The sequence below is a fragment of the Sminthopsis crassicaudata genome, chromosome 5 (assembly GCF_048593235.1).
Source record: "Sminthopsis crassicaudata isolate SCR6 chromosome 5, ASM4859323v1, whole genome shotgun sequence".
Lineage (NCBI taxonomy): Eukaryota > Metazoa > Chordata > Mammalia > Dasyuromorphia > Dasyuridae > Sminthopsis > Sminthopsis crassicaudata.
In genome coordinates this window covers 83,959,247-84,103,425 of record NC_133621.1, presented here as the reverse complement: position 1 = coordinate 84,103,425, position 144,179 = coordinate 83,959,247, and the positions used below count along the sequence as shown (strand labels likewise).

At 33.7% G+C, this 144,179-nt stretch overlaps 1 protein-coding gene across 1 annotated transcript; it reads left to right on the top strand.

Moving 5' to 3' along the window:
* The first annotated feature begins 79,630 nt into the window (after nt 1-79,630).
* RNF32 (ring finger protein 32) lies at nt 79,631-143,075 on the top strand. Its single transcript, XM_074267323.1, has 9 exons — nt 79,631-79,752; nt 91,562-91,667; nt 92,347-92,605; nt 102,132-102,274; nt 108,078-108,110; nt 108,665-108,789; nt 109,170-109,278; nt 140,147-140,314; nt 142,773-143,075. The coding sequence occupies exons 2-9, from the start codon at nt 91,647-91,649 to the stop codon at nt 143,013-143,015; spliced, it is 1,101 nt and encodes a 366-aa protein (XP_074123424.1). The 5' UTR covers nt 79,631-79,752; nt 91,562-91,646; the 3' UTR covers nt 143,016-143,075.
* Nucleotides 143,076-144,179: the final 1,104 nt, after the last annotated feature.

Below are 144,179 nucleotides of genomic sequence, written 5' to 3'. Positions count from 1 at the left end.
GAGGCTTGGAGAGACTTAAATCAACTGTTGCTGAGTGAAATGAGCAGAACCAGAAGATCACTATATACTTCAACAACAATGCTGTATGAGGATGTATTCTGATGGAAGTGGAAATCTTCAACATAAAGAAGATCCAACTCACTTCCAGTTGATCAATGATGGACAGAAATAACTACACCCAGAGAAAGAACACTGGGAAGCGAATGTAAATTGCTAGCACTACTGTCTATCTACCCAGGTTACTTATACCTTCGGAAGCTAATAATTAATGTGCAACAAGAAAATGGTATTTACACACATATATTGTATCTAGGTTATATTGTAACACATGTAAAATGTATGGGATTACCTGCCATCGGGGGGAGGGAGTGGAGGGAGGGAGGGGATAATTTGGAAAAATGAATTTAAAAAAAAAAAAAAAAGAAAGAAAAGTAGAGTTTTCTATTAGAAGGAGCACAGGATGCAGTGAGGAAAGACCTGGATTTAATTCCCATCTCTATGTACTACTAATGGGGAAGTCACTTAATCTTTATGAAACTCAGATTCCTCATCCATAAAATGAGACACAATGCGTAAAATATTTGCTAATATGGGCTATTGTGGGTGAGAAAATAAAATAATGTGTGTAAATCTCTTTGCAATCCCAAAAGTATTCTACAGATATCTATTATTATTACTAAAACAAAGTTTTAGAAAGGACCAACGTTCTCCATCATAACAGCAAAGAGATCAGTATTACAGAATGAAAGAGTAAATAAAGAAGAGTAAAGTATTAAAGACTGAAAAAAGAATCTTAATTATAAAGGATTTTTAAAGACAGATAATTTTATATTTGATTTTAAAGGAAATAGAGTTACTAAGTGGGATGAGTAGTTATGGTCAGATCTATATTTTAGGAAGATCATTTTGAGAGGTGAGTAAGGATGAACTGGACTGGGGAAGGATTTAAGACACAAGCCAGGCTACTGCAGTAGTTTACTGTAAGGTGAATATCATGGAAGTAAAGAAATGTCATCAGTGTGACAGCTTATGAGAAGGGGACAGATGTGAGAAGCCTTTCCTACCTTTCATTGACACCAAGTTCCTAAATTTGAAAACCAAATGGTAATTGTATTCTTTAAAGTAAACACAAAGGATATAAATATAGCTGAATTCCACACCCCACTTGCTACCTCTCTTTTCACTCCTGAACTTAATCAACACCACGTTTTCTGACACTGAGTCAAATTTCAACCCTTTGCAACTGTTTGCCCTGGATCCATGATTCTAATAGGGATTCCTAGCAGATATGAGAACACAAAGACAGACTCTTGCTGTTTCAGACTATTGACATAAGATACAAGGCCCTTCTGTTTTTATAGTGGTGCCAAGGATAAGTCAGTATATATATTTCCGTTTTATTTTGTACAGTATTTGAACAGGGATACCAATTTAGGAAATATTGCAAAAAGTGATTAGAACCAAATACACAGGGTTTTTTTAAATGAAACTTATTTCTATATATCCTGAGAACATCATATAAGAGTTTAGCAAAAAGGAGAGATCATTATATTCTGAGAAAGTACCACATAAATAATATGGAAATTTCATGAAGTAGAAAAAGGCAGTAGTTGAGGATATTGTAGGACATGGATGCCTTTCCTGAACCCCCTCATAAAACCAATCATGTATACTGCAATAAGGATGGAATTGTTTTCTCATTCAAAGTCAGTTACCTCTAAAAGCTATTCACCAATCTATAGACCTCAAGTTAAGAACTCCTAGTAGGGTTTCTGTTGTAGTGTTCTTGTTGGTTTTCTGGAGGTTTTGGAACAGCCTTCATTTCAGTTCAGTAATCACCACAAGAACAGCCAGGCCTTGAAGTCCAAAGTCCAAATTCTTTATTGTCTCCTTACTTGGGGCTGGGCAGCTTTCTGGAGAGCCTTTCAGACCAGCCTTGGTCTCAGTGGGGGAAGTGCAGGAGGCCTGGCCAGCCACCAAGGTGGTGTGAAATGTAGTGAGTCTGAGTCCAAGGGTTTGTGCTTAAGCCTCCAGCCACCACAAAGGATGACAATGGAATAAATCATATCACTAGGAAACCATTATTTGTTATAAGATTAAATCAATCATACTGAATTTAGAGAACTATTAATCACCATGCTAAACTAGATAACCATTGTCTCATCAGTTCCACCAAGTTAGCCCCTTGTAAGAATTCTTGTTTCAAATACAGAGTTTTGGCCCATAACATTCTGTCATTCTACTTTCTTCATAGTCATTAACAATCTCCTCCCTTTTCCTTCTGTCCTCTCTTCAGTATACTATGTGGCAACTACACACAGGTTTTCCACAGTGATACAAAGACATAACGAAGAACTTAAAAGGTAATATAAACCTTTGCTTCCAGACCTTAAGGGACACCAATCCATAGTACTCCTTTGAATGAAGGTACATAGCTTCTTGCATTCTAGAATCTTAGAGCATTATGACTTAAAGGGAACTTAAAGCCTATGTAGTCCAACCCCTCATTTTATTCATGTTAAAAATAATAACTGTTCTCTAAAATAGGAAAGACACATAGAACACAGAATTTCAGAGTCGAAAGGGACCTAGAAGGTAATCTAGAAGCATTCTTGAACAAGAATATCAATATTGCTGACAACTGCCCTTTTTCCTATGCCCCTATTACATTCAGAGGTATGATATTACCATGATCTACCAGGGCTCATAATTTCAGTATCATCCTCCTTATGGGCAAAGATTATTTTTGCCTTTCTTTGTATCCCCAGTACTTAGCATAGTGCTTGGTACACAATAAGTGCTTATTGGACTAAATAATAAAATATTTACTAATATTCATCCAGGGAAATCTATTGACTACCAAGACAGACTCTTTCACCTTCATGCAATACCAATAGTGAAGTTTTTCTTTATAGTAAAGTAAAATCTGCTTCTAAGCAACTTCCAACCAAAGCTTCAAATTCTGCCTTTTGAGGACAAACAGAAGTCTAATCTCTATTCTATCTTCTTATAAAGCACTTGAAGATAGCTTTACTACTTGTATGATCTTTCTATCTTTTATTTTTGAAGGCAATCAGGGTTAAATGACTTGCCCACGGTCATACAGCCAGTAAGTGTCCCGGGGTCATATTTGAACTCAGATCCTCCTGAGTTCTTTATATTGCACTGTGTTCTTTCTACTGCACCACCTAGCTTCCCCTTAATTACATTACTACATGTTTGATCTTGGACAAATTTTTCTGAGACTTTGTTGTTACCACTTCCATAAAATGAAATATTGGGCTAGATCTCTAAGGTCCTTTCCAACTTTAAATCTATGATTGTACAGTCCTACTATCATGTCCATTATTCTCACCTTCAAGTCTTCTGAAGGCTAAACATCCAGACCTTCTTCAAAAGCTTGCCCTATATCATGGTTTCTAATTCTTCTAATTTTTTTGAACTGCTCCAGTTTGTCAATATTCTTCAATGTGTCTATTACGTTATTTAAATTTAGCTAAGATAGAAAAACCAGATATTACCAGCCAACAATCTTTTTAAAATGAAATACAAAATAAAGACTGGTGGGACAGGAATCAAGAGGGCGAAAAGAAAAGATCTAAAGAATGGAACGCTGCTGAGAAAAGGAGACTAGTAAAGAGTGCCGCCTAGTGAAGAATATTATCAGGTAGGTAATATGAAGTCATGGACTCTGAAGCATGAGAGTCTGGAAGGGATGAAGTCAGTTACAGAAAATGAGTTTAAACTCAACTCCTGGAAAAAAAAATGTAGAGGATATCATTTAAGGAATAGCTTGTGATCTACTATTTGGCATCCTCTTTGGCAGCTTGCATCAATGACTCCGGTCTGGGTGTGGTCATTAAAACTGTTCTTAATCCACTTACCTTCATTCTTCTCTAGCCACACCTTTTTCCATATCCTCCATTACAAATAGCCTTGAGAGATTTTATCAAATGCTTGGCTGAAGTCTAGGTAAACTATATCTACAACATTCCTATGGTCTATTAGTTTAGTCATTTTGTCAAAAAGGAAATGAGGTGAGTCTAGCATGTCCAGTTTTGTAGGAAGCCATGCTGACTCTGTGATCACTATCTTCTACAGCAGATGCTCACTAATGATCCCTCTAATAATGTTTCCTAGAATTTTATCTGAAATAGGAGTCAAACTCAAAAAATCCCAGTGGGACTTCATTCTCTTCTCTCTTTTGATACTCAAACTAACATTTATTTTTCTCCAATCCTCAGGCATTTCTCCTGGTTTTCATAATCTTTCAAGGATCATTAGTAGTTGCTCAGAATGTTTGGATATTGTTCATCTCTGCCTGGTGACAAGTCATCAAGAACAACTGGGAATTCTTTTAATATCTTCCTATTTAAATTGGATGTACCATTTGCCATTTTTGTGTTTACAGTACAAAAAAAATTTAATTGCCAAAGAAAAGAAAAGCAAATCAAGTGTTGAATAGTAATACTTTTTCTCTCATTCATTATCACCTATCAGCTACCCTCATAAGTGATCCTCTTCTTTTTGATCCTTCTCTTTTCCCCAAGATAACTAAAAATTAATTTTTTCATTGTCTTAAGTTTTTCTCACCAAAGTCAACTCATTCAACACTTTAGAACACCCAATATTATTCTTTTGGTACTGTATCACATTTTTATATTGATCCTCCATCACCTATCCTTGCTTCCAGTATTGCTTTAACACTTAGCCTTCTCCAGGACAATTTCAGAAAAAACTGGAAAAATTGACATGAACTGATACAAAGTGAAATAAACAGAAACTAGAAAACATTGTACACAATAACAGCAATATTGTACAACAAAAATTCTGAATGATTTAGCTATCTTCAGCAATATAATGATCCAAGACAATCCCAAAGGACTCATGTTGAAAAATGCCATCTGCCTCCAAAGAAAGAATGGCATTGTTTGAATACAAAGTAAAGCATACTATTTTTCACTTCTTTCCTTCCTTCTATTTTACCTTCCTTCCTTTCTGAATTATCTTGCATAAAATAGCTAATATGGAAATGTTTTATATGATTACACATATATAACTTAGATCATATTGCCTACCATCTCAGGGAGAGTTGAAGGGAGGAAGGTAGGGATAGAATTTGGAATTTAAAACTTGTTTAATGTTAGAATTTGGTTTTATGTGTAATTGGGGAAAAAAAGAAATATTAAAAATAACTTACATTTATTGATGTGTATCCATGCAAATCTCTTTGGACAACTCATTCCTTTTTCTTTCCCCTTAGATTGTTTTTTCTTTTATCTTCAAAATTTCCCATTCTTTCTGGACTGACTTTGTCTTTAGAATCTCAATTTCAGTAGTACCACTGATATCAACTTTCAACTACAATCTCCAGTTCTCTTCTCCCCACTCCTACCCTTAGTTATTCATGCTTTGTGCATTTATATGGCTCCTTTGTGTTTTTTTTGTTTTGCTTTGTTTTGTTTTTGGATTTTGTCCCTTGTGTAATTTAGGGTGCCTTTATCACAATTCTTATTCTAATATTATTACTATCCTCATTGGCAGGGGTTCTTAACCTTAGGTCTGTGAACTTGTTTTAATGTTTTGATAACTGTTTTTGCAATATAATTGATTTCTTTTGTAATTCTATGTATTTTATTTTATGCATTTAAAATTTTTACTCTAAAAAGGAATTCATAAGCTTCACCAGACTACCAAAGAAATTCAAACCAAAAAAGCAAGTGAAGGTTTTTAAATATAGAGGAAAGAATATTTGAAATTTAGTACTTCAATTTTCTAGCCTCCATTTCTTCACCTATAAAATAAAATATCTGGAATAGATTATATCCTAAGGTCCTTTCCAGTTCAGAAATGTTTATGATTAAATAGGATACTAAGCAGTATGTAAAGGCTTATTTGGTTTATTCATTGCAAAGTCAATCTTTGGTTATTGATGGCTGGATAGAATGACTGAAGGAGATTTGAATTGGGATAAACTTGAGAAAAATTGAGAAGCTTGAGAAAAATTGAGAAACTTAAAAAATAGTCTCAAATCCCAGCTATCATTTTCTTTAGTTTCTATCTCCCAAACCCTCAGATCAATCTCCTTCTCTGCCCTTTAAGGCTCATTTCTCCAACTCCCACCACTCAGAAATCAGCCAATAAAATACCAAATACTCTTATACTTTCCCTCTTTTTCAATATCATTCTGTCCACATTTGAATGTGAATTTAAGCCATTTTCCCAGTTAGAATACAGAAGGATCTGTAACTAAAAATCATATACTTTTGTCAGGAAGAATTCAAATAATATTGCATCTTGTTGTCTTAAAAAGGGTCATTTTGGAATTCTAATAATAGTTTGATGTTTTGTATGCTTACATTTCTGCCACCTGTCAAAAGAAAACAGGAGCATAATTACTAAATATTGCTTTCCAGACTTTTCTCAGAGCATTCTTGATGTGTAGTCTTGGTGTTGAGCAATTTATTAATAAACCTATTAATGCCTGGAAATTTTTTTTCCTGAAGTTCCATTAAAATAGCATCAATGTTTAAGATGCTGTCCACAAAGGCTCATTGCCAGGAAAAGCAATCCCATTAAATTGGACCTCATGAAACATTTATGAGGTCCAATTTAAAATTAATATGGCAATAGGCCAACCCTGTAATATATTTGCTACTATATGAAAGATTTGGGGGAAAGTTATTATTTTCAAGAAAGACACAAAAACCAAACCAGAATATTATTCAGACCATATTTTTGAATGCTTCAATATTACTTTTCTTTATATTGATCAATGCCACCATATTTTTATTTCAATTTCAATATCCATTTCTTACTCAAAGCAATCCTGAGGCAAGACTTCAATATCTAATTATAACATAAAATGTTTCTGTTCTTGTTGGTAGACTTTTAGTTTTAATAAATTCTAGCCATGACTAAAATGAATTCTTCATCTCAGTACTTACTGAAAAAGAAAGAAGGGCAGTTTTCAGAGATTGGGATATATGTCTTTGGAAATAGATATTAGCACTATTGAACCATTAGGCAAATTAGAAACATAAAATGTTGACAAGTGATAAAGCCTAAAAGAATTATAGACCAAAATTCTGAGCAAAGTTGTCAAATGAATAAGAAAGCCTGTAATAGCTTCCTACTCTGGTTCTCCCTAAATGGACTGTGGATTGAAACTGTTCTACACCACTGGAAATAAACACTTGTCTCCTTCCATGATCAGGCTAACAATTTATATTGTCATTGTTCCATTATTGCAGTACTCTTCATGACTCCCTCTATTTGGTATTTTCTTGGCAAAGTACTCAAGAGATTTGCCATTGCCTTCTCTAGCTCATTTTACAGTAAGGAAACTGAGGTAAACTGTGTCAAGTCACTTAACTAGGGTCACATAGCTAGTAAATGTCTGAGATTAGATTTTAATTCAGGTCTTTCGGAGTCCAGGGACAATACTCCATCTACTATATGCTTAGCTGCCTGATAATAAAAATTTTTTAAAAAAGAACATTGATATTATTTATGTTCATTAATCCAGAATCTCTCAGAGGATGGACAATTTCAATTACTAGAAATAAATAAATAAATATGATTCCTGAATAGTTTGTTTCCATGAGCGCTAAAGTTTCAATTTCTTTAACACAACTTTATGATAGAGAGGGCATCCCTAGAGGTAGTTTAGTTTAGTCCAATGGAAAAAAGACTGACTCTGCAGTCAGAAGCTCTGGGTTTGAATCTACCTCTGAAGCTTATTGAGTGACATTGGTCAAATCATTCAACTCCATGAGTCTTAGTTTGTTCAACTGCAAAATGGCAGAGTTGGATTACAAGACCATTTTTTGGCTATGTATCTATAATCCTTTATCAAAGTTTCTACCTTAAATCCTGAGGAAAAATCTGCACAGTCATACTCTACTTAAAGTTCCAACCAATTACATTTTACAATAATATCATTAATGCAGTACAGCACATATCTTAATGTAAAATGTTATTATATCATTGTGATTATTTTTCTTTCTAGTAACAAGTCTAGTTCTTTCTAGTTCCTTCTCTACTCATTATTTCCCTGCCCCCACCCCCATACTTTCTTGGGCAACTCTTTACTTAAGCTGCCAAAGCCCAAATCCAACATACCCCAAGTTTCAAGCCCCTCGCCTTACTTTGTGCAGCTTTCTTCCTACTCTCTACTCCATTTCTCCCTCATCTCCCAACAAATATTTCAAGACCATCCCACTTTCCCCAGGGACAATTCAACAATATAATATTGTTTCTGAAGAATGAATAAGGGAGTTAGCTTAATTGGCTAACTGTACAGCTTAATTCCTCCAGTGTCTAAGACTTGCCATATCTTTCCAGTCTCCCTCAAGAATGAAAAAGCCAATGTCAATAGGATCGTATCTCAGGGAACCTTTCTAAAGACACAACTCTTCTGAAGCTTACCTATATTGCTCCAAACCTACCTTTGCACTGCTCTCCTTAACTATTAGTGTTCCCTCGCTCCTCATCTGGTTTAATCAATCAGTGGACAAGTACTTAAAATGGGCTAGATACTATACTAAGTTCTGGGGATACAAAGAAAGGCAAATGGTCTCTTTTTATCTCTGTGGTTCATTTCCTATTGATGCCTTGCTACTTGAGTGACCTAAAATAAGTCATTCAATCTATGTGAATCTCAGTTTCCTCATCTTTAAAAGGAGGGAGTCAAAAACAGATGTTTAAGGTATCTTCCTGAACTAAATCTCATCATACCCCATTCCTAGGATGACTATGAAGATGAAATGAAACTCCTGGAAAGCAGATGTCCCCTATTCCTTGTAAGAGTTACATTGTGTTTTATGGTTATAAAGGACTTTCATGCATATGATCTCACTTGATCCTTCCAATGACTGGGAAATAGTTACTACCAATATTAATATGCTGATTTTACAGATGAAGACATGGAAGCTTCATCTATGGACAAAAAAAAAAAAAAAAAAAAGTCAAAATCTCCCAGAGTTGGAAAGGACCTCAAAGACTTCAGGACTAACCTAAATCTGATCAAAGAATTTCTTCTATGACATCTCCAACAAATAAATATCCACATCTGGTGGAGGTTCCACCATTTGTGTCACTTTATAATCCAGAATTAAGGAGATCAGGGACCTGGGCATGATGTGCCCACAGAAAAACTACAATGTATTCCTTAATGTATCTTTTACCCATTAAATTATCCATTTATTCCATTTCTGCATTCAATTAGCAGGGATTCTTGACCTTCTTTGTGACATGGGCCTCTTTGGATCTGGTGAAGCCTATGGAACCTTTCTCAAAATAAAGTTTTTTTAAATTTATAAGATAAAATATGGGGGATTACAGAGGAAATCAATTATGATGGAATACAGTTATCAGAATATTATTTTTAAAACAAGTTCACGGACCCAAGGTTAAGAATGTTAGCAAATCATATCAGGGCAGCTGGATAATATCACATGCCCAGAAGAGATACTTTCTCAGAAAAATAAAATCTAAAATAGATTTTAGCAGAGATGCTACTGACTTTTTATTTAGGTGGTTGTAAAGAAAGCTCTTTTGACCTGTAAAAGGAGAAAGAAGTTACCTGGATGCCAGACAGAAAGGACCTTGTTTTCCCAGTCACCAAAGGAGTAAGTAACTTGGGGAAACAAGGATTAGTTTATTAGGCTACTTTTACTTTCACTCTTTTGGAAAATGTGCAAATGAACCTTTTATAAAGATATCAAGGTTATAACAATGTGTGAGTTAAATGGAATGAATTTCTAAGCTTAATGAAAACTACAGTTGCACTTTTTTTGGTAATCATCTTGCCTGGAGCTAAATCCAGGCAAAATTACAAAGTCTGCAAATTCTCTTTGCTTCCCAACCATCTCCACAGTTAAGACCATTTCATGCCCAGAACTCTTTTCTGAATCTTTTCCTATTCATGTCTATATTCTCTGCCTTCCTTTCTCTCCCCCCCCCCCCAGCTCCCATTAATACTCAGATCAAGGACCACTTCTTTCAAAAAATCTTTTCTGATTCACCCACTCCTAAATACTAATCATTTTGTGTGAGAGAGAAAAAAATCATGTATATATAAAATGCATATTTGTATATATTATATATTTCTACAAAATATGTCTTCTATGGATTAATATATATATATACATAGCCTACTGCATTTATTTATCTGTGAACATGTTATCTCTCTCCTTCCTCAGTAGAAAATGAGCATCTTGAAGGTAAAGACTATCCTATTTTTGTATTTATAGCCCCAATGCCTAGCATAGTGGCTACATAATATTGGTTGACCAACTGATTGATGACCTAGCCTCAGAATTCACTGTTTCAGTTCCAGCAATGTTTCTGCAACCTCAAGAAACATGTAGGCTTTTTCTTTGTCTACAGGCAAAGGCAAACATATCCAAGTCAAGAATTAGGAATTCAAAACCTAATTCAAACACAATCAGTAAAACTCAGGTGTTATTTACCCCATGGTACCTTGTTCCTACTAATACTATAGACATGTTCAGGTTTTATCATTATTCTAAATTTCCAATACATAAAGAAGCTTGATGTGCATGACTAGTCAGTCAAGAAACATTTATTAAGCACCTACTTTTGTGCCAGGCCCTGTACTAAACACTGGGGATACAAAAGATAAACTACGTCCCCTACTCTTAAGAAGTTCACAGTCTAATGGGAAGACAATATTCAAATTACATACACAATAAATCATCTATCACCACAGAGGAAAAACACTAGCAGTTAATAGGGATTGGGAAAGTCTTCCTATAGAATGCAGGATTTTAGCTGGGACTTGAAAAAAGTGAGAGGAACCAGGAAATGAAGATGAGCTAGGGAGACTTGGGGAGGCGGGGCTAAAGAAAGGGAGGGAGGGAGACAAAAGAAGGGAGGAGGAAAAAGGGAGGGAAGGGGAGAGAAAGAAAGAAAGAGGGGAAAAAGGAGAGAAAGGCGAGAGGAAGGGGGAGAGAGAGGGAGGAAGGGGGAGGAAGAGAAAGGAAGGAAGAGAGAAGAAGGAAGGGAAGGAAAAAGGGAGAGAAGGAGGGAAGAAAAAAGGAAAGGAGGGAGAGAAGAAAAAGGAAAGGAGGGAGGGAGGAAAGAAATGAGGGAGAGAAGGAGAACATTCCAGGCATAGAATATAGTCATTGAAAATAGCAAGGAAGCAAAGATTGCTCAATCAAAGAATAAGGGTGAGTAAGGTGTAAGAAGCTTGGAAAGGTAAGAAGGGACCAAATTATAAAGGATTTTTAAAGAGAGGATTTTAAATTTGATCCTGTAGGTAATAGGAAGCCCCTGGAAAGGGAGGAGTAATAAAGTCAGACTTGTACTTTAAGAAGATCAATTTGACAGCTGAATGAAGAATGCATTGGAATGAACAGAATCTTGAGGCAGAGAAACCAATCAGCAGGCTATTCCAATAATCCAGATAAGTGATGAAGGCCTGCAACAGGGTGGCAGCCTTGTCAGAGGAGAGAAAGGGGTCCATACAAAAATGTTATGAAAGTAAAACAGGTAGAACTTGGCAACAATTTGAAAATGGGATGACAAAGAGAATGAAAAGTTGAGGTTATCACCTAAATTACAATGAAGACTTTGGTGACTGAGGGTATTGTGATGCTCCCATCTGTAACTGAGAAGTCTGGAAGAGGAGAGGGTTTTGGGAAAACAATAATGAGTTCAGTTTTAGACATGCTGGGTATAAGATAGGACTCTGGAGAGTTCAGGCTAGGGGTCAAGAAATAGGTTAGGATTAAATTTAAAAATTGAGAATCATCAGCATAACTGAATCTTTGAAAGCTAATAAGGACAACAACAAAAATATCTACAGTTAGGTAAGAAGAGGGCACTCTCAACTATGATGGACTTAGCTCTTCTCAGCAATACAATGATCCAAGACAATTCCAAAAGACTCATGATGGAAAATGCTCTCTACATCGAGAGAAAGAACCATGGAGTCTGAATGCAAATAAAAGCTTATTATTTTCACTTTTTTTTGTTTTTATTTTTTCTTTCTTGTGGTTTTCCCCTTTTGTTCTCAGTCTTCTTTCACAACAGGACTAATGTGGAAATATGTTTAACATGACTGTACATGTTAAACCTATATCAGATTGTTTGCTGTCTTGGGGAGGAGGGAGGGATTGAAGGAAGCTAGAGAAAATCTTATAAAAATGAATATTGAAAACTATCCTTATGTATAATTGAGAAAAAATACTATTAATGAAAAAAAGGGAAGAGATAAAAGAAGAGGGCATACGACAGAGCCTTGGGGACCCCCACAGTTAGATGTAACCTGGATGAAAATCTCACAAAGGAAACTGAGAAGCAATTAGGCCAGAAGAGAAACAGAATAAATTAGGGTCACAGAAATCTAGAAAATCTATGAAGAAGAGAATGTCAAGCTGAAAGGGGTGATCAGCAGTATCAAAGTCTGCACTGAATACAAGAAAGATGAGGTTTGTAAAAAAAAAAAAATTAGATTTCTTTTTTCCAAACAATGAAAAATTCTGGGATCAGAAAAGTTTGTCTTTGGTGTCCCTATCCTGCTTCTTCTACTTCTCTTTCCCCATCTGTCTGACATACTCTATCATCCTTCTGTTCTAACCATCTATTCAATCAAATACCATTGATTAAGACATTAGCAAGTACTAAAAATTATGGTAAGAGCAAAGGACAGAGTCTTCCTGCTCTCTTTGCTGCCTCCTTATGATATGAGTACAAGATCTGACTGATGGTAATTTATAGTATGATCCCTCCAACAAGTATTTGTACTTGAGTAGACAGGGATCAACTCTTTAATTGAAAGGTTAGTTTTTCAGTGTTGGAATTACAGTGGGGTTTTTTTTAATTAAAAATTAGTGTCTTCCTAGCATTTCTGAAATAAGACTGAATTGTCGTGCTTGGGCTATCTGGCCAGTGGTTAGTCTATCTTAAAACAAAATAAGTACAGGTTATTAAGGATTAAGCAATAAGCAAGGGTGTCACTAGTCAGAATGAATTGGCCATTAGTAGGAAAGTAAGGAGGAAATGGTGTACTTGTGTGTTTGACCAAAAAGGAGATCAGTTACACCGTTTATCTGGTCCCTATCTTCTTCTGGGGAGAGTGCAGTTTCCAATCTTTTCTTAAGGAGTAACTCTCCTTCTCTATAGTTGTAACCTTCAACTATGAGTGCAAGGAGAAAACTAAATTTGAATTTGCTGAGTGAAAAAAAGGAATTATAGGGTTATGAGCAGGCTAAGAGGAAATTTAGAGAAAAATTCTTTACCAAGCCTCCTTCCCCCAACAATAATAAATATTTGTTTCTGCACAACAATATTCAGATTGCTCAGGGGACTCTATGATAGTCCAAATTCACTGCAATTTTATCTTTTCTCTGCTTTGGATAAGTCATAATAATATTTATAAATAAAATCTATTTGGGTTTTTGAAGCCTCTTAAAGAAATCTCAGTGATGTAGTTTTTTCCCTGTGTTGCTGACTATATGCAACTAATCTTGATCAAACAAAATACAAATAATAATGCAGTTAACTTAATTTTATGCTGGCTTTTAGAGACTAGATAAACATAAATGTGAAATTTCTAAAAATTTAAATTTTAAAAAGTTTTTAAAATGAAAAATTAAAAAAAAACAGAAATAGCTTTGGAACAGATATGTATATATATATATATATATATATATATATATATATATATATATACATATATATATATATATATATAGTCTTCTCAAATGAAAAAAGAAGTTTCATCCCTGGCAGTTCCCATATTCTACCCCATCATGTCAGCAGTATTAATCTCTCTTTGGTCATATTTCAGAGAAGTAGATTACTTCTCAGCCCCTTGAAGTTCCTGGAATTAAAGATATTTGAGACCAAAGTAGTAGTAGGTTAGTCATGAGCAACTCTCTTGTTTTCACACACAATCTCAAGCATAATCTCTTTTTCCCAGTGCTGCTCTTGAGCTCTTGACCATCTCTCAACATGCTTGCCCATACTTCTTATGCCTCCAGAGATTTCAGTTCTCCACTTTTTCTAAGACAAAAGGAAATAAAAACTCTTTTTAGATAATCATGGTTCTGTGATTCCAAAAGGCTAGAGTGGACTCTAGCCTTTAGGACTTTATATTTTCTACAGATATATATTCTTAGCCTAGGAATCCAAGGTTATAATCAGGAACTCTACAGCTTAGCATAATAGACTGTCAAAGTATCATTACCTAGAAGGCAGAGATAGAGTGCTAGGCCTAGAGTCAGGAAGACCTGAGTTCAAATGCAATCTCAGATGCTTAACCTCTTCAGTTTTCTCATCTGTAAAATGGGAATCATAATAGCCTTGCCATGATTGTTATAAGGATAAAATGAGATGACATTGGTAAAGCACTTAGCACAGTTTCTGGAACTGCATTTTTAGTATTTTATTATTATTATATATATATATAATTATTATATTATATATATGTGTGTGTATGTGTGTATGTATATATATATATATGTATACATATATATATAAGTACTGCATAGATGTTAGTTATTGTTGTTATTATTACTCTATAACCAGAAGAAGTACAAAGTAGAAGATTCCCTGACATCTTGCTGACCTGCAACAGCCCAGGCCAATCTGCTTAGCTTAGCCCTACTTTGCCAACAATTTAGATTTAAAGAGCTCATGCTTGTTTCTGATGAGGTTTCCTCCTGATCAATATCTTCAGGCTGTCACCACTCAACTGATAAGAGACCTAAAGTACATCCTAATGCCTTAGAAACTTGGGACCTTGTCCCGATCATCATTTTCTTGCTTCTGTCATCCTCCAAATACTAGTCGGGGCCCTGGTCACAGGGATATTGGTACATGGTCACCTATATCTATTCCCATAGGATTGTGAAATATTAACTACTACTATTATATTATGATTACACAATTATTAGCCTAAGATCAGACTGATGTTTATCAACATACAAAACTGCCTTACTCACCTGACAGAGCCTTAGTGCTAATATAATTCATTTTGTTGCAGATTTATAATCTGCTCCATTACTAGCTGAAATAGTAGAGACTCTCAGCACTTGTTCCTATGAATTTCCATCTTAGTTTCTTTGCATTCTTATGACACAGACCACCTTCAAAGCATGAACTTTTTTTTTTTTTAAGTGAAAAAACATCCAAGTTGACACTGAAGGTCACTCAAATGCACATTATATGTCCATTCCAATTTTTTCTTTAAGATTTCAACTTTAACATACTGTGATTCCTTTGGATTTGTAGGAATAAGGCCTGGATGGAGGACCTGTTGTTTTCCTTTCAAGACTATTCCCTTCAAAAGTCTCAGATCAAAGTTCCATGTGAAGCAAAGTATCTTTTTTCTTTTTTAAATGAGTCAAGGCCCAAGTGATTAAAGCAATGTAATCACAGGAAGTGAGTACCTGATTCAGGGACAGCCAGTTTTAAGGGGCCCAGCCCACAAAACAGTACTAGAACATAAATGTTGAACAAGCTCCCTCTGTTTAGCTGTGCTGATAGTGAGATTAATTATCCCTAGAGCTGCCACAGTGATGTGTCATCAGCCACTTACCAAGCAGGGACTTATTCATCACAAGTGGCAAGCTTTGAAAAGAATTCACATTCCTGGGTAATATTTGTTCCTATGTTAATTTGGTTTTGAAAAACCAGGTTCTCACCCACCCCCATCTCTACCCTTACCCCCACCCTACCACCAGCCTCAAGAAAGCCAAAGAAGAGAAAGGGAAGAGAGGGCTTTAGCCCAAGTAAATGGAAGGAAGAATCTAATTTAATTTTTACTCATTTTACAGACCTTTTCAGATTTAATCTGCCTTCCCATTAGGGATTTAAAGAGGATCTGCTGCTTAATTTGTTTGTCCCTTTGACTTAAGACAAATCCAGCTGACAACAACAAAGCACTTTCTTTGTCTTCACCATCACTTAATTTAAAAGGGACATGTTTACTAACAGCTTAATCTATTTAGTACAAATACGTTTTTTACATTCTTTTGCTCTCGCAAAAAAAAATAAAAATAAAAACCCTTAATCATGGCTGAAACCTTCCAAAGTCCAAGGTGGGCTTTGAATCATCTGTATATATTAATGTATATCTTCAATGTATAAACAGACCATACTGAGTCCCTTAAATGTCCTGCTTTTGTATAGGCTAAAATGGTAGGGACAGAATCTGGCTTGTCTGAAGGGCTTGTCTTAATTTTTACAACTTTACATTGCACAAACAATAAAAGCTCACTTTGATCCAAAGAAATTCCTTCCTCTGGGATTCAGCTGAAAGAAAAACAACTTTTACATTTAATCCCTTCCTCCCCAATAGTAAAACCAGTTCATAGAAAATGGACAATGAACCTAAAGTAATTAGACTTGATGAACTTAATAAGCAAGCAATTGCTTATAACACCACTGATGGCATCTGACAAGCTAGTTTCTCTTTAGTTGTTAAGTAGCTCTTATAGCAGGAAACATTTGCCCTTATACCAAAGTAATCAGTTATATGTATGATTAGACATCAGATCTGTAAGAAAAGAGCAGTATAACTCCAGTATTTGGAGATAGTTCCACTCTAAATTCAGAGGAATGTTTTAAGTTGAATTTTACTGTGAAACTTGCCTGTAAAATCAAAACACAACTCCAATAAAAATCAAGTCAACCCTTAATTGTAATAATAAAAATTACATTAAAGTAATGGTGTATCAGAGTTAATAGCATCATAAAATAGCAGCTAAAAAGTCAGTCTCTGTTGGTTGAGTGACTATTTCTTCAATATTACTATAATTAAAAGATGGAGTACTGATAAGGATGCATCCCATTGTTCCTTGATTTGACAGGCCCCCTGTTTAAGAATGAATTCTGGCCTCTTCCACTAGCCAATACAATAATAACAGGGGTATCATAGAGCCAAGAAAGAAGTCCCCTGCATTGTGGCAGAGGAAGATATGTCTCAACATTTTAATTATAGGCAAGAATAGAATTGCATCCTTATCCTTTCTCATAAAATGAAGTGTCCTTGTTGGTACTTTAGCAAACTACCAGCCAAGAAGGAGATCAATGTTTCCCTTTCCATCAATTATAGTCTCTTCTCTTTATTACAGAACTGTTCACTACTCTGTGGACTAAAGGATTTATAAGCACTGCTCTTAATGGATATTAGAGGAAGCTCCTGATGAGGTGCTACTTTTAAAAAGCATTCTGCTTCTCAGGAAAGCCTCTATCTTAAGTTAAATCTGAAAGGTAATGGCCTTAGAACACTCCTGTAGCTCTTCTAGTCTCTACCATCTCCATTTGCACCCAATTACATACTAACTTGTTTTATTCTCGAATTACTTCACGAGTGTTAGTGTTGTTTTCTTGACCAAGAAGTATAAGGTCCTTGAGGACAAAGATCATGTCTCATAATTTTGTATTTACCACAGTTCTTCATATAGTGGAAAGCACAGTATTCATGCTTAATAAACACAAGTGAATTGCTTTTTCAACTCAGTCTACTGAGATAATTGTATTATTATAATAGTCTATTAATTTCTTCAATAAATGGAACTATCCTTAAAGCAATGATCTCCAAACTTTTTTGATCACATACTCTAGAAGTAAAAATATTTGAGTATGCACCTCTCTCTCTCTCTCTCTCTCTCTCTCTCTCTCTCTCTCTCTCTCTCTCTCTCTCTCTCATTCTCTCTCTCTCTCTTTCTCTCTCTCTCTATATATATATGTATATATATAATATGCATATCTATATATGAATTACATATATAAAAATATTTGCAGTAAATTTCTCTGATAAAAGTTCTGATATCCAAATGTTTAGAGAATTCACTCAAATATGTAAAGGCAAGAGCTATTGCCCAAAAGATAAAAGATAAGAGGATACAAACAAGTAGTTCTCAAAGAAAGAAATTCAAACTATTAACAACCACATGAAAATAATCCTCTAAACTATTAACAATAAAGGAAATGTCAATTTAAAACAATTCTCAAGTTCTACTTCAAACCCATAAAATTGAAAAAGATAACAAAAAAAAAGACAATTGCTGAAGAGATTATGGGAGGAAGAGCATGTGAATTTGTTCAGTGATTCTGGAAAGCAATTTGAAACTTTACCCCAAAAGCGACTAAACTGGCAAATAGCTCTTGACCCAGCAATATTACTATTTGTCATGTGCCCAGAAAGAAGTTAAAGAGAGAAGGAAATCACTTATATATAAAAAAATATTTATACTAACACTTTTTGCTTATTGATTGGGGAATGAATAAATTATGGTAAATGAATGTAACAGAATGCTATTGTGCTTTACAAAGTGACAAAAAAGAACCTGAAAAGATTTATATGCACTTATGCAGAATGAAGTGAGCAAAATCAGAACTATTTATACAATGATCACAACATTATTAAAAAAAAAAAAAAAAACAATTTTTAAAGACTTAAGAACTCTGATCTATGGCCAATGACCACTGAAAAAGACTATTAAGTATGTTTTTTACCTCGATGGACAGATGAAGGATTGCAGATACAGAATGATACAAGCCTTTTCAGACATTATAAATAGCACAAATTTGTTTTGTTTGACTATATTACTCATTACAAAGGAGGGATTTTATTTGAGATGGGAGAATTGTGGAAGGAAAGAAAAAAGGTAAAGGTAGTAATTCAAAAGTCCAAAAGATAGAAAAGAATGTCAATGAAATATTTTACATAGAAGAAAAGAGAAAGAAATTCAGAGTAGAACATAGCAAACAGGACAAAATGGTACTTCCACCTCAAATTGAATGTATATACATATATGTATATTATTTAATAAGCTATATTAACAGATTCAAGGTTTAACATACAATTCTATTTTACTGGACTTATTTGCATAAGAAAATGATAATTTTGTGGTAGTTATGTCAGGAAAATGAAAATTGAATGCATGCCCATCAGTTGTGGAATGGCTGAATGGATTATGGTATATGAATGTGATGCAATATTATCGTTCTATAAGAAATGATGAGCATGTTTATTTCATAAGAGCCTGAAAAGACTTACATGAATGATGGTGAGTGAAGTAAACAGAATCAAAAGAACATTGTACACAGTAACAACAAGCTTATGTGATAATCAGCTGTGATGGACTTGGCTCTTGTCAATGATGCAGTGATACAAGGCAATTCCAATGGATTTGGAATAGAAAGTGTCATCCATATTCTAAGAGATAACTATAGAGACTGAATGAAGATCACCTTTTTGTTGTTTATTTGGTTTTTTCTTTCTTGTGTTTTTTCCCTTTTGGTCTAATTTTTCTTATGCAATATGACAAATATAGAAATATGTTTAAAAGAATTGCATACATTTAACCTATATGGAATTTTTTGCTGTCTTGGGGAGCATAGACATGGAGGAAGGAAGGAAAAGAATTTGGAAGACAAAGTTTTACAAAGGTGAACACTGAAAACTATCTTACATGTATTTGGGGAAAAATACTATTGAAAATGATAAATTTATTTTTTAGTTCATAATAAAATTTTTAATAAAAATGTCATATATGTGAATTAGTATATAATTATATACATTATAAAATATACACGAAAATAGACATTTAAAGTTAGATAAAATGAAAAAGCTGGATTTCGAAAAAAATCTATTTTATTAAGATTACAAAAACATTCTTGCTATTCTAAAATATTTTTAATAATAAGTTGGGTGATGGCAATATTATTGAATATGTTTTTAATCATAATTTGAATATCTTCATTAACTTTAATCTTACTGTGATACAATGATTTGACAATATGCTTCTAAATTCAGTTTATTTTAATACTTGATTTTAATGACTGCCTTAGATGAAAAAATTATCTTCCCAAAATATAGAAAAAGTATATCATTGGTGCTACTTATCATGGTATTTGGTGTTTTTTTTTTCAATTCTATGCTACAAAGGTTTTTGTTGAAAATTGTCCATTAATTGTTCTTATAAACTGATAAGGAGGTATTATATTTTAGTATTTTTAATAGGTGGATTCAAAAACTAATGAAACTCCTTTTTAGAAAAACTTTAATACTTTAGAAAAATCTTTTTCCAAGTTTTTTTAACTGCTTTAAGAGATTTTATATGTAGCAAGATCATAATATTAGTTTCAAAAACAAAAGCTTAATTTTTCAGTATTCGTGATGGTTTCATATTCTCATTAGCACAACAGACACAAAAGTTTAGTTTCATCATTAAGGATCATTGACATAAATCTATTCTTATATCCAATGAACTTGATAATTTCCAAATATTTTGTCCAAATTTTTGCCTAGTGATTATATCATCATTATTTTTACCTCATGATGTAGTTGATGATGAACTTATGCTAGGAATAGGATAAATTAATGGTTCTAACAAGATTTTATGGAGCACATGTTATCAGAGCTAAGCTGAAAAGGAAGAAAAAGCTTCCATCTGAGATATGTAATGGGAATCCTTTCTAAATATGTGTAAAGACAGAAGATGGTGAGACAAGATCAAGAAATGGATAGAGATAGATAGAAGTTTGGGAATCACTTGCACATATGTGATCATTTAAGCATGGAAATGAATGAAATTACATAGGGAGAAGTGGACTACAAAGAAAGCCATGAGGGATGGCCCTACTTTGAGGGACCAAAAGGAGAAACCAGTAAAGAAGACCAAAAGTGAATTATTCAAGAAAGAGAAGGTTCACAGAAGTCAATACAAGAGTAACTATCAAAATATAGCTAATAGCTAATAGTGTCAAAAACTACAAAGAGGTCAAAATACATGAGCACTTATAAAAGTCCATAGCATTCATTGGTAATAGAAGTATAAAATTTCCAATGTATCACCAAAAATTTAGAAATCATACCTTGTCCAAGGTCACCTGTAATTACATTGCACTGAATGAGTGGAGAGGGAAGAAGGAGAGAGGGAGGGAGGAAGAGAAAGAGAAAGAAAGGGAGGGAGGAAGGAAGAGAGAAGAGAGAAGAAGAGGGAGGAAGAGAGGGAGGGGGAGAGAGAACTTTCTGACCTCTAGAAGTTTACAATTTGATTAGGGATACTCTGAATGTGTGTGTGTGTGTATGTGTGTGTGTGTGTGTGTGTGTGTGTGTGTGTGTGTGTGTGTGTGTGTGTGTGTGTGTGTGAATATATAGATATATTTGTTAATTAACAATGTATGCTTTTTGAATGAATGAAGCTTGATATCTCTTAAGCACATTTTTACCCTTGACGGTTTTCCCTCTACATTGCTGCAGTAGCAACTGCTGATAAAAATAATTGCATTTACATCCTTTCTTTGGTCTCTAAAACAAAACCTCTTCACACCACTCATATTCAGTCAAATGAATGTTTCAAGTTGTATTTTTTATGGCCAAATATAGAAATGACATCATACTTGTACTCTTTTATTTCACATTTCTGAGAGATTAAAAACTAAGTTCAGTAACATCATTATTTTTAATCAGCAAGTCACTTCGGATTCCCTGTTTACATCCAAATGCCCCAAAGGTAGAAATTTTCATAGAGAGGGGGAGGAGATTGCTAGAGTCAACAACCTCTCCCCTATCCTCCACCTCAAAAAAAAAGTTCATAAATTTGACTGCAGTTGGCAAATTCTGAAAAGCAACAATGAGTCATGAAAGCAAGGGCATTTCCCACCTTACTTTATCAAGTGCCAGATGTTTGATTTTGTATTTGCCAACAAGCCAGGGGCTTGGTATTGGGTTGATGTTTTGTTATGTTGGTCTTGAGGTTTGTTTTGTTTTTAAATTAGGTACAAGTGAGGAAAAATCCAAGTGCTAAGCAAAGGTGCAGATGGCATTAAAGAAACTTCAGTACAACATATAAGTTATTTTAACTAGCTTCAATAAAATGTACTCTTCTGAAATTACTTTCAACATCTTTTAAGTCAAAAGAAAAGGTAGTTATATGAAATTATGCAGATATCTGCAATTTTGGCAGTTAAATTTTGCAAAGTATAAAAAGATTGACTTCTCTAACAAAATAGGGAAGGAGATGGAAGCCACTCTAAAAGATTAATATATTCTCCCAAAGGGCCTAATTTTACTTTAACAGAATAATTTAGGTCCTAAGAAGAAAGTCTCTCAAAATTGTTTATAACCAATTCATAAATAAAACAATTAGAAGAAAATTATTTTGTAGATATTCATCCTAATCCAAATATTCCAATTTCCTCAGCAACAAAATGTGAAGTCAAGAAAGCCAATGGCTTCCTTAATTGTGCTGTATATGTATATATCTTCTTTGAGAAAACTCAATAGCTACTTTAGGCAAAAGACTTGAAGTTACTGCCATATGTCTATGTCTAAAAGTACTTCACAAAAATTCCATCTAAAGAAGCAGAATATTAGTTCTTGGCAAGAGCCGTAGGATTGTCAAGTGTATGTTTAATAGTGAATATACACAGCTTTAACAAGTTTTAAGGCTTTTTTAGACTTTTAAAATATTTTTTTAGTATTCACTGCATTTGATGAGCTGGCCCATCTCCCTACTGCTATGATCCAAAGACATTCATTTAATGGAACGAAAAAGTTTTTATGGTAGTCCTCATTCAATAATGCCTCATATCAACCAAGGCTGAACATGCAGGCTAAATTTTGCTATTGATGCTAAATCAAGATTCATTGTCCCAAGGTAAAAAAAAAAAAAATTGAAATCTAGCCCTTGACTTTCAAGTACACTCCAAGATCATCAGTCTTACGAATACCAGAACAGGCAGCTATCTACATGGTACAATTAGAGAAGCAATAAACAAAATGATCCTCTCCATTTTGAGTATATGAGGGAATAATAATATATCAATATTTAAATATGTCCTTGAATTCTTGTTTATAATTTTGGTAGAATTATAGACCGAGGTACCAAATCTCAGAAAAGAGAGGGTATAATTTCAAGCTATAATAGGATCACCACTCTCCAGACCCTGACCTTGACATAGTTTCTTCCTCTGAAACAACTTGATTAGTCCTATCATCACTGATGCAATTTCCTGATCTGGCAGGAGAAAAGGTTCAGCTTTCTGTAGTTAGCACCTCTAAGACTTGATAGGTATCTGAGACCATGTGCATCTTCTTATTCTGGCTGACCAGGGGCTACTGTCTTTATCACTTAGTCCTGAGGAATTAAGTGCCATTTTATCCTTATTGCACAGCCTTGCTATTACGACAAAATAAACTTCTTTATTTGTTCAATATTCAGTAATCTATAAGTACCTTGTGCCGATAGCAAAACTGAACTAAGAGGGTGCTGGTTTAGAGTCCTGCCTATTCCAGTATAACCATTTATTGATGATCCTAAGAGTCAGGATCTTGTAAACTACAAGGATGCTTGGGAAATGATTTTCACGAACTAGTATTAGAACCCAGATATCTTGATTCTGGGCCCTTGACTCTGACTTCTTCTCATATACTGTGTTGTGTTTTTTTTTTTTTTCAGTCATCTCACCAACAAGTCTATAAATTTTAAAGTACTTTTGTAAGCACCACAGTGCCTTATAGAGTCACAGGCACATAGGACTTTAATAAATTCTCATTGAATTTTATTTAACCGATTTAGCCATTAGTTAAATAACTGTCAAATGCAAAGATTATTACTTAGCAACTTCCAAAAGCACAAAAGCTAGAAGCACATGCAAGCAAGAAGATACTGAAGTGTTTATAGTTTCTGCCTAATGAATTATTTTTAATTCATGCTTTTATTTCCATGTAAGGAAGAATGCTCTGTCCAGTACAAATCTTCCCAGAGTTAGGCTTACAAAACCTCCATCATATAGTCCTTTACTCACAGGCTCTCTCCAACTGTTAAATATGTAAATAAATAGTTATGCCCTTTCCTTGGGGCCACCTTTATGTATAAGTAGGATACAAGTAGAGAGAGAATGATACAGTGAAAAGAGAGCTGAATTTGGAATTAAGAGGATGACCTGTGTTCAAATTTGTAATTTATTATCTAGGTGACCCTAAACAAATCATTTAATCTCTACCATTTATTTGTACTATTTTATAGTCCAACTATGAGATACACATTTATATACGTATATATATATATATATATATATATATATATATATATATATATATATATATATCCAACTATAATATACCTGAGAAATTAATCTGTACTATATATACTGTTATTTGTAGTATATTGTGATTAAGCATTGGACAATATGATTTTTAAGATCTCTTTTATCCTCTTTTATACAATTGCCTATAACGTGTCATTTGAGAATCAAATTTCCCCCACTCATCAATAATGCATGAAATTCTATCACAAATATTTCATACTTTTGGATTATACAATGTTCCCTGTTTAAAGAGAATTTCATTATTCATTAATACTTCTGTGTGAATTAGCTCTCTTGCAATTGACAGCTAATTCCAAGCTTGGTTTGATTGCAATAGAAATAAGAGTTTCAGATTAAAGGCAGTTAGTATGAGGGAGAGGGAGAAGGAAGAATGGTACTGGAGTGAGGGAAAAGCCTTGGACATCTTGAGATGCCTGGGGGTGGAGAAAATTCCATGAGTAAGGATAGGAGACACTGAAAGAGAAGGTGGAATAGTACTCCAGACAAACTTCACCTACTTCACAATTTTGCCTAGAGTCAAATATAACTTCCTTTATTGAATCTTTTCTGCCCTGGATAAATAAAAAGAAAGCTATAGACACACAGATGCCCACTTAATAGAACAAATTGCTAGTACACTAACCCCACTCCCAGGGTTGACCTCCTGAAGTTGGAGAAATCCTTTCATGTTAAATAATCCAAGATTAGATCGAATAAAAGGGTTCCATCCATTTTCTCTTCTGCTTTTGATTGCTGAAATCTGGTGTTACTGGCATTACAAACAGCACCAAATACATACTATTACTGCAGTCTACTCAGATAAAATGAAATAAACCAAAGCTTTGCTATAACATGACTCACTATAACGCAGAATTCATCATAAGGTGGATCTGTTTTGGACCTTGAACAAAAGGGGTTTATTGCTAAAAATACCAAGACACTGATTCTCTCATAATACAATCGGGCAGCACGGACCCCCTGAGGGTAGTGCTATAGTAAGATCCTAATGTAATTGACTTAATAGATTATAAGCTCCTATAACCAAGGATTGTGTCTGTCTTGCTTTGTACAGAATCCATCACAAGACTGTGCACCTGTGGATGCTTAACAAATGATTTGTGATCTTAGTGATGACATGTTAATGAAAAATGGCTCTATCATTGCTCAGTTTGATCATGAAAGTCCAAAGTGGGTCCAGGCTTGTTTGGAGAATTGTTCTTCATTAGATTTAAAAATGACTTGCTCAGTTTAAAAACATCTTTACACAAAATTCCAAGATTTGTTTTCTCTCTCTCTCTCTCTCTCTCTCTCTCTCTCTCTCTCTCTCTCTCTCTCTCTCTCTCTCTCTCTCTCTTGCTCTCTCTCACTCTATTTCTTTCTCTTGTGTGAATTTTCATCCCTTGGGTACATAATGGTTCATTTTGGATCTGATTAACTGAATTAATATTGATTGACCCTCCACAATTCTAAGTACTATTAGAATATAGAAAATGCATATCTCTAAATGAGCTGGAAAAAGTAGTAGACCTTTTTATATTATTGATAAAAGAAATTATTTCTAACTGATTTTTAAATGCATGATCTATTTAACATCTGTGTATTGCCCTTAAAAATTAATCAGAGATAGAAAAAATAGACTTAAGTAGCATTTATTCAAAAACATAAAGAAATGTACTAGGCACTAGGGATATACATAGTCTTTAGTTTCATAGAGGATACAGAGAGCCCAAATTCAGGGAGCCTATGTACTCCTGTCCCAACAAATAACCTAAACTGGAACAGTAAGAGATAATGAGAAGAATTCCAGATTTGAAGTCAGAGGACATGAGTTCAAATCATGACTCTGGCAAGATTTAATATTACCTATAGAACAATCAAATTCACCTCTGTAAAAGCTGAGTGCCTGTATTTATAAAATAATGGACTTAAACTGGATACTAAGGTGCATTTGAGCTGCAGTTCTGTGAAATTATGAAACTACTTCATCCATTTAAGTCTGCTTCCCTATCTCTGAAATTAACCAATCGGACTAGATAAATTTCAAAGACCCCTTCTAAATTAAAATTCTAATTCCCAAAAGAGACAAGGCAAACAGTCATATTTAAATTTTAAGTAGACAGCAAAGTTTATCTCTAGCCATGAAGACTACTAATAATAAAATACAATATAAGGTAATATAATATACAATAAAAGCAGGAAAGCAAAATAAGGAAAGATAAGAAAAGGGAAGTATGTATGTAGTACTAAGTACTATACTAAGTACCTTAAACATTAAAATATTAAGTACTTTAAAACAATAAAAAATATTATATTTGATCCTCATAATAACCTTAGGAGGTAAGTGTGTTATTAGCTCCATTTTACAAATGAGGAAACTGAGACAGAGGTTAAGTGATTTACCCAGAATCACACAGTTAATAAAAAACTAAAGATAGATTTGCATTTCAGTCTTCTGCATTCCAGGTCTAGCACTCTATCCAGTGTACCAGCTAGCTGCCTCTAAATGAATACAAGAGTAGAAGGGCAATGCCTTTACTTGCTTCCTTTACTTAGATTTTATTCTGGTCTATATCGATTGCATGCCAAGATAGAAAGGATTGTAGGACTTTCTTACTCTAGAGTTAGAAAGTTGTTTGGGATAATAAGCTCTCACAGTCTCTAATGGAAAGAGTGATAAGAAAAGACTTAATTATGTCCTGAGAGAACTCTGCGGGCTTTTGTTTGGTAGCATTTAACTAAGTATGGTAGCTCATAGGCTCTACTCATGATTAGACTTCCCTTTATCAAGAAGAGATTATTATGTATTGGACTACTTGCCATCTAGGGAAGGGTATGGGGAAGGGGAAAGAAACTGGAACACAAGGTTTTGCAAGGACTAATGTTGAAGAATTGTCCGAACATATGTTTTGAAAAATAATAAAGAAAATTTGAAGAATTCATAAAGAAAAAAATTTTTTTAAAAGAAGAGGTTATTTAGTCACTGTACTCTAGCAGTGAGGGATCTGAAATGGCCAGCAGGAAACTTGAAAGCAATAAAGCCCAGAAGCAATATCCCATAATAACTGAAAGAGCTATGAAGGAAAATATGAAACAGAAAGCAGAGGAATCAGAGCACAGTAGCAGCCCAATAGCACTGCAGGCATGAGTTGCCATAGCTAATTTATGCTTCTTGACCAAACATGGATCCAATATAAGTACCCTAAATAAATGTGCCATAGCCACATATATTCCCCATGTTGTGTGATCTCTATGTGTAATCCCTCTCTATGTAGCTCCCAATTATGTTTACTGATAGCAATTACACTCTGTGTAAATGGCCTTCCCAATGGTGGTGTCAGTGACCTGCTAGAGAGAGTATCCTATTATGTACTTTATTTTCTGTGCTTTTTAATTAAATGTCTTTTTTTGAACTAAAGTTTTTTCCAACTGCTTGTAGAAGTAAAAACATCAATGACAGATTATGTGCCATAGTTCTGAATGGCTACAGAATCACAAAGTACCTCAAATTTTAGGTGGCTATTTTAGGGTTCCATATACTAGAAATGGTGTCTCAGTAACTATATTTTTATTATTATATCATTATTGTATTATTATTTTTCCATATCCTCATTTAAATTCCTTTTTTAGATTTTACATCATGGCTTGGAGGCCATATCTGCCATATTGGAAAGTTTTCAAAGAGTGAACTAATTGATGGACACCACAGATGGTGTCTAAAAATAAGCCTAGCACCAAGTTCAGAAAGACTCACTAGGTTGATCAAAGGAAGACAAAATTTTTTAGCCACCATAACTCTAAGATTTCTAGTTTAATAAAATATTTTTCTTTGGGAACAGAAACTGAAGAAATGGAAGTTAAAATGTGGCTAAGGTAATTTTGGAGCATGAAGTATTGGCCATGGAAGACAAGACTGAGATGTATTACCAACCTTAAGACCTTTAAACTGTCACTATGAGGACAGTGAACAGAGAGTATTAGTTAAAAGAGGAGGATCAGTGTAGTACAATGGGGGAAAAACAATGGGGTAGGTATCAGAAAACCCAGGTTCTCATATTTCAGTTGTTACTAACTTGCTGTGTGACCTCTGGTAAGTAGATGAAGCTTTGGGCCTCTTTTTACTTATATGTAAAATAACTGGGTTGGAGAATGCCTTAGGATCCTTTTTACCTGTAGTTCTTTATGACTAAGAAAGGGAAATGAGATTACATGAAAAATAACCTTTATACACTTAATAGTTATGCTTAAGACCAGGAAATAGAAGAGGAAAGGAAAGAGAAAGGACAAATAGAGACTCATTTTAACTGGATCTTCATCATTCCTAACTATCATGACAATGTTTATCAGAACTCATTCAAAGGACCTGACTCTATGTTTCAAGATTAAGGAAAAAAAAAAAAAAAAAAAGCAGCAGTAAGACACAACTATGAGCTATTGATGCTACCTTCAGATAATTGTGTCTAGGGACTCCTCATCATCATTATATGAACCCCTTAGTCATTTCCTCATTTGCACTTGCTTAAGACTTCCTTTGATTAAATATGGAATTTGACATATATGGCTACCAAGTCATCACTGATAACTATAACATTTGACTCAGAAACTGGAGTGGAAGAAGTGTTCATTGATTAATTTCAAATTATCTATTTGCTTTCTGATCCAATACAAGGTGATATTCATTTTGAACCATTTTCTTTATCAATAATAATGTTATCAGTAGATTTGGAATCTCATAGTGATGAGGTTTAGAATTTAGGGTTAATTGAGGTCTAGTGGCAGGTTCGGGGTACAGGGAGTCAACTAGAGCTCCCCTGCAACCCCTTTGAATTCAGCACAAGGATACAGAGTTAAATCAGGTCTAGTGGCGGCACAAGAGTCCCCTGTAAAGGAATTTACCGATCTGAAAACCTAGATTGATAAAAGAGGTTTATTATGGGTTTTGGAAGTAAAGTCTAGTTAGTAAAGTTGAAGGTAGAGATAAAAGGCACCAGAACCAGGGTTCCAGTGGGTAGAGATCCTTTGGTGTTCCAAGCTTGGCATAGCTGCGATGTTTGGGACCTCTGCAAAGAGAGGACTCCATCTTGGCTCCTTTATAATAAGAGGCTTTGCTACAAGCTGAAGGGGACTTGTAGATGGAGTCCCATATTGGCTCCCCGCTGGGTTTCAGGCAGGGCTAGAATTTGAATTGAATTCAATGGGTTTTGGGACTGAGCCAGATAACTAAGATGAAACTATTTGTGCTTAGGGTGGAATCCTCTCCCTGAGGCAGAGTCAAAGGAGGTTTTCTCTTTTAAGGATTTTTTTTAGAGTTTTGGGGTTTCCTCATCAATAGCTCCCAAACGAGAAAATGGATTCATAGCTTTAGGATTGGATGGAATCTTAGAGACAATCCAACCCAATGCTTTCTTTTTATAGATGCAGAAACTGAAGTCCGTAGAGCAGTGGTCCTCAAACTTTGTAAATAGGGGGCCAGTTCACTGTCCCTTAGACTGTTGGAGGGCCGGACTATAGTAAAAACAAAAGCTCACACTCTGTCTCCGCCCCTCAGCCCATTTGCTATAACCCGGCAGGCAGCATAAACGTCCTCAGTGGGCCACATCTGACTCCCTGGCTATAGTTTGAGAACCCCTTCTGTAGAGATTATGTAACTTGGCCAAGGTTATACAGGTAGTTACTGATGGAGGTGGGATTTGAATCCAAGTCTTATGTTTCCAAATTTAATACTTTTCCCCTTGTAACATAGAAATGGCACTAAAGAAAATAAATATAGAAATAACTGCTAGATCAGACTTAATATTACACAGAGCAGAACTGTAATGGAGATAGCACAATGTTGAGAATTAATTCCTATCAGTACTCAAGGTATCTGAAAGGAGGAAAAATCAAAAAGCTTTGAAAAATTTTTTTACCCTATTGTTACCTTACCTTCTAAAGAAAGCTGATGAAAAGAATGTCAATTAATAACTATGAATCTGCTTTCCTATCTCTACAAAAATATTTATAAGAATAATCCATATATATATTAAGGGGATCTTTAATGAAGTTATTCAAAAAGAACAGGCTAGTTGTTTTTTTTTTAAACAAGGATTATTGAATAGCAGATAATTTATTGAAAAATGTAGAGTATAACATTTCATAACGCTTATTGTCTATTGACCATAAAAAGCATTAGACCAAATAATAAAAACACCATTTCAAAAACCTTCTCCTGACAAGGTGACTTCCACAAATATATATCTCAAGATCATATGTTTTTCACTGAAAGATGTAATAAAAACAGAAACAACTTTGATAATTTTTTAATTGTTAATATTAAATAAGGAACTAAAGAAGAAGGCATACATTTATCAAAAATATTTGACATTGACATAAAAAATCTCCAACACAAAGAAGAAAGAGAAAAGGAAATTCCCTACACTTGGTAAAGTCCTCCAGATGTTCATGTTTGTGGATGACATTGTGTTGTCTATATAAAGCCCCAGATTATTGTAGTCTCCTACATGAAATCCATCATTCAAAAGATGTTAGCATAACAAAATAGACAAAGGCAAACCAAGTAGATAAAGGAAGTATATGTAGATAAAGGAAGTATATGTCCAGACAATGACATACAGTTTTAGGATAGCCCATAAAGTTGATCCATTAGACATTAGTTGAAAACAAAGAGTTGGGTCCAGATCTAAAAAGAAGGTAAGCAAGTTGGATTATTGTGATTTGGAAAATTGTATTTTCCTTCTAATTTTCCACAAATTCATCCTGAAACAAAAATCCATCTATTTACATCAGTATTTTTACAAGGATGCTTGTGATTGTCAGCCATGGTATACCATAATATCCAAAGAATTAAAGTTGAAGGTTATTAAAAGGGCAATACAGAGGAATGAGATAGGCATAAGAAGGCTACAACAGATTACTGATAAAGAACCTGCTTAGACGATATTATTAGAAAGAGGGATATAATCGAAAAAAAAAATGGTTAAAGGTCATATGATAAGAAACAAGATATAACTAATGAACTACCTGCATTTGTGTCCACAGACAAGAGATCTAGAGAAAGATCCCTATTATACTGGATGGACCTTTTAGAGAATTTATGGAAAGATATATATGAGGATCAAATGAAATGAGAAGACATTCATAGCTTACAGTTTAAACTGTCAGAAGGAGTGCCAACATTGATGAGATGACAGATTCATATGTACATATACATCCCTCTGGTAAAATCCAAGCTCTATGAGGACCAGGGAAAGGTTCATTTTTATCATGATATCTCCAGAATCAACACAGTGCCTTGCACATAGTAATCACCTTAAAAAAGGTTTTGTTGAATTATTCAAGCAGTATATTGAAAAAGCTGTGAATTGAAGAGCCTGTGAATTTATCTTGGCTATAGAAATCTGCATTTAAAAAGCCAAGAGATATGGGATGCTGCCAAAGCAGTACTTAGGAGAAAATTTGTATCTCTAAAAGCTTACATCAATGAAATAGAGAGAGAGCAGATTAATGAATTGGACTTGTTACTAAAATAACTAGAAAAAAAGAACAAATTTAAATTTTCAATTAAATACCAAATTAGAAATCCTGAAAATCAAAACAGGGGCTAAAAAGTGAATTAATAAGTTAAACTAGGGACTGGTTTTTATTAAAAAAACAACAACAATAATAACAGCAATAAAATAAACCATTGGTTTATTTTAAAATGGAAATATAATCAAATTACCAATACCAAAAAAATGAACAGGGTGAATTTGCCATCATTGAAGAGAAAATTAAAGCAATTATTGGAGGCTATTTTGCCCAATTATATGCCAATAAATCTGACAATCTAAGCAAAATGAATGAATGTTTACAAAAATATAAATTGTCCAGATTAACAGAAGAGAAAATAGAATACTTAAATAACTCCATCTTAGAAAAAGAAATTGAAAAAGCCATCATGAACTCCCTAAGCAAAAATCCCCAGGGTCAGATAGATTCACAAGCTAACTCTATCAAATATTTAAAGAACAATTTATCCCTATATAAACGTTTTTTGGGAAAAAGGACAAGAAGAAGTTTTAGTAAATTCTTCATAACACACAAATACAGTGTGATACCTAAATCTGGAAGAACAAAAACAGAGAAATAAAATTATGTACTAATTTCATTAATAAATATTGGTATAAAATTTTAAAACAAAATTCTAGAAAACAGATTATGGCAACAAATGAAAAAAATATACATAATAGACAGCTAGAGTTTATATCAGAAATTCAAGTTGGTTCAATATTAAGAAAACTATCAGCATTATTGATCATATCCATAATAAAACTAACAAAAATCATATAATTATCTCAACAGATACAGAAAAGGCCTTTGACAAAATACAACACCCATTCCTATCAAAAAAAAAAAAAAAAAAAACACTATAGACCATTGGAATAAATGGTGCTTCCCTTAAAACAATTCACATGATCTATAAAAACCATCAATAAGAATTATCTGTTATGGGAATAAGCTAGAAGCATTCCCAATAAGATCTGGAGTAAAGCAAGGATGCCCATTATCACCATTATTATTCAATCTTGTATTAGAAAAGTTAACTATAGCTATAAGAGAAGAAAAAGAAATTGAAGGAATTAGAATAGACAATGAAGAAACAAAACTATCACTTTTCGCAGATAACATGATGGTAAATTCAGACTATCCTAGTAAAAAAAAAACTCCTTGAAACAATTAATAATTTAGCCAAAGTTGCAGGCTATAAAATAAATCCACTGCATATTATCAGAAAAATCTAGCAACAAAAAATAGAAAGAGAAATCCCATCCAAAATAAAGACAGTTAACACATGATTTGTTCACTTTTTAAAAATATTTTTCCTTCTGTCATAGTTTTCCCATTTTGATTTTTCTCTCCTAACATGACTCATAAAGAAATATTTAAAACGTTAATAGACACAGAAAAGAAAACACCAAAATAAAGACAATATAAAATATTTGGGAGTTTACTTGCCAAGACAACCCAGGAACTATTTGAACACAATTACAAAACACTAAAACAAATAAAGTCAGATATAAGCAATTGGAGAAACACTAATTGCTCATGGGTAGCCTGAGCCAATATTCTAAAAATGACAAATTTTACCTAACTCAATCTATTTATTAATGCTATGCCAATCAAACTACCAAAAATTATTTTATAGAGCTAAGAAGAATTTTTTAAATTCATCTGGAAAAACAAAATATCAACAATATCAAGGGGATCAATTTTGTTTTTTTACAATATGTGAAGGAAGGTAACTTAGCTGTACCAAATTTCAAAATATATTATAACATGGTAATCAATAAAACAATCTGCTACTGGCTAAAAAAATAGAGCTGTGGATCAGTATATATTAGTAAATGACCAGAGTAATTTAGTATTTGATAAACCCCCAAAAAATGAAGATTTTGGAATAAAAACTCATTATTTGACAAAACCTGCTGAAAAAAAAAAATAGGTAAGAGTATGACAGAAACTGGATATAGACCGACATTTCATATCATATTCCAAGGTAAGATTAAAATGAGTACATGATTTAGACATACTAAGTGATATGATAAACAAGTTTAGAGAAATTAGAAATTAGAGGAACATGAAAGAATTTACCTGGCAGACCTATGAATAAGGGAAGAATTTAGGACTAAATAAAATATCCAAAATATTACAAAACATAAAATGGATAATTTTGTTTATCTTAAATTTAAAGTTTTTCTACTAACAAAAACAATATAGCCAAAATTAGAAAGAAAGCAGAAAACCAGAGGAAAGTTTTTACAGAAAAGATCTCTCATTAAAGGCCTCATTTCTCAAATATATAGTCAAAATTAAAAGAATACAAGTCATTCTCCAATTGATAAATGGTCAAAGGATACAAACAAGCAATTTTCAGACAAAGAAATCAAAGTTATGTCTAATCATATAAAAATGCCCTAAATTACTATTGATTGGAGAAAATAAAATAAAACAACTCTAGGATACCAATTCATACCTATAAGATTGCCTAATAGGAAAGGGGGAAATGGTAAGTATTGCAATAAATATGAAAAAATTATGATATTGGTGAAGTTGTGAACTAATCTAATGGGCTGTACAACTGAATACCTGTTGATTGAGCAACATTAATACTAAGTTTATATTTCAAAGTGATCCAAAAACAGGGGGAAAGGACTTATTTGTACAAAAATATTTATAGCAGTTCTTTTTGTCGTAGCTAATAATTAGAAACTGAGGGAATGCCCATCAAATGGGGAATGGCTCAATAAAGTAAGGTAAATGATTGTAATGGAATATTATTGTACTATAAGAAACAATAAGCAGGATGATTTTAGAAAAATCTGGAAAGACTTAAATGAACTGATGCAGAGTAGAATTAGCAGAATCTGGAGAAATTGTACACAGTAACAATAATTTTGCATAATGAAGATTGTGAATAACTTAAGTATTCTACAATGATCCAAGATGATCCCAAAGAACTCATGATGAAAAATATTGTCTCCAAAGAGAGAACTGATGGAGTCTGAATTTTGAATAAAGCATACTATTTCTTCTTCTTCTTCTTCTTCTTCTTCTTCTTCTTCTTCTTCTTCTTCTTCTTCTTCTTCTTCTTCTTCTTCTTCTTCTTCTTCTTCTTCTTCTTCTTCTTCTCTTCTTCTTCTCTTCTTCTTCTTCTTCTTTTCTTTTTCCTTTTCTTCTTTCTTCTTCCATTTTTTATATATTTGTGAATATTACATAAGTATTTCATTGCAACCAAATCAATATTAGACCAGTTCTGTGCTGTCCCTCTTTGAAAAAGGAATGCTAGAAGAATTGGAAGACAGATGGAATGAGAAGCAATTGCTGAAAAGCCATCTATCACTATCTCTCGTTTCTCCTAAATTGACAATTTTTTTTCCACTAGACTCCTTTTCTAATCTAACACAATGCTCCTTTCATCTTAATGAGTAAAATGGTTATTTAGCAATTGGCCAGCAAAATGAAACTTCAAGTCTTATATCAACACACCAATATTGGTAATTTAAGGCAGTTCAATCAATTCTACAAAAAGCATAATTTCATTAATAAAAAGTTATTTTAGGAAAATAATGGGCTAGTTCAATAGAATAAAAATCAGGACTAATGAATTCTATCATCAGTTCTATAACTGATACTCTGTTATATTATCTATTGCAAAAAGGAAATATTGAGGCATAAATTTAAATAAAATTTCTAAAGTGCTTGGAGGTTTAAATGAAAGTTACATTTGTTACAAATGCAAAGGGACATTATCAATAGCAGCTGTAAAATGTATTTTAATTAAAATGAGGTTAGAATTGCATGGAGCTACTTTTACTCAATTAATCTGATCTTACTGCCTTGCAACATGTTTAGGTGATCATTCAGACAAATCCTATTCAAAATGACCTGAGCAAAATTCCTGATTCTAAAAGCTTACATTTGAAACACAAAATATGGTATACATACAATACACATATCAACATCTAGTTGATTGATTAGTTATAAAAATGAGTGTTAAAAGTCTTAAATCAATGGGTTCATGACCTAGGCATAAAGAATGAGATTATAAATAAATTAAAGGAGCATAGGATAGCTTACCTCTCAGACCTGTGAAATAAGAAGGAATTTATGACCAAAGAAGAACTAGAGATCATTATTGATCACAAAGTAGAAAATTTTGATTATATCAAATTGAAAAGTTTTTGTACAAACAAAACTAATGCAGACAAGATTGGAAGGGAAGCAATAAACTGGGAAAACATTTTTACAGTCAAAGGTTCTGATAAAGACCTCATTTCCAAAATATATAGAGAATTGTCTCTAATTTACAAGAAATCAAGCCATTCTCCAATTGATAAATGGTTAAAGGATATGAACAGACAATTCTCAGATGAAGAAATTGAAACTATTTCAAGCCATATGAAAAAATACTCCAAGTAATTATTAATCAGAGAAATGCAAATTAAGATAACTCTGAGACACCACTACACAACTGTCAGATTGGCTAGAATGAGAGGGAAAGATAATGCAGAATCTTGGAGGGTATGTGGAAAAACAGGGACACTGATACATTGTGGTGGAGTTATGAATACATCCAGCCATTCTGGAGAGCGATTTGGAACTATGCTCAAAGAGTTATCAAACTGTGCATACTCTTTGATCCAGCAGTGCTACTACTGGGCTTATATCCCAAAGAGATCTTAAAGAAACATTCTTGTGGCATCCCTCTTTGTAGTGGCCAGAAACTGGAAACTGAGTGGATGCCCATCAATTGGAGAATGGATGAATAAATTGTGGTATATGAATGTTATGGAATATTATTGTTCTGTAAAAAATGACCAGCAGGATGATTTCAGAAAGGCCTGGAGAGACTTACATGAACTGATGTTGAGTGAAATGAGCAGGACCAGGAGATCATTACATGCTTCAATAACAATACTAAATGATGATCAATTCTGATGGACGTGGCTCTCTTCAACAATGAGATGAACCAAATCAGTTCCAATAGAGCAATAATGAACTGAACCAGCTACAACCAGCAAAAGAACTCTGGGAAATGAGTATGAACCACTACATAGAATTCCCAGTCCCTCTATTTTTGTTCACCTGCATTTCTGATTTCTTTCACAGATTAATTGTACACTGTTTCAAGGTCTGATTCTTTTTGTATAGCAAAATAACTGTATGGACATGTATGTGTATTTAACAAATACTTTAACATATATAACATGTATTGATCAACCTGCCATCTGGGGGAGAAGGTGGAGGGAAGGAGGGGAAAAATTATAACAAAAGATTTTGCAATTGCCAATGTTGAAAAATTACCCATGCATATATCTCTTAAATAAAAAGCTATAATTTTATATATAAATATATATATAATTTATTAATTTTATAATTATAATTTTTTTGACAGTACATATGCATGGGTAATTTTTTTTACATTATCCCTTGTATTCACTTTTCAAAATTTTCCCCTCCCTCCCTCTACTCCTTCCCCGAGATGACAGGCAATCCCATATATATTAAATGTGTTACAGTATATCCTAGATACAATATATGTGTGTAAAACCAAATTTCTTGTTGCACAGTAAGAATTGGATTCCGAAGGTATAAGTAACCTGGGTAGAAAGGCAATAGTGCAAACATTATACACTCCTTTCCCAGTGTTCCTTCTCTGGGTGTAGCTGTTTCTGTCCATCATTGATCAACTGGAAGTGAGTTGGATCTTCTCTATGTTGAAGTGTATCAGAATACACACTTGCATCAGAATACATTCTCATACAGCTTTGTTGTTGAAGTGTATAGTGATCTCCTGGTTCTGCTCTTTTCACTCAGCATCAGATCATGTAAGTCTCTCCAAGCCTCTCTGTATTCATCCTGCTGGTCATTTCTTACAGAGCAATAATATTCCATAACATTCATATACCATAATTTGCCCAACCATTCTCTAATTGATGGGCAACCATTCATTTTCCAGTTTCTAGCCACTACAAAAAGAGCTGCCACAAACATAAAAGCTATAATTTTTTTAAAAGTCTTAAATCAGAACAATCAGATTCAAACTGAAAACATACTTTAATAAATTCCTTCCTTTCCTAAGACTATCCTGACTGAGTGTCATGAGAATCTGTATTTGTAGAAGAACCAAAACAATTAGACAATATTTTTAAATATTATTATGTGTAAGACATGCGCTAGAGGACATATGAAAGATAAAATGGTTGCCCTCTCCTCAGAGAGCTCACCATCTAATTGGGAAAAGGTTGTTCACAATTCAAGGCAGTTTGTGAACATTTTATCAAGTATACAATATGTTCAAAGTATTCCATAGTGAGTAGTAAATATAGCTCATGTTTCTACTATGTTTTATGTTTTATAAATTACTTTCCTTCCCAAAATATTTACATTAAGTAGTGCAAATAGTATTATCCATATTTTATAGGTAAGGAAACAGGTCTTAGAGAAGGAAAGGGATTTACCCTCATTCATATATCTGAAGCTTATCATGGCTAAGATTTAAATCAATCCTGATTGTCAGATTACAAGGCTAGCTTTGTTTCCATTACCACACATTAATTCTCTGAGGGAAGAACAAACAATAAAAAACTATGAGAATTGTAAGGAAGAAAATCTTCCTGTGTGCTGATAAAGAAAAGCTCCACAAATTTAGGTGGGAGTTTGGGAGATTTAGATGGGTTTAGAGAAGGTAGGATTGTGAAGGCATTCCAGAAGGCATAAAGCAGGGAGACAATCTATGTTTGGAAGACCCTGGAATGTTGGAAAGTAGGGCAAAGATAAGGTTAGAAAGATAGGTCAGAGCCAAATGATAATGAACCTTGAATATTCAAAAAGTCTGAGGAATTTGGACTTTAATCAGAGATTATAGGATAAAAATGGTGTCTTGGGAAGTTTCATCTGACAGTGAGGTGCAGAATGGTCATTAGGGGAAAAGATAGAAGACAAAGTTTCTTGATGACCATAATAATCCCATTGTGGGGTAATAAGGGCTGAACTAGGAAAGAAAAGAAAAGAAATATCTGAGAAAGACTTTCAAATGTATTTGTTGCTGTCTGATATTGATGTTTGACTAAGCGAGATATAGAAGCCAGAACCAATAAGGGGGAAAGAGCATCAATAGTAAGATGAGAGTAAATCCTATGGGTCAGTTCTTAGAGATCTGATAATTTTTGAAAACTATCTTTGAGAGTGAATCCATTCTGATTTATTTGATATCTTTGAGACTTTTCATTCAGTAATCTAGTAGTTTTTCTTTAGCTCACCTTTATTCCACACTCCCTGATATTTCTTCACCTGTTTCAACTCAGACACTAATGTAAAAGTTTGAACACAGTTAGTTCATTCCCCCAAAATGATGCCAAATCTATCAAACAATTCACAGATTTTACACCTCAGTTGATTGGTGACATGGCATCTTTAATATTATGAAATCTATGCCCTTTTTTAATTATGATGGAAACACAAGAAACCAATAGGCATCAACACTAAAGACAGACCACAAAAATCTATTTAATCCATAAAATCCATACATATTGCAAGAAATAACTATACTGCCTGAAATTGTTTGTTATATTATCTTTCACTATATTATTATTTAACTCCTAAGTGACTGAAATTGTTGAAAAGTTAAACACAATAGGTTTAGCATACAGGACAGAAGATTTATATAGTTGATAATGGATTGACCTTAGATAACTTGTAAACTTTATTCCAACTCTGGAATTTTGTGAATCTCTGATTCTATGTATATATATGTTTTATTTCCCTAATTAGATTATAAATTTTGAAGGCAATGACACTGTACTACTATACTTCTTAGTATTTTCAGTAGTGCCTAGGACAGTACAAAATGCATATGACATTTAATAAAAATTAATTGAATAGATGAATCCACATATGTTGATTGCTCTAATGAATTCAGGGTAATAATCTCATTCCTTGGAAAGTATGGATTTAAGTAATTTTTTTCAGTCATATCTAACTCTTCATGACCCCATTTGGGGTTTCTGTGGCAGAAATCCTAGAATAGCTTGTCATTTTCTTCCCCAGTTCATTTTACAGATGGGAAACTAAGGCAAACAGGGCTAAGTGACTTGCCCAGCATGACAAAATGAATAAGTACCATGCCAAATTAGAATTCAGGAAATTGAGTCTTCCTTATTCCAGGTTTAACACTCTAGCCACTGTGCCACTTAGCTGCCAAAGTGTGGGAGAGAATCAAACCAACCCAACATGTGAACATCAATAGGTGGAAACAAGTTAGGATAAATGTAAAATCAGTCATAAAGGGGGAGAGGGAAAAGCAATATATTAGCTAGACAAGAAGCTAGTAAAGGTTTAACTATGTGCTAAGTACTATTCGTAAGTAGTAGTATATATATAAAAGCAAAAACAATCGCTGCTTTCAAGAAGTTTACATTCTAATGGAGGAGGAGTAACTAAGGGGTGCAGTGAATAGAGTGGGTAAAGTGCTGAGCCTGAAGTCAAGAAGGCTCCTCTTCCTGAGTTCAAATCAGACACTTACTAGCCCTGTGACTCAGAACAATTTATTTAATCTAATTTGCCTTAAGTTTTCTCTTCTGTAAAATAAGTTAGAGAGAGAAATGGAAAACTATTCCAGTTTGACAAGAAAATCCCAAATGAGATCATGAAGAGTTGAACACAAATGGAAAAAAAAATTATTGAATAGCATGTAAATGATTTGGTACATACAAGATGGATAGATAGAGAGATATGTAGACAGAAAGAAATAGAGATATGTACAATAGAAGGAAGATAATCTTAGAGGGAAGGCACAAGAGCTAGGGAATGGTAGACTAACGAAGTAGAGGGACCAGGAAAGGCTTAAGATAAGAGTTTTTGATTATTCTTAAAAGAAGCCAGAGAAACAAAGAGGTAAAGATAGTAAGGAAACTATTTCAGGCAACCGATATAAAGACACAGAGACCAAAGACAGAATGTCATAAAGTACGCAGAAGAATAATGTGTTAGAAGACAGGATAGAGAAAGGTGATAATTGCTTTAAATGCAAACCAGCAAATTTTATACTTGATCCTGGGATGACAAGATGCTTCTAGAGCTTCTATAGGGGAGAGATTTGCAGATAGTTGAGTAGAGGATGGATTGGAATAGGGAGTCCAGTCAAAGAAGAATTAGGAAACTATTTCAATTGAATCTCAACAAGGATTGTGGCAATACAATGAAGGGAAGGGTATACATTCACATATACAAATATATGCACACATACACACATAAGAGATGTGAAAGTAGAAACAAAAATTGGTAATAAATTAGACACATAGAGTGAGTCATAGTCGGGAGTGGAAGATAACCCTATGGTTGCAAATCTGTGTGTTTGGGAAATGGTGGTATCCTTAAAAGGAATAAGAAAGTGTTGTTGTTTTTTTAAAGAGGAGAGAATTTTAAGCAAAAGAACAAATTCTCTTTTTTCATTGGAGTCTTTCTATTTTTGCAACTAAACACCTTAAGAAAGGAAGGGATTAAGCATTTAAGTAGTACCTAGTATGTTCTACACACTGTGCTAAGCATTTTTTTTAAAACATCCTATTATGGGAAACAGAAATGTGCTTTTTGTTTATTTGTTTTGATTTTGCCACTTTTTGTAAAGGCATTTAAACAATAAAATGAAAAGGCATTTTAAACAATTTTCAGAATTGCTTTTGTTGTAGACTGTCAACAGAAAGACAGATGCTTGAATAAAGACACAAGACAAGACTGAAATTTGTGTAAAAAATTAAACACAAGCAAAAGATTTACATAATTTTTAATTCATATATTTAGGTAAATTCTGATGTACCTTACTAAGATAAAGCATGGGATTATTTTTTAAACTATTTGTGCTAAATGCTTTTTACAAATATTATTTTATTTAATCCTCACAACAATACTGAGTAGATGCTTATTAATATTCCCATTTTGCAGTTGAGGAGACTAAGTCAAATAGAGATTAAGTGATTTGCCCAAGGATCATACAGTGAGTCAATGCCTGAGGCCATATTTAAACTCCAATAGATATGCTCTATCCATAGCTCTGTCCAGTGTTCTATCCCTTGCACCATTAGCTGTCTTCTTCTGTCTGAAAGCCATTTATAATCAATTCTTCTACTCCTTTTCTTTTATTTTGCTTATGTCTCTGCTGTCTGACTTCCAATTTCATCATGAAACTGAATTGTTCTCTCAAAAGTTGCCAATGATCTCTTAATTGCCAAATCTAAGGGCCTTAGTCCTTTCTCCAGCTTCTGACTCTGTCAATCAACTTCTTGATTGTCTCTACTTTCTAGTCTATCCTGGTTCTTCTTCTGCTTGTCTGGTCCCTTGTTCTGTGTCTCCTTTACAGAGCTTCATCCAGGTCATTCTTGCTCATAACAGATATCCCTTGGGGTTCTGTCCTGGGTTCTCTTCTCTTCTTCCTCTACAGGGGAGATGTTCTTTGGGCATCTCAGCAGCTCCCATAGATTCAATTATCTCAATGCCAGTGATTCTCAGATTATATTTATCCAGCCATAACCTCTTGCTTGACTTTCAGTCTCAGATCTCCAAGTGCCTTTTGGATATCTCAAACAGGATATCCTATAAGTAGATTAAACTCAGCTTACCCAAGACTGAATTTAGGAATTTTTTCCTCAAAATCATCCCCTCTTCCTAAATTTTCCTTTGACTATCAGTCACCATTTTATCAATTATGATTGGCTTAGTTCTTCGAATAGAGATCTAAACATATTATTTTCACTCTACTTTTTTCGTGTTTTTTTCCTTTTGTTCTATTTATTTTTTCACAACATGATTTATATGGATAGATATTTTACATGATTGAGCATGTATAATCTATATCAAATTGCTTATCATCTTGGGTGGGGAGGAAAGGAAAGAGGGCAAAAATTTGGAACTAAATTTTTATATAAAAAAGAATGTTTAAATTGTATTTATATGTAGTTAGAAAAAATAAAATACTATTTACTGAGAGAAGAAATTTTTTAAGTCACTATATTTTTCTAGTCACCCAAATATCACCACAATCTAGGTCCCATCCTAGACTTCTCTCTTCCTCACAACCCTCTTATTCAATCTATATGTGACCTATATGTCACTTTTTTGATTAATTGAAAATCTTAATCAAGCCATGGATTCTCTGAGAAACAGAATGCCCTTGATGGATAACCAAGATACAATAGAACAAATATCAAAAAAAAAAAAAAAAAAAAAAAAAAAAGAACTGGAAAAAGACTTAAGACCTTTAAAAATCAAAACAATGTATCTGGAAATCAGAACTTAGCAAGCTAGATTGAGAATTATTAGTCTCCTAGAGAAATAAGGAAAAACAAGTCTGACCACTATATTTCAGAAAGACAGAAAAAACAATTACCCAGAAGTATTGAAAATGAAGGGCAAATTGCCAAGAAATAGAATCCATAGGATTCAATCAGCATGGATCATCAAATTTTATTCATAATAATAATAATAATAAACTTTGAATCTCACTAGACAACAGGAAGAAGTAAAATGTATATCCAAAAGCAAACCTTTGATTCCTGCAGGATTACTCAAAGTTGAGAAATGAAGAATCTAAAATGCAAAATACTGCAAAGCAAGGGAACATCTCTGTCCTCATATTTTCTGTTGTGGAAAAAAAATGATTATATACCTTTACAATAAATTTTTTCAAAAAGAAATCAGAGACTTCTATTTCTTCCCTCAGGAAGAGGCAAAACTGGGCAACGCTTTCAATATACAAATCAAAGACTGAGCAGAACTTTCAAAAGGAAATAGCAAAGAAACAAAGACATGATGTTATAAGAAGAAAAGACATTATATTTTCAAGAACCCACATTGAAGAAACAAAGGCTAGAAAATGAAAGTTCCATCAAAAGGTAAGATATAGAAGGAGGCACTATGAAAAAGAGATAGGGTGATATGGTAGTAAAAGTGAATTATTATATCTACAATTTGATCAACATAGTTAAGGATAATTTTAATGAAGGGAGGTATTTTAGGGAATAGAAAGTAATTCCAAAATTATCTTTTTATCTAAGGAATTTTTAAAGTATATTTTCCTAAAGATTAGACCTATAATTTTACTGATAAAAGGAATTCCTAGTGAGAAACCTGTCTTGGAACCAAGAAGTCAAACAAGACTAGCATCTACTCCACATCATATAATATCAAATTATAGTTGCTTTGGACACTGAGGAGTTAAGTAACTGGTGAATAGTCATACAACTAGTATGTAACAGAGGTAGGACTTGAAATCAGTCTTCTTAACTCTAAGACTAGTTCTCTATTCACTACTCCATACTATCTCTCTTTGTAAAAATTAAATTAATAAGAGTAGAATCCTGAGATCAATATAAAGTATAGGCAGAGGAAGGTTGTATGTATTATGTGTGTGTGTGTTTGTATAAAAAACAAACTGATACCAATGAAAGAAGCTATCTAGAACTTTGTGCTGACAAAAAAAAGTGATATGTAAAATTGTCATAATTGTATTTCAGTCGTGTTTGACTCTTGTGAATTTTGAATTTTCTTGGAAAAAAATACTGGAGTGGTTTGCCATTTTTCTCCAGCTCATTTTACAGTTGAGAAAATTGAAACTGATAGGGTTAAGTGATTTGCACAGGATCATACATACAGTTAGTATCTTAATTTGAATTTAAACTCAGATCATTCTGACTCCAGTTAACATATAGAAGATATGATGAACTTAAAAATTAAACATGATTATAACCTTAAATGGCTTGAACTCAACTACAAAAAATTTCAAAATTGATTAGGAAATACAATCCAACATTGTATCAGCAAATACACTAAATACATAGTAACATAGGAGCACATGCATATTTAAAGTAAGAGGTTAGAGAAAAATTATCATTCTTTAGTCCTACCCAAAAAGCAGCAACTGCAATCATGTTTCAGGTATCAACAACAACAACCAAAAAAAAAAAAAAAATACACTGTCAAAATACAAATTGTAAAATCATAGTATGCTTAAAAGCACCATAGGCAACAAAACAACACCAATACTAAATATGTGTACCTGTAAAAGACTGCTCTGCTTTAAATAATCCTCTTTTAAAACTTCTTTGCATGAAATCTGAAGCAGGGAAGTACATATGGTCCAAGCCCACCACAGATAACCTCTCTTCTATAATTTCCAGCTCGGATTTCACCACTCTACACACCCTTACTCCCACTCCTTGCCCAGGTAAATGTTGTACAGCTACTGAAACCAGTCTAATCAAAATGACCCTTAGATAATAAATCTTTAAGTTCATGTCTATGTTTTATGACCAGATGCCTCACTCTAAAGGTCCACATTAAGAAAAACAATCCAAGATCCCCTTGAAGAACAACTGAACACTCTTCTACATAATATTGTTTTGGGTAGAGATTTGTTCTGTTTTTTGGGGGGAAGTGGGGTAAGAGAGTGTTTTTTATTATTTTCTGATGTATATAATGCTGTTTGGTCTTTCAAGGGGCAGAAGCAGGCATATGTTGGAACTAGCTCAATTTTGGAAATTAGCAAATGCTACAGATCAGAGCTTGATTTGTTGTCACTGATAGCCTAGACTTATGAAAGTAATGGAGAAGTTAATAAAGTAAATTAAACTTAAAAGTGTGTCATGCATATTTTTTTTGGAGAGTCAATTGTTAAAAGATTTTCTAGGACTTTACTGACTATGCACTTATAATATCAGTAATACCTATTGATACAAAAATATGAATGCTAATGAAGAAAAATATGAAAATTTATAAAAAATAACAAAGTTGAATATCTGGAGTTTAAATATAAATAATAAAATAAATTAATAACAAAAACTATAATGTCAATAGATGCTAGAAAAGTATTTAATAACATATAGCATTCATTTATGTTTTTTAAATATACTAAAAAGTATAGAAATGAAAGAACCATTTCTTAATGTGATTTACAACATTTATTCTTTAAAAAATGAAAAAAACCCACTGATTTTTCTCAGCAAGATCAGGGGTGAATCATAGGCTTTTTCTGTTATTTGACTGCTATTACTTGACATAGTATTAACAGTGTTAGTTGTATCAACATGACAAAGAAAATTAAGAGAATTTAAGTATTTGCAAAGAAGCGAAAATTTTCTTTTCTTATAATATGATGGCTTAATTTAAAAATTTGGGAAACAACAAAAAGTTCAGATAGTAGTAAATGGATTTAGCAAAAAAAATAGGATGGAGATGTAAAATAAATTCACAAAAATAATTACCATACATAAATACTAAAAATGAGAACAAGAAAGAAAAAGAAAGAGTATTTGAGAGAACAACAAATTTTTAAGTATCTGGAAATTAATTGCCAAGATACACATTGTACATATAACTATAAAACAATTTTTTATGGAAATAAAGTATAAACAGGGTGTGGGATATGGTCTCTACCTCTCTCTCTAAGCCAGCATGCTCACTCCAATTTATCTTCACAGTGACAAGTTTGGGGTTCTCATAAATGGACTACCATCATAGAGTTATAGCTCAAACTTTTTTAGGGTCCTAGGACAATTCTTTTGTGAAGGAAAACCAACTACTTGCCATTTTAGTTCCTGAATTCTCACTGATGTACTTCCAATCACCATGACACAACCAACTTTTAAACATAAGATATTTACTTAATGATAAGACAAAAAAAGCAAAAAGAATCATATTTATGTTATTATTATTATAAATAATATCACAGTTACTCAATAATTACATTGTTGCTATAAAATAATACATTATTACTCTACATAGTCATTTATGATTATATGTAACTAATGGTAAATAATATTATTATAATCTAAAATATTACATCATTATTATGATCAGTAATAATCACAATATCACAGTATACACAGAAATCTGAACAACATTGTCCCACAAATTTGCATATTGTATGAGGGAATAGTGGGCATACACTTAAAGAAACCTAGCAGAGAAGCACAATTGAGGAAAATCCATAAGCTTGAGTCATTTTTTAATTATAGAGTGTAATGATCTTGGTCTCTTCATCATACAAAACTACTTATCTCCTAACTAATCCTTTTTTGCTCTTTGCCATTTTCCTATTAGTTACATATTCAATTCTGTTCTGTTCTTGAATTCATGAAGCGATGGCAAGTTTTTTTTTTTTGTTTGTTTTGTTTTTGTTTGTTTGTTTTAATATCCTTTATAAAGGGACTGATAAGGTGGGTATTATATTTTAGGGTGGCAATTTCCCTTGTGATTATAGATTGTGATTATAGATTGTGATTATAGGAACCATAGATTTATAAATAGATAGGACATTGAGCTCAATATTTCCACACTTTTACAAAAGAGGTTTATTACAGTAAAGAGAAGCTGAGTTACCCAGTCACTAGGGTCTCAAAGGCAGGAATGGAACTCAGATCTCTCTGATTCCAAGCCCAATACTCAATCCACTATGCTATCTGGTTTCTCTAAAAGTCAGAGTATTGCAAAACTCCTCCCTCCTATTGACTTTCTGGGCAATATGCAAGATGGATCAGACCAGCCAGCTCTTCATTCAATGGAAGGCTACACTGTCTACTCTGTTTTCAGCTAGCCAAACCTATTGTCACAGCAAAGCAGATGTAAAAATATCTTTTTTCTCTCTTTTTTTCCCTTCTCAAACAAAAAGCTACAATAGAAAACAATGAGGCACCTCTGAAAGATTCTTCTCTCAAACTATAAATGGTGCTGGGAGACAAAAGCTCAAATAGCAGCAGTGTTCAAATCTCTTCCAATCAACTTCCAGGGTAATCAGCAAAAGCTCTCCTCCTGGTTTATTAACAGCCTTAATGATACAGATCAGAGCCTCCTAGTGGTCACTAACTAATCTTTCCCTTCTAAAGTAAAACACACCAACTTTCTGAGAGTTATGAAACCAATGTCTTTATTTAATATTCTCTTTGTCTCCAAAAAATAGATTTATCATCTTGTGAATTTTAGTTTCTCAAATTCTAAAAAAAAAAAAAAATCACATAGAAATGACCTAAGGAAACATTCAATGCCCTGCAGCCTGAATCATTTCTTTGTTCTCAAAAAGATTCTCTCAATCTATTCATCAGAAATAATTTTTTATCCAATCCTCCTAACAATCTGGTTTCTCTTCATATTTTAAAAGGAAAAGTGTTTCATCATATATGGATTATCAATTTTTCCTGCATAGTTTCTTTTTTTGGCCTGAAATGGCAAAAAATCCCAGAAGAAAGGGGAAGTCCATTGCATCCTTCACTAATTAATTTTATTCTTTTTCCTTAGACAAAAGTTCTTTTAATAGCCTTCCAGGATTCAAACTATTCATTAAAAAAGGAGCTGTACCTTACAAAGCTGTGATCTTCCTCAATCAGAGGAGTATTCAGTGTTCAAAATAAGCTATGCAAATATATAAATGATAACACTATTACTCAAGTTAGTCTACAGATTTAACACTATATCCATCAAAATATTAAAAGAATATTTTTTGAAATAATATGAAAATTCCTCTTATTTTGTCATAGACTTTGATTTCACCAGTAAGTGTAGCAGATTTTAATGTGGAACTGTCTTCCATTAATGTAAATTAGCAGCTTGTATGGAAATCATAGTCTTAATCACCTAAAGGATAGAAATAGCAATTTATGTCTTGGCTGTTCAGTCATTCACTCTTGTCCAACTCTTCATGACTCCATGAAGTACTCTTGGAAAAGATACTGGAGCAGTGTGCCATTTCTTTCTCTACTAGATTAAGGAATACAGTGTACATTAAATGACTTCTCCAAAGGCACACAGACAGAAAGAGTCTGAGGTCAGATTTCAACTCAGGTGTTCTGGACTCCAGGGCTAGCATTCTATTCATTAAACCACTTAGCTGCCTCATAGATATCAATTAGCCACTGCTAATACATGTCAAAGGCAGGTCCAGAACACAGGTCTTCTTGACTACTATGCTGCCCAGTCTTACTCTTCTTGTAGAGCTTTTTCCAGACTTCTCTTTTACCCTTTTCACATTCTACTTTGTGACACACTTTTATAATTCTTAGCTCATCTGAAACTCTCAAAATCATTCTTATTTCTAAAATATTTGTCAAAAATATTTATTAAAAGATTATTTAAGATGAGTTAATATTTTGTCTTTAAAAATACAAGGTTATCCCCTCACAATAAATTCTTTCTACACTAAGTTATTTCTCCCAAAAAGAGCTTTCTGTTTTTGAGAGACAGATTATCAGGTAAAATAAATAAATAAAAATAGATATTTAATGAGATTAAATAAAATCCTATTTAGTAAAAACCCTTTATCCTAGCATATGTCATAGCAAGGCAGTTTTTATGCTATCAAATATCCTAAATGACACCTATCAAATATATAATCAGAAGTTAGAAGAAAACTGCATATCAAAAAAAAAAGAAAGTTTAATAAAATATTTATTACTGATGATAATTTAATGTTTTATTGTGGTCACCATTCTCATCATTACAAGTAGACATATTAGGATTGTTTATTTAGACCTTGAAGTTGTCCTAAAGATTATCTAGTTCAATATTCTAATTTTCAGTAAAAGAAACCAAAGTCCTGGAAAGATGAAGAACCTTAGTCAAAACTATGCAAGTAATAAGTAAGAAAGACAGAAAGCCAGCACAAGGCAAAACCAGCGCAGGGCCCTTGGATCCAAAGCCAGTGTTCTTTCCTGTCATACTAACTTACAGTCTTCAGAGACACCATTATTTAAAAATATGATGGTTTCCCTAAAGGAGACAAAAGAAATAAAAGTATCTCTAGAGACATTTCCAAACCAATAGTCAACCTTTTGGAAAGATAGAAAATACCACTTAAAATTAGCCCAGAAACTGTCAAGAAAGTGAATGAATTTCTGTGAATCATATGAAACTTCATATAACTAGAAACTCTTGCTGTTTGTCAATGCTATAAATAAATTGACCAATCGGCACTTAACAGCCAACATCCTTGCTACCACAAAGATCTACACACACACAAAAATCACACACACACACACACACACACACACACACACACACACACACAGTAATTTTAAAATGTCAGAATAAGGCTAAATTACTGACTTTTATGAATTAGTGGGTATGCCAACAAATGTAATTGACAAATCAAGGCTACTACATCAGACAAATGTTCATTACTGTATAATGAAAAACACACTTGCAGAATGACTAGAGTATAATTTTGTAGCACAGAAAATGCTTTTATACTAGTTTCAGCTTTGGGGAAATGTCTTTTTTAAAAATTTGAAAACTTCCATATTTTGTGACTGAACAAAAGACATAAATCATGAAACATAGCAATTCATGTGTAACAATGTACCAAAGGAAAATCACAAAGACTTTAATAGGAATAAAACATTCCTGACAATTATGATCCAAAATGGGAAGACTTACCATGTAAGGTAGCAAATTCCCTATCCCTAGAGGTCTTCAAGTAGAAACTTGATAATTTCTAACCAGGAAGGAATTTCTGCTTCAGATAGGGGTTGGACTCGATAAGCTATGAAGTCTTTTCTAATCCTTTGATCCTAAAATCAATATTCTGAGCATTCCAGGTCCATGCCTATTGTATTTATAGTTAGCAGCATTTGAGTATCATCTAATTTTCCCATAATCAAGTGTCCTCCACTTAAAATTGCCCCCCCATACCATTTTGCATAAAGTTGTTAATTCATTATCACCAATATCCAAGACAGTTTCAATAGACTTGGATAGAAAATACCATCCACATCTAGAGAGAAAATAATGGAGAGTGAATGTGGATTGAAGGATAGTATTTTTACCTTTTTTGTTTTGTTTTGTTTGCTTTTTCTTATGATTTTTTTTCCCCCATTTGGTTTGATTTTTCTTGCCCAACAAGACAAATTGGAAATATGTTTAAATAAATTGTATGTGTGTGTGTGTGTGTGTGTATATGTATATATATATATATATATATATATATACATATATATATATATACACACACATATATATATATACACACACACATATATATATATATACATATATATATATACACACATATCATATATATATATATATATATATATGCATATATATATATATATATATATGATAAAACCTACATCAGATTGTTTGCTGTCCTGAGGAGGGAGGAAAGGAGCAAAGCCCACTAAACCCCACTGTATAGTAATAAAACCCTGATATATAGCATCATTATATTTATATTATTTTTAATCTTACCTCAAAGATCAAATACAAACTCTTCCTAATGGCATTTAAAGCTATTCAAAACCTGGTTCTAACCTACTTTTCCAAGCTTATTATAAATTACTTACTCAGTTGGTCCCTTAGCCAAGATTCTAATTCCTCCTTCTAGGCTTTTGCTCTGGTTTTCCCCATGACTGGAGTGCTCTCTCTTCACCTATGCCTCTTAAAAGTCCCTTTTGTTGTTGTTCAGTCACTTTTCAGCTATTTCCAACTCTTAGTGACCATGTTTGGGATTTTATTGAAAAAGACACTGGAGTGGTTTGCCATTTCCTTTTCCAGATCACTTTACAGGTGAGGAAAATGAAGAAAACAGGGGTAAGTGATTTGCCCAGGGTCACTTGGCTAGCCAATATTAGAGACTGTGTTTGAACTCATGAAGATGAATGTTGCCTGGTGCTCTACCCAGCTGCCTCTAGCTTCTTTCAATGTTCAACTCTAGCCTTTCCTGATCAATTTAGCTGTTATCTCCTCTTCCATTCTTAAATTTACTTTGTATACATTTTGTATCTTCTCATATGAATATGTTACACACACATACATACAACCCCTTCAACCTAAAGTAAACTGAGACTGGGATTACTTGGATTTTGTTGACTCTCCAAGAACTAGCACAGTGCCCGGTACACAGTAGACACTTAATAATATCTTGTTCATTGATTGAATATTGCTTAGATGAAACTAATTGCACACTATAACCATGACTTGCATAATAAAATTCAGTAGAGAATATTTAAATAATAATTTTGTCTCCTCGACAGCTAGTCCCTTGAAGGTATCCTTGGTATTATTAGCTTGGTTATTCACATAGAATCCAAGATTATCTAGTCCACCCTCTGCTTGGACAAGAACTCCTCTACAATAACTCTAAAAAGTAGTTATCTACTCTCTACTTACAGACTTACAAGGATGAGGCATTATCCCTCCCTTGTAGCAATTTTAGATAACCCTAATTATTAGGAAGCTTTTTCTCATGCCTAAATTATACCTCTATACAACTTCTACCTATTATTATTCTTAGTTTTAAACTCAAAAACCAATTTAAAAACAAATTTAATCTCCTTTTCATACTAGAGTCTTTTTAAAATACTGGAATGCAATTATGATGATCCTAAATCTTCTCTTTTCCTGACTAAATATTTTCACTTCTTTCAAAAGATCTCATTTGGTTTTCCTCCATGCTTGTCCTCCTCTGAACATGCTCCAGCTTTATCAATGTTCCTCCTAAAATGTGATAGCTAGCCTTTTTTGTCTGCCATATTATACTGTTGGCTTGTACCAAATTTGCAGAACATTGAAAGGTATTTTCATATAAACTATTATTCATATAAATTGTTGTCTAGCTATATCTCCCCACCTGCATCATTGTACATTATTTTTGGATCCAAGAATAGGAATTTATATTTGTCCTTGTAAAGGCAATTTTGTAAAATTTTGTCTTACTTGATCTGACTCATTATTTTAGCCTTTGAGAGTCTTTTGAAATCATAATAGAGTCTAGCCTATTAGTTCTTTCTACTAATTTTTTGCTATCTGCACATACTATGTTCACATATACCTTCACATCATTAGCATAAATGTTAAACAAAAAAAAAAAAAAAAGGCAATGGCAAAGCCCTGTAGACCTATAGACTTTCAAGATGATATTAATGTAATCATTTCTTTTAGGTGAGGTTATTCAGGCAATTCTAAATCTGCCCATCTATTCTACTAGCTAGCTAATATCAAGGGGTAGCTAAGTGACACAAGGGATAGAGCTCTGGGCCTGGAAGCTGCAAGACCTCAGTTCAATTCTGGCCACAAGCAGTAGCTGGGTGACTCCGACAAGTTACTTGACCTTCGTTTGCATTAGTTTCTCCATCTGTAAAGTAGGAATAATAGCGTCTATCTCTCAGGGTTGTTGTGAGATTAAATGAGATAATTATTGAAAAGTAATTAGCACAGTGTCTAGCACATAGTGTCATATAAATGTTAGCTACTGTTAATTTTATCAATGTTTCTATTACCCCAACCTTCCATACACTTGAGTAGAATTCCAAGTGAGCATATTCCAAGTGGGGAGAGGGAAAGGGAAGAGGATCAATGAAATCAGAAAATAGCAAAGTTATTTGTCTATCCCCTCCCAAGATGTACACATACAATTTCATTTAGAAACTCATTTAAAAGAGGGAAAGACATCAGGATTCTTTATCACTCATCTGAACAAAAGCATTATTCACTCTAGTTTGGTAACCAAGTCCCTAATTTGTAAGGCTTCTTTAACATTCTCAATAGGACAATAGCCACTATTTAAGGCCAAATTCTCCACCCATAGAATTTAAGGAAAACACTAATCCTATGTTGCTATGTCAGCATGACTCAAAATATGTGTGTCTCTGTGCATGTGTATGTGTGTGTGTGTTTCTTTTTTAGCCACTAATGCAAGAAAAACAAATAGATTATGTTTGGCAAATGTTGCTTTTGGTTAAGTCCTAAGTAAACAGAGATTTATGAAATAAACTTTCCTTGGCAAAGATACTACATTTAGAATCCAAAGACTTTTACTAAGTATGACATAAAAGTGGACCCAAATCAACCCATTTGTGTCACATTATATTATTAAGAAATGTACAAAAAGAAATTTTAAAGTTTCAATTTTCCCAATGGTATTATTGCTCAAAAATAAGGTGATTGGGCTAATTTTGAAGATATCTTAATTTTAAAATAGGCATCTTGTTTATTTTTTTAAATTTATAAAGTACTTTACATATAACAGCATCAAAATGAAAGGAAGCAATGTGGTTAATAACATTAAAGGCATATATCTGACATGCATCAAAAAGATATTCAATATCATTTCCAATTAAAAGAGAAAATAAAGTTTTATCAATTTTCTCATTACCTTAAATGATAAAATATAGGTAGCTAAATTATATTACCCAACTCCTAATGTGACATATTTGAGTTGAGAAAACAAAAAAGAAATAAACCTACTACCAGATCACCACATCAATCTTTTCAAGTCTAAAAGCTCCACCATTCAAGATGCCCATCAATTGGAGAATGGTTGGGTAAATTATGGTATATGAATGTTATGGAATATTATTGTTCTGTAAGAAATGACCAGCAGGATGAATACAGAAAGGTTTGGAAAGACTTACATGAACTGATGCTGAGTGAAATGAGCAGAACCAGGAGATCTCTATACACTTCAACAATGATACTATATGAAGACATATTCTGATGGAAATGGATATCTTCAACATAAAGAAGATCTAATTCACTTCCATTTGATCAATGATAGACAGAAACGGCTACACCCAGAGAAGGAACACTGGGAATTGAATGCAAACTGTTTGCACTACTGTCTTTCTACCCAGGTTACTTATACCTTCGGAATCCATTCTTACCGTGCAACAAGAAAATTGGTTTTACACACATATATTGTATCTAGGTTACACTGTAACACATTTAATATGTATGGGATTGCCTGTCATATAAGGGAGGGAATAGAAAAAGGGAGGGAGGGGAAAATTTGGAAAAATGAATACAAGGGATAATGTTGTAAAAAAAAATTACTAATGCATATGTACTGTCAAAAATTATAATTATAAAATTAATTTTTAAAAGCTCCATCATTCAGTTATAGGAAGTATTTTGCATCTGTTGTATTCAGTATTCTATTGTATGAATAGTATCCTGCATACAACAGACTGAACCTAAGGTTTTTTGAAGTTTTTAAGGACTATAGTGTTTATTCTTTCTCTGAAAGGTCTTCAGGTATCCTTCAATTTTCAAATTCAGAAAGATGTGTGCATCACATTCTTCATACCAGTAGTGAATAGGAAATAAGATGAGGATAGAACTTTTTTTCCCTTTCCCTTTTTTTTTTTTTTTGATTGGCTAACAAGTGAAAGGCCTGGGGAAAAAAATTGTTTAAGCTAATGTAGAGAGGAGACAAATTAGGTTCTATTTCTTCATCAAGAAAATTATCTGAGTAGGGCAAGCTAGAGAATGAATTCCAGTCTTCATTTCAACCCTGTTTCATTTTTTTTGTTCATTTCTTTCTACTTACTCTCATACTTCCCTTTCCCTCCTATCTGAGAACCTCTAAGTATGTCATGCTAAAACTTCAAATCTGGGCCTTCATCACCAGGAGAGTCACTTGCTTTATCCAGATAATAAGTTGATGGGACAAAATCTTGGACCAAACATTGCTTTCTGATGAATTGATGAAATTAATTCCATGGCACTTCTGAATTAAAGAGGTCTATTCTAGGAGGCTCAGAGACTGTACTCCTGGCAATATGCCAAGTACACAAGTATAGACAACTTCCCAATTTTTTCTGTAGAGAAATAAGGCTGATGCCAGAACAGGTGAGTAAGAAATTAGAACATCTGACAACTAAATAGACCGCAGGGCCTGAGGTACTCACTCTTACACAGTTTCCACTGACAACCCAGGGCACAGGGAGCCAAATTTGAACAATAAAGGAGTCTCCAAATAGTAAGGGGTATCATTCATCTGGCATCTATCTCCCTGAAGAGTCTGGAATCTATGATCTCCATCCAGACAGACCTTTGGAATATCGGCTAGGGAGAGGAATAGGCATGTTAACTTATGTATTCTCAAAAGTTTCCGGATATCTAGAGCTAAAAGCCATGATGCCATGACCTCAACTAATAGTTCAAAGGTGTAGATGACCCCTCCCTAAAGGATAAATGTTTGGGGCTATCTACACACTACAAGGGGAAAATATGAAGACATATTTTGATATTATTTTTCATATTATTTGAGGAGCATTCTTCAAGATTTTATTATGGTTCTCAGAAAGAAAGTATGGCAAACCTGAAAGTAGTTGTACTAGGTAACTACTATATGTTTCCATTTCAACTACTGTGCTCTGGCAAAGTCAGAAATCTTATTCATATATTCGTTCATTTAGCAATAAGACATTTTATGTGTACATGACAAAATCTTTCAGAGTCAGCCAAGTCGAAAGTTCTTCAAAAAGTTCTCCAAATTGTCTTCAATGAGCACTCATCGATCCCCAAGAGCCTGTGAATTGTAGCCTATGAGTAAACAGTCCATTTGTCATAATTAATTAAGTCATTGAAAATTCCCTCAGCTTAACTTACTGCTGGGAAATGTAGACAACCAGACTTTCCTTCCTCATCGTGAAAACTTTCCTTCCTCATCATGCAAGTAGAGCTAAAGCTTCAAAGAATAGAATGCTGTGTTAGTTACTATAGAAAGAAACATTTGAGAATTATGTATGAAAACTCTAGAAACTTAGGAAATAGTAAGAATGTAATATAAATTCAGGCATAAAAAATAACCCATTATGAAATTTAATTACTAGAAAAATCTATTAGAAATAGAGGTATAAAGTCAGAAAAAAACTGACTGAAGAAGGGTAGTACTTTCTGAAAAACTGGTAAAAAAAAAAGTTAGTAAAATGCCTTAAACATAATTTACTTAGATATGGGGAAAGAGGAATTTGAGATAGTATCTCAAAGGTAAATACCAATAGTTCATGGAACCCACTTCTTTATTGAATATCTTCAGTATCAAAGTCTTGAAAAGTCCTTATAAATATAAGTGAGGAGGTGGTGAATAGTGGAGTGTTACAAGGTCAAATACACAGAACAATTTGGCTGATTTTAAGTGTAACTTAAATTGAGATACAAGAAATGAGGTGGAATGAGAGGCAGAGACAGAAACTGAGGCAGCAAAGACAAAAGAGAGAGGGAGAGAGAAATATGGTGAGGGGAAAGCATCACTTATTTGAAATATCCATCCTAAAAGGAAAGAGGAAAGGTTTTGCAAGGGTCAATGTTGAAGAATCCAGTGATTTTAGTTTTCTTTCTTCAGTAATTTCAAACTACTTGAAAATATTTATCTGCCTCCATTTTAGAGAAGCTAAATTTTGAAAAAAAATTATAATAGTTTATGCCATAAAAGAGCAATACAGGATACTTAGTATCCTGAGACAAAATATTATCAACTCTCTTAAGAAATGTGGATAAATCACAAAATCCTATATCATTGGACCAAACATTTTGTGTATGTACAGTTCTCCTAGAAATCCTAACTACTGCAAGGCTTTTTTCCTACCTCAATTTCAACATGAATTGCCAATTGAATAAGTATTAATATAACTCCACATTTTGCCATCAAAATCTGCCTACATTCTTAGTTTTTGGATCTGATTGTTTGAATTCTTGAATCATCTTAACTTAAGAACATTAATCTCTTCTTTACATCTTATATAACACACTTAGAAATTGAAAAATCATCCAATAATAGCTAATGTATAAAATGTCAATGTTTAGTTCTAATAAAATTGTCATTTGTGGATATATGGTGGCAAGTAGAAAACTAGTCAGGAGAAATTAGAACCAAGAGTCTAACAAGGAAGGAGTGGTCTGAGTATTACCATAGGTCAAACAATGTCCAGAAGAGAAAGTGAAAACAGGAATGGTCATGAAGATACTGCAGGTGTAAGTCTACAGGCAGAATCTAGTTAGGAAGTTAAATAAAGTAATGGGCAACAGCTGTTTGCTCTCTCTCCCATTTTATACTACTTGTTGGATGAGACTGACACATGTATTGTAGCTAGAGAAAGCAAGAGAACTACAAATCAAACATGTCCCCAAATGGAATAGAATAGGAATATATAACCCCAGGAGGTCCCTCCCAAGCTATAGCAGATATTTGATAAACAGGATATTAATGCTAAAAAAAAATGTAAAGAGATCTATAATAAGAACATATAACTTGGACTTCATGCTATTCCTAACATTCTTTTGACTATTATATAAACTTTCACATTCCTAAGTCATTTGTTCAAAAATGACATTACAAATCCAGCCTATACTTTTAGTATCTCAACGGCAATGATAAATAGCCATCATCCTCATTGTATTAGGTAGCAACTGTATTTTTTTTTTTTTTTGCAGGAGACAGCATGCTACTCTTCTGTGTTGTGTTTTGTGTAAATCATGTGTTTTTAACTTAATAAATTTAAATCAGAAATAAAGTCCATTAAGAAAAAAAAAAAAAAAACACTTCCAGCAACACAATTCCACTGTTGTGACTCCATACTGGACCTTTAGCTTAAATGACATAACTAGCAAGATTTCTAGATAACTTCTAAAGTCAAGCTGAATTTAAGTGATTTAAAAAAAAGAACATAGAAAAATATTATTGAAACATGAATGTCACTTTTAGCAATGTGGCATAATTGCAAAATAATAGTAAGCATAAATAGATCTCCTTATCATACTGCAATTTAAAAACATTTTTTATCATTTTTTTTCCTTCTAAAACCCCATACAAAGAGTCATAAATGTGAGTTTATATCTGTCCCTACACAATTATTAACTGTAAATGCTAGGCAAGTCATTTCACTTCTCTGAGATTTATTTTTTTTATCTTATGTAATGGGGATAATAATAGCACCTGACTTATAGGATTATGAGAATAAAATTAAGTAGCATATGGTAAGTGTTTTCTAAACCCCAAAATGATACATAAATCTTAATTATCGTTATATGTAGTTTGAAAACACTACTGGTTACAGGTCTGTATATTAGACATATTAGGCAGCTAGGTAATATTGGACTTAAAATCAAGAATATACTAGCTATGAGAATATAGGCAAGTCATTTAACTTTTCTGCCTCAGTTTCCTCATCTATAAAAGGGCTTACTAACAGCAGCTCCATCCTACCTATTGTTGTAATAATTAAATGAAATTAGGTAAGACACTTAACAAATCTTAAAGTATTATATAAAAGCTGGCTATCATCATACACTTGCTTTTCATTTTATCATCATTATAGACAAAATAGTTGGCATCATTTCAAAATAACTTTTTCACATTGTTTCCATTTACAAATTTTGTTTTTCTAAAATTTAACATTTCCTATAGGAGAAATGATAATTTGGTCTCCTCCCTTCCATTGATACATCACAGAAAATAAAGGGAAAAATAGCAATTGATAACGAGTGGTTCGTGTGCTTTTGTTGTTGAGTCACTTGATTTGAGTTCCACTCTTTATGACCCCTTTTGGGGTTTTCTTGGCAAAAATACTGGAGTAGTTTGCCTTTTTCTTTTCCAGATCATTTTATAAATAAGGAAACTGAGACAGAAAGGATGCAGTGACTTACCAAGGCTAGAAGCATATAAAGCCAGATTTGAACTCAGAAAGATGTGTCTTTTTGACTCCAGGTCCAGCCCTACCTATTGCACTGCCTACCTGTCCCACTAGTGTTCTAAAGAAGCACAAATATTCGTTAGCCCTTTCCAACATAGGAAAGCATTCTCTCTGTAATTGAATTAGAAGGGGAGTCTAGCCATTGTGAAAGATTGCCTATGCCTTGGGGGCCCCTAAAAATGACCTCTACTATCAACTCTTGGAATTGCTCCCTGCTGGATATGGTGTTTTCAACCAAGAGAAAAATTCTGCTTCATATTTATTATAGTATGAAATATTATTACTTTTAGAATAAATTCACTTCAAACCAAGTCTCAGATCTCAAAATTCAATACAATAGTAAAATTGCAGTTTTTAACAGAGTAGATTTAAGAAAGAAATGGATATATTCATTATCCATTTAAGAAAGTGATTAGTAATTTCTAAGTATCTACTACCAGTGTTTCCCTACCTCTTTTTTAAAAGATGCTAATCAACTTTAAAAAAAAAGATTTACTATTAAATATAAATCTCTTTACACATTTTAAAAATATACAATTGATCTCTATCAAAAACATTTGTTTTAATGAAAATCATTTGAATTGTACTAAGGAAAAAAATCTCCTCTCAGAGATACAATAAAAAGGATTTCTGTCTCTAGATAGATTTTTGACTAAATGATATTAATAATATTCTTTCTCTGACCTGAGTTCTTGATTCTGAGAAAAACACGAAACTCTAATAGTATGTAAAAAAAGAGAATGGAATTGACAATTAATCCTATTCATCCTACCTCCACAGTCTATAAAGAATCAACCTCCAATCCTATCACACAGACCAATAAGACAAGGATTTTAAAGCAAGAGAGATTTTCCATTAAATCTCATAAAAAGACTACTATGTCAAGATTAGCCTCTATATTTTTAATATGTGTGGACATAGAATTACAACATCAAAGTCAATGAAAATCTTATAAATATTTTACTATATGTCCTTCTGAAAGCATGCCTGCTGGGCTTCAAGCAAACCCTACAATACTTTCAAATATATATATATATATATATATATATATATATATATATATATATATATATATATATATATACATATATATATATGTATATATATACTTGTGAATGTGTTTTTTTTTTTAATTTTGGCTTATGTTGTACTAACAGTAGTAGCGTACTCCATTAATATTTAGTGAGTACACACTATAAGTATTGCACTGTATTATGCACAATGGTTAGAGAATAGTGCTAATAAGGCCAAGGGTATGAGTTCAATTTCCTTGCATACCAGTTGGCTTTGCTCTAACCTATAGCCACATATTCAGTACTTAACCAAAGCTAACCATATCACAATTATGCACCATGCTCAAAAAAAGAAAACCAGAAAAGAGACTTTGAATAAAATCAGAACAAATCCATCATCATCACCTATTTTATTTTAAATTTCAAAGCAGACTGACTCATGATGAGAAAGGGAAACTACCTTTATCTAAATACTTTGGGAGCAAACATGTAGATCACAACCTTTGAAAGGTATAAATAACTGGAAAGAAAAAGAGAAACAATCATTAAAAATTTCATTTTCTGGATAGGAAAACTGTATCATAACACAATCAGGAATATATAACAGATATGATAGAACTTAAAAAAAAACTCACATTTCCCAGTGTTCCATTTTGCCTCTTACATACAAAGTACATTGAACACTCCTTTCTTAATCAGTCTAAAAAAGTGAGTTCACATATTTTATAGAACAGATTCTAATCCATTCCATTTGTTAGTAAGACAACACACATTTATTAAGTATTTATTTTGTTTCAAATACTGGGCCAATCCCTGGGAATACAAAGAAAGGCAAAAATAAGAGTTTGTTTTCAAGGAGCTCCCATTCTATTGAGGGAAAGCAAGATGTATATGTACCTACAAGATATATGACCTTTGGGTTGAAGGCATCAGAGCTGGTGGACTAGAAAAGGCACTCAGAATATTTGATTTGATCTGAGTCTTGAATAAAGTCAGGGAAACTAAAAGGCAAAGGTAAGGAGGAGCCTTACAGGTACTGGGAGCAGCAAGTAGAAAGGCAAGAATGGGAAATGGGAGTATTGGTTGCAAAGAATACATTGACCACGGCAAGCAGGCCAGTCTAACTAGAGTGCTTAAAAGGGAATATAAGAAAAGACTATAAAAAGGAAGAAATAAAACGGGAAGGGGTCAGGTGAAAAAGAGCTTTAAATTCCTTTCAAGCCCCAACTTAACATTTCCCCTTTGAAGCTTTCTCTGAACTTCTTCAGATAAAAAAGATGGCTATCTTCCTTATCAGAGTTCACATAGCACTTTCTTGAATATTTCCTTTACATTTACTTCAGTCTTTTAATTGTGAACATCTTTTTGTATTACATTGAAACTTCTTTGGGAATAGGCTCTGTAAAATCTATTGTGTTTTTATTATGGGAGGTACAGACAGTAGAAGAGTCTAAGAGGTGCTTATAGTGGATACAGTACCAAGCCTAAAGATTCCTAGATTCAAATCTGGCCTCAGATACTTATTGGCTGTGTGATCTCAGGCAAATTGCTTCATCCTTTATGCCTCAGGTTTCTGATGTGTACGATGAGTTGGACAAAGCAACTGGCAAACCAGTCCAATATTTCTGCCAAAGAGTTGGACATGACTGAAAAAATAATTCAACAACAAAATAATAGGAACGTTTCAGTTCTCAGGGAAAGAATCACCATGTCCTTCATTGATGTGTGCCCCTATAAACAATTATGGCATTCAACTAAGCATCAAACATGTTGTAGGTGATTTTAAATCACCTCCCACGTCCCAAAGAGACCATAAAAGAGGGAAAAGGATCCATGTGTCCAAAAATGATAAAGGGAGCTCTTTTTGTAGTGGCAAGGAAATGGAAATTGAGTTGATACCCATCAGTTGGGGAATGACTGAATAAGTTATATAAATGTAATTGGGCAGCTAGTGTGCAGTGGATAGAGCACCAGTTCTTAATTAGCACTTACAGTGCTCTTACTTACATGAACTGATTCTGAGAGGAATAAGCATAACCAGAAGAACATTGTACACAGTAACAGCAAGATAATGTAGTAATTTGTAATGGCCCTTGGTTCTTTTCAACAATGAAGTGATCCAAGATAATTCCAATAAACTTGGGAGAGAAAGACCCATCCTCATCCAGAGAGAGAATTATAGAGACTGAATGTGAATCGAAGCATAGTATTTTCTCCTTTGATTTTTCTTTCTCGTGATTTATTTCCTTTTTTGGTCTGATTTTTCTTGGTCAACACGACAAATATGGAAATATGTTTAAAAGGATTGTGCATATTTAACTCATATCAGATTGTTTGCTGTTTTGGGAAGGAGGGAGAAGTAAAGAAAGGAGGGAGAAATATTGGCACACAATCTTACAAAAACAAATGTTGAAATCTATCCTCACATTGTATTTGGAAAAATAAACTACTATTAACAAAAATATATATTTTAGATTATCTCAAACGGATGGAAAGAAACATGGTTAGCTGTAAGAGTGATTTAACAATTAATTGCATGTCAGTAGGAATTATTGCAATTTCTCTAGTGATGCTTCCCTTTCCCCACCCCCACCCCACCAAGTTGTTAATACATTTGAGAAGCAGCAAGAGTTAACAATGGTGATTTTTTTGAATAGCTCACTATTAACCTTTTGTCAGTTATATTGTTGTTTATTTATTTTCATTTTGTTTTCTTCAGTCTTAGTTACAGACTGTATTCAATCCACAACAGGACAGAACTTTATCTCTTATCCCAGTTTCTTTAATAATTGCAATTGGGAGTAATTTATTGAGAACTTTTTAAAAGTTCAAATAAATTATAAACACCAGTAATTCATTAAGGTAACCCAGAATTTTGTTAAAAGTTTCTATTAGTAAAAGTTTACAAGTCATACCACACAGAATCATAAGCTAAAAAGAAATTCCATAAGTCCATCCCCCTTAACTCTAGGCAAGCCCACATTTGAATTATCACAAACAGATGAGAATTTATCCTATTTTTAAAAGTTCTCAGGAAAAGAATTGCCATGTCCTTCATTAGTGTGTGCCCCTATAAACAGTTATGGCAGCATGTTATAATATGCATTCCTAAAGCCCCAATTATCCTAATGCTATACAGCTTTAATTTTACTAGATTCAATTAATTTCTAATCATTTAACTTTAAACTAATAAATATTTACTGAGGGCCTATTATGTGGCTAGTATTGTGCTAAGTAGACCCATAAGAGGTTTTCCAAGTCATATAAGGTAGAGTCTTTGCCCTCTAGGAACTTATAATGTTGTTGAGAAATTTACAATGCATCTGAGGAGTAATTTGTAGAGAGAGCAGAGATGTAGTTGCTGATACAAGGATTGGTAGAGCTCACAACTTTTACTCTACCTTTTCCTTAGCAATCAAATCACTACAATCACTATGTATTTATAAAGGATTTTATTCCTATCATAGAAAATCAGAGTTGAAAGGCATGTTTTGAATTACCGAGCTTAACCCTACCTAAAACATGACTGGCTTAAACATCCTTAACTTGCTATATTTCCCATGGCAGCCCTTTTGAGGAAGTTCAACTGTGAAATTTCTCCTTTTATTGATCTGAAATCTGTCCTTCTATAATTTCAAATCAATCAGTCAACCAACAAGCATGTATTAAATGCTTACCATGTTCCAGGTAGTGTCATAAATGCTGAAGTACAAAGAAAAAAGTAAAACAAGAACAGTCTGTGCCCTCAAGGAGCTAACATTGTAATAGAAACAATATATATCTAAGGATACATAAGCCATATATCATCAATAATATATATATATATATATATATATATATATATATATATTTGATTATTGATGAGATACAAAAAGAGGGAAAAAAGCAGTCCTGACTCTCAAGGAGCTCACAATCTAATTAGATGAAAGATAAATTGTGGGGGGAAAGCAATAGCAGCTAAGGGGCTGGGATAAGTCTCCTGTAGAAGAAGAGATGTGAACTGAGTCTTTAAGGAAGCCAGGAATTCTAAGAGACAGAGCTGAGGAGCTAGAGCATGCAGGCAGGGGATAGCTCATTCAGAGGCAGAGAAAGGAGAAATGGAACCCAGTATATTAGGAGCAGCAATTAAGCCAATACAGCTGAACTGTAGCATACACAGAAGTAATGTCTTCAAAAGATAAGGAAAGGGGGTGAAGTACGGATAGTTCCAAATACCAAACATGAGTTTTTACCTGATCCTAGAGAGATTAAAAAGAATTATAGAGGGCTAAACTTAAGGAAGATCTGGAGTTGGATCCCATCTCTGATACTAGGCTAGAGGACCTGGTTTCAAATTCTGATTTGAATTTTTTCTTTCTCTGTTTTTTGAATTTTCTCTCTCTCTTTTCTGTTTTCTCTTCTTTAAAATAAATTGTAACTAGAACAGTCATAAGAATATTTTGAGCTTTGTCATATTTTACTAAATTTCAAAGGACTTAACTCTTGGTGCAATGTTCAATAATCCTTTCAAAACAGCTTTGAATTCTTGGCTAAAGGAATAGCTTTCTGATTTATAGGGATGCTAAAACAAATAAATTAAGGAGTTTATAGCCACTTTGCACATATTGAAACAACTTTAGAATGCTAAACATTTGAGTTAATATTTCCATTAACATTGAAATCTGGAGAATTTTTTTTTACCTTAAAACTTCAGTACTCACAGTAGTCAGAACTGAATTTCTAGAGATTAAATCTTCTATGGATAATCTTAGTTATGTAACATAGATAATATTTGTCCATATTTGTTACCTAAGCTAATAAAAAAATAATCTCAATTTATTGTATAGGGGAGATTTACAATTGTCTTTTATTTTGACACTAGAATTGCAGAACATATAGAGTAGCGAAACAAATACATGAGACCTGGGTTCAAATTTGCTATATTCTATATGTGTGTGACCTTAAACATGTTCATGCAGTAGTCATAAGTTTCCTCATTGGTAAATGATGGGTCAAAATAGTATTCATCTGAAAATATTATTTTATGTTCTAAGTATGTTATCTTATTAATAATGAACAAGAATGATTTTTGAGACAAAATGATTGTGTGGATTTTAAATAATAATGGCAAAAATTCTCTATAAATTTGATGCATAATTTTTAAAGAAGGTATTTCTTCATTTTAGGGAATTTTTTAAAAGTTCTAGTCAACTTAAGAAAAACTTTTAAATGTATCTCTTTAGAAGCATAGTTGAGAAAAATTAAACAATTGCTAGACACATAATAGTACTTTATTATTATGCCTGATTTCTGCTAAAGCCCACAGGAAGTAATCAATCAAAAGAATGATCTTTATTTCCAAAGGAACACAGAAAGAATAAAGTTCTTATAATCTCCCAAATTTGGTTCTTTCAATATTTGGGTAATCACACATTTTCTTATTAGCCTCTTTTGATGTCCTCTGTTTTAATGCAGTTAGCTAGAACATGATATTAAAGCAGTCAAAATTATGTGTTCAATCTTGTATGAACTAGTTAGCTTACCCTAAACTATGATGTTACAAATGCATGTCATTGTTCACAAGGAAAGCCAAGCAAAAAAAAAAAAAAGAAAGAAAGAAAAAAAAAAAAAAAGATCAGTGCAAATTCATTACCACTATGGAGAAAACAGCTATAATTGTACCATGATCTTCATATGTGAAGAATAGTATAATATTTTTTTAATTTTAAAGTGAGATATTAATCCACAAAGCATGTTATTAATATATTAAATGTTAATCTAAGTCAATAAGTTTGTTTTCTTTAAAATATATTTGTATGTCTGTCTTTTATAGAGCAAGACAGTAGATTGAGGAGAAATGCTTTTATGAATGTCACATGTCACTTTTGCTTCTTTTTCAATTATTTTATATTTCTACCTTAATCCAAAATCCTTAGTTTCTAAGATGAAGTAAATAGATTATTCAGCTTTCTTTCAGTGCTCATAATTTCTAAGTTATAAAATGTTTATAATAAAGTATTTTTCTTATACTTTCTATTAATATTAAATTTTATAATAATTACTGTCACTGTCTCTATATTCTTAAAATGAACCACAAAGAGTTGAAATAGATTTAAACAATAATTCATGACAAATGTGTGCATTTTGTAAGCTATCATCAGGCTTTGTGTATAGTATGGATTGAATGCTGTCAACTGCCCCAACTGATAGCATCCTATTGTAAATGTCCTCACATGCTTTCTTAGTCTTTAAAGTGTTTCTTTAAATAAAAGAAAAACACTGCAACAAAACAAATATGGTTAAGTTGATGATCCTATTATAGTTGAAAATGTAGTAGAAATAGTAGAAATATAATAATTTGAAAAGTTATATAGTGCTCATTCATTATTGGGAATAGATCATTATAAATGTCCCCCCATTAAATTTTTACTCATCTTTAATTTAATTTCAATTTATTTCAGAAAGCATTTACCAAGGGCCTACTACATATGGAAACTTCCTGCTCAAGAACATTGAAGAACATATAAAATTTAAATCAGACATGATTTTTGTATGTTTAATATATATTTTGTTTCATATGTAGTTATATCTGTATTATATCCCTTAATTAAAATATAAATTCCTTAAGGGCAAGAATCATATCTAATACAAACTTTGCATTTCTCTTAATATCTAACACAATACTCTGCACTTAACAAATTTGTTGAATTGATATATAGAATAGTCTATTTGCTTTAAAAATTAAGTGACAACTGATTAATGACAATTTAGGAGGAATGAAAGCAATATCTTGCGTTTATGGTTGACAAGATTTCAAAAGTACGATGGAAAAATGTCATTCAAAACAAAACTTGCAGAATTTTCCCATGGAGATATACTCCTTATTTATTGGTCTGATATTCTTCAAGTGAAATAAGGAGTATTTTTCACTTTAAACATGAAAGCATACTAAAGTAAAAAACTGACAATAACTAAATATTAACTACTATAGTGATTCACATATTGAACTAAATTCCCATATTAAACTAAAAGTGTAAATAAAAAAACATACAACCTGGAAGAAATTAATGTTCCTGCTATAAATGTTTCAGCTATAAAATAACATGACTTTTTAATTGTCACTGCTTATTAAAAGTGGCACCTTGTAGTAAAAGCTTACACAGGAAATACAATAGGTAGCTACAGCTAGTTTGAACAGATTAACAAAATTAACATGTACCCTGTTTTAAATGCCAGCTAAGTGGATACCTGATTTTTATCCTGTGGTGTGATGAGAATTTTCTCTTTAATTTTCAGTGTTAAATTTTAAGTTATAAAATTGCTGTATACAAGAATCAATCTAGAATGGAAAAGTTTTAATTTATTTTTTAGAGTGACTGATCAAAATCTTATTATAATTAATCACAAATTAAATACTCAAGGATTACAAATGTTGTCAATAATTTGTCAGATATTTTACAATAAGTTGATTAAGAATAGAATTTGCAATGTGAATTTTCTCTTATCTTCTATATGCCATTGGTATTTAGCAAAAACAATCCCTTTCCTTATAGTAGGTCTTTTTATGAGGTTCTGGAATTGACAGGAAAATTTGAATTGCTTTTAATTGAAATTAAAATCTCTTCATTTTTCAAAGACAAATTTAAAAATGATGGTATCTGTAATGATTTTGTTTATTTTTATTAACTTTTGCTAGATAATATATTTTAATCTAAAATAAGTAAATGCTCAGTAAACAAAATTATCAAGGGCCAAATAAAAATGTGAAAGTCAGTATAATTAGCCAGACCTATCACTTTTATTATTTCAAAATTTAATACACTCCATTTTTACTGTCTGTTAAGCACAACAGCAGATGTTTATTTTGGTTGGCCCTAGTAACTTTTTTAGATTTAAATTTTATTGTTTCAAGAACCAAGCAAAAAAAAAATTGCATTTCAATTCATGTTTTTGTTTTTTTTAAATAGCATGCAATATCTCAGGATGGTGTAAAAGTAACAGACTTTGGGTTCTCTAAGGCCATATAGGCAAGAATGCAAGCTTTGGCAGGTTCTTGCCAAGTTGGAAAGGCTTAGAGTATGGGTTCTGTGACAGACTGTAGGTCTGTTGTCTGATTAAAATAGCTATTTATATCTGAGTAGCTTAGCTAAGTTCAGAGAGGTTCATCACCAGAAGGATAGCCACCAGATGATGAATGTTTTCTACCCTCTCTAAATAACAAGAATCATCTACTGATGCAAAAAGCAGTTATAATCTATTGCTAGGTGAAAGAAGCCCCCAAACCAGATGAAATCATGCATCTCCGAAATACTAAAATAAATAAAAATTGTATCACTCAATTTCTATCTGACCATGAACTTGTGAAGTGAACACTGGCTATTTGGAAAATCACTAGTTCTGTCTCAGTTATAACAATGATTATTTTCAACTGATATGTAAAGATAGGTTTTATAATAGATCATTTTCTTAAAGCTTCCAAATTATTTTAGACAAGGGCAAAAGGAAACAACAGTTCTGAAGCCAATAAATCCTTAATATCTTTAATGCACAGGTTTTGTTTATTCCTTTTCCTTGTTATTGAAAGCTACTCATTCTTTGAGAATGAAGTAAAGTTCTATCATTTCAGACCTCAGAATTAAGCATTGAAAACATGGGATTCCTTACCTGGGTTGATGAAAGTAATTTTTTGTTTGCTATGTCAAACAAAGCATGCTATTTGTCACATTGTGGTTTGTGTATCTTTTTAGAAGCTTTCAACTTTGATCTGAGTGAAGGTATACTCAGTAGCACAGATGACAGAAGTAAAAAAAAAAAAACTAGTGATGCACATTGTCACTCACAGAAACTCTTTAAGTCAACAAATACAGAGACTTAGAGAAGAAAATCATATTACTTTTGAGGAGGCTTGTACATTCTTGTGAGAAAACACAGACCTTTGCCTTTCTTAGTTCAGACAAAGGTGTGGAACAATTTATTAGTTAAAGATTGAGTTCAATGTATGCAATCAAAAGGTGCCTCTTCAAGTCCAGATTCTGGCCCTTGCTTGTATTTTTAGGTACACAATTGCATTTAAAAGACATTGCAGAGCTGGGCTCAGTAACACATAAAAGCCGCTTTCTTTAAACTGTCATCAGAGTGGATTTCAGAACGTGCTTTTAATACTTCCAGAGTTGATGTTTGTCTTTAAAAAAAAAAATGCTATTTGAAATGGCTGGGGTTTTTTTGTTTTGTTTTTTTAATTTAACTTTCACCTTTGCATGCCTTTCACCTGATTTGTGGTAGTTTTAAGAAAACTTACCTTGTTATGAGACCAGACAAAGGTTTAGAAAAATGTTTCACAATATGACCTTTTAAAAGTCAAGGCTTTAATAAAATCCTTGTTTAAACTCAATAAAATCTGAATGTAAAACAAAAACATACAATCTTAACTTGAATATTTGGTTTCAGATTCTTTTTATTGCTTCTTGGTTGATTATGTTGTGAGATAAATTAATTGTTTGCTTGGATTGCTTTTGTTCCTTTATGTCCCGATTTCTGGTTTTAAAAACAATGGCTCAGATCAGTAAAAAGTCAGAGTTAAGAGGTTTGGAATCTAACATCTTTATGTGTTAATGTGTAGACTCCTCTAGATTTAGTGGCATAGAGAGACATGACTTTAACATTCACCGGTATTAGAAATGTCAGATTAGTCTTTTAGTGTCACAGCCTAGACTGGGAAATAAACAATGGGAAAGCAGTCCTTTGTTTATGGAAAAGGAAGCAGTACAGTTAAGAAGCGTTGGAAGAAGAGGAAAAAGAGATTCCTCTACTTTACACACCTCTAAAATTAGGTTAATAATTTCTGCCCCTCCCTACCTCACATTTGTTATAAAAAACAGAGAAATATTAAGAAAATTTTTCATTTAAAAAAAGTTTCTTTTAAGTGGCATGGTGTCTATATGTGAATATCCTATTATTATGTCATACTGAGCATGACTTATGAAGTGAAAGAAAGGATGGCACTGACAGGGACCATTCTTATGAAAATAGTTTAACAGAAATCATATCTCTTTCCTGGATTCTAGGGTTAAAAGGCAGCCTTATGGTCTTCTACAAATTTCCAAATACATAAAAATATTTGATTTTCTACAAACTGGTTAAATTAATGTGTCCAGATTTTTCACTAGATTCTTTTATTTTTGACAGCAATATGTTTATTTTATTGATGTCATTTATCATCAATTATGTAGGTACAAAATAATTATACTTTCAAGGAAAGGAAGTAACAAATTTGAGCATAATTACAGCAGCTAACAATCCCTGTTATTTTGTAAAGACACATCAGACATCTGAGAAAAGAGCTAAATATTAACCTTATTCACTCAGACTTATCTCTAAAATATAATGACAAGACCTGTGACTCTCAAGTGAGGGATTCTTTTATTGAACACTGGACCACTTTCTCTGTAACTTTTTGTCTTAGGGAGTAGTAGGTAGCATCCTACAGTGGATAGAAACAGAGCACTAAACTATACATAAATATTTCTATGAACTCATATTGACTTAGAAAAACCACATATTAAGGAATGCAGGGCTGGTTTAATATTAGGAAAACTATTAGTATAATTGACCATATTAATAATCAAATTAATAAAAACCATATGATCATCTCAATAGATGCAGAAAAAGCATTTGATAAAATCCAACATCCATTCCTACTAAAAACGCTTGAGAGTATAGGAATAAATGGACTATTCCTTAAAATAATAAGGAGCATATATTTAAAACCTTCAGTAAATATCATATGTAATGGTGATAAACTAGAACCTTTCCCTGTAAGATCAGGAGTGAAACAAGGTTGCCCACTATCACCATTACTTTTCAATATAGTACTAGAAACTCTAGCCTCAGCAATAAGAGCTGAGAAAGAGATTCAAGGAATTAGAGTAGGAAATGAGGAAATCAAATTATCACTTTTCAAAGATGACATGATGGTATATTTAGAGAACCCCAAAGACTCTGCTAAAAAGCTATTAGAAATAATTCAGAATTTTAGCAAAGGTGCAGGATACAAAATAAATCCACATAAATCCTCAGCATTTTTATACATTACCAACACAATCCAACAGCAAGAGATACAAAGAGAAATTCCATTCAAAATAATGGTCAATAGTATAAAATATTTGGGAATATATCTACCAAAGGAGAGTCAGGGATTATATGAGCAAAATTACAAAACACTTGCCACAAAAATAAAGTCAGATTTAAATAATTGGAAAGACATTCAGTGCTCTTGGATAGGCCGAGCGAATATAATTAAGATGACAATACTCCCTAAACTCATCTATTTATTTAGTGCTATACCAATCAGACTCCCAAGAAACTATTTTAATGACCTAGAAAAAATAACAACAGAATTCATATGGAAGAACAAAAGGTCGAGAATTTCAAGGGAAGTAATGAAAAAAAAAAATTAAGTGAAGGTGGTCTAGCTGTACCTGATCTAGAACTGTATTATAAAGCAACAGTCACCAAAACCATTTGGTATTGGCTAAGAAATAGACTAGTTAGGCAGTGGCATAGGTTAGGTTCACAGGGCAAGGTAGTGAATAAAAATAGCAATCTAGTGTTTGATAAACCCAAAGGTCCGAAATTTTGGGATAAGAATTCATTATTTGACAAAAACTGCTGGGAAAACTGGAAATTAGTATGGCAGAAACTAGGTATGGACCCACATTTAATACCACATACTAAAATAAGATCAAAATGGGTCCAAGATTTAGGCATAAAGAACGAAATCATAAATAAATTGGAAGAACATGGGATGGTTTACCTCTCGGACTTGTGGAGGAGGAAGGAGTTTGTGTCCAAGGGAGAACTAGAGTCCATTATTGATCACAAAATAGAAAATTTTGATTACGCCAAATTAAAAAGTTTCTGCACAAACAAAACTAATGCCAACAAGATTAGAAGGGAAGTAACAAATTGGGAAAAATGTTTACAGTTAAAGGTTCTGATAAAGGCCTCATCTCCAAAATGTGCAGAGAATTGACTTTAATTTATAAGAAATCAAGCCATTCTCCAATTGATAAATGGTCAAAGGATATGAACAGACAATTTTCAGATGATGAAATTAAAACTATTTCCACTTACATGAAAGAGTGTTCCAAATCACTATTGATTAGAGAAATGCAAATTAAGACAACTCTGAGATATCATTACACACCTTGGCTAAGATGACAGGAACAAATAATGATGAATGTTGGAGGGGCTGTGGGAAAACTGGGACACTGATGCATTGTTGGTGGAGTTGTGAAAGAATCCAACCATTCTGGAAAGCAATCTGGAATTATGCCCAAAAAGTTATCAAAATGTGCATACCCTTTGACCCAGCTATACTACTACTGGGCTTATATCCCAAGGAAATACTAAAGAAGGGAAAGGGACCTGTATGTGCCAAAATGTTTGTGGCAGCCCTTTTCATAGTAGCTAGAAACTGGAAAATGAATGGATGCCCATCAACTGGAGAATGGTTGGGTAAATTATGGTATATGAATGTTATGGAATATTATTGTTCTGTAAGAAATGACCGACAGGAGAAATACAGAGAGGCTTGGAGAGACTTACATCAACTGATGCTAAGTGAAACGAGCAGAACTAGGGCATCATTATACACTTCAGCAATAATACTGTACAAGGATGTATTCTGATGGAAGTGGACATCTTCAACATAGATAAGAGCTAATCCAATTCCAATTGATCAATGATGGACAGAATCAGCTACATTCAGAAAAGGAACACTGGGAAATGAGTGTAAATTGTTATTTCTACCTTCTGAATCCAATTCTTCCTGTGCAACAAGAAATTCGGTTCTACACATATATATTGTATCTAGAATATATTGTAATATATTCAACATGTATAAGACTGCCTGCCATCTGGGGGAGGGGGTTGGGGGAGGAAGGGAAAAAATCTGAACAGAAGTAAGTGCAAGGGATAATGTTATAAAAAATTACCCATGCATATGTACTGTCAAAAAAAAAAGTTATAATTATAAAATAAAATAAAAATTAAATTAAAAAAAAGAAAAGAAAAACCACATATTAACATTACTTATGTTCTATTATTTTTTTATTTTGCTAAATATTTCTCAATTACATTTTAATCTGGTCCCTGATGAATTTAGGAGATGTTCCCAGTCACAAAACAGCCAAGTTTTAATGTCTTTGAACTAGAGTAGGAAAAAGTTTAGTGATTTGCCCAGTATCACAGAGCCATTATGTATAAGGCGGAACGTCAACCCAAGTCCTAGTTTCAAGGCCAAAAGAGAGGAATCACAAAGCAATTCCAACAGACTTGTGATGAAAAGAGCCATTTGTATCCAGAGAGAGAATTATGGAGAGTGAATGTGGATCAAAGCATAGTATTTTTCACCTTCGTTGTTGTTTGCTTGTTTTTTTTTTCCTTTCTTGTTTTCCTCCTTTTGATCTGATTTTTCTTGTACAGAATGATGAATATGGAAATATGTTTAGAGGAATTACACGTGTTTAACCTATATTGGATTGCTTGATGTCTGGATTGGGGAAGAGGAGAAAAATTTGGAACACAAGGTTTTGCAAAGATGAATGTTGAAAACTATCTTTGCATGTATCTGGAAAAATAAAAAAGCTTTTATATAAAAAAAAATTAAAAACAACAAACAAAACAGAGGAATCAGATAAAATTAAGGTTTCTTCTAAAAAGTCAAGTACGATTCAAAACTCCCTTTTTGTCTGTGATTCCTCCTGTCACTATTCAACTAATTATAGGAGAATTGTTATGTAATATATTTAAAAAGTAAAAAGCAAAATATGATTTATATAGGCATAATTAGATATAGAAATGAGCAAATATGGAATTTATTCCCACTAAGAAACTTTTTTAGTCCATAAAATAGATCCTGGTATTATTGCTTATACAAGTTTGGATTTTATGACTTCAAGATCTCTTCCAGCTCTAAAATGTTGATCATCTCAGAGATTCTATATAATTGACATCAGAGTTGTGTTGAGTAGGGAAGTAATATGATCAGATCTATACTTTAGGAAATGCATTTTGGCAGCTAAGTGCAGGATGGATTAGAGTGGGAAAAAAAGCTTCATTTAGGGAAATAAATTAGTAATCTATCATCGATGAAGGCCTGAAATAGGGTGGTAGTTGTATACTCAGAGAAAAGAGGACGCATACAAAAGATACTGTAAAAAGAAATGAAAAATCTGACAATGGATTGTACATGTGTGGGATATGGTAGGGGAAATTGAGGTGGGGAATGAAAAGTCTTATCTGAATAGGAAATTGAGGCTTAGAGTTTAAATGACTTGTCCATGTTCAAAAGTAATACGCAGCATTGGTAAAATTTGAACCCAGGTCCTCTGACTACAAACCAAGCACATTTTCCACCATTCCACTGTAATCTTAAAGTCAGAGACCCCCAACTACCAAAATGGAGATCCATAATTGATCTTAAGCTTTTATCTAGTAACTCTCTAAGCTGACTGGCATTGCCATACTCCTTATCACACTTCTTTCTCACTACATTCTACCCTTCTCTACACCTACATAAATGCAAAATATTATTATTCCTGCCTCAGATCTATATCTTACCACTGGACCCAGATGGCTCTGGAGGAGGGAGTGAGGCAGTGATATTGCACAGAGCTTCAATCCAGTTCATTCTCATGTCATGGCACAAGAAGAAGATCATTCTGGGGAAATAAAAAGCAATTCATGTTCACAAAGACTTTAAGGACCCCCTGAAAATGAGGAGTCAAGATGGCCACTGTTCTTAAACAGAATTTTCTGCTAATCAAATTGACTCAGACTACTCTTTAGACATGCTACTTTTTTTTCTCAACCCTGCATCTTTGGTTATATTATTCTCCATTCTTCTCTGCCTATCAAATGCTACCTAATCTTCAAATAATGATCCAAATGAATTATATCAGATAATATTTCTAGGAATTCACATAAACACATAATTGAGTATTGGAAGGGACCTCAGTGACCATCTGATCAATCAATACACAAAAGGAATCATCATTATAACATGCCTAAGAATTGAACATCCAGATGGCTTCATCCAACACCTAAGGGGACCCTCTTGAGGAGTCCAGGCAAAAAACTGCTAAGAGCTATGAGTTTTCCTTTGGGGTGTGTGTGTGTGTGTTTGTGTGTGTGTGTGTGTGTGTGTGTGTGTGTGTGTGTGTGTGTGTGTTCTAAGCTTGAAACAACTTTCCCCTATACTCTGTGTATACTGGCAGAAAAGTATGCCATAAACCTTTGGGATGATATTTCATACCAATTATATCACTGGAGTAAACAACTATTTCTAAAAACTAATTAATTCTGTTGGCTAATTGATATCAACTCAATCACTGGGGAAGCACTTCAGTGGTAACTTATGAGCTATAGCATTGTAGGAAAAAGATTCAGAAATACCCAAAGAGTACAGAGAGAATATGTTAGTAAGCATATCCTTAGGAACTGTCAATGAAAGTAAAAGTCAAATAATAACTCCCAAATATTATTAGAGTTGTTTCTATCTTTCTTTGTATCACTAACACTTAATATAGTCACTGGAACATAGAAAGTGATTAATAAGTGGTTTGGGATTGATGGCCCGACTTTAAAAAAAAAAAAAAAACACTGGAACATTTGTCTTGTATTCACTCTCCTGTTTTCCATGATCTTTCAAATATTGCTGACAACACAATGACCAACCACAATTCAAGAAGAGTCATGTTGAAACATGCTATCCATCTCCAGATAGAAAGATGAGGGACTCAATGCAGATTGAAGGATATTGTTTTTTGGACCAGATGAATGTGGTTTTACTTGACTACACATATTTGTAATGGATTTTGTTTTTCTTGCTTTCTCACTGAGGGAAGGAAGAAGGAGAGAAAAAGAACTAGTAACTGAAAATTAAATTAAATTAAAACAAGTATGTAGGGGTCAGCAATCAGAGTCCTTTCTAGATTTGAGAGATAGGTCTTTAAGACCAGGTGATTTAAATTCATCAAGGGCTCCTTTATCTTGAATGTTAGGCCTTTGTTATCATTTTTATTCTTTTATTTCAGGGAAAAGGTTGTTCTCCTTTTTGTAAGAAAACAGAAACAAAATAAGAATTGAGCAGCTTTGTCTTCTCTCTATTGTTGCCATCATCTCATCCGCCTCAAATAAAAGTTCTGTTCTTTCTTTGATCTTCTTCTCCCCATATAGCTTAAAACAACTTTCTTATTGCCATTAACTTCCCTTCCCAACTTCAGATCATTCTAATTTTGAGAATTCCTGATACTATTTTAACTGCACTGTGTCATGCTATTATATTCATCTTCTAAGCCTAACCTGACTTCCATTGTCTGTACATTTTTTTTAGTCTCAGTTGGTTTGTGAGTTTTCTTTGCAGCCACATTGTTCTCTTTAGACAAGTATAAATTTTCTCCTCAATGGAATTGTTTCTCATTGTGTCTTCAGAATTTCATTCTTGCAAACATAAGCTCCTTCAGGGCTAGAAATATGTCTCATTTTTCTTTGTGCTGCCTTTGTTGGTTATTATAACATCTTGCATATGGTGGGTACTCAATACATATTTATTCATTTACAATAACTGCTAATAATTAACAAAGATTAGGGAGAAGGAAAAAGGGGGGAATTAATTTATGCACTTTTAATCAATTAAATATCTGGCAGTAAATTATATTAGGAGATGAACAGTACCTAGGGGTATGAAAACTGAAAGAGAAAATTGGAAGGTAGTGATCCTGAAGAGAAATTAACCAAAGTCTGATTAGTAGGAAAAAAAGGAAAAGAGATATTTTGAGTTTGGAAGAGAAAGAAAGAAATAAAACAACAAAGAAAAAATTAATCACTATCCTAGAAGCACATAGGGGACTGTTAGAAAATCAAAAGCCCATCTCTGTAACCTTACTAATGGTATCAGAACAACATGAGCCAACATTCAGAGGAATTCAGCTGCAACTGTATAATAAGTATAGACAGGTCTGAATTTGCCAGGTCATTTGGGGCATGTCATGGTAATCTGGCACTTGTAATTCTTTTACATAGCTGCCAAAACTCTGGATTTGCAGCGGTCATAAATATCTCAATAAGGTTCATGTTACCTAAATTAAACTCGTTGGATTCAAAGAATATACACATAATCAGTTTTGGCAACATTTTAGAAGTGATAGGAGACTTGGTGATCTGCAATGTGAATGCAGAATTCTAAGACACAGAATATAATATATATCATGGAACAACAGTATGCCAAAGTCAATTTTACTACATAGCATCTTGAACTGAAGTAACAAAAGATGTATTCTTTTTTTTCTTCAGAAAGTACTTTAAAAGTACCTCTTGTCTTCATATTCAAGATTTCAAAACAGAATATAATAGAAAGTTTGCTGAGACTGCTCTTCCTCTTCCTACTGGAGCAGCTTCTATGGTGATACTCTATTCAAGAGGAAACAATTTACCGAAATCTATTTCTATCAGAAAAAAAAAGTATTATTATTATTATTATTATTATTATTATTATTATTATTATTATTATTATTATTATAGAAACTATGTCAAGCCCTCATTTACCGAGTCATCTCCTTAAAAAACAGCTACAAGAGAACTATGAGAAAGAAAACAGTTTAGGAAGCTCCCACTGGAGTACCCACCCCAGACTTTTAAAGAAACTGCTGCTGCTAGAGCCCTGGAGAGACTGGCAAGTTTCCAAGCAGCTGCTGGGCCCCCCAGCTGGGACCAAATACAGGTAGGGACATTGAACTCTTTGAAATACAAGGACTTTACTAAGAGTAAGATTAGGGGTGGAGATGAGTAGGAGTCTGTATATACTAAGATAGAGAAAATTGTGGGGAAAGTTTGAGTGAATACAATAAAATTGAGAGATAGTAAGAGGGATCGATTTATTCTCAGCATCCGTGTTGGAGATAAGAGGAAGGAAAGGAAATGTGCATAGACAAGATTGGGATATTTTATGGATCAGAAAAACATTTGAGAAATACGATAAATAAGAAGTTAAATGAGTTGAAGGTAATAACATTTTTGTGATTATGTTCCATTGAATTAGTGCTTTAATTATCTATGCAATTTTTTAAAATACTAATGATGATTTTTTTTCTGTATACACTGTGGATGAGATTCATATTGTATTTTTATTTTCAAAGACCATATAGACAAATGATAGCCTAAAAGAAGACTCACATTTAAAAAATTCATGTAGCTAACTTATTGACACTTTTAACTTTATACTGTTAAAAAGTGAGGGTGTAGATTTTTTGAAACTCTATTCCATTCAGCTTGATTGTAGAATTCTTGTATTGTTTATGCTATTTATTGTAAGAAATTATTTCTGAAAACTTTAGAGCTAGAAGTCTCCCATAAAATCAAAATATCTCAGAACAAATAAGGATGAGTTTGAATTTAGTCATTCCAGTTAAAGGAACTTGTCACAAAATAGATTTTTTTCTTTTTTAGTTTGGTAAAAAAAAAAAAAAAAAAATGTTTTAAGATTTCAAATATATTTTAAAGTAACAATTATTTTATAATATTTTTTCATCGTTTTATAAGATGACAATGGCAAAGTGAGATTCTAGAAGGATTTATAATTTAATTTTGTTTTTTACTAAACACTACCTGTAAATTAGACTTTCTTAATTTGCCAAAATCATTTACTACTGCTTGATATTTATTTTTATATGCAAATTACTAAATTATAGAAAATTTAGGTATAAAAGCTATGCATTTTAAAAGCTGATATTCTAGAAGATGATAATACAACACAATACTAGGGGAATGGGAAGTGGAAATGAACTAGAGCAATGATACCATTGGTGAGACAATTCCCAGGTTAGAAACTTCCTTCCCTGGACTGATATTGAACAGCAACTCTTGGGCAATTATAGTCTTAGAAGCTTGCTTAGAAAGAAGCCTTTAAAAAATAGCTAGTAGTAGGAAATTAAGTCTTTATGTTTTGATTAATAAATTGCTCCTAACCACAAGGTCCATGTCATTCAAAGGCTTTGTAAGTCACAAAACCACAGATGTGCCATATTCAAGAAAGACTGGATGAGACCTTGCCTATGTATCTAGATAATGACATGTCTATCCCTCATTAGAATATAAATTTGCATGTCCATCCCTCATTAAAATATAAATTCTTGAAGGCAATCTATTTTTTTTGCCTTTGTATATATATATATATATATATATATATATATATATATATATATATATATATATATATATATATGTGGAGGGAGGAGGGAGGAAAGCACTTTGAGAACCTTAAAAGCGCTATATATAAAAGCGTCAATGACTCTCACTAATTGACAAGAGCTTCAGTTTAGTGTTGTTGGTGAGAGCATCTTAACACTGAAAGTGACTCAGAGACTTCACCTACTCTCCCAAGCCCTGTCAGCCAGAGTTCTCCGGGAGGAGATACCACGTGCCCACGCGCATGCGTGCACGAGCGCCCTGCGGCACTTCCCGCCAGCCTGAAGTAGAATCCCGCCTGCGCGCGCACGCCCTATGCAAAAAGTTGCGAGTGGTAGGAATGCGCGTGCGTACTGGGTGGGGCGCATTCTGGGAGGATTGCCACAGCAACGGCGGAGCTGTTCTGAGACGCGTTGCTAGCGGGGACTGGGAGCCGGAGATTGGTATGAAAGCTGAAGTCTGAGGGATTCCTCTGCTTCTGGCCCATGTTCTCAGGGTTTCTGAGGAGGGGACTATTGGTTGGGTCTTGGATAAACACAAGGGAAAGGAAAGGCGGCGGAGGGAGGGGGATGAGGAGATGAGCGACGGGACGGGGGTGTTGGAGGGAGGAGGGAGGAGGGAGGAGGGAAGAGATAAAAGGAGATCCAGGATTGGGTGTAAGGAGGCCTGGAGTGGGGGAGGGGTACAGTTGAGGAGGAGCTCTTATTGGAGTTGTTCAGGGTGTCCCAAAAGTCTTATAACTACACTAATGCCCTCTCAAGGGTGTGTTGTTATTATTCCCCACTTAGCAAATAAAGAAACTGAGGCTTAGAGAGGGTAAGTTCAATCGCCAGAGGCAGCACTGTAGCTAGAATTTAAATGCAAATCTTCTGGAAAAATCCAGCATTTTCTCTGCTTTGCCAAGATGCCTCTCGGGTATCCCCTTTAAGTGGTTAAGTTGAGGAAAAAGGTTATGTCCAGCACATTTTAGTAAATAATTACAGTTATAGAATGATGTGAATCAAGTCCTTTTCCTCCTGAGCCTTGATTTCCTTGAACGAGCAATTTGGAATCAAATTTGGACTTTATTATTTTTTTTAAATTTTATTCTCCCCTAAGAATTTTTTTTTTCCTAAAGAATGCAGAATTTCAACCAAATTACAAATTATCCAAAAATTATCACAATTTCCTTTGGAAAGGTCAAATTCCTTGACTACAAACAATCTATATGACAAAGATTTCCTAGTCTCTGGATTCTTCTAGTAAGTAATGTTTTGATAACAATAAGAATGATGTATGTATTCTTGGGGAAAAGAGAAAGTCTAGATGGACAGTTAAGGTCAATTCCAGCTCTAAATACTTGATTTGTGGAGATGAGTAAAAGACCATAAAGAAGAAGCTGTCAGAAAATACGATCAGATTCAAGAAATGGAAGAAGTCAAAACCTTGTGGACAACTCAGAGTCTCCTGAGAATTAGAAGGCCCTGGATGAACAGTTGCTCTCCTTGCCCATGGAGATGACAATGATGGTTAATGTTCCCAGTCTTCCTGAACAGTAAAGAAGACAGATTTAGAAGCTGTACCATTTCACAAAATGCTGGAAAGTTGTAAAGGGGGAAAGAAAAGAGCTTTCTATCGAAGTCTGGAATGAAACTCAGCTTTAGCCCGAGCGTGCCAAATGATGTTTATAGATGTGTACCGTCCAACGCCTTGAGTTAGGGAAGGTGCTAGAGAATTCACAGGGCAGATAGTTTGAATTTTAGCTAGGCCCTATGTGGTTTCAAACAGGAGAGTGAGATTTAGATAATAAAGCAAAATTGACCCCAAAAAATGCCGCTATAACAATCTATTGTCATCATGCTGCTTGTCCTTGGTACTGTTTGGTTTTTTTTCCCTAAGGCTGGGGTTAAGTGACTTGCCCAGGGTCACACAGCTAAGAAGTGTCTGAGACCAGATTTGAACTTGGGTCCTCCTGAATTCAAGCTGGTGCTCTACCCACTGCGCCACCTAGCTGCCCCGTCTTTGGTACTCTTAAGACCAAAATGACATCACTATGTTAGAGTCAAGTTACAGTGTGTCCGACTATGGCTGATCAGACCATTATGAGCTCATAATGCTCTGCCACAGGTCAGATACAAGTAATCCCTATGAACATTTGGAATGACTTCTCTATTTTTGCATATCTCATGTTTCCTTTGGTCTCCTGTTTTGCTCATAGAACGCTCACAGCTTTCTCTGATGAGGGCGTGCTATGCTGAGTGGTCCTGTGCCAGTGTCTCCCGTGTCATACAATCGATTCTAAAGGGCTATAAAATCTTGAGAGTGTCCTTGTATTGCTTTTTCTGAGCTTGTGAGCCCTTGCCCTATGTGAGTGCTCCATAAAATCATTTTTTTTTTTGACAAATATATATTTGGTATTCAAACAATGTGGCCAGCCCAATGGAGTTGTGCTCTCTGCAATAGAGTTGGAACGTTTGGCAGTTTAGTTCTAGAGAGGACGTCACGTCTGGTGTCTTATTCTGTCAGGTGATCTTCATAATCTTCCTAAGACAAAAATTCCATTGCCACTGTCACCAGTGCCTATACTCCCACCATGACAAACCCTGATAAGGTCAAAGAAAAACTTTTTTATGAGGACCTCGAGACTCTTTATCATCAATGATCCAAAAGAAACACTTATAATTCAGGGTGACTTTTTTTTAAGTTTTTTATTAATTTTATAATTATAATTTTTTGACTACATATGCATGGGTAATTTTTTTTTACAACATTATCCCTTGTATTCACTTCTTTTCCAAATTTTCCCTCCCTCTGCTCCCTCCCCTAGATGACAAGCAGTCCCACACATGTTAAATGTGTTACAGTATATCCTAGATACAATATATGTGTGTAAAACCAATTTTCTTGTTGCACAGTAAGAATTGGATTCCAAAGGTATAAGTAACCTGGCTAGATAGACAGTAGTGCTAACAGTTTACATTCAATTCCCAGTGTTCCTTCTCTGGGTGTAGCTGATTCTGTCCATCATTGATCAGCTGGAACTGAATTAGATCTTCTCTATGTTGAAAATATTCTGGGTGACTTTAATGCTAGAGTAGGCTTAGATCTGGCAGGGAGTCCTTGGGAAGATTGGAGTTGGAAACAGCAACAGCAATTATCACATTACGGAAGACTTGTGCATCTCATGACCTTATTACCAATACTGTATTCTGTTTACCTAAATGCAATAAAACTTCGTGGATGCACTTTTGCAGCAAACATTGGCATAAATAGTCTTATGTTATTGTAAGAAGATGAAGAAATAGGCAGGATGTGAGAGTTTCCAAGGAAATGTGTGGTGCTGGATTGAAGATACTTATCCTCTCCAAACTGAAAATTCATATTTAACAAAAGTGCTGACCCCAAGGCAAAAAAAGAGTACTAGAAGAATTAATGTCAACAGATTAGAATGCTTCTCTGAGAGGAAACAGGTTTTTTGCCAGCTTGGCAAGTAAATTGAGTCAACACATAGTTGGCAACAATGGAGCAGAAAAAAAAGGATTCTTATCAACAATACTGGAGGGACCAAATTTGAAATTAATACTTCAGTGCTTAAATGTGCTATATGAGGAATTTGGTACCTAAAAGGTAACTAAATCTTGAAGTTGTAAAATGTAGGTGAACTAGACCTACAGAAGAAATAGGCCACAAAAAATAGTTTTGAGCTTCTCATTAATTGATGTTTAATATATTTCAATTCAGGAAGATACAAAAGTGGAGGGGGGAATTGTGGACATAAGAATACTATATACATATAACATACAAACATATATATGTGTATAAACATTTATTTATAAGAATGTCATTCCCCATTTAATAAATGATTAAAGGATATGAGCAAGTATGTTTTTTCTGGGTTTTTTATTTAATATTTATTCTCAGTTACATACAAACATAAATTTTCTATATTGTTTTTAATTTTTTTGAGTTCTAGATTCTCTCCTTTATCCCCACGCACAATGAAAAAACCACTTGTGAAGTTATCCAAAATATTTCCATAAAAGTCAACTTGTAAAAAAAAATAGATAACCCACCCTAATAAAGAAAAATTGAGAGACAGAAAATTGAGAGAGAAGAGAGGAGGAGTGAAAAAGAGAGACAGACAGAGAGGGGCGGGGGCAGGGGGAAGAGAGAGAAAATCAATCTGTATTCAGATACAATCAATTCTTTCTCTGGGTATGGATAAGATTTTTCATCCTAAGTCAGAGTAGTCATGGATGATTATATTACAAAGAATAACAAAGTCATTCACATCTAGTCCTCCCAGGACATTGTTATTACTTTGTACACTGTACATTTCACTTTGCTTGAGTTGATGGAGAACTTTCTGAGTTTTTGTTTTGTTTTTTTTCTCCCCATAAGAGCATCCTGCTGCTCATTTCCCATAGAACCAATAGTATTCCATTATAAACACACAGCACAGTTTATTGAGTCATTCTCCAATTGATGGGCATCCTCTCAATTTCCTTTTTTTTCTTTGAGAAGAGTTGCTATGAACATTTTTTGGTACATATAGGTCATTTTCCTTTTTTTTTTCTTTCCAAATCTCTCTTGGTATTCATGCCAAGTAGTGATGGTATTAGGTGAAAGTATGTGCATAAATGTATAGCCCTTTGGGGCACAGATCATATCTTTTGATCATTTATCAATTGGGGCATGGCTCTTATTTTTTATAAATTTGACTCAGTTCCCTCTATGTTTGAGAAATGAGGCCTTGTCAGAGAAACTTGCTTTGAAATTCTTTATACAATTACTATTGCTAACTATTTCCTACTATTTATTCTCTCTCTCCTTTCACTCTGTCCCTCTTTAAAAGTGTTTGCTGACCAATATTGGTCCCTCCTCCAATATACTATTTTATTATCTTTCCCTACTTCCCATATCTCATTTCCCTCCTATTTTCTATACCCCTATTGAGTATGTATGTTATTTCCTATTTGAGCCAATTCTGATGAGAGTAAGATTCATTCACTCCCCCTCTCCTATCCCTCTTCCCCTCCATTGTAAAAGTTTTTTCTTGCCTCTTTTTTATGGCAGATAATTTTCACTATTCCACTCTCCCTTTCCCTTTCTCCCAGTACATTCCTCTCTCATCCCTTAATTTAATCATTAAAAAAAAAAGATATCCCTTCATATTCAACCCATATCTGTGCTCTCTGTCTATATACACTACTCTTAACTACTATAATAATGAGAAAGTTCTAATAAGTTACAAGTAATGTAAACAGATAAACCTCATTATTATATCACTCTCCTGATTACCTCCTTATGCTTCTTAATATCACTTTCCTGATTACCTCCTTATGCTTCTCCAGAGTCTTAAATTTGAAAATCAAAATTTCTATTCAGCTCTGGTCTTTTCATCACAAATGTTTGAAAATCCTGTTTCATTGAATGATTACCTTCAAAGGACGGAAGGATTATTCTCAGTTTTTTTGGGTAGGTGATTCTTGGTTGTAATCTCCATTGCTCTCTAGAATATCATATTTCAAGCTCTCTGGTCCTTTAATGTAGAAGCTACTAAATCTTGTGTTACCCTGACTGTGACTCCTATTTATATACTTGAATTTTTTTCTCTTTTATATTTGAATTTTTTCTTTTTGGATGCTTATAGTATTTTTTTCTTGAATGGAGTATTTCTCGGAGTTTTCATTTGCAAATCTCTTTCAGGAAGTGATCAGTAGATTCTTTCAATTTCTATTTTACCTTCTGGTTCTAGAATATCAGAATAATTTTCCTTGATAATTTCTTGAAAGATGATGACCAGGCTCTTTTTTTTTTTAAATCATTACTTCAGGTAACCAATAAATTTTAAAATACTCCAGGTCAATTGTTTTTCCAATGAAGTATTTCATTTTTTCTATTTTTTTCCTTTTTTTGGTTTTGTTTTATTGTATCTTGATTTCTTATAAAGTCATTAGCTTCCATTTGCTCAATTCTATTTTTTAAGGAATTACTTTCTTCAGTGAGCTTGTGTACCTCCTATCCCAACTGGCCAATTTTGATTTTTAAGTCATTCTTTTCATTAGCCTTTTGCATTTCCTTTTGCACCTTCCTCAATTCCTTTCCTAATTTTCCCTCTATCTCTGTTATTTGATTTTCAAAATCCCTTTTGAGTTCTTCCATGGCCTGAGCCTAATTCTTATTTTTCTTGGAGGCTTTGGATGTAGGAGCTTCAACTTCCTTTCTTCTGAGTGTGTTTTGATCTTCCTTGCCACTATGTAATTTTTAATGGTCAGAACCTTTTCTGTTGTTTGCTCGTTTTACTAGTCTATTACTCAGCTTTTAACTTTTTGTTAAAGTAGAGCTCTGTTTCCAGGATGGAGGCACTGTCCCAAATTTCAGGGGTTTGTACAGCTGTTTTCAGAAATCCTTCTAGGAGTCTGACCACAAGCACTCTTTTCTGCCCTGGAGCTGTTAGGAGTGTCCCTATCCCACTGTAAATTCTAGGGTGCTAAATCAACGGACTTTGGCTTTGCTGGAGCTGGGGAACAAGACAGGCAGGGTTGGGGGAAGTTGTGCTGGTTCTGATTGGTTCCTGGTTCCACAGTCTTTCTGCTGACTCTCTTAAGTCCTTTTTGGGATCTCTAGCTGAGAGGTTTGGAAACCACCAGTACTGGAAACAGGCAATTTTGAAACAAAAAAAACAAAGCTAAAGTCATATGAGAAACACTCTGGGATAGCTAAGTTGCACAGTGGTTAAAACTTCAGCCCCACTCAGGGGAATCTGAGCTCAAATATGACCTCAGACACATGATACTTAACTAGCTATGTGACCCTGGGAAAGTTACTTCACCCCAATTGCCTCATGGAAGGAAGGAAGGAAGGAAGGAAGGAAGGAAGGAAGGAAGGAAGGAAGGAAGGAAGGAAGGAAGAAAGGAAGGAAGGAAGGAAGGAAGGAAGGAAGGAAGGAAGGAAGGAAGGAAGGAAGGAAGGAAGGAAGGAAGGAAGGAAAAAAAAGGAAAAGGAAAGAAGGAAGGAAGAAAATGCTTTAAATCACAATTGATTAGAGAAATGCAAATTGAAACAACTCTGAAATGCCACCTCACATAATATGATTTAAAAAAAAACGTTGGAGGAGGTGTGAGAAAACCAGGACACTGATGCACCCTTGAGAAGTTATGAACTGATCCAACCATTCTGGGAGAGCAATTTGTGAACTATGCCTAAAGGGCTATAAAACTCTGCATATCCTTTGATCCAGCAGTGTTTCTACTGGGCTTGGATCCCTGAGAGATCTTAAAGGAAGGAAAGGGATCCACATGTGCAAAAATGTTTGTGGCAGCTCTTTTTATAGTGGCAAGAAACTAGTAATTAAGTGGATGCTCATCAGTTGGAGAATGGATGAATAAGTTATGGTATATGAGTGTTATGGAATATTTTTATTCTGTAAGAAAGGATAAGCAGGCTGATTTTAGAAAAGCCTACAAAGACTTATATGAACTGATGCTGAGTGAAGTGAGGAGGGAACCAAGAGAACAATTGTATACATCATCAAGATTATATGATGTTCAACTGGGATGGATATGGCTTTTTTCAGCAATGTGGTGATTCAAGCCAATTCCAATAGACTTGTGATGGAAAGAACTATCCACATGCAGAAAAAATACTATGGACACTGAATGTGAATCAAAACATAGGATTTTCTACTTTTGTTGTTTGTTTGTTATTTGCCTGCTTGCTTGTTTTTTCTTTCTCATAGTTTTTTCCCTTTTTGTTCTGATTTTTCTTGCATAGCATGACAAATCTGGAAATATGTTTAGAAGAATTATCCATCTTTAATAGGATTGCTTGCTGTCTAGGATAGGGGGGAGAGAGTGTGAAGGAGTAAAATTTGGAACCCAAGATCTTGCAAAGTGAATGTTGAAAACTATCTTAGCATGTAGATGGAAAAATTTTAAAAAAAAATATTATTTAAAAAAAAAGAAATCAAAACACAATGGCAGCTATTACCTGCAGTGATTATTGGGAATAACTAGCTGGGTATAGAAATGGATAATTGTATTTCCATATTCAGATTCAGTACATTTAAGCAAAATTTGTCCTAGTAAGGCAAAGCAATAAATATTTATTAAATACTCACTATGTACCAGGCACTGGGCTAAGCACTGAAGATATAAACAAACAAACAAACAAAAGCAAAAAAAAAAAGCAAAAAAAGGAAAGAAAGCAAGCCCCTGCCTTCAATTGAGGTTATCCAGAAAGACAGCACCCAGAAAGAAGATGAAAAAGGGGTGGGGAGGGAATGGAAAGGTAGCTATGTAAGGCATGGTGGTAAAGTTTAGAAAGCTAGACTGGGCCCCTCCCCCAAAAGAAAGAATTCGCTGATTGGAGAAATGGGCCAGCATAGCAAAGAGATGTTCTAGCGTGAGAAAGCTCCAAGCATGGAGAAGCATAAAAAAATAGTTGAGCCCCAGTAGAAAAGCAGGGCCAGGAAGGGAATAAAGGTTGACAAACAAAATGTGTCCCACAAGGATCATAAAATTGGCATGGATTTTAGTGTGTGCTTCTTCATGTGATAGATATACTTTGTGTGAATTTAACTTTTGGAAATTTATAGTAATAGTGCAAACGTTTAACTATAGTCATTGTCAAACTATTTCCTTTTTGTAATACTTCAGTTCTTGAATGAAAATGTGACCTCACCTATGTGGATATCTTCCACCACTGCAGATCATAGTCTTTCCACACTTTATAGTGAGTGATTCATGACTGTGCTCCCCAAAAGTAATCAAGCCTTCCTCTGGTCTGATGCAGCACTATCTCCTTGTTACTCCTCCCTCTTGCTCCTTTATATACCAGTTCACCTTTTTTAATCAATTATACATTTCCTTGTTGGTGTCCTTTTATGGTCAATTTCATTTTTTATTATTATATAATCCTTATTATTTTTACTGTCTGACACTTGAAATATTCATGATGTTCAGGCATGTAGAGCTTCTGAATAGTCTAGAAAGCTTCAGTCTCTTATTTATGCAAAAACATATATTACAATATATTTTTCTTTTTCTTCCCTTTGCTTATCATCATATTGAAATTACCTACCTATATAAAGTTTTTAATAATATTTTCTGCCTCTTCATCTTCTGCAACAGGTATTCATCTATAAACTCAAATTATACTAATGGTAATCTATTTGCTTAAAGATTTATTGTGTGAATTTCCAGGTGAAATAATCAGATCCCCTGTGAAAAAAGATAATGCAAAATAGTGGACAGAGAAATAAATGGCCTTGGAGTCAGAAAGACCTAGTTCATATCCCACCTCTGACATATATTGGTGTTGTGGCTCTGGCCAAATCATTTAATTTTTCTGTGCCTTAATTTCCTCATCTGTAATATTAAGGTAATTAGAATTGATGGCCTCCAAGATCCCTTCCAATTCCAAATTAGTGTTCTAATAATATTTCAGATTACATTTAGGTCCATGATGTAACCAACTACATTAGCTCTTTAATTTTCTATCTGAGAAAAAATGTCTTCACATTTAGTAGCAACTACTTTATGTCTTCTCATTTGATATATGGTGAAAAATGTTAATATAAATGAGCTACAATTCTTCTAGTAACTTATCAATCCATTGATTGTTGGATAAAACTCAAAATAGAAGTACCAATCATTAAATTTATGTAGGTAGCCTAGAATTATGTGATTCTTAGTAGTCCCCTGCCATCTGAAATAGTAGACTCATTCTTATCCCTAGAATTGTATTTGAACCTTTCTGGTAGTGTAGAATGTGTTTTCCATTGGTATCATTTTAAAGAACCATGGGAAACCTCCGTTCCATAATGAAACACTAAACTAGGAATTTTGTGGAAGTTACTATACTTGGTGCTAGTTTTGACCTAACAATTAACATTAAGAAAATAAAAGTTCTTTACCAACCAACACCTCATTATCCAAACATGGAACCATTGGTTTCAGTAGGTGGAGAAATTTTGAATGCTGTGGATAAGTTCCTTTACCTTGGCAGTCTACTTTCCAGTGATATACACATAGATGATGCATGCATTTCCAGAACTATCCCCATGTGTGGGAGGCTCCAGAGAAAAGTATGAGAGGAGATATAAGGTTGTCTACCAAACTGAAGGTCAACAGAGCCACTGTGCTGACTTCTGAAACCTAGACATTATACAGTATCATGCTAAGAACCTGAATCACTTCCTTTTGAACTGTCTTAGGAAGATTCTAAGATTAACTGGCAAGAAAAAAATACTAAGACACTAAGGTCCTTTTTTGAGCTGAACTGCCTGGCATTCAAACTCTACAACAGAGAGCATTTCCAATGGACTGGCCATGTTGTTCAAAGGCCAAAAGTGTATTTGCCCAAAAGAATTCACAAAGAACTCACCCAAGACCGGCTTCATGTGGAAGTCAGAAACAGCAATGCAAGGACATTTTCAAGGTCTCTCTGAAGAACTTTAGAATCAATATTGAGAAATGGGAGCCACTGGGCAGGACGGTCCATCATGGTGTGCCCACATCAAAGCAGGTCCTGTACTCTATAAACAAAGCAGAGCTGCAGTGACTCAAAAGAAACAGGAGATGCACAAATTTAGAGACATTTCCACTACAAATGTTCATATGGACTATTTGTGCCCAACCTATTAGAGCCTTTAGAATGATCAGCCATAGTCAAGACAGAGTACCTTGATCCCAACATAGTGATGTCATTTTGGTTCGCATCAACAGCAAACCAACTACCATTCTTGTCTCCCATACCCCAAGAGACCTTGTATTGAACTTTGATTCTAATATTTCTATTACCTCCATATCTTTTCCCTAAGCCCTATGAAGTTATTTATTTATTTGACAGTAAATCGCTGTGTGTGTAGCTATTTTATAATTGTCTCTCAGATTAGATTTATGATTTTTATGAAGAAATTTTTGCGTCAAACTGCTGTTGTAGTAGTTATATTTCAGGTTTCATCATCTGACAGTTAGATTATTACAAATGTTAAGTTGCTGTCTCTTGTTCCTTCTCATATATAAGCCATTCTGAAATCTATTGTCAGACTTTCTAAAATATCACTATCATGATAGTGCATGTTTAAGAACCTGTAGTATTTCTATGTTGCCTAATGCATCAATTTAGTATAGTAGTTAATATGGACCGGCCACTGTGTTAAGTGTTTTTTACAAATATTATCTCATTTGATCTTCACAACAGCCCAGGGAAGTAGTAGCTGCTGTTATTATCCTTATTTTATAGATGAAGAAACTGAGGCAAAAAGTCAATTGACTTTTCCTGTCACACAACAGATGTCTGAGGCCAGATTTGAACTGAGCTCCTTCTGCTTAGTACTCAATTCACTGTGCCATGTAGCTGCCTCTGATTCTTTCCTCTTGTAACTTCCTAAGACCCTCTAAGGCTTAACTCTGCCTGCCTAATCTCCCACCTCACAGTCCCTACCCTACCCCCACTCTGTATTCTTACTTTATTCAAATCTGAGAAGCATTGGGCCTGGCCCAGCCATTTCATTGATGCAAGCAGCAACTGGATGAGGAAGCTCCTGCTATTAGTGCAAGCTGGCACCTTCGCAATAGCTTATAGTGGTCCTCACACATTTCAAATAGGGGGCCAGTTCACTCTCCCTCAAGACTGTGGGAGGGCCGGATTATAGTAAAAACAAAAACTCACACTCTGTCTCTGTCCCTCAGCCCATTTGCCATAACCCGGCGGGCCACACAAACGTCCTCAGCGAGCAGTAGTTTGAGAACCCCTGGTTAGGATCTTAGAGAATTACCTAGAGCTCTGAGTAGTTGTTTCAGTTTTAAGCCCATGTCCTCCATGAAATTTTCTTTGAACTCTCCAGATTTCTTCCTTTTATGAAATCCTTCTACACCTAAAGTCAGATTGTAAGCTACTTCGAAGCAAAATTCATAATTTATGTTTCTCTGGGGCAGCTAGGTGGTGCAGTAGATAGAGCACCAGCCCTGAATTCAGGAGGACCCGAGTTCAAATCTGATCTCAGACATTTAACACTTCCTAGCTGTGTGACCTGGGCAAGTCACTTAACCCCAGCCTCAAAACAAAACAAAAAAATTTATGTTTCTCTTATATTTTAAGAGTATTTAGTAAAGCATCCAACAGGTATTTGTTGATTCATTTGAAACATCTATTTAAAACTTAATACAGCTTTCTTCAGAAATGCAAACTTAGAATCAAATTTCTATTCTCTATAAGACTTTATTTTGATCAGTTTGATGTAAATAATTATGTTTTTCTATATAGGAATTTAAGGAATATAAAGTGATGACTATTGTTACAAAGAAGCAACATTGTGTTTTAGAAAAGAGAAGATAACTTCTGATTCAACATGATAAGAAATTATTCTAAGGTACAGCCTTTATTTAAAAAAAAAAAAAACTACAGTAAGATTGCCTGTAATTTTGTATTTTAATTGATATAGACAGGGAAAAAAAAAGGAAAAATTTGGTCCATTAGGTACCAGCTAGGAGATGTTAGCAGGATGGAAAGTAGCTAAGCAGTCCATGGGTGTGGCATGGGTGCTGGGGACAACCACCACTCCAGCATTTGTTTCAGATATCTTTTAGCTAGATGGTAGTTTTAGCCTTTGTAGGAAATCTATTTAATTTACCAAAAATTAATAATACATACTTACATGTACATTTCTTTTTGGTGTACTAGAAGGCAAGACTGGCCCAAGGGCTAATTTAATTATAGTGCAGCAACATATGTTTAGGCATGTAAAAGTTTTATAATTCATAATGAGTTTATTGCATATTATAATTATGGCTTTAGCAATTAAGTGAAAAATTACTACTATTGAGTTGATATAAATTCTGAAGCCAAGTAATGACTTTAAAAGTTAAGGTAACAGCAGGTCAAACATTTTTCAATTTAGTACATTTATTTTTAATTTTAACTAATGACATAAAACTTGAGTATCAAGTGCTGTCAAAAGTGACAGGCAAAACTTTAATTTTCTGTTAACTAATCATTTATGTATGTAGTATGTATATGAATTTTTCTTCATGTTTTTTCCATTTCTTTAGGACCATCCTAAAAATTTAGCTATTACTGCAGTTGCTTTACAAGATCACATTTTACATGATCTTCAAATCCAACCTCTTTCAGTGATAGATCTTTATAATATAAAGAAACAGAATAAGGATAGTGGATACAAATATCCAAACAAAAATAAAAAAGCAGTAGTGGATACTGGACTGAAAAAGAGAACTATACAAATCCCTAGAGGAGAAGAGCCAGAGAAAGAATATGTTCTTGATCCACATCCTCCCCCACTCACTCTAGGTAAGATGGGATAGTGTGGTTTTCTTTGTGCCAATTAATCTAATTCTTTGTATAGTATAACATGTAATCAGAAAGATGTATGCATCAAAGTTAATAAATGATTTCAACAGAATTCTCTACCATCCATGGATCCATTGGCATAAGTTGTCTTTGCTCACATCCCAGTTAGAAGCCTGGAATACTTTTATATAAAGTTTACTCTGTACTGTTCAGTGGTCCTCAAACTTTTTAAATAGGGGGCCAGTTCACTGTCCTTCAGACTGTGGGAGGGCTGGACTATAGTAAAAACAAAAGCTCACACTCTGTCTCTGCCCCTCAGCCCATTTGCCATAACCCATCTGGCGCATACACGTCCTCAGCGGGCCGCATCTGGCCCGCAGGGCGTAGTTTGAGAACTCCTGCATTATTCATCATATTCATTATAAATAGTAGGAAGCATTTAGGTTAGAAGGAAAAAAAATCTAATTTTAAGAATTACATAAGTAATAAGAAGAAAGGGTTCAACTGATACAATTCACCACATGGAAGAAACTTTGGCGCCTACTTCCAGAAGAGTCTTGGTGACATGTATCCCAACAGATCTGAGAAAGCATATTTGGGAACTCAAGCTATGTCTCTCCCTCAGAGTTCTGCCAGCTCAACTTCCTACTAGTTGTATTCCTCATTGTTGGATACCAGTGACTAGCTCCATTTACAGTTTTATTTATGTAGTACCATTTATAAAGGGACTTCTACTTAAAAGATAGAACAAAAACAAAAGTACTAAGATCTCAGAAGCATTCTAAATAAATATACCACTACAATCTCTGGGAAGAATGGGTTGAAACTGAACACAGTTCTACAAAGCGTTAGTCCCTGCAGGTTCACAATCCAAATGGAAAGATCCCAAGGTCATTCCTTATTCTTAAGGCATTGATGCTGGACTGGCTACAAAACTTAGCTTGTACTCCCAGATTCCCAGAGTTCCAGAAGCCTGGTTGTTTGTACATCAGGTGGCTCTCTCTCCTACCTTTTGAAATTCAGAAAGTCATAACTTCCTACTACTTTCACCTAAAATAAAATAAAAAAAGTCAAACCTTCTAAAGCAGGCAAGGAACTGAGGTTCATAATCATGGGCCAGATGCTAGTCTCAGGTATATAGCATTGTCCCTCAATGAGCAGCATTAGCAAAGGAGTCAAACCAAAAACAAAGTACTACCAAGAGAATAGCCTAAGACTGATGATAAAGGTCTTTGGAAGGTGCCTCCAGGTCTTCTACAGATTCAATCAGAGGCTGCCCTGTGTTGGTCACACATCTAACAGACTGGGACCAGCTACAAAACATCTCTGTGCTCCTGAATCTCTCCACAACACTGTAGTTATGGGCCACCCCAACTCTTCTGATAGTCAGCTCCCCAGTCCTTCCACACACGGAATTGCAATAGTGGAGCATATCGGTATACTCTGCCCATGTGCTGATCTTTTGTGACACAAAGTATGGGAACAGGCTACAAAGTAAGAGAGACATTTTTCTGGGATGTCTTAACAAACTTGATAATAGTTGCCATTATGAGGCTAATATGTATAATTCTACAGGGAAGGCACTAGAGATGGCTTCTACAGATCCCAGCCAGTCTTGATATTTCTTTTTAAAAATGTTTAGTCTTTATCAGAAAATACATTTCAAGTCACTTAAATATATTGTCTAACAATATAATATTTGGCATATATGAAAAATATAGAAGGCTGGCTGTGTGTTGTGGGATAATAAAGTTAAATAATCCTGAAAGATTATAAAGAAAATTCAGTTTAGTATAGTGAAAATAACAATGGATTATGTAATTTTTCTTTAGTTTATTTAGCAAAAGATAACTCATACCTTAGGCATAAAAAGATCTGTACTTCAATAACATTTACTCATACTTAGACTTAAAAGGTTTGTTCTCAAGTCGATCCTGGGGCAAAAGCTATAAAAAATTAACATCTGTACTTGGACAACTAATTGAACAGAAGAAAGAAACATACAACAATAACATAAAAGACAGAGATGTGGAAACATAGAAAGATATTTCTTGCAAGAACATTCTCAGAAAATGTACTCTTATTAAAAATAATAGTAACTGTAGTAGTAACATTGAACTTGTGATTACAATGGCTTTTCTTGAATTTTCTTTGGGGAAAGAAGAAAATCTCCTGACCCGCAGACCAGAGATAAATTTATAGGCAAATTTTAAGTTAAATCCTTTTAAAAGTTTTTTACTTACCTGTAAGAAAGATTTGTCTTTGTTTTTACAAATAATATAAAACATATCCTTATTTCAATTCAATTCCAAAATCTTTGACATGGGTGACTCTAGAATACCTAGGGAAATACAAGCTTGAGTTCAGACGCATTGATCAGTGACTTCTGTGTCTCTCAAGATATGAACTATAACAGGCTACAAAGAATTCAGAAAGATTCATAATCAAAAGGTTGACAAAAAAGTGATAAATTTTGTTGATTGTATTAGAAGTCATTGAGGCATAGAAAGGTTGTGATCTGTGAATAGGAGGGAGAATATACTCTCCAAAGTCACTGATCTTTTCAAATTTTGCTCCATTCTGCTGAATTATATAAATTAATTTTTTAAATCAAAATACATTTGAAATTTAATAGAAACTTTTTAAGTCAAAGGAGAATTATAACATCTTTTTTTTGTAAAAAAAAAAAAATACTCTTTCATACTGCATCAAATCACAGTGGCAGGATTAGCCTGGTATAGCATAAAAAAACATTTTGGAATCAGAGGACCTAAATTAAAATCCTATGACCATCACTCATTCATTTACCATTATGACCTTGGAGAAAGCACTTAACCTCTCTCATCTTCAGTTTCCTTGGCTATAAATTAGAAGGTTGATCAATTCTCTAAATCTATGATCCAGTTTATGGTCAGATTTTTCTTAGGGTTTTTTTTAGGAGGAACTGCCTCTACTTAAAACTACTGCACAATAAAATTCAATTTTACAAACATTGGTTTTAAAATAATCAGTTTATATAAATTTTAAAATCTATAAGGATTGCCACAGCTTTTTTGTTATATTTTCCTCTGCCTCTGTGTATCTGTTATTGTTTGTGTCTCTGTCTTTCTCATTCTCAGTCTCTGTCTGCTCTAGCCTTTTCACTCCACCCCCACCCCACTGCCAAGATTTTCTGTAAATTTCCAAAATGGAACCCATAATGTCTTTTAAACCTGCCCCCCAATACTAGTTTCCCCTTTTCTGTTGAGTACAATTCTATCCTTCTAGTTAACCAGGTTCACAAATTATGAGTCATCCAAGTCCCTGGTTAGCTATGTTTCAAAATTAATACTTAACCCAGTTATTAAGTGAAATGCCTCAGAATTTTGAGTGAATAATTTATCTCTGGTGAACTTTCCCTTTGCATAGTTATAAATAGGTTTGAACTTTCAAACATTTATCTGAATATGTGCATATTTATATCCATACAAAATATGCAAAGTCTCTATATATGTATATATTTAATATAGCACTTTCCTAAGTATAAATGTTCAATTGAATAATCGGAGCAACAGTATCAACACACTTTCAAAGGAGTCCTTTTAGAAGCACAAAATCAAAATTGTGTCTGATTTTAGCTAAGTAGAATAGCTTCATAGAAAAATAAAATCTTTTCCCTAAACTTCACAAAAATTAAGCACAAAAGCTTCAAAATTCCACAATAGGTATTTTATAAAATAAAGTTTAATTAATTATATATTGATCAAGGAATGATTCTGAAAAACATTGGAGTATTGGTCACAAGATACTTCATATACTAAAATAAACTTAGATTAAATCTAGGTTGAATCATTGTCTTTCTCTTAGATATAAACTGCAGAATTTGAACTATTAGGCAAATGAGCCAAATACAATTTTGTGCAATACACAATTTATAAGACTAAGTACAAAATGTTCATGCATTTTCTTAGTCAATGCCAGATTTAGAAGAATAAAACATTTACATTAGTTTTTCAGAAGTGATTACTATATTTATTAGCTGATTACATTGAAAACTAATTCATTTGTTTAAATATGTATTTCATTCATTACTTTGAAGAAAATATAGTTGAGCCACTTTCTCCAAAGCTGGAGGAAGATACAAAGAATCAGGTCTTGCCATTCAGGGAATCTACATTGTAGTTAGAAAGGCAATATAGACATACATAAGAAGTTAAATAATAATGTGAGTTTACCAAGAGTACAACAATTCAACAGGCCCAAATTAAGCAGTTTTTCTAAGCCAAGTAGTGTTAGGTAATTGAAATACAAAGACAGAATTGAAAAGCAGTTCTTCAGGGAATTTTTATTTTATCCAGAGCTACAATATGTAAATAAGTAAATACAATACGTAGGAAAGGGAGAACATTAACAAGTAAGAATGGACAACCTTTTCCAAGAGATGATGGCCCATGAGCTGAGGTTTTGAAAGGAATTAGAGGGATTTAAGAGGCAAAGATGAGGAAAGAGAATATTGTAGGCATGTGAAATAACCTATTACTCAACCAAGTTAGAAGAGCAATGAAGAAGCCAGATACATGGGATGCAGGATGTATTTACCTAGGTGGTAATATGAAATAAGGCTAGAGCCATGAACAATGATGAAAACATTGAAAACAGCTTTACATCCAGAGATTGCAATGTCATCAATTGGTTCACTAGATTGAAGGAAAAAACAATCTCATTGACTGGTGGAAAAGAACAATCTCATTGGCTGGCAATAGCTGTAAAAACTCAACTGCTTTCACAAAGGCTAAAAATATAGAAGTGAAAAGGAAAGACTGTAAAAGAAAAGGGAAAGTTTGAATACTAGAAAGCCTCACACAAAATACAGATAAGAACCAGGCAATAATTAGATGATGATATAATGACAATAAGCTTTAGATTGCAGTCTTAGGAAATAAATAGACATTTTAACCAGAGGTCTTTTTGTGCAGAAATGTATAGAATATTTAATGAATAACTATCATGCTATTGAAACCTATTTTATTTTATTAATATTTGCATGAAAAAACTTTGGAATCTATTTCCTTTAATATTGAATAGAGTATTCAGTAATTCATTCATGTCCAACTTTTATATGACCCCATAAGGGGAAAAATAGCAAATACAGTGACAAAAAAAAAAAAAAAAAGGTTGAGAAACCTTCATTTGGAATTATTTGAAGTTATGTTACTGCCACGTTACAGGCATAGGATAGCTCCCCAGTTAGGAAGCATTCAGATTTCAGAAGCCCATTCAATGCTTACTGTACCCAGCTATCAAGATACATAAGTTATAAAAGAGTTTTCCAGGATAGTGTGTGTGTGTGTGTGTGTGTGTGTGTGTGTGTGTGTGTATGTGTATATGTGTGTTTAGAAGATGGAAGGAGGCAGTGGTACACATTGTACTAGAATGAAGAGTTCTTGATCTCAATCTGCTGCTCCATGGGCCTTTTAACAGAGATTTTATAATAAATTATAAATAAATGAGACTTGCATTCAGGTCTCAAAATATTCAAGTTCAAAAGTGCCATAGAAATGACATATAGAAAACTTAGTATTTGGAATCAAGAAGCTAAATTTGAATTTGAACCTGAATTTGGTTCTTCTAATTACTACCAATATTATAAAAGGAAAAGTTACATTCTACTCCTTTCAGTAAAGGCTGAAACCATCACTTTATACTAGCAAGTTAAACTATAGCCCTCTAGTCTAGATGGTAATGTATGCACAAACAATAGGATGGAAGCTGGGCAAAAGTCAGACTTTTAATTTCTGAACTAACATTAATTGAAAAGGCAAAAGATTCCAATAAGCAAGTATAGTTAAATGAGCTCTCTTTATTTCTGATGGAGGTGACTGTTAACATTTCAAAATGAGATAAATTGGTTAAAAAAATTAAAAGAAAAACAAGACTAGTGAGCATCATGCTATAGAATATTTTTGTAGAGACATTATATAGTACTAAACTAACTTTGAGATTAAAGATGCAATTGTTAATGTTACTTGTATATAGACTGCAATTAAAAGTCATTTAGAAAAAAAATGTAGCCTAAAGTGTCATCATCTTAGTCTGATGATAAAAAATGTGTAGTCCACTCAAAGTACTATAGTACAATTCTCAAAATGGTAAGGACTATTCCATCATATCCTTTAAACAAGCATAAGTAAAGAATGCCGCCTCTATAAAAGTAGTTGAATAAATATTCACTTAGTTATTGAATAAAAAGATTAATTAAAGGTTGATTCATGGCCCACTGTGTTATTTAGAATGAGATGTTTTAAATGTTGCTGACAAGACAAAAGAAACTGATGTCAATCATGAATATTTTTTCAGAGATAAAAAAAAAAATATGTAGAAGATGGAACTATTGGTCTTTGATTCAATAGGATTCGAGAAACTAGTCCTATCATAGAGTATGTCCCAAAAGTCTTGGTTCTGTTCTAAGCCATTAAATCTTAAGAGTTGCACAAGGGTTTTTGGGACACCCTTTATATTAACCTATTTATCATTCACTCCCACCTTTATAAGAAAGATTCAAAGTCACAGCATAAAATAGTAATTAATTTTCATAATGATGATCAAGACTCATCAAGAAAGTAGGAAAAGTACCATATTGATTTGAATATGACTGTTTTCCTCCCACCTTTTCCTGCCCCAAATCTGTTTTTATAAAACTCTAATGCAGCCTATAATTATGCTTAGTATAGATCTCTTCCACTTGTAAAGTCTGAGCACAAGCGTCTATGTATTTTCAAGATAAGAGATCTCACTATAAAGCTTCATCAGCTTTCCCCCTCCTTCCTCAAACATCCTCAAGCTGGAGGAGATGCTTGGAGAGGCTGATGGGAAGTGAGCCATGGAAAAGAATCTCTCCAAGGGGTTTGTATTTTGTCCCTTCGGCCCTTTTCCTCCATACCCAAGCTGATTGTAGATGCAAAGGTCAGTGGAGCTCTAAGGCACGGTAGAAAAATTTGGGGAAGCGAGGAAGAGTGGTATTCTATTCTTTGCCATTTAGGGAAGAGTGAAGTGAGAGGGATGAGTTTTTGTGTGGCAAAAACTTAGTTTATTTCTATTTTGAAATACATCAATGTTGTTTTTTAATAGAATATTTTGTTATTATTTTCAGTGCATGTGAATTCATTGTTTCCTTTCATTTTAGGATAAATGGGCTCCATTTGGCTTAGTATGATAATCTTATTAAAGAGATGTCCATTAAAATAATTTTCAATATTTAATGAGTTAAATATAAATCTTAATCTTTGTTGTTATTGTTGTTAGATTGAATATCATTATCCCATTCAGACTAGAAACACAAGGTTTACTCTAGAGCTTTATCATTTAATATTGATAAGAACAGGTTGAATTCACTCCCTTTTCTTACTTGGATTGGTTCACTCCTTCTTTTGGAAGTCTTGTGTTTTTCATTCAAGCAGACTCAACAGTTTTGGTTCCAGACTTACTATGAATATCCAATCGGCTTTAGCTTTACTGCAATTTAGTTCTCCCCTACTCAAACAATCCACCAACATCTGTATCTATAGGTATGCATTATTATGCTCAGCTTTAAATAATTTTAAATCTTCATTTCTAGGACATTTTAAAAGACTGGATAAAACTCTCAGGAAATGTTGTCTTTAAAAGCTACATTTTCCAATCAGGAGTTTATGTACATGATTTTTAAAATTTTGAATAGAAACTTTGTTATACGTTGTCTTAACTTCTTAAACATAATATTCTAAAGATAATATTTTCTTTTAGCATATTTACTATAAACATCCATTACTCTGTTATGCTGAAAGATACAGTTGTGTCCTCAAAGGCAGCTGAAATAATGACTAAAACTAATATGATTTCTAAATTCATGTTTTCATTTTACAATTTTTCTATCTCCATCTTTGCTGTTATTAATTACTTCCTATGACTATCAGAATACTTCTGTCTATAGGTGCCACACTGTATCTGTATTGCTATTCAATCCCTGTAGTGATTAAAAAAAAAAAAAAAGACCATCCTCCTAGAATTGTATGCCAACTAAGAATAATCTTTGAATAAAGGCCTGAGTCTCTTTTGTGCTTCAAAAGCTTAGAATTTATAACTTCTATTTTAGTATTGAAGCTTTTTTTTTTGCTTCCTTGTCTTTGCTTGTATAACTGAAGTAGCTAAATAAAGAGTTTAGCTGCAAATAATCTTCATAAAACTTTTCCTATGCAAAGCTCTCTACCAATCAGAAAATTCATCTATATCTCTAAATGTTAACCAACCACTAGAAACAGAAAGGAACAAGAATTAATAAATTGATGAGAAAGATTATTCTTAAATCCAATTCACAAACCAGAGAATTTTAATTTTTGTTAATATTTTAGCAAATATACTTATATAGAGGCATAATTCCACTTCAAGCTAACTGGATATATGAGAATTCAGATTTTTTAATTTAGAGAGAGACTCTTTATAAAAAGTAATCTACAAGGGATTGGATCACTGCAGGAATGCTTTCAGTAGCAAGCTTTTTAGAATATTAACCATATTTTGATATTTCAAAGACCTATGATTTCATCATTATAATTATTTCCTCAGGAGATGGTCTTCATGAGTTACTAGAGCCAAAACAATTCATAACATAATGACTAATTTCCTGAGCATAAAATTGCATATAAATCTATATTACAGTTAAGGAGAGAAAGGGAAAAAAAAAAAAAAAGCAAATAGCATCTCTCCTCTCAGATAGGCTGGTCCTTGAAAGATAGATACGTGCACTGCTCCACTGGGAGTAGTCTTGAGATTTTAGGTTAACCTCTAAGCCATGAAGAAACCTTAGAATGTGGCTTTAATAGAGGATATTTATGTATTAATGAATTTGCAAACTTTTATTTTGCATAATTTTTAATTATCATGGGACAAAGATCCATAATAAAATAATGTAACTTTGTTTCTTTTTTGGCAAAGGATATCGAAGTTCTTCTTAATGTGCCATAATTTGGGTGCAACAATGGCATAAAAATAGTATGTGTACATATCCAAAGATCTAGAGACCAGGTTAGGTTGTTTTTATTGGAAAATTCATGCCATGAATGATTTTTTCACATTGGTACCTATTTTTCTTTTTTTTTTTTGTTTCCTACTCCTGAATCTTAACAATGAAAAGATGAAGAGTTTTCTAATGTTTTCTTCTTTAAATCTTAGCTTTCTAGATAGTCCCTTGATGACAGCAGCTGTCTTACACTTCCTTTCTTCACTGATAGCTCCTCTAGTATTAGGCAAATAGTATGAACTTATTAAATTAGTTGGTTAATTGACTAACATATAATAAAAAATATAAGAATTAATATTCTTTTTTCCATGATACTGCTTTCTCATTCCTTAGAGAAAAAGGCCAACAGTATAAATGTGAAATAAGAACATATAAGTTATTATAAGATAAACATGACTGTTTTAGAGAAATAACTTCACAATTATTATATGTAAGTTCAATGTTCTAAAACATAATTTAAATTGAGATTTTGTGTTTTTCTTTTAATTTTAGCACAGAAGCTGGGTTTGATTGAACCTCCTCCATTACCTCTTTCAGCTGAAGAATGGGCAAAAGTAAAGGAAAGGTCCATAAAGCAAGGGGATTCTATGCATCCATGTCCAATATGTAGAGAAGAATTTGAGCTTCAGTCTCAAGTAATATAAAGTGCATATGAATTTAGCTATCGCTCTATCAAAATTAACATAGACTGCTTTTCATCTTTAAGTTATTTAATTCATATACTCATGATTCTTCACTACTTTATATGTCAATATTAGGAGACAAGGGAGGAGATAAAGACAAATAACAGATGAAAAAGTTAATGGTTGTCCAAGTCACACAGGTTCTTAGAGTTCACTTCTCTTCCTCATTAATATTCCCTTCTGCCTAATTTCCTTTGGCAGAGCCTCATAATTATGGACAAGTGTCATGTCTTCTCTTAAATATGCCCAGTCCTTCATAATATTTGATATTAACTCAGTTCTAGTTCCCTTGCCATAGACTTTATCTTTGGAGAATTGTTCCTCAATTCTCTGAAACATGCTTAAGATTATGCAGATAATATAGTTCACCCTGACTGCTAAATTAGCCAGGAAGTGTTCCTGCTCTTTCCTTCCTACAATTAACTAACAAATAGAATTCTGCTCTTTCTGGGCCCCAAAGCTACCTTTCCCTGGATTGTAGCCTTCAGTGTTGCTTTGGGCTTTTAAAGTCTCTGGCTTCAAAGTAACTCCATCTCTTGTTTGGCCCCATTTTTCTCCTGGCTAACCCAACGTAAATTCTACCAAGCCATATCACTTGAAGAAACTGTTTCCACCACTGCAGTAAGATGTGATAGATACACTAATGTGATTATAGATATTATGTACTATATTGTAGTGTACTTTTTACATATTTTATTCCTTACCCAATTAAATTATAAACTCCTGGGAAATAGGGAACTATTTTAGACTTCTCTGAATTCTCCCATAAACATTATATAACCTTAGGCTCCATGCTCATTTAGTGAATGAATTAACCAACTGGACTGGGTTCATTTCTTAGGTGCCACATGTCAGAAACCTAGAGAATGGCTCATAATATGTCTTAAGATTACGGCATACAGGGAACACTTGAAGGTCTGGTGATATTTAGAAGACTTTTGAGGGACAACTATCCACAATTATTTGAAAGCTGTCATGCAGAAGAGACTTTTTTAAAAGTCTGCTTGGGAAGCAGTGTGTTTCAATAAAGGAGTACCAGATTTTAAAACCGTGGACTTCGGTTCAGATCCTGACTCTTCTACTTGACCACCTGTGTGACCTTGGACAAATCTGTGGAACTCAGTTTCCTCAACTATAAAATGAGAAAGTTGTACTGGATGACCGTGAATGTTCCATTTCTGAATCTTTGGCCTTATGATTCTAGGTTTGGAAAGAAAACAGAGAAGTGGCACTAAGGGTGGTAGTTGAGAAAAGCAGATCTCCACTATGTGGAAGAAAAATTTCATAGTGATCAGAATTCTCAGAAAGTGGAATGGCCTGCCTTGGAAGGTAGCAGATTCTCCCTCCATGGGACATTATCAAATAGAGCTCATTATCAAATCATTACTTTATCATTATCAAATAATTACTTCTTGGGAAGTAGATGGGATTCTTATTAAGGTAATGTTGGATCAGATGACATTTGGGGATGATGAAAAATTCAGATCTGAGTGCTTCTTGTTTCATACAATATTATTTTGTGTACACTGACCCAATTGCAGTTCCCTCAAACCCAGCCATCCATCTCTTCCCTCAGAGCTTTCTCCCTGGCTGATCCCCACATTTTAATTCATTGCTCTCTCTCCTCGGTGCTTCTTAGTTTTCTTGACTTTCTTGACTCAGTTCCTATCCCACCTTCTATAAAGTGTTAATTCCTTCCTTTCTCATATTACCTAACATCTGCACTGTATATATCTTGCTTGTATTTACAAGCTGTCTTTCTACTTTGAACAAATGCTCCTTGAGGGGAGAAATTGGTTTTCCCTTTCTTACATTCTCAATGCTTAGCATAGTAACTGGTATTAAGTATTTATTTAATAAATGCTCTTTTACAGATTTTCAGGGTCAGAAGGAAGCCTAGAATCTATAGCCACTTAAACCTCAAACTTCACTGATTTATACAAATTCTCATATATGGTAGGGAGAGCCATAGAAGAATTTAAACTAACGAATATGTCCACAATCATTAATTATTTAATTTTTCAGGTTCAAATTTTCATGCTGTTTTCAAATTATTATTAATAAAATTTTTAAGCCCAAATCAGATCTTGGTTACTCAGAAGTTAGATACTTTGGAAGTTAAATTTTAGAAACTACCCTTTAGGACTAGAACACTAAACCTAATTTAGGACTAAGTGATGGTATAGTGACATGAGTTAACTCAACTCTCCTATGAGTTAGGGGAAGAACTTCTTAGTTTTTTGGCCTGTCTGGTTCTATAAAAGAAAGGAAGATGTGATTGAGGATGGGACAGAAGTGTCCAGGGCAGCATAAGGATTTGTTCATTTCTTTTCATTCCTTACAGTTTCAGTCAAATAACAAGCGTAGTAAGGATGTACTATGTGCCAGGCACAGTGCTAAGTGTTGGCAATACAAATACAAAGAATGAAACAATCTCTATTTAGGAATTGTTTTAAGAGGGGAGACAAGAACATATAAAACTACATACAGTAGAAATATAAAGTTAATACGAACCACACAAAGTAACTAAATACAAGGTACTTTGGGAAGGAGAGTACTAATAATAGGGAATCAAGAAAGGCTTCAAGAAGAAGAAAGTACTTGAGCTTCGTTTTGAAGGGAGAGAGTCTGCGACACAAAAGTAAAGAGGGAGAACATTCCCAGCATGTTGGGTAGACCAAGACAGGCACTAAGAGGAGATTTAGAGGGCGCTGTGTAAGGAACAAAGAGAAGGCCAATTTAGCTGCCTTCAGAATGCAGAAAGGGAAGTTTTTATAATGAAAAGCTATGTTAGGAACAGCTTGTAAAAGGTTTTAAAAGCTGAACTGAAAAGTTTATATGGTGTTCTAGAGGCAATAGGAAGCCAGTGTAGTTGGTTGAGAAAGGGATTCACATGATCAGATTTGTGCTTAAGGAAAATAACTCCAGTGGCAGTGTGAGATGGACAAAAGTGGGGAAAGACTTGAGACAGAGAGTCCCAATTAGGAGGATGCTATTGCAATGATCTAGTTGAAAGGTGATAAAGGCCTGAATTAAAGTAGTAGCTGTGTAAACAGCATGAAGGGATAAGATGAGAGATGTAAAAGGAGAAACAAGACTCGACAACTGATTGGATATGTCTGATATAGGAGAGTGAAAAAATTCAAGGTGATGCTGAGGTCACAAATGTAGGAGACTGGAAAAATATTAGTATCTTCTCCTGAAATGGGCAAGTTTGAAAGGAGGAAGAATTTAGATGAAAGAATAAAAAGTTTTAGACATGTTGAGTCTGAGGTGTCTCCAAAGCATCCATTTGGAAATCTCCAATGGGCAACTGGTAATACAAGAATGAAACTTAGTGGATAGAGCACCAGCCTTGAATTCAGGAGGACCCAAGTTCAAATCTGGTCTCAGACACTTAACACTTCCTAGCTGTGTGACCTTGGGCAAGTCACTTAACCCCAGCCTCCAAAAAAAAAAAGAAAAAAAAAAAAAAAAAAAAAAAAAAAAAGAATGAAACTTGGGAGAGACTCCAGTTGGCTCTGTAAATTCAGGAGTCATCTGTATAAAGGTGAAAAGGATGGGATTATCAAGAAAAAGTGTGTAAAAGGAGAAAAGAAGAGAGCCTGATAGAGAATCTTAGGGAAAACACATAATTAAGGGGATGTGGTTGAGCCAGCAAAAGATACTGAGAAGAAGTCTTCATATCGGTGGGAAAAGAGACCACCAGCATGAAAATCCTAAGGAGAGGGTGAAAGTATGCGGTGAAGTGTCTGATTCAGTAAGTGAATTGAGAAAGCATATGTGTGTATGTGTGAGTATGTATATATATATATATATATATATATATATATATATATATGTATGTTTGTGTATGTATATTTGAACATTTATATATATACATACACATGTATATAAGTATATATATATATATATATATATATATATATACACACACATGCTTATTTCATTAAATGCTATCATTGTATATGGTTCATTTATCTAGCACATGTAATTTCTTTTTCAATTTTGAACATACCCACATGACAAATAAAGTATTAAATGAACCCCATACATATGTGTGAGATGAAGAATGCTAGTCCCATTTTACAGATGAGGAAACAGTTCAGGTAATGCACTTGAGGCCACCCAAGAAGTTATGGCACAGGCAGATTAGAATTTACTTCTCATTAGCATCCCTGTTGCTACAACTTTTTTTGTGTGTGTAGCACATTAACTGCCACTTACTGATTTATTATAGTTATCTGAGAGAACATTTGCCCTGTAGCAGGTATTTATAAAGGTCTCTCAATGTTTTATCATGTTCTTAGATATATATATATATATTGAATTCTAAGTGTGTTAAAATATATCTTCAAGCTTCTGTTGATGAAATACTTTAAAAGATTCTTTTAATAAAGGATGAGTGAGTAATTGCCTACATGTACAATCATTATTAGATTAAATGGTAATTATTTAGAAAGGAATGAATTCATTCATTTCAAACTTTTGGCGGGGTGCATAGAGGGAGAAATTACTTCAATGGACCTTACTTAGAACATTCTGAGTTGTATCCCCCCCCCCATCTTTCTTTTTCTCTTTTAAGGAAAAGTGTAAATTGCACAAAGGCAGGTAAGGTAGGCTAATTCTTGTGAAAACAGGACAGCTCCTAAATTTAGGCTGTCTGGCTATGCTGAGGTTTAAGCCTTAACCAGGGAGTGTTAAAGAATGTGCTCATTAAAGGTTACTTCAGATTCCGCACACACACACACAAAAAAAAAAAAAAAAAAAAAAAAAAAAAAAAAAAAAAGGGAAATGCCTTTGGCTTTTTTTTTTTTTTTTTTGTCCCACATGTTTCCTTAACTTTCTTCCCTGAAGGGGGTAAAAAAGCCACTGAATCTGAAAGCTTTCCCTTCAGCTGGCTGTTAGCCACTAATCCTTTTGTGTTTGCCAGCTCAATAGTGCATACTCGTTGTTCTTGTTTCACCCCTTTGCCAGTTCTTCCACTAATAACCAACTGCCTTTTTTTTTTCTTTTTCTTTTCTTTTTTTCTTTTTCTTTTCTTTTCTTTTTTTTTTTTTCTTTTTTTTTTTTTTTTTTTTTTTTTTGGTCTAATGCTCTATCTTTTGTCATGGCACAGATAGCCACCATTTGGTGGGAATTTGGGTCAGAGAAAGGTGAAGTTTTCGTGTAGCTTGTAAGCATACTTTCTCTGCATTTTTTTCTGAAAAAATAGTCATTCATATGTCTTCATGATATATTGCTTCTTAAATTTGACTGTCATTTGGTGGAACAAAGCATCCCCAAAAAAGTATTTACTTAACATTTCTCTGCTTCCTTCCCTCACCATCCCCCACGTCCCTATTCCTATTCCTACCACTACCCTTTACACACATATAATCACTCTTATTATCTGTCTGGGAAATATACTTACTCCTTAATTGCTTTACTTTCAGATAAAAACATTCTGAACAAGTCAGTTTAAAACTAGTGAGTGATAGCAAATTTAGCTTATTCATCCTGATTTCATATGTACACATTCAATTTTGAGGTACTAAATTGTCACAGATTATTTCTTTGCCTCTTTTGTTCTATATATAAAATTTTAGCATTATAGTTCTTACACTTATGAAGCAGAGATTTTTTTCCCAAAGAAGCAACAACATTGTTAGCCTTTTTGCATTCAGAATCTTTCTTTTAATTAATATGTTTGTGGTGCATCTCTTTTAAACTAATTTAAACTTCAAACAATTTTTTGTTTTCCTGTGAACAACAGGTGCTGCTTTCATGTTCCCATGTATTTCACAAAGTAAGTAAATCCTGTTTTAACTCTTACAATAAAGTATGCAATACATCATTCCTGTAACTCAAAGAATTTAGCCTAGCCTTATTCAATTTAAAGTCTTCCAAAAAAAGCCATTTATTTTATCCTTAATCACCATTTATAGTTGGAAACATGACTTAAGGCTACAATACAATTCATCCTGTTTTTAAAATGTTGAATTTTATGTGACAAAAGAACCACAAATGTTTGTATAACAGATTGTTATTAATAACGTACATCAAAGTGAATGATAGCTTAATTCACATGATTTAACTTCATGTTAGTCTTACACATAACAATATACCTTTACAGCAGTTGATTTTCAGAAGTTTTTGATGTCTTCATGTTTATTCCTGTAAAATACGATTTTTGGAACAGGATTTATGAAGGTGTTAATATCTGATGAAACTTTTTCACATCATAATCTAAATTAGACATTCTCATAATTATGGGAGAAAAGAACACTGTAATTACATTAGAAGTAAATGTGTTGTTTATAAGTAATTACTCACAAAATCTTAAATGAACTTTTTCCTCAGGCATGTCTCCAGGCTTTCGAACAGTTCACAGGTAAAAAAACTTGCCCTCTGTGCAGAAAGAAGCAGTATCAGACGAGAGTGATACATGATGGAGCTCGGCTTTTTAAAATAAAATGTGCAACAAGGTAGAAACTATTTTGGATTAATCATAACATGAATCATCCCAATAGCCAATTAAAAATAAATCTGTCATAAATCCAAATATGAAACATTGAGATCTTTGTAATTAAAAATAATCTTAAAACATGTGTATATAGTCTGAACAATCTGGAAAGGCTTTGGAGCACGATGAGGTGAAAAAGCAATTGTATGTTTCAGAGAAAGCCTCACTACTGGGCCATAGGGGGATGAATTTTTCTTCTATATCTACTCTGAAAGTCCATATAACATGAGAAGGGTTTGTAGTCGGTATTATCCTGCACTGGTTCATGACTTAGATATATGCTATAATATAGGACCTTTTTGATCATCATAAATTTCTTTAATCAAAGATCTGTGTTCTTAGGATACAGGCCTATTGGAGAGGATATATTGTTCGAAAGTGGTACAAAAAATTAAGGCAAACCATACCTCCCAAAGATGCCAAATTAAGAAGGAAATTCTTTGAAGAAAAGGTAGATATGAATTTTCTAAATATACTTTCTATGTACTCTTAGTGATTTATCCTTAGAATTATTAACTGTACCATACTGGATTGCCATTAGAGTCTTTTTAAACTACATAAAACACTCAGACTATTAGTCATATCTCATTCCAAGTTTATTTTTTTTTAAATTCTGTTCAATTTAGGCAAGTTTTCCAGTTATTTTCTCTTCAGAAAAACAAACAAATGTGGAAGAACCTATTGGGTTTCTTCATTAAGCTGTCATTAGGGTCAAAATTAAAGGTATTTCCTATTGACTTGTTTCCATTTCTGCTAGATACCATTGAGTCTTAAAAGCCTACCACATTTTCTTTATAATATTTTCCAATTCATTTCACATTAAAATAATGATTCTTCACATTTTTGGATTTAAATAATTCATATTTATTTCACTTTACTTCTGTGCCCCACCAAAAGATGCTGTATATTGTTAAGCAAATTAAGTTGAATTAAAATTATTTTTTATGTTTTTATAACAGTCCTTAATAAGACATTTCATTAAAATTTTTCTTAAGAAATAAGATTATATCTAGGACAATTTAAATAAACTACAGTTGATTCAGTAAATTGAAATTAGTTGTTTGAATTGATTGACCAATTTCATCTGAACTAGTTAAATCAATAATCCTGTATTAAAAGAACCTAAGTTTATTCTATTCTTCCAGTATTCTGCAGCAGTTGATATAAAGGACCACTGTTTCTCTCTTCCATTGGCTGCTTCTGATCCTCCATTTATATTTCTAACTAACCACAACTTCTATCTCTCCTTTGCTTATGTCTGTTCTTACTCCAGTCCCTACATCGACATTGTACATCTTCTGTACTTCCTTTCTCTCAAGGCAGTCTCAACCCTCAGTGTACACAGCATGTTATCATGTCCTGTTTTGTGCTGTAGTTACCACTGTGCATTTCTTATCTTCTCTACGAAATCATAGGTTACTTGAGACAAGAACTATGTCTCCTTTAGCTTTTGTCAAGTCAACAAATGACTTGAGGGAGACATGCAGGTTAGCTTGCCTGTGCCTAGAACACTATTTTGTATAAATGGCTTTTGATTTGAATTTACCCTGAAAATTTTCAGATCTATCACAATGATTTCTTTAGGCAACTAATAGTCTTTTAGGGGAAAAATAAGTGATCTGGGTTTTGTATGTCATGTGGTAAAAATGGAAAGAGAAAGCAGAGAATTGTGATTCTCACCATCATCATCATGAACAGTAAATACTGAGGACCGAAAATGTATAGGATACAGTATTAGTAACTAGCTCTTGGTCTCATTAATATGCAGTTGATTCAACAGTAATACATTAAGAAAGAAAAGAAAGAGTAATCACTTATTTTTTTCTATTTTAATATTTCATGCTCCCAAATTACGTGTAAAAACAATTTTAATGTGCTTTTTAAAATTTTTGAATTCCAAATTCTCTGCCTTCCCCCTTCCATTGAGAAGCCAAGAATATAAAATATAAAAATTATACAGGTATAACAAAACAAAACACATTTCCATGTAAGACATGCTGGGAAAGAAAACACAAAAATAAATCCAAGAAAAATGAATTAAAGAAAAGGTATCTTCCATCTGATATGCATTGTGTCTAAATATACCAGGCACTATGCTGATTGCTTTAGAAATATCTCATCTGATCCTCACTGTTTGCCCAGTGAGCTAGATATTACTATTATCTCCATTTTACAAATGAGAAAACTGAGGCAAATGGAAGTTGTGTACAGCCATTGCCCAGATCACACAGTTAATAAGTATTTGGGGTCAAATTTGAACTCAAAGTCTTCATGATTCTTGACCACTCTCTGCACTGTGCCATCTAGTTTCCTCAAGTAAATAATTTTCATTCTCACCTTTTTAAAAAATTAGTTCTTATTCTCTATCTTGAATTATTATTATATTTTAGACTAGTTTAATCTAGTAATATTTTAAATGTCTCCTCCTTTTTCTATAATAATTAATTTATTGTTTATTTGAGTATATAATGTTCATTCTACAGTATTTGGTCAGATTCATGATTTACTTAGCCCAATATTAGGTCTCTTACAATAAATAGCATAAAGGAATTGAATAGCTGTCCTCCGTGATACCCATTTCAAAAATTTATTTATCTATCTAAACTTTTTTTGAATCTACTCAGTTTTTCAGCTGTTAAAACTTTTTAGAATAAATTGTTCCATAAATTTATTTCCCATTATATAAAACAATTATTTTATTTATCTCAAATTTATCTCTTAGGCACCATAAAATGAAATTGATTCCATGATTTGATGAACAAGTCCATGTTCATCCTAATCATATCCTTAATAATTTTATAGACTTGACTTTAGCTTTCATTACTTAAATAATCTTTATAGTTTATCCTGATATAATAGTTTTTCTTTAGCCTTAGTAATTGATTCTTTTTTTTTAAATAAAGTTTATTGATGTCTTTTGTTTCAATCACCTAAGTTTCTCTCTACACCTCTTTCAACACCATCTTGGAAAATTATCCCATATCACAAAGAATTTTTTTAAAGAGTAAGAAGAGAAAAAAATCCATGAAATCAATAAATACGAGAAAATCTGACAATATATTCAATATTCCACACCCCTAGACTATCCTCACACCTCTCGATAGGAGTAGGGAGAGGCATCTTTTCATAACTTTTTTTTTTTTTTTCTGAGGCTGGGGTTAAGTGACTTGCCCAGGGTCACACAGCTAGGAAGTGTTAAGTGTCTGAGACCAGATTTGAACTCGGGTCCTCCTGAATACAAGGCTGGTTCTCTATCCACTGCGCCACCTGGCTGCCCCTTTTCATAACTTTTCTATGGGGCCAAGTTCATTTTTGTAATTTTGCACATTTCTTTTCAACAGTTTTGTGATTGTTAGTTGTTATGTTAATGTGCACAGTTTTTTCTTGGCTCTACCTACTTAATACAAGTCCATGCTCTTCTCTATTCATCATTTTTTTTCTTATAGCATAGTAATATTCCTTTACATTCACATACCATAATCTGTTTAACCATTCATTTGTTTATATTTTTTTGCTGTGGCAAAAGGCCCTAAGTATTTGAGGGGGGGGGTTGTTTATTTTTTTCAATGACCTCCTTGGAACATATTCTTAATAGGAGTATATCAAAATCAAATAGAATGGACTGTTCTTGTTATTGTTGTTTGTCCTTTGTTCTTCAAGAGGACCATGACATAAGATAGTGATGTCATGACTTGCAACTGAGTTGGATTTAAGTGAGGGAAGGCTATGCAAAGATCACTTGTGTCTCTCTCAAAAACTCATCAGGGTCCAGTAGTAAGGCGCACATCAGGATGAGTGGAGATGGCCCCATGTGCAGTGGGAGACCTTGGCTTTTTTAAAAACTAAGGTCTTTCCGAGATTTCAGTTTTCCTGAGGCAATGCTCCTTCAGGGATTTTACACACTTTATTTTAGAATGATTGTATAATAATTTTGTTTTCTGAACTTTCTCTATTTTTTTTTCCTGAGATAAGTCATATACAACCAGACATTTAATTCAAGGTAGCCAAAGATGAACTATGATTTATACAAGTTACACAAAAATTTAAATATTAATATTTTGCAAAACAATATTACCTGCACAAAGAAAATCCAATGTCAGCTTTAAATGATTTTAAGGTGAATTCAGTTCAACATACATTTGTGTAAAACATTGTGCTAGGCACTGAGGTGGATATTTAATGACATGTTCTCTGCCCTCAAGAAACTTACCATTTCTAGAAAACATAAAATGTGTATACAGATAGCTAAAATGCATGATAAATTTTCACATTTTCTTTTGCCTCTAATGCTGATCTCGATCATGTAATCAGTAATTTTTCCAAGTGTCATAAGTATTTATTAGGTTCAGAACATAATCAAAATCCTAGTCTACTAAGATCATATTACAGTTTAATTATAATCAAGAATCTACATCCTTAAAATGCTTAATAATGAAATTAGCATATAGGGAAGTGATAAAAATACTTTTGAATCCCTGAGACAAATAAGTTGGTTTGGGTTTAATTTAGAACCAAGTGGGCTTTAGAGGCACACTTAACCCCAAGTAATGACTGATAGTTTGAGTTCTGTACTACCGAGATTTAAACATGAAGATGTGAGTAAAAAAACTAAGCACAGTGGGTCAAACCCACCAAAAGAGGAGGCAGGGAGAGGCATGGGGAGGGTGAAGACACAATGAAGTCACGTGATCAGACTTGCAACATCAATTACTCAGATAGAATCGCTGATGGGATCTTTGCTCTCCCTGTTATAATGTCAGACTGTAAGAACCAGTAGGAGAGACACATTTGCTCATAATAAGCTGATCTTCAGCCCCTTAACTCAGCTGACACAATTTACTTTACTGCAAGCAGCTCTGTGGTTTTTCAGGTAAAAAGATTTACAGGTTGAGTGATATAGGAGAATCACTGTCCTCCACGTTGGCCCTAAGGAACTTTGTCCTGTGTGTTCCGGGGAGAATGAAGACCCTTTTATTGGCTTTTTGCCAGTCCATGCCTAGCAGGAACAAAGTGGGAAACTGGCCCCAATTGGTCTTGCCATAAGAAATAGGATCTCTAATAACAATAGCCTCTAGATTATGATAAGAGTTCCTGTCAAAGAGTAAATTCTATGGTTTTAGGCCACAACTATCTATTAAGATCTCAGGAGTCCCTAAAGTCTTTGTATTAGGCATCCCGAAAGGCAGGCGTAGCTTATCTCCTCACACCAGGAACATAAAAGTGTCATTGTAACTGCTTAATAGGCACATCAGCCCCAGGAAAGCTCCATGACTCTGGGAAAGGAGAAGGAAATTAGCAAAAGGGAGGCAATGGTGCAAGAGACCTTATATTTAGAGCTGGCAAGTCATTGAAGCTCACTCCTCACTTTACAAGGAGGTCCCAAGAAGCCAAACATCTTGCCTGAGGCCTCCCAGCAGCAGAGCAGAATTTTTTTATCCAAAGTTTAGTGGGATTGCTTTGGATCACTGAACTGCTAAGAACCACCAAGTCTGTCTTAGTTGATCATTGTGCATTCTTGCTATTATTATGTACCATGTATTACTGGTTCTACTTGTTTCACTCAGCATCAGTTCACGTAAACCTTTCCAGATCTTTCTAAAATCAGCCTCTTTGTTATTTTTATAGAACAATTACATCCCATTACCTTCATATATCATAACTTATTGAGCCATTCCCCAACTGATGGGCATCCACCCCTTTTCCAATTCTTTGTTACCACCAAAAGAGCAGCTACAAACATTTTTGCACACATGGGTCTCTTTCCTTCCTTTATGATTTCTTTGGAAAACAGACCCAGTAATGGCACTGCTGGGTCAAAGGGTATGCACAGTTTTATAGTCCTTTGTAGCCCTAGTTCAAAATTGCTCTCTAGAATTGTAGAATCAGTTCACAACTCCACTAAAATGCAGTTGTGTCCAGTTTTCCCACATCTATTCCAACATCATCTCAGCTAATCTGAGATTGTTTTAATTTGCATTTCTCTAATCAATAGTAATTTAGAGCATTTTTTCATATGACACTAGATGACTTTAATTTCATCATCTGAAAATTGTATATATCTTTGACTATTTCTCAATTGGGGAATGATTTGTATTCTTATAAATTTAACACAGTTCTTTATACATTTTAGAAATAAGGCTTTTATCAGAAACACTGGCTGTAAAAACTTTTTTCCCAGCTTTGTACTTCCTTTTTAATTTTGTTTGTGTTGGTTTTGTTTGTGCAAAAACTTTTTTAATTTAATATAATCAAAGCTGTCCATTTTGCATTTTGTAAGGTTCTCTAGTTCTTTTTTAGTCATAAATTCTTCTCTTTATAATCTGATCTGATAGATAAACTATCCCTTGTTCTCCTAATCTGCTTTATAGTATCACCCTTAATACCTAGATCATGTGCCCATTTTGATCTTATTTTGGATGTGAGATGTAGATCTATGCTGAATTTCTGACATTATTTTTTACTTTTCCCAACAATTTTTGTGAAATAGTGAGTTTTTATCCCAGAAGCTGGAGTTTGAGAGTTTATCCAATACTAGATTACTAGTCATTGTATTGTGTCATGTGTATCTAATCCACTACTCTATTTCTTAATATTAAATGGTTTTAACAACTGCTGCTTTATTATATAGTTTTAGGTCTGCTACTGCTAGGCCATCATCCTTTATAATTTTTTTATTAATTCCCTTGATATAGCTTTTGTCTTCCAGATGAATTTTGTCAGGATTTTTTTCTAGTTTTATAAAATAATTTTTGGCAATTTGATTGATATGGCACTGAAAAAATAGGCCAATTTAGGTAAATTGTTATTTTTATTATATTACCTTGGCTTATCCATGAGAAAATGATATTTTTCCAATTTTTTAGATCTGACTATTTGTGTGGTAAGTGTTTTGTAATTGTGTTCATATAATTCCTGGGTTGGTTTTGGCAGATAGACACCCAAATATTTTATTTTCTCTACAATTATTTTAAATGATTTCTCTTTTTATCTCTTGCTGCTGGGCTTTGTCAGTAATATATAGAAATGATGATTTGTGTAGGTTTATTTTATATACTGCAACCTTGCTAAAGCTGTTAGTTGTTTCAAGTAAGTTTTTGGAGGATTTTCTAGGATTCTCTTAAGTTTAACTTATCATCTGCAAACAATGATAGTTTTATCTCCTCATTGCCTGTTGTAATTCCTTTTAATTTTTTTCTTTAATTGTTGCTGAAGCCAACATTTCTTAATACAATACTGAAAAAATAGTGGTAATAATGGCCATCTTTGTTCTATCCCTAATCTTATTAGGAATGTATCCAGCTTCTCTCCATTACAAATCATGCTTGCTGATGGTTTTAAATAGATGCTACTTATCGTTTTAAGGAAAACTCCCTCTATTTCTATACTTTCTGGTGTTTTAAATAGGAATGGGTACCATATTTTGTCAAAAGCTTTTTCTGCATCTATTGAGATTATCATATGGTTTCTGTTAATTTTGTACTTGATATGGTTAATGTTGAGCCTAAACTTATCTATGTCCATCCCTAGTTCCATATCCAGAATCACGGGTTCATTTTTTGAGGATGGCCTGTATCTAGAAGTAGTTCATTCTTAATCAGTTTTCAAATATACACATTAATATCCCTAGACAAAAAGCAACTGGATGTTTTTCTCATTTCCTCTAAGATTGAAAAGAAAGTAACATACTATATATCAAATGCTATTTTTAGTTCTCAAATCTTTTCAGTTTATTTTTCTGATAAAAAGAAATTTTATGGAGCACCTACCAAAGACAACAGCTTCAGCCTGACCCATACTCTCTCCATAGCTGTATACTCCCTCCTCCAGACATCCATAATTCTCTTGGCTAATTTGTCACTTTCTTAACAATATCTTTCCCTTTTCCCTGGAAGTAGTTAATCTCTATCCATGTTAGTTTATTCTGTTTTCAAGAAATTATCATCCACTAAAGAGACTAGAGTTTTTCATACTTATATATACTCTAGAATTTCTTGATAAATTCTCTTGTGTTACTCACTCTTGTGCTCTGAACCACCCTCAGAAAGTTCTAATTATGCTGACTCTCATATTGGAAATACATTTCATTCATTATTCTTGCTTTTAAATATATTTATTACTTTTTTCAAAAGTTTTACTTTCTGAGTCTAAATCCCCATTTTATCTATGCTACATTTAGTAATGAGCATTAAGTTATCTAATAGCAACTTCTAAAAATAAGATACTTAGGTTAAAATTTATATATAATGCTATTTGCATATGAAAACTAAGAATCAGAGAGTCTGACTTCTAGTCTTGGCTCTACTACTAACTCTGTGATTTCAAAGCATAGATTGGCTGAGTGATTTGCTCAGTTTTCTTATCTAAAAATGGAAATAAGGATATGTTATCTCCATTTAATCAGGTTATTTTGAGAATCAAATTATATATATATATATATATTTTTTTTTAAACTACCATTGTGTAAAATGTTTACTCTGCAATAGACATGAATTGAAAGTTTAAGAATTGTGTTTAACTCTTTGTAGACTTAATTTTTTATAAAGTTTCAAAAACTATTGCATTCTACATTTTATTTGGAATTTTAAAAATTATTTTTGGATTACCTTTGTTGGAGGAGCCCCTTCCCAACTGCTCTTGGGCTTCTGGCTAACGTTTTTGTAGTTCTAAAATGGAAGATGTAAGTTTTTGTCATTTCTCATTGGATTTTTTTGATCATGATTTGGTCCAGTGCAAACTTCATAAAAAGTATGAAGTATTTCTGTGGAAGCTATACAACCTGATTTCTGCTCATGTGGCTGTTTTAACAGGATCCTTCAGGCCTTTGTATAAACTTTCCCTGTAGCCTGGACTTCAGTGCCTTCTCATCTTGCTATCTTGTAATCCCTAATTTCCTTCAAGGAGAGAAAGAGGAAGAGCACCGTATTAAAGCTCTACTAAGAGTCTGTTTTGGTGCTAAGTGTGGGAATACAGATATAAGCAAATGAAACATTCCCTACCTTCACAAGTGCTTACATTCTAATAGGAAAAAATACAAAAGGGGAAGCTGGAAAGAATTAGGGGGAAAGAGGAGCATAAGCCCTGTATATGATTTTTCCTGATTCTCACAGATGTTATTATCTTTTCCTCAAAAACTTTACATTTTATTTATTTATTTTGTAAATATGTACATATTTTCATGAATGTGTTATCTTTCCCAGCAGAATGTAAGCCTTTTGGGATCAAAAATGACAAGATTTTCTTGATGGTAAAATAATATCCCAAATGGAAGTATATTTAATGACTTAAGAGAACGCATTATTTCTCAGACACCTCTGAACAACTTCTATGTATTTGCTAAAGCAAGTTCTTAAATGCCTGTTCTAAGCCAGAGCTTCTTAAACTTTTCCTACTGGTAACTTTTCACCCAAGAAATTTTTACATGAATCCAGGTATTACAGATATGTAAAATAGGAATACAAATCAAACATTTACTGACAATAAATCATAATTATGCAACTCACATATTCAGTTATGAGATCCCATATAGAGTCATAATCCACAGTTTAAGTTTTGTATTAAGCAACACTTTGTGTTAACCTCATTTGATTTGCTATATTTGAAAATAATCAGCTGCATTTTTAAATATTTCCTGTCATTTACATTGGGTTTTCTGCAGTCAATTTAAGTCTATTAATTTGTATTATATTTATTTACATGTGATAGAAATAAAATATTTCTAATTGCCTTGGTTTTCCACATAGGTTCATTAGAATCTCCAAGTTAAAAGAGACTTTAGAATTTATGTGGTTCCTGTGTTTCAGGAACTATCAGCTGTCTTAGTGCCCATGTCCACTGCCTAAAGCTTTTCTGATATGTAGCTTGCTACTCTGCTTCTTCCTTACTCTATCTACCTCATGCATACATAAATTTATAGTATTTATATTTATATAGTGTGTATACAAATATATATATATGTGTGTATATATATTTATATACACCAGCTTAAAACAAATTCAAATAAGACACATATTTATTATATTTTACAAGTAGTAATAGTGAAACAAAACTTTCACTGATATATTCAATTGTAATTATGCATTTTAAGAGGATTTTAAAGCCTTATACCTGATGGCTTTCTTTTGCAATGGCTTTTAATTGTCATTATACTGCTATAGTTTTGATATGGTTTGAAGACCAACATGATGTAGTTGATGTAGGCACTAGATTATGGTGGGCACCAAAACTTGTGGTTCAGTCATGTGAAGAATTCACAATGGCCATTCTCTTTGGCAAAAATTATATTTATTTAGGGGAGAGGTTAGACAAAATGAAAGGGATATAATAGCAGGAATGGTAAATATGAAATAGAGTTGGGAGAGCATAGAAAGGGGTTTTCCTAAAAGCATAACACCCTAAAAGAGTGAGTTAATTGTAAGGAAGAAAAGTGGAGTTGGGAAGCATAGTGGAGTCAGGGGAAATAGTAAGTGACATGGGGGGTGGTAAGGAGAAAGACATCATGGGGCAGAATGCCATGTGGACTGACCCAAAGGAGGGTAACAGCCATGGGATGGCCCATTGGTAGATTTTCTAGGAAAAATTCAACCTCAGTGGCATGGCTTGGATTTCTGACAGGGAATGGCAAGATGAGACTGCTCAAGACCTCTACAAAGGGTGGGCCTCAGGGGTTTGACATAACTTGGATTTCAGACTGAACACCTTCCCAGAGAGTAGGGTCATGGACCTAAACTGATCTCTATCAATGCCTTCTCCCTCCTTGCCTCAGGAATTATTTAGTTTCTCTCTGTCCAAAACACTGTTCAGAACCTCATCAGTTTTATGAAATCTTAATTTCTCAATCTAATAAAACTCATATGCCGAATATGATAAGCTCATACATAACAATTTGATTTTCCATTGTGACATTTATAGGCATATCCAATCTTGACTGCAATCCACAACACAGTCTTAGTGTGCTTCTTGAAATGATCTAAAATTTTACAAATATGTCACATTCTATAAATAAATGCAAAGAAAAAATTAGTAATGAAAAAAAATTTCCCTTAGCTAGTTTCAGAATAAATATACCAATAAACTGCTTTTTTACAATTTCATTTAATATCCATATACAGACCATTCTTCATATACTGCTCATGTCAACTGACTTCCAAGAGACTCCAAGAAACCAGTAAACATTGGTATACCTATAGCAACTGATTGAGCAGTTTATATTCAGACATAATCCACCCCAAATCTCTTGGTGGTTATAAGAAATGCACTAATGTTAAAATCAAGGAATTCAAATACATTAAATGTCACAACCAAGTATTTTTACATTTATTTTATTCTCTCTCTACTTTTCCCCAAACCATGTTTTATAATATCAATGTCTTGGAAAATATAAAAATTAGTTTTTTTCCCTCTCTATTTTCTCCCATAACATATTTTACAATATCAGTGTCATGAATAATTTGAAGTTGAATGCCAGCCAGCCCATCTAAACCATTTGTTTTGAAGTACAAAACAAACTTTTAAGTATATTTTAGAATATTTTTCATTTTACAATTCCTTTTGAGAGAAGAGGCATTATTAGACTTTTTAAGCTGGAGTCACAGAGAGAGGCCTGCCCTGGAGTCTGAACCTCTGTTAGAGAAGGGCTTTATGACAAAACTTCCCAGCGCCCCAAGAAGAGCAGATATCATCTGCATCTGGAGAAAGTTTCTGTGAAGTCCCAGTTCTAATCTTCTTCTAATCTAATCAAAAATCTGACTCAACAGCAGAAGCTGCAAATGGACACAGAAATAGATGGGGGCGGGTGACAAAAGGAGAAGATCTATTTTATAGAAGAAGAAACGGAGGCAGGCACAAATGAAAACCTTGCCCAGGGTCCCACAGCACTCCTTTCACTGAGCTGCTCAGCTCTAGCTGCCTCTAGGTGATTTAATATCTCCAGCCCTCTCATTTTCCTTATCTATAAAGGAAGGGGCTAAGCTACATAACCTACATAACCAGTGATATGACCCATAGTGAGAATATATACTTCAGTATGGATTTAAAAAAAAAAAAAAAAAAAAAGATTAGTTGTGAAGGCACAATTTGAATTTAAGGTAACCCTTGCCCTTTTTTTTCCTTCAGTGAAAAGGGGACATACAAATGCTTTTTCTTAATACTTTATTTATATCCAATATAGGCAATATAGTAAAAGTAACCCAAAGCCCTCAGACAGCTGGAAACTTTTTTTTTTAATGAGATTTACTGTCCTGTGTGATTTTTCAAAGTTAATAACATTGAATCATAGATTTAGAACTGGAAGGGATCTCATTACAGGTGACAAAACTCAGATCTAGAGAGGTTAAATGATCTGCCCAAGATGTGGTCACCTTAGTGACCATATGTACCATTAAGAAGATATATCATTAGAAAAGGTGATAGATGGGTCTTCCTTAAAAACCACATTTCTCTGCAAGGCCATTCTGAAGTTTATCTTATTATATAATGACAGAGGATTTAAAGTTCTTTTGACAAATAATATATGCTAAGATATAATCCTATGAGTCTTATAGTTTTTAAGACCAAAAATCCCAACTTTCTCCTCTGGCTAAAAGTAAATTGCAAGACCCTTGAAGCCCAGTAGGTGTCAATAGAGCCATTATTTAAGCACAGATTGTGCCTGTGTTTATGGAATAAATGGAAGAAGCAGATCCTTCCTCATGATAATCATGATAACTAGCATTGCACTTAGAAATTCCTTATCAAACTGTCACTCAAATCCAAAATATGGCGAAAATGAAACTCAAATGATGGCGGGCATTTCCCATCTCACTGAGCTTCCCGGCCAAGGAATTTGAGATGGGAAGGACTTTGAGTTCTGGAATCCAAGCTACTCATTTTATAGACTAGCACATGCCCTGCTCGAGGTTGCACAAGTAGGAAGTGTCCCAGCTAGGATTCAAACCCGGGTCCCCTCTCCCTGCACAGTCCTGGCACTTTCCACTACCCATGTCAAGGGGTCCCCTGCACCTGTCTTTTTGAGTTTCCATATTTCCCAGAAACATCCAACCCAGAGCATAGGAGACCCTGAACGTCAAGGACATAATTTGTTGTTGCACCCCACGCCGGACTCCTAGGGTGTCCTTGGGAGGCAAAGCCAGGCGCCAGCCAGTCTGTGCCAGGCCGGGATAATGCTTGTGCAGCTGGGGTCCTTTGCAGATAAACAGACCCTCTATCTTCCTAGTCTCGCAGTTCCAGAGGAAAGAGTAAGACTTTTGCCATCACCATGCTCCTCCCCAGAGATAGGGGCTCCTCTTTTTTCCCAACTTTGTGGCCCCATTCTCCCTCCCATGTCACACCCTTTCATGGTATCCCCTCCCCTTTTTGTCCTGATATTATAAAAATGTAGACTTCTGTAAAGACTGGGAACCCTTTGGGTTCATTTCGTTTCATGTTCATTTCTCTTGTAATAAACCTGGTTCTCTCAAAGTCTCATGACGTTATAATTGCTTATTGACACCCACCACAAGTAATAAAACCTCGGGATAAAGTTGAGAAGTTCTAGCTGCTCCATTATCCAAGCTGTTGCCCCTTTCATTTTTGTCTTCTCTGTAATCCTCTAGATTAACTACTTCTCTTCCTAGAGACTTCCCACTCAACTCCCTCCTCAAAACCATTGTGAACGTTGACACCAAAAGAAAATCCCTATCCCATTTCCCTGGCTCCTCCAAAACCTATCCAGCTTTTTCTAGAAATTGATTTTACTTTGTGCATGCTTCATATTTACTTGTTTGCATGTTACAGGGAACAGGAAAAGTGAGCTGCTTAAGCAGAGATGGATTTTTTTTTTTTAATTTTGTCATTGTTTCCCCAGGATCTAGCACATTTTTTTGTACACAGTAGGCTTTAATAAATATGCTTGAGTGGTCAGTTTCCATATCTTGAAGCCTTTGCTGTAACCATAGTCACAGAATAAGTTCTTTCTCCCTTCCATCAAACAAGCCCCCATTTCTTTTAAATTGCAATTTAGGACCAATGCCTCCAGAAGTTCTAATCATTAACAATTAACACTCTTTTCCACTCAGGATAGCATTTCTGACTTACTCTTGATCTATATTTGTGGTAGTTTTCATCCCCCATTAGTCAGATAACCTTTTAAGAGCAGAGAGCCAATTTAATCTTTACTTTCTTTGTACTCTTTGAGTGTGTACTATTCACTTTGTGCCTAATAAATAACTCATGTTTGATACTATACAAAATATAGAACAGAAAGGTGGTTCAGTTAGATAGAAAGTTGTGAAAGTTACCATTGGCTCAAACTTCATATTAAATAAACCTCGAAAATACAAGCAAGTCCTGATTAGTGCAAATGATGAATTTGCTGAAAATAGTTGCATTATTCCAACTGGCACTGCGTATTTCCATGAGGTATTTCCAATTATGATATTTTACATAATTATAACTCCAAATACTTTGAATTCTAATGTGAGCAACCATTTCAGAGGATTTTTTTTATTCATAATAATCAGGACCTAGCTCTATTGTATAAGATCTACCCAATGGCTTTGATTGCACTATGATTTAAAGGGCTAGTTTTTAGGGGAAAAAAGAAAGATTATTTTATATTGTCTTTGTCAACAAGACAAAAGGGTATTCTTAATTCCTGTTCAAAATAACAAGTAACAAATATGTTTGATAATAAACTTTCATGTTGTGGTGATATTTTTTTTGTGTTTTTTATTTAAGAGCAAAGTTACTTCAATTTAGTCTTGTGCCTGCTGCACAGTGCTAAGAACTTTACAATTAATTACCTTATTTGATCCTCACAAGGTCCCCGGGGAAGTAAATGCTATGATTATTTCCATCTTACTGATGAGGAAACTGAGACAAAAAGTAGCTTGGCCAGGGTCACAGAACTAGTATCTGGGGCCAAGTGAGATCTTCTGGACTCCAGGTCCCATACTGCCACTAGCTGCCTTGTAGCAAGGATGACCAGGTATTATGACTAGATCTATAAAGAAAGAAATTAGTCATCACTCACAAATGTGAACTTCTATAAAAGTCTTGAATTTTCTAATTTAATTTAAAACCATATTTTAGATTATAAGTTTATAAAATACTTAGAAGATAATTATTCTCAGGAAAACTATAGTATTTTATCACTAATACCAAACTAAATCTATATGAGGATCACTATGAATAGTATGTTTAAATTAACTGTTTTCTTTTAGATATCTATAGATATAGATGTACATGGATACACATAGATTTTTTTTTATTTCAGACTCAGCAATTTTAAAAATCTGATAAGATAACCCTGACATGTCAACATGAATGTCTCCTTGGTATTAAAGCTCAATATGCCCAAAATAGGATTTAGCTAAACTTATCTTCAAAATCTGCCCTTCCTTCTACATTATACTCCCTAGTTACCCAAGTCCATAATTTCAAAATTATTTTGAACTTCTCTAACCCTCATAGCCACATCCATTGAGTAAAAAATTCCTTCATAATTTCTCTTAATTTCTCCACCTGCTAATAATAATAGAACATTTCTATTCTGTGCTCACAAATGAGCACATAAATACATATATTCCTGTCCTGCTTGGCTTCCTAATGTAGACAGACAGGTAAAGTAACACTTGACTTACATGCCAAGCATTGAGGACACACAAATATAATATAAGGAAGTAAGACAATTTCTGCTCTTGAGAGCTTATGTTCTATGGAGGAAGATGAAGGGGAGAGAATTCCTAAAGAGGAGGGTGGAAAGGGATAAGCAGAATTAATAATATGATGACATCATAGAATAGTACATGCAATATCCAATATCCATATCATCTTCGACCTCTCTATTAAAGAAATTAACAGAAATCTATTTTCTCTCTCTCCTACTCTCCAACCAAATTGAAATTTCTTCATTGGTTGTATCCAGAAATCTATGTTACCTTCTGCATCCTCAATCTATCAACTCTTTGTCAGAAAACAGTATGTTTTATCATCAGTCCTCTATAATTGTGGACGATCATTGTATTCATCATAACTCTTAGAGCTTTCAAAGTTATTTGTCTTTATACTATTGTTATTGCATAAATTGTTCTAGCTTTTTATTTCATTCTTCATCAATATGTTTTCAAATTATTCCTTTTTTGAAAAAAAATATTGAGGTTCTGGTATTAATTTTTCTTGTTTCTGTTTACTTTACTCTGAATTGATTTATATAAGTCCATGTCTTTTTGAAAATCATCTATTCCTCATTTTTATATTACAGTACTAGTCTATGACATTCATATACCATAACTTATTCAGCCATTCTTCAGATGATGGGCATCCCTTTAGTTTTCAGATTTTGTCACCACAAAAACAATTGCTTCAGATATTATTATAAATCTAGTACTTTTTTCTATTCCTTTTATCTTTTGGGGGGAAGGAGAGCTATAGGCATGGCAGTGGTATAGTTGAATCAAAGGACATCTATTATTTAATAACATTTTGTGTATGATTCCAAGTTGCTTTCCAAAAGGGTTGTATCCATTGATTGAATCCACCAATAAATATATAGAGGAGGAAAGGAAGGGAAAGGAAAAGAATATGTTAGGAAGAATGAGACAAAAGATGGAGAAATTCGTTAACATACATGATTGGACTGGACTATAGTTATTGATGGCAAATAGAACTATATGTAAAATGAAAGGAGTAGGGAGAATATATATATATATATATATATATATATATATATATATATATATATATATATTTTATTTTATTTTATTTTTTTTTTTTTTGCTGAGGCAATTGGGGTTAAGTGACTTGCACAGAGTCCAACAGCCAGGAAGTGTTAAGTGTCTGAGGCCAGATTTGAATTCAGGTCCTCCTGACTTAAGGGCTGGTACTATATCCACTGTGCCACCTAGCTGCCCGAGAACATTTTTCAAAGCATCCTTTGAACTTTACTTTCATCTAAACTGACCAGAAAAAGGTGCCCATACACACATAGTTTAATTTCATAAAATATTATACCTTAACAAAGAAATAGGAATAAGAAGAGAGAGAAAAAGAGAGCATAAAAGAGAGGATAGTTTCAGGAAATGATTAAACATAAGCAAAATAAATCTTAAGCTTGCAGAAAGAATAGCGAAGAAATTAAAAAGAGGTGGTTTGGAAGGGAAAATAAAAGCAATGATAACAACTTGAAATAAATAGGGAGTAAAAGTACAAAAGAAAAAAAGAAAATAGGATGGAGGAAAATAAATACTAGTTCATGGGAACTACTAAAATTATAAATGTGAATGGGATTAATTCACCCACAAACAGAAGAGATTTGCAGAAAGAATTGCAAGGAAAGCTCTAATCAAATGTTATTCACAAGAAACACACTTGATGTCTTTATTGGGCCTGTATTCCAAAGAGATCATAAAAAAGGGAAAAGATCCCATAAGTGCAAAAAATGTTTGTAGCAGCCCTTTTTGTAATGGCAAGGAACTGGAAAGTGAGTGGATGCCCATCAATTGTAGAATGGCAGAATAAGTTATGGTATATGAATGCTAGGGAATATTATTTTTCTATAAGAAACGATTAGCAGGATGATTTCAGAGAGGCCTGGGGAGATTTACATGAACTGATGCTGGAGGAACCAGAACCAGAATATTCTACACAGCAAAAGCAAGATTTTATGATGATCAGTTCTGACAGTTGTGGCTCTCTTCATCAGAAAGGTGATTCGGGCCAGTTCCAATGGACTTGTGATGGAGAGAGGCATCTTACCCAGAGGATTGAATGTGAATCACAACATCGTATTTTCAATATTTGTTGTTGTTGTTGTTGTTGTTTGCTTGCACTTTGTTTTCTTTCTCATTTTTCCTTTTTGATATGATTTTTCTTGTGCATGGAATTGTGGATAATTGTGGAAATAAGTATAGAAGAATTGTACATGTTTAACATATATTAGATTACTTGGTGGTAGGGAAAGGAAGGGAGAAAAATATTTGGAATACAAGGGTTTTTTTTTTTTACAAGGTTAATGTTGAAAACTATCTGTGCATGTGTTTTGAAAATAAAAAGCTTTATAAAAAAAAGAAAAAGAAACATACTTGAAACAACTTCTAAAAATATGCATGAAAAACTAAATTATGAGAAAAAATAAATAGTAAAACTACAATAGTAGGAGAACTCAATTAACTACCATGAGGCAGTATTAAAGAAATGTAACCAAAAATAAACAAGATAGAAGTTAGGAATGGAATTTCAGAAAAATTAGTTATGCTAAACCTCTGGCAATTATTGAATAGAAATGGAAAAAAAAATCCATACTAGCTGCACATGGTACTTTTACAAAAACTTTAAAACCTCATAAAGAAATGCAGAAAAAAATTATACACTTCCTTCACTGACCACAATGCAATAAAAACTATATTAAAGGGCCAGTGAAAAAATATTAAAAATCAACTATACTAAATAATTTAATACATTTTAAATAATATATTTGCCTCAGTTTCTTCAACTGCAAAAAGGATATTATAATAATAGCATGTACCTTCCAGGAATGTTATGAAAATCAAACAAGATTATATTTGTAAAGCACTTTAGATAGTACCTGGAATATATTAGGTATTATGTGAATTATGATATTAATGATGATAATTATTTTACATTATAGTTTTAAGTTTACTTCCCTCATTTCCTCAGTTACATTGTTAACTCCTAAGGGGAAGAGATCCTACTTTTTCTGGATTCCTTACCCACTACTCCCACTCTTTAGCATATCTTGCCTATAGTAAACCTTAAAAAAATTTTGTTGAATTAAATATACAAAGTCAACTCCAACTCAGAATACAGTTGCTCATTTCATTTTAATGTATATTCACAAAGGTTTTCTGAAATGAATATTTACACTAAATATAAGTATAGAATTAGAATGTAAAGCACAGAGCACAGCCCCTGAGATTAAAATTAGGCTTAGTAGATAGGAAATTACTTTCCCAATGACCCATTCATTTTTAAAAACTAGTCTGAAAACTAAAAGGAAAAAACTTCATCATGCCATTGGACTACCTTTAAGTTTCAATTGTGATGGAGTGGTTACTAACATTCCAAATATAACAGGGTTTTTTTTTTTTTTTTTTTTTCCCTTTATTGGCCAGTCCATTCCAATTTTGCCTTTTGACAGCATGTGTTCACCACTATATTCCCCAACTAAAAATACCTAATACTTAGAGAGTTTTTAGAGATTTTCAATAGTTGGCTTAGTAGTTATGTAAATAAAACAACATAACAAGAGTTTACATCAAATATGGTCCCTCAGGTAAGGAAAGATAAATGAGGTAGAACCTTTCTATTTTTATTTGATGAAGCAGTTGGGATGGAGTAACTTTCCCAGAGTCACACAGTTGGCAAGTGTTAAGTATCTGAGGCCAGAGTTGAAACTCCAGGCCTCCTGACTGCAGGGTTAGTGCTCTATCTACTGTGCCATCTAAGTGTCCCAAGGCAGAATCTTAAAGTAAAAAGAACATTATAACTGAAGTCAAAGAACCTAGATTCAAACACTAACCTGATTACTCTAACATTGGGGTATTTAACTCTAGGACTTTAGTGGATTGATAGGTGAACTGATGCAATTGGACTAACTCCATTAACAAGCATTCATTAAGAGCCTGATATTTGCCAGGCACTATGCTAGGCACTGGGATCCAATTGTTTTTTTTTTTTGTTTGTTTGTTTTTGTCCTTCATTCTCTTCCCCCCCCCCCACTTTTTTGTAATTTATTTTATTTTGAAAAACAGAAAAGAAATGCAAAACATTATCATGTGCCCAACAGAACTTGAGGGAGAATTCAAAATATATAACAACTTGTCCTTCATTCTCAAAGAGGTCCATGACATAAGGTTCCCCTTCTCTTCCCCACGAGGCCCACAGGTGATTTCTTCCACCACGATGTTATATATTGAATTGAATTTGAGAGAAAGAAAGGTGTGCAAAGTCTCCGGTAGAGCTATCTGAGTCCAGTGGCAAGATAGAGATCAGGATGACTGAAGATAGCCCCCTGGGATAACAAGAAAAAAGTAAAATAGTCCCTGCCCTCAAAGAGATTATCACAGACTCATTAAGAACTAGAACAGACCCTGAGGGCAATCCAATCCAACTTGAACCTGTAGAAGAATCCCTTTGGTCATATCTCCCAACAAGTGAAATTCTCAAATTTTGTGATTCCAAGAGATAGGCAATGAATGACAGAATTAGCCTTTTAAGCATATTAAATCATTTAGGAAATAATGCTTAACTATTTAAAGGTTTGTGAGTATTCTGTGGATTAATTCAAAATATAGCTTCCTAAAGGCTTAAGTTTTCATCCCTATCTGTACTTTTAAGTTTTTCCTCACTTTTAGTTTTCATATATGTATCATATTTCCACAAATAGAAATGCTCTGGATAGTGTGAGTTGTTTTGTTTTTGTTATTGTTCTATTTTATGGATGGCTTTTACAATCATAGTGATTTCCTTATATACTCTTCCTTCATTAAAGTTTTTCTTACAACCAAAAAAACCAGTAAAGGCAACCTGTCATTTCTAATAGAATAAGTAATATTTTGCATCTGGAAGCCCCTTTATATTGAAGGAAGAGATATATGTTTGCTGCCTATTCTCTGGGACCTAATCATTGCAACTAATCTGATTTCAGATGCCTTTTAGTGTTATTTTTCTTTACATTATGATAATCATTATTTATTGTTCTCCTGATTCTGCTTGCTTCACTTTGCATCAAGCCACTCAAGTATTACCAATGTTTCTCTGAATTCCTCATCTTGATCTTATTTTTTTTTAAACACAATATTCCATACTGTTAATAAACCATTGTTTTTCAGCCATTTTTAAATTAATGGTCACCTACTTTGTTTCTAATCTTCTGATACTAACTAAAGGGACTATGAATATTTTGGTATATATGGGACTTTTTACCTCCTTGAAGTATATGAATAATAGTGAGAAAAATAGTTTTTCATAATTATTGGTACAAAATTGTCTGTGCTCTTAAATATCACTATTATAGTTTTAACAAAACCCATTCATGATACCATTCAAAAAAATAGTGCTGATTCCTATAAAATATATTGAAATCTAGTAGCAAAATAACATTAATAATGATAAATTGTGGCAACACAATCATAGGTCACATGTTGAGATTTAATATGCTTAAGTGTAATAGAATTAGGATTTCTGTCAGAAAAAAATGCTTGCTAGAGTAGTAAGCTGTCAGGTACAGTAGTCTCTACTACACTAATTCATTCAAGTTCTTACTAATTTAGATCAAAGCAGTTTGGAAAGGTCACTGAAACCATGTTATGCTAATATCTATCACCAATGTGTACAGAAAGCTCTAAGTGTTGCCTAGAATGTAGTGTGTTTGGTCCTTGAATTTCTTTGATCCTTATCTAGAAACCTTGCTTGCATTTGTCATTTGATTGAGGTATGGTCTTTTATTGCTGCAATTAAATCTTTTTCAAATGCATTACATTATCTCCACCTTAGCTAAAAGTCCTGACCATTGTTTAAGAAGTTAGATGAGTAATTTGTAAGATGCTGTGGTTGACTTTAGGTTCCCCCTCTCTTCCCCACAAGGCCCACAAGTGATTTCTTCGACAATTTTCATTTAAATCTCACCAAACAGAGTAATGGTCTTGAAGTTTGTTTAGTCCTTTGACTTCCTTTATCACTGGGAGATGGCAAACATTCTGTTGCTAACTTGAAGTGGCTCCAAGCAGCAAGATTAGGAGGATATTAAACCAGTAAAAGCTTATCAACTGATTCATTGATATGCTCTAAATTCCAGCCTTTTCATTTTACGTTTGAGAGTTTCCATAAGTCAACACATTAGTAAGCAATTTGCTGACATTAAGATGGATCACTTTAAAAGGTCTTCTTGGTAGACAAAGTTCACCTGGGTGCTTTTGTTAGGATAATTTTTTTTTAATGTGTATCTGGTATGTTACTTGTAAATGACTGATAATTCTTCATATATTAATAGTCCAATGTCTTAATTACTTAACTAAATCATACATTTCAGATATATACACAAATGTACACAAAGAAAAACACATACTTAAAACAGGTACTTTCCTTTTGCAAATTTATTTTAAGATGTTTCTATTGAATCAAATTATTTTAAACATTACTCTTTACTAAATCAGTTAGAATTTTTTAACTGATCCTGCTTCTCAAATTACCAGAGATAATCTAAATACAATATTTAGTGAAATAATAAAAGGAAAAAATTAAACACCAGGATTTGACAGACTGATTCCTCTTGGCACTCCTCCCTTCCCACCCTCAAACCCCCACCACATACACATTCCACATTCCCCCCCTACACGCCCAATAATGCCTAATATCATGCATACAATCAGGAAGAAATAAATATTAACTGAGAAAGAACTTGAAGCCAGAAAGGGAATAGACAAAAACACTGGACCTGGAATCTAGAACATCTCAATTTAAATCCTCAGAGATAAGCTGTGAGATCCTGGACATGTCAAATAGTTTCCTCAACTATAAACTGGGTATGATAATAGCATCTCCAAATGTCCTTGTGAGGACCAGGGAGATAACATATATAGTGCTTTGAAAATCTTAAAACACTGGCTTTATTATTATTTGATCCTTTACAAGTTAATTCACTTTTCAAGTGGAAATTTACATTTTAGGTAATGTGTGGTAAAAATTTGTAAAAGAGGTAATATACTATAAAATGTTACTTAACCACTTAATAGATTATGTTATCATTTAATCATAGTTCTGGAAGTGACCTTGAGAATCATGAAAATAAAGCTCTTACCCTGTTCTTTAAATACTTCAATGAATCTATGATCTCATCCTTGAGGATTATTTTTCCCTAATGGTGCAATTTGCAATTTCATTCATGTCATCTTATCCTATGTAATTATTGTCCATTGCTACTTATAAGTTCTCCTTAGAAGACATGCTTAATAAGTTATATATTTTTTCAATTGGCTCAATAAATAGTTGGGTACCCACAAAGATAAAATTAATCCCTGCCTTCAGTAAAGGCTTTCTATAGGATTTCCTATTAAAACTTCTAACTTTCCATGGATTTACAGCTGCTTACTTATTAAATCTTATTTTTACTAAATGACTAGCACACATTATTTTTCTGATCAGATGTGATATTTTTATGCCCTTTGTTATATACAAATCATCATCAATAATAGGTATACTGACTTAGACCTACTATGTGTCTTTGAATACCCTTTAGATTACTTGAAATCTTGATTGTTTGGACTTTGTCATGTTCTACCCAATTCTTTAAAACATTAACAGAGAAAATTCAGACCTCATCTTGATATCTTCCAAAATCTTAATCTATATATCTAAGAAGTAATCTGCAATTTAAATCAGTTCCCTCTTCAAATCAAATCAATAATTATTGAGCACCTACTATGTGTGAAGCTTAGTGCTAATTTTGAAGGGGGTAGAGTGGTTCAGAAAACCTGACTAGCCCTTTAGTTGCTTATTTACTGTCTGCCTGGGGAAACGAGCCAAAGACAGGACATAGTAACTATACCAGACACAGGATGCCACGAGAGTTTTGTGGTCCTTTCTTCATCCTCCTCCTTGGCTCTCTGCTCTTCCTCCTCCTGGAGGCACTTTAGATACTGCTCTTGTTGGTTCTTTTTCCTCCTACTTCTCTGACTTCTCTGTCTCAGCTTCTTTGCTAGTTCTTCCTACAACTCATTCATAATCAACTAACTGTGGGGTATACTCTGGAGTCCTATATACTAAGCCACCTTTTCTCCTTCCTATCTTTTTTGGGTTTAATTATTCTTCATATTATATGATTCCCAGATTTACATGTTCAGTCTCCATCTCTCTCTCAATCATGTCTTTTAAATAAATATCTGGTTCTGGATACTCTATAAACATCTCAAACTCCACTTATCCCAAACAGAACTTGTCTTACTACCAAAATCCTCTTGTTTTTCTGAATTTCCTCCTTACAGTTGATTATACCATAATCCTCCTAGTCACTCAGATTTTATATATTATATATTATATATATATATATATACATATATATATATATATGAAATTATTCTTTTTTTTTCCCCCTGAGGCTGGGGTTAAGTGACTTGTCCAGGGTCACACAGCTGGGAAGTGTTAAGTGTCTGAGATCAGATTTGAACTCAGGTCCTCCTGAATTCAGGGCTGCTGCTCTATCCACTGCGCCACCTAGCAGCCCCTATAAAATCATTCTTAACCTCTGATTTGTAATCATCTCACATAGCCAATTAGTTTCCAAATCTTGTCATTTCTGCCATCATAACATGCTTATTTACAACCACCTCTCTCTATTCACACAGCCACCACCTTAATTCATCCTCTCATCTCCTCTTGCCTATTTTAGTGCAGTAGTCTTCTCATTGGGGTCTCTGCTTCAAGTCCCCTCCCCCCATTTCAGTTTTATCTTTCAGCTCTTTCCCAATGAGTTCTGGTAGCTCCTCCTTGATCCCCAAAACCAAATATAAAGTTAATGCTCTTCATAACCTGACCTTTGTAACTTTTCAGCAACACTTTCCTTAAATATGACATATTACTCTTTTCTGTCTTTTCATTGGTTTCCTCCCACACTTAGAATACTCTACCCTTTACCTCTATTTCTTAGCTTCCATTCTGCTCAAATCTTGTCTTCTGAGAGAGACCTTTCCCAAAAAAAAACAAAAACTAGCCCTTTGGTATTTTCCCTTTACATTATCTTCCATCAACTCTGATAGATCTTGTAATATATCTAGTTATTTACCTGTTGTCTCTCTCATGTAATTGCCTTAAGGGAAAGGATTGTTTTGGTTTTTTATACACCAAACACTCAGCACTTGGCCCTGTGAAAAAAAAAGACCAAGGTCTTCCATTGCATCCAGAGCCTTCGCCAATCATCCTGATCTTGCCCAGATGGCTCTGGAGAGGAAAGTGAGGCAGATCCTGCACAGCCTTCCCTCACTTAAATACAACTCACTTGCATGTCATGGCCTCACCTCCCTGATGTCATGGTCCTCTTCAAGAATGAAGGACAAACAACTATAACTTAGCATAGGGCCTGGTGCATAATAAACAATAAATGCTTGTTAACTCAGGTATGAGTGCTTCCTGTCTTGAAAATCTTCATAAAAGAGGTAGTATTTAAACAGAGCTCTGAAGGATGTGTAGGTACTTGGTTGGTAGAAAGGAGAAATAAGGGCAGGAACCTAAGAGTTAGAAGGCATCTTAAGGATCCCGTAGTTCAGATCACTTCAAAGAGTTGAAGTGGTTTGACTGAAGTTATGCAAAGTATTCAGGGCAAAATTAGCCCGTAGTTATATCTGGAGCAGAGTGATCCAGCAATTTGGGTTTAGCCTTTTTCTTTTCAATTATTTTATCATAACAGAAAAAGGCACATCTGTGCTTATCACATCTGCAGAGGACACAAAACTGAGAAAAAGTATCCAATACATTATATGGCATAATTGTAATCCCAAAAGAAATTTCTAAGCTAAAACAATGGAATAAATTTAATGAGACGAAACTGAGTAAGGATGGAGTGCATCCTGAGGAAGGGGGCCACAGTTCTAAGGGAACTTGGCACATGCCACAAGATCATCAGGTAGAAGAAATTAGAAAAAGGAGGAAGTAGTTCAAGATGGATCTCCTTCATCAAATCCATATGATATCTCCTTTTTAAAAAATTTTTTAATAATTTGTGACAATATTGTTACTTCATAAACCTAGTTCTTAAAATTTTACTTCTTATATGGCTTTATTGACTTCTCTTAAAAAGTCATCCCCACAATTTTAGGTATGCTGCCACCAAGCTAAGGTAGTACATTCTTCCAAATATTCCATATATTCCAAAGAGTAAGTCTTCAATCAACACTTAAGGGGTTGACATGCTTTTCCAAGTCTTTTTTGAATCAAAAATGTCTCCTAAAATATACATGGGAAAGATGCCTTTTTAGCATGTTTAGCAGATCTCATTCCTTTGAACATACCTCGAGTGTAGTGATAAAGAGAAAGATCCCCCTATACACCATACTTCTAGATGGTGTAAAACAAAGAATCAGAAAGCAAAGTGGATAACCTTAGACAGGGGAGTAGCTAATAAATTGTGGTACATGAATGCAATGTCATATTCTTGATGAGAAATGATGAATGCAGAGATGTACAGGAAGACTTTGCAAAATGAAGAACCAGGAAAACAATATACACAATGACAACAACAATGTAAATGAAAAAAAAAAAAAAAACAATAACAAAATAATTAAAACTGAATGTTAGGAAGTTATAATGATGAAGCTTGACCACAAAGTAGAGATATAGAAATGCACCCCATTTCCCTTCTTTATACAGGTGGAAAATTGTGACGGACTGAACACAGTCTATAATGTCAGTCTTGTAAATTGCTTTTGCTAAACGAGTTTGTGGGTTTTCCCCCACCTTGAAATAAAGGCGGGAATTCTGGGACATATATAAAATAAGATGGTTAGATTAGATAGCCTCTAGGAAAGAATAAGAATATAATGGGAAATATGAGTCACAAAAATATAAACAAAAAATTTAACATAAAAAATTAAATACTGTATTTAATAATTTCTGAGCAAACTTAAGACATTACAGAGCTGCTGGTTTATTTTTATTTCTCACTATCCATGTAACTGTTACCATTGCTATTCCTTTCTATTTAAGGATTCTAAGAAAAATTCTAGTCCTTTTTCTTGCTTTTTTAACTTTGATTTAAAAAAGAAGAAGAAAAAGACATGTATAAGACTCCCCTCCTCCAAAGACATCATTTGGCACCAAAACCCATGAAGTTTATTTTACATTGGTTCCTAATAAAATCCTAAACTTTAGAGTTATAAATTTCTTTACATTTGTAACCTGAATGGAGATTCACAGCCAAAGGTATCTGCTATTTTAGCAATTAAGGAAACTGAAATTTAATGATGCTGACTATGGTCTGGTAAATAGCAAAGACCAACTGGAACCTCAATTTTCTGATTGCAACACATCACCTCTCAAAATTCCTCTTTCTTAGTTTCTTTCCAACATTATGCCTACTAGAATGATGAGATTTTAAAAGCCCTTTGGAGAGCCACCTTACTGGAATTCAAGATCCAAGGACACAACACACATCATCATAATAGATAAACTGGATTGGAAAAAAATTTATTATATTTATCTGTATTTTTCCCATCCATCTCAGGGAACTCAAAATAATAAATAATTTATTATGCATTTATTTTTAAAGAACAAAACTGATTATAACTTTTTATACTTAAAATTTAATTTTACACGGGTAAATCCGAAACATTTTTAGTTATTCCCTTTCTATTCCTTTATCATTTTTTTGTCTACCCAGATGAGTTTCATTTTTCCTTTTATGTAGTCAGTCAGGACATGTACAGTTCTGCACATTTTATTTTCTTTGTCTAACACAATTTCATATACATCTTTCTAAAAAGATTTTGCCTATGCCAACTCCTGAAACAGATAAAAATTCTAAATGATCCTCAGTCCTGGGCAATAACCCAAAACAGTGGCAGAGAATAAGTGGCACACAATTTTTACATCATCTACAAGCATTAAGTTAACTGTGGATACATGACATCTGTCCACCAGTCACTTAATTGCTACATTATGAGAGAAACAGAACTACATGTCAGTGTTGTCTAAGAAATATTAAAACACCCAGAGGAAGGTCTTCAGCACGTTGGGTGGATGTTTGGACAAAGACAGGAAGTTATATAGCTGTACCTGTGGAAGGGAGGAACACTCAAAATGATGAGATCATAAAGTGGTGGTGATCACTCAGCCTGTCCCTGTAGTATCTCATTACATTGATGCATCACACTTTATAGTGATTCACCAATAAACATTTAGAAAGTTTAATTTTGCAATTAAAATTGCTAAACAGATCTTAAAACAGGTATCTACTAAGAGGCAATGTGCAGTAGTAAATAGCACAATGTAGATTCAAGTTCTATCTAGTTATGTGACTGAACAATTCACTTAAGCTCTCTGATGCTCCATTTCCTCATTTGTAAAACTGCCATTCCTTAGCAAACCCTCCTCTCTGGACACTTGTGCCAAGCCAGACTCCAGTGGCAGTTACTGACCAACTGCCAGAGCATTCTTCCTGCCTTCCTCAGTGAGTGCAGGAACTTGTTCAGAGTCTCCCCCTCCTCTCCACATTCTGTCCTTACAGTAGGAGACTTCACCCCTTCGCTGATGTTCAGTCAAACATCCTAACTTCAGGCTGCTCAATGTCCATGACCACCTCAACTTCGCACAGGGACAGTGATACACTTTGATCTTGCCATCGCCTCAAATTCTATGTTCCACATCTCCAAGATTTCTTTATCTGACCAAAATGATTTAGGATTGCATCTTTTTGTCTTGTGCCATCACCATCATCCATCCCCTCACACACACACCCCTATGATCCCAGTCCCTTCTTCATCCCTCAGGACTTTCCCAAGCTCCCTGTGCAAGCTCTGGCTATCCTCTCACACATCAGTGCAATCAAGACTGTTCTGCTCTCCCCTGTCACATTGTTGATCAAGCTTGACCAAACCCCAACCCTCTACTCCTACCGTCTCCTTCCTTCACCATTTAAGGAATTTATGAAAAATTCAATGGATTTGGAAGAAGTCATAAAACTATCAACTAATTGACTACAAATGTGTAACCTTCTCTAGGTCCTCTCTGAAGCAAGACAATCCTACTCTTTCATCACTTAGCTTTACCATACATCACAGTGTTTGTTCCAAAACTTTTCTTCTTCTCTAGATTCTCACGGTATCCTTTCTCCTGATGACCTGACCTGACCTACTTGGAGGCTGCTGGTGGCACAGTGTCTAGAGTGTTGGCCCTAGTTAATCAAGAAGTGCTGAGTTCAAATCCAGTCTCAGACACTTACTGTGTCAGCCTGGAAGAAAGGAAGAAGGAAGGAACAAAAAGAAAGGGAATAAAGGAAGGAAGAGAAAGGGAGAGAGGGAAAGAGGGAGGGAGGGGGAAAAGGGAGGAAGGGAAGGAGAAAAAGAAAAAAGGAAGAAAGAATACTTTGATTTCATTTCCTTTTTAAGTAACAAGTATTTATTCCATTCATCTGTCCCTCTCACTATCCTTCCCCCATTAAGCAAATAAAAAACAAATCCTTAAATATATAGTTGCATAGTCCTGAAAAATAAATTCCCACATTAGCCATGTCTGAAAATGTATTTTCCTTTTTCATTTTATTTCCTCTCTGGCAGGAAGTGAATGGAATATTCATTATCATTCTTTTGGACATATAATTTATGATTGCATTCATCCCAATTCTAAAGTCTTTCAAAATTGATTTTTCTCTATAATTCTGGTTTTTACTTCACACTGCATCATAGAAGTTTTCTCAGTTTGCTCTCATATTTTGCATTTCATCATTTCTTAATGGCACAATAATATTGTATTGCCTTCATATACTACAGTTTGTATTTTATGTTTCCCAATAGGAAGACACTCCCTTAGTTTCCACATTTGGGCTACCTTGCAGAGTTGCTATAAATATTTTTGTACATTATAGATCTTCTTCCTTTTTCTTTGATTTCTTTGGGGATATACGCTGAGAAATGTGATACAGATAGATCCCAATTAGGGCAAATAATGAACAGTATTTGTATTGTTCATATTTGCAGTGCATATTAGCATTGGGCTAGAATTAGTTGCTATATTTTATATTTTATATATATTCAATTCAATATTACCTATTGATTGGATATATTACATATTGAATTGGGTATATATTATATACCCAATTCAAAGATAAGCAGTCGCTTCACAGGATTCATTGTGTATACCAATCAGTGCAGTATTTTCAATTTTAGGTGATTCTCTATGGTTCTCGTATTAATAATTTTGTTTCCTCTTTGCTTATGCCTGTCTTTTCCATTTATTTTCTTTCAGTTATCACTGGCCTTTCTAGCACTATGTTAAAATAGAAATAGTGATAACAGGCATCTTTGCTTTATCCCTGATTTTATTGGAAGATTCATTTCTCCAAAGTCCAAATACTCCATGGAGCATTTCTCCATTATAGCTCTTGAATTTAAATAAAAATACTATGTACTATATTAAAGAAAGGTTTATTTGTGACCTTCGTCTAGAGGTTATAATAGAAATGTAGAATAATTTGGATTTTGCCAAAAACTTTTTCAACATCTATTGATATCATATTAGTTTTATGATTTATTAACATAATTAATTATACTCTTAGTCTTCTTTATATTGAACCAGCCCTGAAATATTGGTATAAACACAAGCCAATATTATCTTTGTAATATATTGCCATAACCTAGTTGCTCATATTTTATTTAAAATGTTTGTATCCATATTCCTAGGAGATCTATAATCTTCTTGCTCTGCTTTCTCTTCCTAGTTTATGTATGAAAACCATATTTGTATCAAGCAAGAGAATTAATAAGTGCTTTTTCTTATTAGTATAGTTTACTATCAGAGAATTAATTACTCTTCGAATGTTTGATATATTTCACTGTGAATCCATCTGGTCCTAGAAGTTTTTTTCTTTTAGAATTCACTCATGACTTGTTCATTTTCTTTTTATGATACTGGAGCATTTAAATAGTATATTTTTTCCTTTGCTAATCTGGCTATTTCATATTTTTGTCTCCAAGTTCAGTTCAATTCAGGTTTGTTTATATGTAAATGACCAAAACAATTTCTAATAATTTCCTTTGTTTTCTCTTCAACTGTATTCCTTTTTAATTTTTATATGAACAATTTCTTTCCTCTCACTTTCTAAAAGCAGATTTTCTAAGTCTTAATCTATTTGTTTCATCATTTCCCCCTTCAAAAAAAAAAAAGCTTTTATGTTTACTGTCTTTTTTGCTTTGTTTTATTAATGCTCTTTTTTTACTTTAAGCATTTCTATTACTTTATTATCTTGTTAGGGAATTTTTTGTTGTTGAAGTTTATTTTTTAATTAAATAACCAATTCATTGATTTATTTTTCTCTTTTATTGATGAAAGCATTTAGAAGTATAAATGTGCCCCTAGATCCACTTTAGTTTTGTCTTATAAATTGTCATTTTCTTTGATGAAATTTTTATTGTTGTTATTGTATTTGTATTCCCAGGGCTTATTGGCACAATGCCCGGCACATAATATAAACACTTAATAAATGACTTATCTATCTAAAAAGTCCCACAGACATTAGGACAACCAAGCTTCAAAATTGTTTGATTCTTAACTTAAACCAAATTCAACATTGTGTTTGCTTTAAACTGATCAGAAATTTTAAAATTAATTTCTTCCTTTCCTAGTTCACAGAAATCAGCAACAGAATATTGTCTTCATATGATATAAACATAGAAGGGCTCTTTTCAGAAATTGATTACTGCATAGCTACAAACAGAAGCATTCTTCAGCAGTTTGAAAAAAGGTGTTATCCGGAAATTACAGAAGATGATTGGGAGAAAATACAAATGCAGGTTGGTTTGGAAAGTTACTAGTCTCTTATTCTATTGAAGTAAATGCCTAACTATACAAATACCAGTTAGAAAGCAATATGGTTTTGTAGGGGAGAAGGAGGTATGCTTTCTCTAATAGTTGTGAGGCAGGTTAGTAAGCCATTCATATTTGTTCTCCTCACCCTCTACTAACCCATTTCCTAAATGGGCTTCCTGGTATAAAATTCTGTAGGAAGCTGTAGGCTGGCTAGGTGGTTCTGTGGATAGAGTACAGGGTCTGAAACTGGGAAAATTTGTCTCTTTTGAGTTCAAATCTGGCCTCAGACACTTACTAGCTGTATGACCTCTGGCAAGTCCCTTAACCTTACTGTAAAATCTCTTTTTTCCTTCTTTTAACTTGTTACCTCAATTGCATTCTCGCCTAAAATCCAAATTAGCAAATATGCCTGTGGACAATTTTATAAAGATAATATAAACTTACACAAAGAAATGTAAGCAAGCTTTTCCCAGATTTAAGGGAAATGGTTTCAGGCTGCCATTAAAAAGTTCAAAGAGAAAATGGAGTTATCATATTACATTTCCAGGCCAGCCCCGCTACTTCAGGTAGCTTTCTCTGTCTAGCTTTCACACTCTAGGTTCCACCCACTTTCTTGATCCCTAACCTTAGTGCCTCTAGAATAACCTTCAGTTCCCAGCTAAGATACTGCTGTGCTTGTTCAGAAAGATCTTAAGCTTTAAGGAACGATCAGAAATCTTCCCTGTGGGACCTCATGCCTTTTTGGCTTGGATATATATTTTTTTTTAATTTAATAGTTCTTCCTGGTGAGAGACTCCATATTAACTCATAGTGATTATCTAGTACGTTTTCCAAATCTTCATCTCTGTAGGCTATGCTACCACAAGGCAATAGCCATTCACTAAATATCTAAACAACTCTAGGATGTTTTGGTTTTTGTTTTTAACTGTTTCTCTTGTTGATCTATTCAAATGAGAGAAAAAGTACAGAAACAATCTGTGCTCCTAAAATAAGTCTATTGTCCCTCCCTCTTGCATAGCTGCTTTCCTAACTTGGGATTACTCACACCCAAACAAGTCCTCAAATCTCCCATCTTCAGAAAGGTTGGGAATGATCCATCCAATCCTATAAGAGTCCCACCCTCTTAGAAGCAGAATACCCAGCCACCACATCCAAAGGACAAATGTCCTTGGACCAGCAGATCCTTCCTACTTGTGCCAGCCCCATCCCCAACTGCTGCACTTTTCTCACGAGTCCTGCCCCCCAGATCATCTTCACCCCATGGTACTGGCCTCCTTACTCTTCCTGGAACAAGAAATTTCACCTCCCAACTCCCAGCACTTTGACCTATCCCCATTGCTTATGGAATACTCTCCTCCCTCAACTCTGTCTCTGGATTTCCATCTTCTGAACATATGAACCAATCAGCTTTTTCATACCAATTTGTCACAACTCTGTGGTAGATCATTTATGCCTCCCATTAAAAAAAAAAAAAAAAAAAAAAAAGATAGCATGATTAAGTCTATTTTTCTTCATTATTTTTATAGACACAATAGTTTGTATTTATAGCACTTGACAAATAGCTCATTTGATCCTCAACAATTCCAGGAGACAGTTACTATTATTATCTCCGAGTTACAAATGGGGAAATTGAGGCAAAGAGAGGTTAAATGTTTATCATACAGATAAGTGTGGTGTGTCAGGATTTGATCTCAAATCCTAGAGATCAATCAACAACATTTGACCTACTGAACCACCTAGCAATAGAGTATAGTGGAAATAACAATAGGCTTGGAATCACCATGACTTTAGCATTCTGATCCTCAGTTTTCCTTATCTGTAAAATGATAGAGGTTGGACTAGATGGACTCTTAAGATTTCTTCCATGAGCCTATGATCAATTTTACACCCTTAAAACCACATTTTGACCATTAATCATACTCACACACTCAAAATTATATATATATATATATATATATATATATATATATATATATATATATATATATATACATATATCATTTTGGAAAAAAAAACAAAAAACTTTATTTTGATTTTAAAAGAATGGCCAGAGATTTTGCTTAAATATGTATCATACAAATTGTCCATCACTGTTCGGTTGTGTTCATCTTTTTTAGAAATTAAAACCATATTTCAAAAATAATGGAATGTGCCCACTAAAATTAGTCTCAGTTCACTTAAAAGTTATATTCAAATTTAAGCGTGGTTCACTTACTTCAAAAAAGGAGTAGCTACTAATGGAAATTTCCAGTTATAATCATTACTACATATTAACCTCAGAGTTTTGTTGTGAGAAAAGTATTTTGTAAACTGTTAAGGATGTGTGCATTGGAGAAATATTATTTATGGATCTTATCAGGTAGGATATTTCTTGATATATTTCACTACTATTTAAATCTTTGCCCAAGTAACAAATCTTTTAAAAACTTTCTTGTGTTGCAGGCATTTCATCAAGAGATATTTGACTGTTCCATTTGCCTTACACCCCTCTCTTTGAGCAATCATCTTCAATATCCACCCTTAGAAAAAATTTATACTCAACATTCCCGGGAGACTGTTCTCTTGTCTTGTTCACACATGTTTCATCATACTTGTCTTCTGGCTTTGGAGGATTTTGCCTTGGGAGAAACATATACTTGTCCCCTCTGCCGCTCCTATTATCAAAAGAGAATTCTTGAATTTTAAATTTACATAAAATTCCATGGTTCTACTCAAGAATAAAGTTACACAATTTTGAGAAAAAAATTGTCTTGATTTTAAAAGAATGACCAGAGATTTTGTTTAAGATTGAACTGTAGTCACTGTCCATTATCAGAAAAATAAAGGCAGCATTCATTTTTTTAGAAATTCAAATCAATTTTAGTCTCAGTTCAGTAGTTAGACAATGGAAATTTCCAGTCATTAAATTGTCAGAAACCTTTCACATCCTTTAAGAAATTAGATTTCAGATAGCTGTTACAGGGGCAACAAGATGGTTTGCAAACAAGATAATCTCAGATCAAATCCTGCCTCAGATACTCACAGATATGTGATCCTGGGCAAGTCACTTTATCAAGTTTGCCTTAGTTTCTTCATCCGTAAAATGAACTAAAGGAGAAAATGGCAAACCACTCCAGTATCTTTTCCAAGAAAACCCCAAGTGGGGTCATTTGGGATCCAATGTGATTGAAACAACAGGATAACAGCAAATTCAATTTTTTTTTTCCTTTTCCTCTTTCTGATAGATTGGTTCTAAAAAAATAATTAGGGAAAGGAAAATACATTTTGGATCAAACAGGGCTCCCACAGGATGTTTTGCTTTTTAGCAGGCCAAAACCTGTGGTGGGACACTGGGAATGACCATCATGTCCCAGGACTTCCATACTGTAAATCCTGACCCTGGAGAAAGAGTTTACCTCAGGACAGAATCCTAAGGGTTTCAGTATATTTAAGGAAGCCGGTTGGGTCCAGATGACAACCTAGAGAAAAAAATCCTCTGTCATTCGTGGTGGCAATTACCAAAAGACAAGCTCCTCCCAACCTGAGGAGTTTTTAATTCCCCTCCCAAACATTCCTTGGGGTCAAAGAGAATTCTGTAAAGAAGACAAGGGCAACTGGAAGCCAAGAACATTCTGTGAGAACTTAAGAATTTAGGTAATGCACAATAACTGTTGGGGGCAATTGCCCTTGGTGACTCCAGCATGCCTTTGTAGGAACATGGCCTCTAGGCCAGAGCCCCACCACACCCTGCCAAGAACCCCTTAGAATAGAAGCAAAATAGAGATATGATAACACAATTGAGCCACAGCAGATGACAGTTGGATATCACCTCTATGTCCACGAATTTGGCTGCCAGTTATGTGGTAAGAA

Coding starts and splice junctions, on each gene's coding strand:
- RNF32 (XM_074267323.1), top strand. CDS start 91,647: ATGATAAGAAATTATTCTAAG. Junction 91,668..92,346: donor TGATAAGAAATTATTCTAAG/GTACAGCCTTTA, acceptor CCATTTCTTTAG/GACCATCCTAAAAATTTAGC. Junction 140,315..142,772: donor GGGAGAAAATACAAATGCAG/GTTGGTTTGGAA, acceptor CTTGTGTTGCAG/GCATTTCATCAAGAGATATT.